General features: G+C 50.0%; 6 protein-coding genes and 1 long non-coding RNA gene across 21 annotated transcripts; 4 read left to right on the top strand and 3 right to left on the bottom strand.

The window, feature by feature from the left end:
• Positions 1-20,052: 20,052 nt before the first annotated feature.
• HROB (homologous recombination factor with OB-fold) lies at positions 20,053-33,580 on the top strand. Its single transcript, XM_055575734.1, has 10 exons — positions 20,053-20,311; positions 21,315-21,365; positions 24,119-25,273; positions 26,534-26,617; positions 27,573-27,713; positions 28,331-28,439; positions 28,627-28,712; positions 29,056-29,181; positions 30,690-30,807; positions 32,946-33,580. Exons 1-10 carry the CDS (start codon positions 20,309-20,311, stop codon positions 33,035-33,037), a joined length of 1,965 nt encoding a protein of 654 aa, XP_055431709.1. The 5' UTR covers positions 20,053-20,308; the 3' UTR covers positions 33,038-33,580.
• Positions 33,581-37,774: 4,194 nt separating this feature from the next.
• On the top strand, positions 37,775-46,751 carry ASB16 (ankyrin repeat and SOCS box containing 16). Its single transcript, XM_055575726.1, has 5 exons — positions 37,775-38,207; positions 40,272-40,539; positions 42,587-43,079; positions 43,404-43,517; positions 44,014-46,751. Exons 1-5 carry the CDS (start codon positions 37,907-37,909, stop codon positions 44,197-44,199), a joined length of 1,362 nt encoding a protein of 453 aa, XP_055431701.1. The 5' UTR covers positions 37,775-37,906; the 3' UTR covers positions 44,200-46,751.
• Positions 46,752-52,240: 5,489 nt separating this feature from the next.
• On the bottom strand, positions 52,241-53,361 carry LOC129648918 (uncharacterized). Its single transcript, XR_008712918.1, has 2 exons — positions 53,136-53,361; positions 52,241-52,417 (listed from the first exon to the last, which is right to left on the bottom strand). It is a non-coding gene; the product is annotated as an uncharacterized LOC129648918 (long non-coding RNA).
• TMUB2 (transmembrane and ubiquitin like domain containing 2) lies at positions 53,352-57,651 on the top strand. 2 transcript variants are annotated; one of them, XM_055575733.1, is made up of 3 exons: positions 53,352-53,734; positions 55,665-56,231; positions 56,370-57,651. In XM_055575733.1, exons 2-3 carry the CDS (start codon positions 55,690-55,692, stop codon positions 56,734-56,736), a joined length of 909 nt encoding a protein of 302 aa, XP_055431708.1. In that variant the 5' UTR covers positions 53,352-53,734; positions 55,665-55,689; the 3' UTR covers positions 56,737-57,651. The 2 variants fall into 2 exon arrangements, with proteins under 2 accessions (XP_055431708.1, XP_055431707.1); XM_055575732.1 differs by having other exon boundaries at positions 53,352-54,423.
• Positions 57,652-57,730: 79 nt separating this feature from the next.
• On the bottom strand, positions 57,731-65,554 carry ATXN7L3 (ataxin 7 like 3). Of its 5 annotated transcripts, none has more exons than XM_055575727.1 (13): positions 65,097-65,554; positions 63,633-63,743; positions 63,208-63,340; positions 62,833-63,004; positions 62,534-62,631; positions 62,324-62,346; positions 61,957-62,023; positions 61,732-61,817; positions 61,375-61,443; positions 61,059-61,102; positions 60,724-60,795; positions 60,474-60,631; positions 57,731-60,361 (listed from the first exon to the last, which is right to left on the bottom strand). In XM_055575727.1, exons 2-13 carry the CDS (start codon positions 63,681-63,683, stop codon positions 60,213-60,215), a joined length of 1,122 nt encoding a protein of 373 aa, XP_055431702.1. In that variant the 5' UTR covers positions 63,684-63,743; positions 65,097-65,554; the 3' UTR covers positions 57,731-60,212. The 5 variants fall into 5 exon arrangements, with proteins under 5 accessions (XP_055431702.1, XP_055431704.1, XP_055431703.1 ...); XM_055575729.1 differs by having other exon boundaries at positions 61,732-61,760; XM_055575728.1 differs by having other exon boundaries at positions 61,957-62,002.
• Positions 65,555-70,380: 4,826 nt separating this feature from the next.
• UBTF (upstream binding transcription factor) lies at positions 70,381-87,382 on the bottom strand. Of its 10 annotated transcripts, none has more exons than XM_055575716.1 (21): positions 86,419-87,382; positions 83,342-83,466; positions 81,634-81,809; positions 81,006-81,089; positions 80,757-80,912; positions 78,284-78,348; positions 77,883-78,003; positions 77,416-77,526; positions 76,929-77,062; positions 76,617-76,758; positions 76,285-76,326; positions 76,034-76,147; positions 75,775-75,930; positions 75,252-75,386; positions 74,980-75,090; positions 74,476-74,564; positions 74,183-74,372; positions 73,357-73,404; positions 72,964-73,035; positions 72,722-72,865; positions 70,381-72,643 (listed from the first exon to the last, which is right to left on the bottom strand). In XM_055575716.1, the coding sequence occupies exons 2-21, from the start codon at positions 83,397-83,399 to the stop codon at positions 72,518-72,520; spliced, it is 2,274 nt and encodes a 757-aa protein (XP_055431691.1). In that variant the 5' UTR covers positions 83,400-83,466; positions 86,419-87,382; the 3' UTR covers positions 70,381-72,517. The 10 variants fall into 10 exon arrangements, with proteins under 10 accessions (XP_055431691.1, XP_055431698.1, XP_055431690.1 ...); XM_055575723.1 differs by having other exon boundaries at positions 87,104-87,382; XM_055575715.1 differs by lacking the exon at positions 86,419-87,382 and adding an exon at positions 85,953-86,136.
• Positions 87,383-88,529: 1,147 nt separating this feature from the next.
• Positions 88,530-89,369, top strand: LOC129648912 (small nuclear ribonucleoprotein F-like). Its single transcript, XM_055575714.1, has one exon. It carries the CDS (start codon positions 88,696-88,698, stop codon positions 88,945-88,947), a length of 252 nt encoding a protein of 83 aa, XP_055431689.1. The 5' UTR covers positions 88,530-88,695; the 3' UTR covers positions 88,948-89,369.
• Positions 89,370-114,624: the final 25,255 nt, after the last annotated feature.

Raw genomic sequence — 114,624 nt, 5'->3', positions numbered from 1 at the left:
TCAGTAACTCACTAATTCCACTAACGAAAATGTATCCTAAGGAAATAACATTGCTGTGCTCAAAAATGAGTATGGAAGGAAAGAGATTGCTTCTAATGATGTGAAAAGTTGGAAACAACCTAAATATCCATCAGGAGAGGATTAGCAAATAAACTAGGGCACATCCACTCAGTGGAATCCCATCCAGATCCAGACATTTAAAATGATACAAATCTGTATAGACCTTAAAAGATGCTCAAGATACGTGGTTTTCTTGAAAATCAGGAAACAAGTACTACAGAATTGTTCCATTATTTTTTTGTCCCTCCCCCTTCCATTATTATAAAGAACAAACTACATACTACATCCATATGTCTGAATATGAATGTGTATTAATAAGCCTATAAGAATTTATGCCAAAATATTTACCTTTGCTTTCCTGTTCTATGTTTTTCTGTATATCTGAAATTTTGCAACTATCATGTATCATTTATCTGATCAGAAAAAGTGAATATATAAATGTTTCTATAATAAATAATAAAGGTTCTTCCTACAAAGTAGCTCATGAATAAGTCTCACCCATCTTCATCCCCACCCCTTTTTTGAAGTCAAATCATCTCTCATTTGAGATATTCTAGCCGCCGCCCTGGCCAGTCCACTCGCTGCATCATCCCAGCCATCTCCCAAAGCCAGAATGACCTTTTCAGAACACAAATTTAATCAAGGGAGGGCTTAAAAGCTGTCCACTTTTGTCACTGAAATCTGTATCTGGCCCAGAAAACTGGCTTTCAAACTTTAGGGTACTCACAAATTACCTAAAGAACATGTTCAAAATGCTGACTCCTGAACCCTAGTCACAGTGTTTGTTTTTCACTGGGGATGGGCCTAGAATCTTCATTTTTAATAATTTTGCTGCAGCTGGTCCTCTCCTCATATTTGAAAAAGAAAAAAAAAAAAAAACAGCCTAGAAATTTCTACATGGATCTGGTCCCACCTCACCTCTCTTCCTTTAGCTCTCTGTACTTCAGCCGTTGTGGCTTTCTCTCACAGCCTTGAAAAGCTAGTCTCTTGTTCCTCAGGACCTTTGCACAGGCTGGTCAGTTTTTTCTCTTTCTGAAATGCTCCCCTCCCCTCATCTTGGCCTGGCTAACTCTTATTCATCCATAGCGCTCAATTAAATATCACTTCCTAAGACCCCATGATTTCATTGCCAAGGGCCTGGGTTCAATCCCTGGTTGGGGAATAAAGATCCCACAAGCTGCATGGGCATGGTCCAAAAAATATATATATATATAAAACTTCCTGTAAGAGGCCTTCTTTGGTCCTTTTAAGTTGGATCCTCTTGTTATGTTAAGGTTGCATGCCTTCATTGACCCTGATTACAATTTGTAAATATACATCTATTTATAGCATTATTGGATTAGTGTCCATCTCTTCCTCTGAGGAGTATTAAATGATTAAGCAAAGGTGAGCAGTTTTTTTTTTTTTTAAAGATAACTTCTTTTTTGAAATATTTATTTATTTGGCTGCGTCGAGTCTTAGTTGCTGCTCACAAGCTCTTCGTTGTGTCATATGGCTCTTTCCTTGCATCAGGCAGGCTTAGTTGCTCTGCAGTTTGTGGGATCTTAGGTCTCCAACCAGGGATGGAACCAATATCTCCTGCATTGCAAGGCAGATTCTTAACCACTGAACAACCACCACCAAAGTCCCAAAGATAAACAGTTTTTGACTGTGGACTCTGAGCAGAAAGTCCACCTCAAAAAGTCATTCCATGTCACTCCAAGACAGGGGTCTTCTTGTGTCTGTCCTATAATGATGGTGCCACTTGCTGTCATTCTTGTTTTTTTCCTAGCCAAGCCACACAACATGTGGGACCTTTGATATCTCACCAGGGATCAAACCCATGCCCCCTGTGTTCAAAGAAGGAGTCTTAACCACTGGACTGCTAGGGAAGTCCTCCATTTGCTGTGATTCTTATGCAATCTATGACATCTCTTGGGTGGTTAGGTTAGGTTGAAGTTTTGCTTTTTCAGTGCTTATGTTTTGCCTCCCCAAGCAGAGTAGGAGTTGCCTGGAAAAAGCACTAAGATCATATATATTTTTTTGCCTTTCTAGCACCTAGCACTCCACCTGACACATAGCAGATACAGGTTCAGGGACATTGAAGACTAGCGTTTTTCTATCAGGATCTCAGAACATGGGGAAAAATCTTCCCATCAGGTACAATAGATGTCAATATATGTCTTATGGCCAAGCACTTCCCATTCCACAGATGAAGGGACTGAGAATCTTGCCCAGAGTCACAGAGTTCATGCAAGCAAGAACTCGGATTCAAACTCAGATCTCTCTGGCTATAGCCCAGATACTAGGGAAAGGACCTGGGGTAACTGGACTCCCAAGTTCAACACTCTAGCCCCAATCTCTGGAGGTTTCTGAGATGAACACCTTGTCCCTGCCATAGCCAAATGCCCCAGAAGTTAGAAAAATTCACCACATGTGGCCCTGATGAGTCTTCAGATTTTTTATCTGGTAAGTGGGATGGAATATCAGACCACTTGATCTGCCTCTTGAGAAATTTGTATGCAGGTCAGGAAGCAACAGTTAGAATTGGACATGGAACAACAGACTGGTTCCAAATAGGAAAAGGAGTACGTCAAAGCTGTATATTGTCACCCTGTTTATTTAACTTATATGCAGAGTACATCATGAGAAACGCTGGACTGGAAGAAGCACAAGCTGGAATCAAGATTGCCGGGAGGAATATCAATAACCTCAGATATGCAGATGACACCACCCTTATGGCAGAAAGTGAAGAGGAACTCAAAAGCCTCTTGATGAAAGTGAAAGTGGAGAGTGAAAAAGTGGGCTTAAAGCTCAACATTCAGAAAACGAAGATCATGGCATCCGGTCCCACCACTTCATGGGAAATAGATGGGGAAACAGTGGAAACAGTGTCAGACTTTATTTTTCTGGGCTCCAAAATCACTGCAGATGGTGACTGCAGCCATGAAATTAAAAGACGCTTACTCCTGGGAAGGAAAGTTATGACCAACCTAGATAGCATATTCAAAAGCAGAGACATTACCTTGCCAACAAAGGTTCGTCTAGTCAAGGCTATGGTTTTTCCTGTGGTCATGTATGGATGTGAGAGTTGGACTGTGAAGAAGGCTGAGCGCCGAAGAATTGATGCTTTTGAACTGTGGTGTTGGAGAAGACTCTTGAGAGTCCCTTGGACTGCAAGGAGATCCAACCAGTCCATTCTAAAGGAGATCAGCCCTGGGATTTCTTTGGAAGGAATGATGCTAAAGCTGAAACTCCAGTACTTTGGCCACCTGATGCGAAGAGTTGACTCATTGGAAAAGACTCTGATGCTGGGAGGGATTGGGGGCAGGAGGAGAAGGGGACGACAGAGGATGAGATGACTGGATGACATCACTGACTCGATGGACATGAGTCTGGGTGAACTCCGGGAGTTGGTGATGGACAGGAAGGCCTGGCGTGCTGCGATTTGTGGGGTCCCAAAGAGTCAGACACGACTGAGCGACTGAACTGAACTGAACTGAGCTGAAGTGGGATTAAATATTTCCCCATGAATTCTTCTTATGTTTCTTGAGTATAAACAGAAAGTGCTGGAGATATAGAAATGAAACTACCTTTAAGGATCTTAGAGGTCTCTCACAGAGAATAAAACTATCTTTTGTTATGAGTCCCTGTGCTGTGCTGTGCTTAGTTGCTCAGTCATGTCCGTCTCTTTGTGACTTCATGGATTGTAGCCCACCAGGCTCCTCTGTCCATGGGGATTCTCCAGGCAAGAATACTGGAGTGGATTGCCATGCCCTCATCCAGGGGATCTTCCCAACCCAGGTCTCCCATATTGCAGGTGGATTCTTTACAGTCTGAGCCACCAGTGAAAGTGAAGTGTTAGTCAAGTCTGCTCTTTGTGACCCCATGGACTGTAGCCTGCCAGGCTCCTCTGTCCATAGGATTTCCCAGGCAAGACATCTCCTCCAGGGGATCTTCCCCACCCAGAAATCAAATCCAGATCTCCTGCATTGCAGACAGATCCTTTACCAGCTGAGCTACCGGGGAAGCCCTAGGAGTTCCTAAGGTGAGCCATTGCCAGGACCATTCACCATGGAAATGGGAATTACAAGGTTGTCTCCTTAACCAGTGCCTCAGATTCCCCATGTAGAATGATGAGGCAGAAGAGATCAACTAGTTGACTGGAAAACTTCTGACCCTGGGACCCAGTAGTGAATTTGGATTCTTGGTAGAAGGAAATTAATCTTGGAGAAGAGCCAGGTGTTTAACGTATAACCTGATGGGTTGGCAGCACCATTGGACTTTGAGAAGGAGGCATCAGGGCTGGGAAGAGGAATGAGGACTGGTGAGCAACACTGCTAAGGGCTCTGGGAGCTCCTGTTGGAAGTCACCAGAAATGTCCTGGCCAGTTCTTGGAGCAAGACAGAGGGCAGCCTTCCTCCCTAATCAGTGGATGCTGTGAAACTCACAGATACCCCCATCTCCTCCACCCCCTCTCACTCACCCAGCATCTAAAGTCAGCATTGCCTGGGGACTTCCCTGGTGATCCAGTGACTAAGACTCTATGCTTCCAGTGCAGGGGGCCAGGTTCCATCCCTGGTCAGGGAACTAGATCCCACATGCCGCAACTGAATGCTGCCAATTCCACATGCCGCAACTAAAGATCCAAGATTCCAAGTCACACAACTAAGATCTGGTCCGGCCAAATAAATATTTTTTTTAATTAATAAATAAAGTTAGTATTGTTTGGCAGAACAGATGAGGCACCCAGTACGAATGTGCCCTCACCTGAAACTCTCACCCAGATCCGTGGATAGAATTCTAGAGGCTCTGGGGCAACCCTTGTAGAGTATTCCAGCCTACAATTCTGGTCTCCAGTGGAGCAACACTTTAGGTGGCCCTGCTGGCCTCCAAAGACTGCCTGGTGGGGAAATAGTCACCACAGCTGTGCCTAAATACAGCGTCAAGTGGAAAATAATACAGAACAAGGAAGAACTAAGCGGATAAACTCATGCAACACACATTTACTAGATATTTATCACAGGAAATAGGCGTTCTTTAACACTTTTGTCAATTACCAAGGGCAACTTGTTCATAGAAACATGTTGTTTTTAGTTCATTCAGTAAGAATTTATTGACCTCATTGAAAAATCATGAGGTCAGCACAATACTAGTTACTTTGGGGATGGCAAAAAATAAGAAAACAGGATGGGAGACAAGAAAACCTGGGACCTAGGATCATTCAGGGCTTTCCTGGTAGCTTAGCTGGTAAAGAATCCACCTGCAATGGCAGGAGATCCTGGTTCAATTCCTGGATCAGAAAGATCCCCTGGAGGAGGGTATGGCAACGCTCTCCAGTATTCTTGCCTGGAAAATCCCCAGAGACAGAGGGCAGTAGTCCATGGGGTTTGAAAAGAGTCAGACACAACTGAGTGATTAAGCACAGAACAGCACAGCACAGCACAGGATCACTCCATCCCGGTGTGGATAAGTCCCTCTAGGCCTTGGTGTCCTTATCTGGGAAACAGGACTGGACTGCTGTTTTCTGTGGTCCCTTTCAGCTCTGACCCTCTGAAAATCCCAAATTAGATGTGATGAAGGCATCCAGAGTAGTGCTGGGCTTCAGAGTTTAGGCTGGATCTTCATTCCTTCAGGATGCTTTAAGGTTCAGTCCTGCCCATGGGTGATTTACAATATGCCCAAGAGCCAAGGGGCTTCCCAGGTGGCGCAGTGGTAAAGAATCCGCCTGCCAATGCAGGAGATGCGAGAGACGTGGGTTCAGTCCCTGCGTCAGAAAGATTCCCTGGAGTAAGAAATGGTAACCCACTCCAGTATTCTCACCTGGACAAGTCCATGGACAGAGGAGCCTGGCAGGCTACAGTCCATGGGGTTGCTAAGACTTGGATATGACAGAGTGACTGAGCAAACACACAAGAGCCAAAAATGAGTTTATTTCAGGGCAAACAATTCATGTGCCCCAAGACACAAAGCAAAAGGCATGTCACAGAGAACTGTAATGCAAACTGTCCTCAGGATGCCTAAGTATGGCCCAGGTCTCCCAGTGTGACCCTGGACAAATCCCTTCCTCTCTGTGAGCCTCTATTTCTTGTAGGATGAGAGTGTTGGACTAGATGTCCTTCCTTCCAGCTGGAGACATTTTTGGAGGGTCCAACAGGTGAGGTTGAGAAGGAAACGTGAAAAACCACTTTTTCTCCCCTCTCTCTCCTGCTGTCTTCCCAGGGCCCTCTCCTCCAGATTTGGGGCAAAAAGAAACCAATTTCAGGCCAGCATCCAGGTTATAATCATGCTTGACTAGCTGAGATGTTTGGGGGAAGAGCAACAGACAGGGGCCTAGGTAAGCTGCTACCCCTCTGGACCTCAGTTTGCTCATCTGTAAAATGGTATGATTCAATGGATGATGTCTAAGGATTTTTGCAGCTCTGTAAGCTAACGATTCTAGAGCTGTAGCTTAAAAAAAGCAAAAACAAAACAAGTGTGTGTGGTGGGGGGAACTTGCCTGGTGGTCCAGGAGTTAAAACTTCACCTTCCAATGCAGGGGGTGCAGGTTCAATCCCTGGTGGGGGAGCTAGGATCCCACATGCCTCTTGGCCCAAAAACGAAAACATCAAAACAGAAGCAATATTGTAACATATTCAACAAAAGACTCAAAAATAAAACAAAAAATAAGTGGGCCCTGGAAGGAGATGCAGGCCCCAGTCATGCCTCACTTGAGAGTCTTACCTGGTGCTTGACACCTTCTGTCCCTTCCCAGGCCTCCCACCTCCTGCATTCCTGGCCCAGAGACTGGAAGCAGGTGACTGTCTCTTCACTCAGCAATGACCAAGCCTTGAGAAAGCCACCATGGTGGCTCCTAGAAGGAGCTATGAATTTGTTTAAAAATAGACTGTTCTGGGTGCAGCTATCACCACTTGTCATGGTACCTTTACTATATATGTTATTTAGAGACAAAGCTGAAAAAAGCTGCCAGTATATGGACCAAGAGCTTCCCACAGCAGCTGAAGGACAGCAAGTGACCAGGAGGCCTGAAACAGAGGGGAGACCTTACGATAAAATTTCTCAGCCCGACTCCCCAAGCTAGGGACCCAGAGTGAAGCATCTCACTGAGGCTTCTTACCCTGCTAGCAGCAAGACAACGAGCAGGAGGTTGCTCCAGGGGGCTGTAGCTGAAAAGGAAACCTACCCTCTCCTCCACCACCCTGCTGGGAGCTGGAAGTGAGGCCCAGATTTCCTGAACTGTACGGGGTTCCTGCCTGTCCGCTCAGGATTCAAGGCCACGTGAACAGTGCTAGGGCAGCTCTGGCCAGTCACATCCTGTACGTCCACGGTCCCTCTAGAGTATCGTCGCTGGGCGGGGCATGCACACCAGGGAGGGGACGGAGGGTACAAACATGCCTGCCCTCTGGGAGCGTATGAGCCTATGGAGACAACACAGCCCCAAGAAGCAGAATGAAGCAGTGGTAAAGAAGGTAGCCTGGGAGACACAAGCCAACTCGGCCTGTAGAAGCTCAGGCCAACCATTTGCCCTCTCTGAGCCTCAGTTTCCCCTCTGTAACAGGAGGACTGGACTCTTTGATGCTGGGAGACCCTCTTGGCCCTGAGGTCATGAGACAGCAGAGAACAAGACTCATGGAGGGGTCTGGGCCCAGCCACTTGGCTTCCCTGGCCCAGTTGGCTTCCCTCCAGCAAGTCATCTACAGTTGACATACATTTTGCCCCCTTTCTGTATAAACTTGTATTGAGAGACTTCCTTTTGGAAGGTTCTGTCACATATATTACCATTCTCACCACAATTCTACAAGGTAGATACTATGTATTCCATCTTATAAATAAGGAGACAGAGGCCCAGTGATGTTAAGCAATCAGTAAATGGCAAGACCAGGGCAGAGGGAACTTCCTTGGTGGTCCCATGGCTAAGACTCCGTGCTCCCAATGCAGGGGGCTCGTGTTCAATCCTTGGTCAGGGAACTAGATCCCACATGCCACAACTAAAGATCTTGAATGCTGCAAGGATCAAAGATCCTGCGTGCCTCAACTAAGACCCAGCAGCCAAATAAATAAATAAGTAAAACTCTAAAAAAAAAAAAAAAAAAATGACCAGGGTAGGACCCATGCTATCTGGTGCGGTGCCAGATGAGGTCTCCCCAGGTTTGAGGGGTCTCCTCTGTATAGGCAAAGACATCTGTGTCCTCTTTCTCCTGGGAATTCCTTGTGGACCCAGACACCCCAACAGGAAGGCCTTGAGTTACGTGTCTGGAAGGCACATTCCATCATCTTTAAGCAATAGGGGCTCTCTGGCATATCCATTGAGGATTCATCCTGTCCATCAGACAGAGCAGCAGACTAGACTTTACTCACCCCACTTGACTTCATCCTGCCAACTCCTCAAGATGAGTGTTGTTGCTATGGTTATTATCATCATCCCCACTTTAAAGATGAAGGACCTGAGGCCAAGGAGACTTAAGGAGCTTGCCCAAAGCCACAGACTCGGTAAGTAAAGATACAGGGATCTGACCCCAGGTTATTAGAGTCCAGAGCACGATTAGTTTAACCACTGGACCCAAGCCCACTGAAAGAGTAAAGATCTAGACCTGGATTGAGGCTCTGCCACTGAACCAGCTATGTGAACTTGGAAATTCATCTGATACTTTATCTCTTAGAATTTCCTCACCCATAATAAAGGACAGTAACCTCCACCACTCTGGGTTGCCAGAGCAGGACATGAGGGTACTTGTGTGAAGAGCCAGCACAGGACATGGCAAAGGGTAAACCCAACCCTCATCTCCTGCCTTGATGTTATCACCCCTTGGTTTGGGCCAGCTGAAATGCTACTGTCACTCCCACCCCCTGAGCAAGGAACTCACCTTCTACACCAGAAATGACCACTGCCCCACACTTTCTCACCTTGCTATTTGCAGATCCTGGGTTCCCATCCCACTGTCCCAGACATTGTAGAATTGCTCTAGGGGTGGGTAGGGGTGCAAGCCCAGATGCCCCAGAGATCCTATAGGAACAAGGCTTCCAGACTAGGGTTGCCAGAATTAGGAAAAAAAGAAAAGAAAGACTGCGCAGTTAAATTTACATTTCAGATAAACAAGGAATAATTTTCTGTACTTATATAAAGAGTTCATGCTTTCAGTTCAGTTCAGTCGTTCAGTTGTGTCCAACTCTTTGCGACCCCATAAACTGCAGCACACCAGGCCTTGCTGTCCATCACCAACGCCTGGAGTCCACCCAAACCCATGTCCAATGAGTTGGTGATGCCATCCAACCAGCTCATCCTCTGTCATCCCCTTCTCCTCCTGCCCTCAATCTTTCTCAACATCAGGGTCTTTTCAAATGAGTCAGCTCTTTGCATCAGGTGGCCAAAGTATTGGAGTTTCAGCTTCAGTATCAGTCCTTCCAATGAACACCCAGGATTGATCTCCTTTAGGATGGACTGGTTGGATCTCCTTGCATTCCAAGGGACTCTCAAGAGTCTTCTCCAACACCACAGTTCAACAGCATCAATTCTTCAACGCTCAGCCTTCTTCACAGTCCAACTCTCACATCCATACATGACCACTGGAAAAACCATAGCCTTGACTAGACGAACTTGACTATTCCAAATCCTGAAAGATGATGCTGTGAAAGTGATGCACTCAATATGCCAGCAAATTTGGAAAACTCAGCAGTGGCCACAGGACTGGAAAAGGTCCGTTTTCATTCCAATCCCAAAGGAAGGCAATGCCAAAGAATGCTCAAACTACCACACAATTGCACTCATCTCACACGCTAGTAAAGTAATGCTCAAAATTCTCCAAGCCAGGCTTCAGCAATACGTGAACCGTGAACTTCCTGATGGTCAAGCTGGTTTTAGAAAAGGCAGAAGAACCAGAGATCAACTTGCCAACATCCGCTGGATCATGGAAAAAGCAAGAGAGTTCCAGAAAAACATCTACTTCTGCCTTATTGACTATGCCAAAGCCTTTGACTGTGTGGATCACAATAAACTGTGGAAAATTCTGAAAGAGATGGGAATACCAGACCACCTGATCTGCCTCTTGAGAAATTTGTATGCAGGTCAGGAAGCAACAGTTAGAACTGGACATGGAACAACAGACTGGTTCCAAATAGGAAAAGGAGTACGTCAAGGCTGTATATCATCACCCTGCTTATTTAACTTATATGCAGAGTACATCATGAGAAACGCTGGACTGGAAGAAACACAAGCTGGAATCAAGATTGCCGGGAGGAATATCAATAACCTCAGATATGCAGATGACACCACCCTTATGGCAGAAAGTGAAGAGGAACTCAAAAGCCTCTTGATGAAAGTGAAAGTGGAGAGTGAAAAAGTGGGCTTAAAGCTCAACATTCAGAAAACGAAGATCATGGCATCCGGTCCCACCACTTCATGGGAAATAGATGGGGAAACAGTGGAAACAGTGTCAGACTTTATTTTTCTGGGCTCCAAAATCACTACAGATGGTGACTGCAGCCATGAAATTAAAAGACGCTTACTCCTTGGAAGGAAAGTTATGACCAACCTATATTCAAAAGCAGAGACATTACTTTGCCAACAAAGGTTTGTCTAGTCAAGGCTATGGTTTTTCCTGTGGTCACGTATGGATGTTGGACTGTGAAGAAGGCTGAGTGCCGAAGAATTGATGCTTTTGAACTGTGGTGTTGGAGAAGACTCTTGAGAGTCCCTTGGACTGCAAGGAGATCCACCCAGTCCATTATGAAGGACATCAGCCCTGGGATTTCTTTGGAAGGAATGATGCTAAAGCTGAAACTCCAGTACTTTGGCCACCTGATGCGAAGAGTTGACTCATTGGAAAAGACTCTGATGCTGGGAGGGATTGGGGGCAAGAGGAGAAGGGGAGACAGAGGATGAGATGGCTGGATGGCATCACCGACTCGATGGACATGAGTCTGAGTGAACTCCAGGAGTTGGTGATGGACAGGGAGGCCTGGCGTGCTGCGATTCATGGGGTCGCAAAGAGTCGGACACAACTGAGCAACTAATCTGATCTGACTAGACGAACTTTGTTGACAAAGTAATGTCTCTGTTTTTTAATATGCTGTCTAGGTTGGTCATAACTTTCCTTCCAAGGAGTAAGCGTCTTTTAATTTCATGGCTGCAGTCACCATCTGCAGTGACTTTGGAGCCCCCAAAAATAAAGTCAGCCGCTGTTTCCACTGTTTCCCCATCTATTTGCCATGAAGTGATGGGACTGGATGCCATGATCTTTTTTTCTGAATGTTGAGCTTTAAGCCCACTTTTTCACTCTCCTCTTTCACTTTCATCAAGAGGCTCTTTAGTTCTTCTTCGCTTTCTGCCATAAGGGTGGTGTCATCTGCATATCTGAGGTTATTGACATTTCTCCTGGCAATCTTGATTCCAGCTTGTGTTTCTTCCAGCCCAGTGTTTCTCATGATGTACTCTGCATATAAATTAAGTAAGCAGGGTGACAATATACAGCCTTGACGTACTCCTTTTCCTATTTGGAACCAGTCTATTTTCCATATCTGTTTCTAACTGTTGCTTCCTGACCTGCACACAAATTTCTCAAGAGGCAGGTCAGGTGGTCTGGTATCCCCATCTCTTTCAGAATTTTCCACAGTTTATTGTGATCCACACAGTCAAAGGCTTTGGCATAGTCAATAAGGCAGAAATAGATGTTTTTCTGGAACTCTCTTGCTTTTTCCATGATCCAGCGGATGTTGGCAATTTGATCTCTGGTTCCTCTGCCTTTTCTAAAACCAGACTGAACATCTGGAACTTCATGGTTCACGTATTGCCGAAGCCTGGCTTGGAGAATTTTAAGTATTACTTTACTAGTGTATGAGATGAGTGCAATTGTGTGGTAGTTTGAGCATTCTTTGGCATTGCCTTTCTTTGGGATTGGAATGAAAACGGACCTTTTCCAGTCCTGTGGCCACTGCTGAGTTTTCCAAATTTGCTGGCATATTGAGTGCAGCACTTTCACAGCATCATCTTTCAGGTTTTGAAATAGCTCAACTGGAATTCCATCACCTCCACTAGCTTTGTTCATAGTGATGCTTTCTAAGGCCCACTTGACTTCACATTCCAGGGTGTCTGGCTCTAGGTGAGTGATCATGCCTTTAAAAAACTTATATTATTTATTTTTATATATGTATTTAAAAAATTATTCCTTATCTGAAACTCAGATTTAAGTGGTTGTCCTGTATTTTATCTGACAGTTCCTACTCCTAGACCTCAAGGTCAAGTTGGAAGACAGCCCATCAAATGATTTTTTTGTTTCGTTTTAATAATTTTATTTATTTATTTATTTTTGGCTGTGCTGGGTTTCGTTGCTGCAGAGGCTTTTCTCTAGTTGTGGTAGCACATGGGCTCAATAGTTGCGGTTCCCTGGCTCTAGAGCACAGGCTCAGAAGTTGCTTGTGGCTCGGGGTCTTAGTTGCTCCACAGTATGTGGGATCTTCCCAGATCAGAGATTGAACCTGTGTCTCCAGCATTGGCAGGCAGATTCTTTCCCATTGAGCCACCAGGGAAGCCCCCAGGAAGTGGTTTTTGTTGAGAAATTTTAAACAAAAGAACCCATTTTACGTATACAATTCAACATTTTCGAAGTAAATTGACCAACATGTACAGTCACATAGTCTGGTTTCAAAAACATTTTTATCACCCAATAAAATGCCCATTTACAGTTAATTCCCATTATCTCCCCCACAAGTAGCTTTTTAAAATATTTAATAAATAAATAATATTTTTTCTGCTGTAAAAATTCATACACTCTTAATGTAGAAACAAGGGGTGGGAGGGAGATCAGAGAAGTACAAAGAAGAAAATAAAACCACTCCTAAGTGCATAATTCAATGAGAATAATTATTAGTAATTGGGTAAATGCTTTTCTAATTTTTCCCATGTTCATATTTTTCAAGAAAAATTATATCACATTATATCACACAGTATCTTACTATTTATTTTTTGTAATACATCATGAAAATATTCCCATGGCATTAAAGCTTCTTCCACAGCCTCATTTTTAAAGGTTGAGGAGTATTCCATTGGTTTTTTTTTTATTTTTATTTTTTTAATATTATTTATTTATTTGATTGAGCTGGGGCTTTTATGCTGCAGTAGGCATAAACTTCAATTCTCCTTGAGGCACTCAGGATTTTTAGTTGTGACGTGAGAACTATTAGTTGCTGCTTGTGGGATCTAGTTCTTGATCAAGGATCAAACCCAGCTGCCCTGCTTTGGAGGGAGGAGTCTGAGCCATTGGACTACCAGGCAAGTCCCCCATGGTGTTGTTTTACCAGTTTCTTTATTCAATCCCTTTTTGATGGACATTTGGGTTGTTTTCAATTTTTCACCATTTTAAATAATGCTGTGATCCACCTTCTTATAGCTAAATCCTTGCACACATCAATTATTGTTTTCTTAGAGGTGGAGCTGTTTTGTCAAATATCTTGCATGCCTGCCCTCGTGCCTGCTCAGTCGTGTCTGACTCTCTGCAACCCCTTGGACTGTGGCCCGCCAGGCACCTCTGTTCATGGGATTTTCCAGGCAAGAATACTGGAGACAGCTGCCATTCCCTCCTCCAGGGAATCTTCCTGACCCAGGGATCGAACCTGTATTTCTGGCATCTCCTGCACTGGCAGGTAGATTCTTTACCTGAGCCACCTGGGAAGCCCGTTTTGTCAAAGGGTCTACGCACTTTTAAAGGTTTTGATGATTTATTTCCCACCTTGTAAGGGACACCACCTTGGGACCCAGTTGTCCAAGTCAGAAGCCTCAGGTGAAGTTCAATCCTAGAGAAGAAGGCTGACTGATACCCGGTGGTGGGATTCAGATTGGTCCTTGGAGGAACTGGTCCCGGGAGTGCAGAGGAGAGAAGCTACCAGGTTCTGAAGAATGTCAGGTACTAGGGGGACACTGTGGGATCTCCCTGGAAACCAGAAGAATACTCTTGCCTTTACCCCATCCCCTTCTCACCACCAGCCACAGGTGCCCCAGACAACAAGCTTGAGCAGCTCCTTCCCTGCTGCCCCCTGTTTGTCTCCGTGCTCCAGGCAAGCTGGACATGGCTCGCAGGAATCTAGCCAGCTGCAGTCTGTCCTGAGCCCCGCCCTCCCCCACGGTCCGGAGAGAGTCAGCGTCGCTTCTAGGGGCCGACCTTGGCACCCCCAACCCAGGGGTCCAGCCTCCCTGCCTTCACCCAGCAACCGTGGAAGACCGCACGCGGAAGGCTTGGGGAGGTGGGTGTTGGACTGGAGGCGTAGATCTTGTGATGACTCACACGCCAGCGGAGAGGGAGAAAGGGGCTAGGGGAATGAATGGATTGCAAACCAAAGGGGAGGGGCCCAGGAGAAGAGCTTTGGTGCCTCGATTCCACCGCGTCAGTTTCTTCAACATCTGCAGTGCGTGGGGCTGAGCGATCCCACTGGGGAGTTGGGGGGGTGGGCTGGCTGACGTTTGCTTCCCGCCCGCTGGGTTGGCCCGAGCAGTTCATGAATGACTCACCTCATTGTCAGGCTGATTCACTGCTCGCCTGGGGACTTGCGGGAGGGTAGGGGGGATTGGGGGGAACTGGGGCGGGGGCGGAGGGGGGGCCGAGAGGAGGGAGGCGGGGAGGCGGCCGCAGCCTCCCTGTAGGGGTCTGGACGCGATGGATGGGTTTCCGGGATAAGAAGGAGGGGCATGCACATGAGTTGGTCCGTGGAGAACAAGCTTGAGGTTCTGTCACTAGTCTACCTGTGACTATTTACATTTAAATTAATTAAAATTAAATCCAACGAGAGCTTCAGTTCCTCAGTGTCACCAGCCACACTTCAAGCTGTCAGTAGCACGTGCTGTTGTCAACAGCTACTATATTAGATAATGTGGAAAGTTCTATGCGGCAGTGCTGGTCTACACAGCCTTCACATCCACAATGCCACACAGACCAGACCTTCAGCCACCCCCATACACTCAGACCCCACCTCTTTGTAGGCAGCACATAACAAACACAGTTCCACACACATTCCACACACTCATTCAACACACAACAGCCACCCACCGACACATCCCCGCAGAACTCTCAGTGTGTGTACACACTTCCAGTATATACCCCTGTCCATGGGAAGACAAATGTAAACACATACACATGCATCATCACTGTGAATTGCATACAACTGTTAATACGATCAAAATACAAATTAGGACAAAATGTATTTGCAAATATGCTGAAATAGATACAAACTCAAGCCATGTGGTTCCCATAACAAACCTCAGCACGTTTGCAGACTCGAGTAGGGGGGAAGGGAACCCACGTTGTTGAGCCTCTGCCAAGGTGCTGGGCATGGAGTTAGCCATTTCAATGTGTTAATTCATTTAATTCCACAGCAATCCTGTGAGGAAGTTGTATTATTCCATTTGCATAAAGGGGGACAGCTAAGTTCTGAGAGGTAAAATAACTTACTGAAGGTCACACAGCCAGTTAGCAGTATGGTCAAATATGAAGCCCCATGTATCTAACTCCATAGACAATGCAGCATGCTGTTTCCAAACACTCCCTCTAAACACACACACACACACACACACACACACACACACACAAATACAGGTGTGCTCTCTCCTGTACTTGAGAAGGTGAGGCTCCTCATCCAACAAGTACAGGTATTTGGGGAAGTGAGCATGGAGTTGCCTAGACTCCTTTGTAGTCCCTTCTGACAAATAGCATTAGGTCATTCAACAAACACTTGCTGGTCTTCTGTGTGCTAAATCATGTGCCAAGTGGTGGCTCACAAAAGTGAAAAGTCATACTCGGTTGCTCTGAAAGAGTTCAAAGGCCACCAGAGAGGTGTGAGGAAACTTGAAGACAATACAGGGTATGCAAGAGACCTAAGCTATCAGAGCCCTCAAGTCCAGGGAGCCAAGGAAAAGGAAACCTGAGTCAGTCAAAGAAGGCTTCTTGGAGGAGGCAGCATGTGACCTAGGGCATGAAGAGTGAATGGGGTAGAGAGGGATTGGTATTGATTGGGACATTAGTTGAGAGATGAGGTCACTTCCTAGCTGCAGAGGACACAAGAGACCTTCGTTTGATTGCTGGCTTAGGAAGATGCCCTAAGTAGGAAATGGCAACCCACTCCAGTGTTCTTGCCTGAAAAATTCCCTGGACAGAGGAGCCTGGCAGGCTATGGTCCATGGGGTAGCAAGGAGTCATAGCACAAATCCGCGTGAGAGATGAAATAGGACAGGGAAACAGATTCCGGGGCATTGTAGGTGCTGGGGAATTTTTTTTCTTTTTAACCACACCATGTGACATGAATCTTAGCTCCCTGAGGAGGAACTGAACTGGTGTCCCTTGCAGTGGAAGCATGAAGTCTTAAGCACTGGGTCACCAGGGGGAAAAGTCCCAGCCCTGGGGATTTTATATATCATCCTCAGGTGCCTGGAAGGGATTAACATTTTTTACGATAGAAAAAATAGTATCCTGCTTGCATGTTGGAAAGAATGGACAGAAGGGAGGAGAGCTTGGACTAGGGAGACAGTGCAGCAGGCTATGGGGATTGTCCAGGCAGGAGATAGTAAGGCTTGATGTAGAGTATAAGATCTGGACAAAATAAGAGAAGCAGGAGGATGAGGGATCAGAGTGCATCCTGGCCCTGAGACAGTGCAAGGCAACAGCTTTCCCACCCATGAAAATGTAATGAAAACTATGATTTTCTTTCAGAGCAAGGCATATGTGCATAGGCACATGATGTTTTGGACATAATTATAGGGGATTCGTATTCCTTGAATCCCCAGTTTAAGAGCCCAGTTCATTGGAATTCTAAAAGGCAAAACAATGTAGTGGTTAAGCTTGTGGATGCTGGTATCAAACTGGCTGGTTAATTATCTTAGCTGCAACACCTATTAGCAATGTGGGCTTAGCCCAGACATTGCCCCTTTCCTCCTCTGTAAAACAGAAGTGATCCTAGCACCAATATCAAGACCTGTTGCTATGAACAAGTGAGCTAATTCATGTAAATTAATGAACCTTGCCTGGAACACAGAAAGTGCTCAGGGAAGTCCAGGTGGTTATTACTACAGACTGTTGTTACTGTTTAGTTCCTCAGTCACGTCTGACTCTTTTGCAACCCCATCCACTGTAGCCCACCAGGCTCCTCTGTCCATGGGACTCTCCAGGCAAGAATACTGGATTGGGTTACCATTTTCTTCTCCAGGGGATCTTCCCAACCGAGATATTGAACCCCCATCACCTGCATTGGCAGGCAGATTCTTTACCACTGAGCCACCAGGTAAGCCCATTACTATAGATTAACTCAGTACTAATGAAACATTCCCCTTTGTACTTGACTTCACAGCTGAAGTTCTGGTGTCTTCTGGTATGGGTCCTCCTACCTGAATCCTAGAACCCACTTTTCCGTTCCCCAGAATCTACCCTTCCTTTTTGGTCTGAGTCTCCATTATCCTCAACCCTGGTTATTAGTAGCCCACTAACCCCTCTTCTAAAAGAAGGAAGAAGAGGACCAGACTAGATCACTATGGGGATCTAGTCTTTGCTTTTACTTTGGAGGAAAGTGTCAGGAAGAAGACCTGTTATTTGGAGGAGAATCCTTCAGCATGAGAAAGTGAAAGTCATTCAGTCATGTCTGACTCTTTGTGACACCATGGACTATACAGTCCATGGAATTCTCCAGGCCAGAATACTGGAGTGGGTAGCCATTCCCTTCTCCAGGGGATCTTCCCAATCCAGGGATCGAACCCAGGTCTCCCGCATTGCAGGTGGATTCTTTACCAGCTGAGCCACAAGCGAAGACCAAGTATACTGGAGTGGGTAGCCTATCCCTTCTCCAGCGGATCTTCCTGACCCAGGAATTGAACTGGGGTCTCCTGAATTGCAGGCAGATTCTTTACCAACTGAGCTATCAGGGAAGCCCAAGTCAAATTAGCATGACTGTCTTCCCCAAATTTAAAATCATAGACAACTTCCTCACTGTGGCCTGCAAGCCCCTCTCCAAAATGTCTCTGGCCCACATTTTCCATTTACTTCAGCCATCACTCCCACCCCCATTTAAGTTCTAACAGGAGGTGGGGGTGGCATTTGCCAAGTTCACTGAACTCAGAAAGGCAATGGAGGAGAAAGCATAGGACTTCCAATCAGAAGAGCCACCACCGAATGACTGTGTGACCCTGAGGGAGTCCCTTGCCCTGTGGGCCTCAAGTTCCTAATCTGTAAGTAATACCCACCCTTCACTCTTCGTGGAATCTCGTGAAGACAAAATGAGCCAATGGTTAAAACTGGAAGATGGAAACTACAGTGTGGGTAGGAGTTGATAGTATTCCTCTTGGCCTTTTGGCCTCTGTGATGTCCCTTTAGTTGGAGCTGTCAGAGCCCAGATCCACAGGAAGCCCTGTAACTAGGTCTCTAGGACTATCCACAGTTGGGTTGCCTGGGTTCCCTGGGAGGAGAGGGGGCCTGTAAATGGGAGGGTTGGGGGTCTGTCCCCTAGTTCAGAAGCACAAAGGCCTTGAAGGAATTCCTAACTTGGATGAGAGTTAGAGGTTCAGGTTTCCTCTCTCATCACCATTATGGCCTCCATTCTGACATATGACAGGTTAACTGTTCCACAAGGAGCAATGATAGAAGTCATAGGCTTCCAAGAGGTCAGACCAGGCCAGGCAGTCTGCCCTTGGGAAGATGCATGGCTGGTTCAGATCAGACAGTTAAGAACTCACATCAGCTACCTTTCTTCTGTCTTTTGAGTCCTCAAAACTAAGCAACCTGTGCTGTCTCTCAACTGTTTCGTGATAAGCAAGAAGGGAAACTGAGGTCAGGCTGAATCAGTAACCACAGTAGGCTTTAGTGATAACAACTGGACTTCCCAGATCACTAGGCCCTCTTCTGGTCTCTATCTTTTGTTCTGTATCTCCCTGACTTGTTCATATTTTATTTATTTATTTAATATATATATTTTTGGCCACTTTGTGGTTTTCAGGATCTTAGCTCTCTAACTAGGAACTGAACTAGTGCCCAAGGCAGTGAAAGCATGGAGTCTTAACTACTGGACCACCAGGAAAATTCTCTCCCTGACTTGTTCATGAACTTGAGAGTACAAGGAGTCATTCTTTTCTCTATCCCCAATGTTAAGCACTGTGCCTGATAAATAGTAGTCCCTGTGTCTTTCATTTATTAATTCTATAGAGCATTGTTCTAGGTGCTGGGGATACAGAGTTGAACAAGCCAGACAATGTCCCTATCCTCATGGAGTTCATATTCTAGTGAGGAAGACACACAATAAAGATGTAAACCATGACGATTATCAATAATGAAAAATGCTGAGAAGGAAATTAAGCGTTGTGATGGGGCGAGGGATGTTACTTGAGAGATTAATGTGACAGGGAAGATCTGACATCTAAACTGAAATATGAAGGATGAGAACAGCCCAGCAGCGAACATCTTGCTTAATAAATATGTGTGGCAAGAATAGACGGATGGATGGATGATGGACAGATGAACAGACAAACGAACAGGGTGGATTCTGGTGTGAACGAGAATCATGCTGTTAATCTCAGTCCCTAGTATGCTTAACACAAGAGAGGAAGGTGGTCAGGATGGGATGTACTGCTGCTGCTGCTAAGTCGCTTCAGTCGTGTCCTACTCTGTGCGACCCCAGAGACGGGTGCCCACCAGGCTCCCCGGTCCCTGGGATTCTCCAGGCAAGAACACTGGAGTGGGTTGCCATTTCCTTCTCCAGTGCATGAAAGTGAAAAGTGAAAGTGAAGTCGCTCAGTCGTATCCGACTCCTAGCGACCCCATGGACTGCAGCCTACCAGGCTCCTCCGTCCATGGGATTTTCCAGGCAAGAGTACTGGAGTGGGGTGCCATTGCCATGGGTCCCAAATTCCCAACCTTTCTCTCAACCCGAGTGCGCATCGAGCAAACGGATTGGATCCAGGGTCTGCTGGGGGGCGACCGAGAGCTCATGCCTTTCCCTTTAAGGCTCGAGCGGAAGACCGCGGTGAAGGGCCTTTGGGTCGGAGGGAAAGAAATAGGTCTGCCCCTTTAAGAGGGCGGAGACGCTGAGTGGCGGCGGCTTCGAACGCGGCTTAGGGAGCCAGCCCCCAGGTTCCCGACCACCCTCCTTCGGCCCCCACCTGGATTTCCAAGACGCCTCTCTCCGACCTCGCCCCAGAGACACTGTCGCCAGGACTCTGACCCTCCCACGTGGACCAAGGCCGAAGCTCCGGCGACCCCTGGAGTCAGGGTCTGTCCGGCCAAGCCGCGGCCGGAGCCTACTGGCGGTCGCCATGGTAATGCCGCGCCGGGGACCACCCGGCCGCCGGGTCCCCCGGCCGCGGGGACCTGTCTTCCGGGTTCTAGACTCTCCCTCATGCGAGCTGCAGGACCGGGTTAGGGTTTCAGGGAGAGCTTGGTGGGGTCGGGACGCCTGGCTCTAGTCAGGGCTCGGCTTGGACATACCCGGCCCCCCAAAAAAGGTCTCCCACTCACCTCCCTCAGGGTTTCATCTCCCAGTCTCTAACCTTCCGTTTCGCTAAGGAAGACTCCGGTTCATCCTTACGGGTGTGCTCAAACGTCACGCCTCCCGGGCCCTCCCCCTCCCCCAACCATTCCAGTCTGTTTCTTGACATTGGGCGATAGATCTCCCTAACTGTAGCTCTTGCTGCTTTGGCAGCTGGAGTTAGGCACATCCCTTGGCTCTAGGGCTGACACACTTTTAATGCCTACCACAGCAGCCCTGCTGTCCAGAAAGGAAGATCTGTGGGGATGAGGGTGGAGGTGGGGGAGGTACATCCCACCTCCCAGGACCCTAGCTTCTGGGTGTTAGATAAAAGGAAACCCCTGACTTGTCTTTCAGAATCAAGGCCTCTGTGTTGGGCATGCTTGGGTTTATGGTAATATCCCTTACATCTGACATGGGTTCCCCAGGCCAAGCCTCTGGGAGTGTGGCAAAATCCTTAGACCTACATGCCCTGTAAAGAATGACACAGGCTCCCTTGGGCAGCCTTTCCTTTGCTTCCTCCCTCTTATTACAAGATTAACACAGATAGACCTAAGGGAATTATTTTACGAGACAGGATTCTAAATCATCATCTAAGTCTTTAAGTAAACCCCATCTCTCCTCATCCTATATTCCTTCCCCAACACAGCGGGGAGAAAAAAAAAAACAAAACAAGCAAACAGAAAACAGTACACCTGATGTCTTGTTAGAATTAGGAAAAAGCAGAGTGAAGACAAAATGTACTTGCAAATGGTATTTCTCCTCCAACCTCAATTGCTTTGTTTTCCTTTCAGGCATGCAGTCTGCAGAAGCTGTTTGCTGTGGAAGAGGAGTTTGAAGATGAGGTAAGGAAGTGTTGGTGATCAGAGATGGCACCCAGGCCTAGAACTCAAGTTTCCTTTTACCTGACATGTGTATCTTTTTTTCCTTTTTTTTCTGTGAGAGGCTGAGAGATGAGAAATATAAACAACCCACTTAACTGTCTTAAAAACAAATAAAAAACCAGAGAGATGAGCTGCTTAATTGTCATACCTTTAAATTACAAGGGCCTTTGCCTGGAAGCTGTGTCACGTGGATGATTGGATTCACCTTCATGATGACATACTTCATGTGGGAAGAAAGTTAATGGAGAGGCAGAGACAGCGCAGCTACTAGACAGCTGGGAGCCCAGGGTCACCAACTGGCCACCTGAGCCAGGGCAAAGTATTTCATTCTCTGGCCTTCCATTTTCTCTCTTATGACATGAGGGATGTTCTTCTGCCTCAAACATTCTTCCCTTCCCTCCTCTCTCTGGAGAAGATGAGGGATTAGATTAGACCTGAAGCTGGCATCTTAGAATCACCTCTGCTGAGTCCCTGCCACATACCAAATAAATCAGAATTTCTGGGGATGGGCCCAGGCAGGGGTATTTTTAATCTCTGGGTGCAGCCAGAGACCACTGAACTAGTGATCTGCAATGCTGTCTTCTCACTCAGATCTAACAGATGTAGTTTCATCTGGGTGACCCAAAATTGTTATGTCAAATCCTTTTCAGAAAGAAACAGGATTTAAGTGAATAAAGCCCCCAGAGGTAAATTAAATCACTTAAGAATACAACACTGGGCTTCCTTGGTGGCTCAGTGGTAAAGAGTCTGCCTGTCAGTGCAGGAGAGATGGGTTCAATCCCTAATCTGGGAAGATCCCAGATGCTGTGGGGCAGCCAAGCATCACAACTATTGAGCCTGTGCTCTAGGGCCGGGGAGCCACACCTACTGAGCCCACGTGCCATGACTACTGAAGCCACATGCCCTAGAGCCCCATGCTCCGCAACAAGAGAAGCTACCTCGGTGAAAAGCCTGTGCGCTGCAGCTAGAGTGTAGCCCCTACTTGCCGCAACTAGAGAAAAGCCCATGCAGCAACGAAGGCCCAGCAAGCTAAAAAAATACAGCACCGATAGCCAGCACCAACATTAGACGTACCTCCAGTCTAATGTACATGGAAACTACTAAACTACATTTATAGAAGAGTTGCTCTGGTTTATCAATGACAAGCCATTGAGAGCTACTTTTTGACTCCCAGTGGTTTGCTTTTAAAAAATCACTTCTAGATTTGTTCGGATGCCTAATTTATGCCTAGTGAGATGGTGCACCAAGGACCCTTGTGGCAGCCACAGCCCCATACTTCCCTCCCTTTGAAGCTTTTGAAACCTGAGGTTTGAAGGGAGAAACAGACCTTTTAAAATTCCCTCTCTGGCTTGTCTCATACCCTGAGGCCCCAAGACATAGTGACAGAGGCATGTATGAGTTCCAGTCCTGGTTCTGTGAAGTTACTTAACCTCTCTGAGTCTCGGTTTCTATATCCATAAAACAGGGATAATAATATACCTATTCATAGGGTCATTGTGAGAATTCATTGAGAGAATTCTGGTAAAATGTTTGCATGGTACCTGGCACCCAGTGAGATGCTTCGCATGTTAGGTGTTTTGTTATCATTTGGGGACTTGATTTTTGTTTTTAAAAATAACTCAAAACTGCCAGCTTTGTCAAGGAGATATGTGTCCTTGTCTTTGTCTTTCAGCTTTGGAGATGTGTAATTACAGACTGAAAAAGTGACCCTCCTGGGTCTTACCAGGTCAAGGTAGGACTGCTAGGCTAGTAATGGAATTAAGAGTGAAGGACTCTGACAGCTCAAGTTTCTGTTCCATGACCAGTCCCTTCCCCCTTCCCAAGGCAGATGACATCATGTCTGAGAGGGAGCTCTGCAGGGGAAAAGGGCTCCATCAACTCCCAGGGTCATCAGGATTTTATTCCTGCTGTAATTCTAATATTATTATTATTACTAAGTCCTAAAGTAGTCCTGTTGGAGTATGCTAGTCTCCTGATAATACACCAAGCAGGAAAGATCCTTTCTCTAGCCTAGACAATCTAGTGCGGCAGCAGGGGTGGGGGTGGAGGGGACCTTTCTGTCAGTTAAATCAGCAGTTCTGACTCAAAAACACCCTCGGAACAGGTCTGTTGCTCTTGAAGGTGTCAATCTCACCTTGCTTCCCAACTGGAATCCATACTTAATTTAACTTGCCTGAAAAGCTATATTTAACTTCTGCCTATTTTGTTGGATCCAAGGCCTCTTTGACTTACCGAAGACTGTGTGTGTGTGTGTGTGTGTGTGTGTGTGTGTGTGTGTGATGGGGGGAGGAGTGGGTTGAGGACACGAAGCAAGACCAGCTCTTGAGTGCACAGGCTGGACACCGGAAAGCTAATTTCCTTGAGATGGATGTGTGCCCTGGGGAATTCGTTTGACTCCTTGGTGACCTGGTTCCTTTGCTTCTCTTACTGCTCCAACTGCCACCACCACCCCACCTCCTCTCCCCTCCCCCTCGAGACTGAAGAAAGAGAGAAGCTACCTGAAAACATAGGCTTAGAATGTGTCTGGCAGAAGCCTGGTGGCGGACTCTTGGGCGAGGTCAAAGGTGGTGAGAGAGTCTACAGCTGCCTTACATGTCTTGGTTTCCTGCTTGCATGTATCTGCACACACAGACACACCACATGCCTGAAACAGTAAAAGCAGAGTGTTTCTTGACTTCCAGACGCCAAGACCCATTGTCTCTGCTTCTTTGTAGGATTTCTTGTCGGCTGTGGAGGATGCAGAAAACCAGTTTGCAGGCTCACAGCCTGTAAATGCCGGGTGCCTGAGACCTGTCTCCTCCCGGCCACAGGAGGCCCAGCGGCTGCCTCGAGTCACTGCCCCAGCAGAGGCTGCGGGCCTGCCAGCCCTGGGACGCCGCCTTCCTACCTGCGGTGGGCCTAGGGCCACTGGGGGTGCACTTCCCACAGGAACAGCTCCCCTAAGGCCTGTCTCGACATCCAGCAGCTGGCCTGGCAATCAGGGAAGAGTGACACTGACAGAAGTGCTCGAAGAGCCAGGAAGACCCCAGTCCTCAGCCTCCCACCCCCAGCTCACCTTCAGGAGCAAAGAGCAGGTGATTGGTGGCTTCGAGGGGCCTGAACAAGATGAATTTGATAAGGTCCTGGCAAGCATGGAGCTGGAGGGGCCCAGCTTGGAGTTGCAACTTGGAGTTCACAGTGAGGCCACAGGAATCCTGCCCAGCTGGCAGCAGGAGGACTCCACACTGGCTAAAAAGGCTCGGGTGGCTGATCTGAGCAGACCTTGTCAAAGGGGACCTGTGCCTTCTCCCCACGTAACTGATATCCCATCAGCCCCAGATCCCGCAGTCCTCTGCAGGACTCCACAGCCTCACTTGAGACCTGGAACCACGGGTAACTTTCCTGTCCCAGCTACCTCAGTGGTTCGTGCTCAGCCACCCCACTGGGAAGTCTCTCCTGTGGGTCCCCCTCCTCGAACACCCCAGCCTCTCCAAGCTGCTGGCAGGCCCATTCAGAGCAACCCTCAAAATCGTTTCCCTGCTCAGCCATTCCAGTCTCCAAACACCTGTTCAAGTGGCAAACTCCGTTTTCTTAGACCCCGAACTCCCAACTCAAGCTGTGCTGCTCCCTCAAAGACCAGCTGTGGACTGTTTGCTCAGGGTCCACCCCAACCCCGAACTCCAGCGTCTTCTGTCCTGTCTCCTGTCTGCATCCCGAAGGGTCCCAGTCCCTCTCCACTCCCTCAAGCTGCTCTGCAGACGCCCATCGTCACCAACCACCTGGTGCGGCTGGTCACCGCCGCCAGCCGGACACCGCAGCAACCCACCTGCACCTCCACCCGGGCCAAGATGCGCCGTTTCCCCGGCCCAGCAGGGCTCCTGCCTCACCAGGTGAGTGACAGCTTTGCTCTGGCCAGAGCCAGAGCTCCCCAGGCGGCTCCCCTGGCCGCTGGATAGCAGCCGGGTGTGTCCCAGCCCTGCCCAATCCCAGAGGATCTTCAATCCCAGAGGAAGTGGAGGAAGGAAGGGCAGGGGTTGGGGGCTTTCCAGAGCTGTGGAGAAGTCAGAAGTGGGGAGAACTGAAGGCCTGAAAACCCACATAGATGGAGATGCCTAAGGCTCTGAGAACATCACAGTTTCCATTCATTTGTTGAGCACCTCCTGTTCACTGGCCCCGGCCAGGAAGACTTGTTCTTTTATATTTACTAAGGACTGGTGTGTGATGGGCCCTTTGCTTGGACCTGAGGATACAGAAATTAACATAGAAATAGTTCTTATCCTTCGGAGCTCCAGGGGAGTGGAAGAAGCAGACTTAAAGATATGTAAAAGGGACAGAGAGAGTAGAGGTCATTCCCTGGGTGCTGGGGAGACACTGGGCTCCTTGTGCTTCCTGGGTGGGCTTTGGACAGATGAATAGGAGATTTACAGAGGTGCGCATTGGACAGCTGTGTCCTGGAGGACATTTCAGCAGTGGAACAACAGGACAGAGTGTGTGCAAAGGCACAGATTCTCTTGGAGGTCCACAGAACCATTCATTGTGGCTGGTGTGTGGGGTCACCACGGGGGAGTCAGGGCTGAGCTTGGAGTGTGGATTTTGGCAGCAGTAGAGAGACAGGGTCCTTCAGACTAGTCTTAGATCCAATCCCAGATAATTGGACTCTGAGAATCTGGTCTGGTTGTGATAGGTTACCCCTTTTCCTCACATTTGAAGGGTGTTTTCTTCAATTAGAAGCGATTTCTACTCATTAACTTGCTCTTCCCTGGCACTTTAAGAGAAATCCAAGGAAGCCATGTACATTCCTCCTGGGTTGGATCCCTGTCAGGAAGGGTGAGGTCCCCGAGAAGGGGTTTGGGGAAAGCTACGCTCTTACTCACTTCAGGCCTCTCTATTCAGGTCATCACCCACTTCAGGAAGCCCCGGGATTTGTTCCAGAGCCAGCTCCAGCTTCCTCACATTTCCCCAAACGGTCCCCAAAGCATCTTTTTTGAGCTGCCAGTGAGGCTCTTGAGACTTCGTTAGGAGAGATGTAATATGTGTTAATTGTCCCTGATAGTTTCCTGAACTCATTATGTAACCCAGACAAGAAGCTGTACTTGTAAATAACAGCTGCTGAGCTTGCTCTCGCCTTCTCCTCCTCTCTCCCCTCGTAGCACAGTGGGAAAAATCTGGACGACATCATGGTTTCCACACCCCAGACTCCGACTCACGGTGCTCTGGCTAAATTCCGGACAGAGGTAACTGACTCCATGCAAATGCTAACTTCCTGGGACTCATTTAAGAGAGAGGGACATCCTTGTGTGTTTCAGAAGCTGAGAATCAGAATCAGTGCTGCTCAGCCTATTTTCTGGGGTCACACACCATAGCACGTTGAGGGACGCCCGTCCTGATGCCAAAGGGGTGTTAACTGATGCCATGGGTTCAGCCTTCTTTCCCAGCTAAGAAAGAACAGCCGGGCTAATTCCATCTGCCCTCAGCAGAGGAGAGTGCAATAAGTATCAGGAAATTATATCTCGGGAACCCTTCCTCTCAGGTTTCTGGGAATCAAGCTGGGAAGCTTGTGCCTTCACCTTGCCTCTGGTGCGTTCCCTCTTGGTGGGTGAGACTCAGCCTTCCTCCTCCCTGGGATTCTGGTTGACCTGCTCTGCCTCCCAGATCCACTTTTGCTTTTAATTCTCTCTAGAAGTTTTTCTCTTTGCTATATCTCTTTATATCTACCAGTCCATTTCAGCTCCAAAACAGTAAATACTCATCTGAATTTAAAGCATTTTTTAATATAACAAGGTGTACAGTTAAAGCCAGAGGCATCTCAAGTAAAATATAATTGGTTTCAAAATTGTCTGGAAGCCTGTAAATGTATGTGGGGGCTCCCTAGCCCTAAGCCTTTTCAAGTTCATTACAAGGGATAAGCGTAGCTAGCCTTTTGCATTAATATAATTAAAGTCAGGTCCTGATTTAAAATAAACTAAGTTATAGAGCACCTTTGCTCTTGTTTCTCAGTGAAAGATGTGATATGCAGCAAGTTTTCACATGCCCTTTTCTGAACCTTGAGATAAACGAAAGGAGAAAGCATGGCCACTGTGCTGCCGGGAATTCACCCTTGCTCCCCCGCCCCTCCATCCCTGCTCAGTCAGGATCTCTAGCAAAGTGGACCCATGAACACCAGGCTCCCCTTCTGCTCTGTTGTGCCAGGTTGTTACTAGTTCCCAGGCATCAGTGGAGGAAGACTTTGGACGAGGGCCCTGGCTGACCATGAAATCTACTCTGGGTCTGGATGAGAGAGACCCTACTTGCTTCCTCTGTACCTACAGCATCATCATGGTGCTGCGAAAGGTAAGGGTTCTGGATGCTGAGACCCAGAGGAAAGGCCGTTTTTATATCTCTCCCCAACCTTCCCTGCTCCACCTTAGTAAAGGGGCACTCTGTTTGCTCCCTCCTACCCTAGGCCTGTCTCTGAACAGCAGCATATACCATTGGGTTGTATCTTCCACTCACCTACCTGTTCACTGCCATCCACAGTATCAGGCACAGGCAGAAGTGGGTTACGGGCATGTCTCCATACATCTGAGTCCTGAATGGGGTAGGGTAAGCACACTGCTCCCCTCAGAGCTCCCCACAGGTCAGAAGTCACATGCCGACTCATGTTAGTACATATGCTAACATGCTCCTGCCTGTGGTCTGTGTGATAGAGATCTATATAAATATATACACATCAATACATAAGAGAAAGGAGGCAGGGGAAAGAAATGAAGGACCTGCCAGCTTCAAGTCTGCCAAGGGGAGATGGGCTGAGCCCTTTAAACTGCCCCTTGGCCCTCCACAAAGGAAGATCATCACCACACTGGTACGCTGCATCACCACCCCCACCCATCCTCAGGTTGCCCTGGCTCACTTGGGAACCTTACAGATGGGACATGTCTGGCTCAGCAAATGCCTCTTCTTGTAACCAGGCAGCCCTGAAGCAGCTTCCTGGGAACAAAGTCCCCAACATGGCGGTGATGATCAAGTCCCTGACTCGGAGCACAATGGATGCCAGCGTGATTTTCAAGGACCCCACGGGTGAGGAGTTAGGTTCTGGTAGTGTCTGGCGAGTGGCCCCATTGAGGTCAGCAGGTGAAGAAGAGCCACCCTCTGCATTCACAGTTAGGATAACTGAGACAGTGAGCCACCTACTTTCCAGCTGGGCCCAGACCAGGCACTGTGCTGCCCTTGACCCTGAGACTGATGGGCAGCGTGGTGTTTGCAGGAGAGATGCAGGGCACGGTGCACAGGTTGCTGCTGGAGACGCGCCAGAATGAGCTGAAGCCTGGCTCGGTGCTGCTGCTCAAGCAGGTACTCTCCCCCTCCTTCCATGGAAAAAGCCCTGGTTGTCTCTCTGATTCCCTGCCCTCCCAGGCCCCAGGCAGAGAGTAGCTGCGCTGGTGCTAGACCCTGGCTTACTGGAGCTGAGTAAAGGCCTGAGCTCCATCCCCAGGGGGTGGGTAGGAGTGGGAGTGGCCTGTGAAGGGCCAGGGGTGGACAAGTGGTTGTACTCGGGCACCAGGGTTGAGGCGGGAGTGATTTCTGTGATCCTGGTGCAGAGGCCACCAAGGGAGGGGCAGGTGGGACCAGGTGGCCAGCGGTGCTCTCTTAGGACATTGGACCCCCCCCCCCACCCACCCCTTCTCTCCTCCAGATCGGAGTGTTTTCTCCTTCACTCCGAAACCACTACCTCAATGTGACTCCCAACAACCTGGTCCATGTTTATAGTCCAGATGCTGGAGAGGGGGACATCCTCAAGGGATCTCAGTCCTTCCCCAAGGTAAGAGGAGCAGGATGGAGGAGGGATAGCTAGAGCCACTCTCCACCTGGACCTTCTGGTTTCTTCCCTTCCACCACCTTGGGGAGCAGGGATGTGAGGTGGACAGTTGCCCTACGGTGAAAAGATGTCTTTGGGGACAGGGCCATTGCCTCCTGTCCCTGGTCCAGCCACCTGCCAGATGGCACGGTAACAGGACCTAGAGGAGCAGCTGGCTTCTGAGTGATCCCTGAGTGTCTGATGGCAGACTTGAACGTCATAGAGTATGGGAGTCACTTGAGAACTAACCAAGGTGACAGTCCACAAAGGGGTGGGGCCCTCAGTGAGTGACTGAGGGTTGGACTTGCTGCAGGTGACTGTGCAGAGAACAGACAGCTACAGATGGTCTGTCAGGTGAGCCAGCCCTTGCTCGACATCTTTCCCCCTGCTTTCCACCTCTGCTAGGTGAGGGGACACCAGCCTAGAATGCCTTGGGAAACCAAGGAAGACTGAGTTCCAGGCAGCTCCACTCCAGGGTGAGGGTGCAGAGCCCGGCCTTGACTTGGCACACAGTGTTCCCTCTGGCCACCTGCACCTTCCTGGGATCCTGGGTTGTTGTCATGGCCTGGCCTGGGGGTCAGGAGACCTGGGTCATGTCCCTCCTCTGCTGGAAATTTGTAACATGACCTTGGGCAAGTCCTGTCCCTTCCCCTGCTGTTGCTTTGTCTATAAAGTGAGTCTATAAAGTTATAATCAGTGATGTCTAGTCAAGTTATGCTTTTAGCTCTAATTTGCTACTTCTCATCTTTCTCCCTAACCTTCTACATTCTCTCAGTATCACCCCTTTCTAACAAAGCATCTTGATTTCCTTTTAAATTTCAAGTCACCGCTGGACTTCCCTGGTGGTCCAGTGGTTGGGATTCCATGCTTCCACTGCAGGGGGCACAGGTTCAGTCCCTGGTCAAGGAACTAAGATCCTGCAAGCCAAATGGCATGGCCAAAAAAAAAAAGATCCAAGTCATCCACACTTGTTGAAAAAAAATTAAAATGGTACAGAATAAAGAAACATAAAACTGACCCTTCCCTGTTTGCATTCCCTAGGGCTAACCATGGTTAACAGGTTTAATTACTAATTTTAATTACCTATTCATATATTAGCTATTTGGGGGATTGTTAATAGCTCATTTTTAATTCCAGCCTAACTCCTTAGTATGTTTCTGAATGGCCTCTTCACTGTCTGCTCCAGTTAAAGAGATTCCCTAAAACATCAGATACCAACTGAATTAGAAAAGAAAATCAGCCAAAAAGTTTTTTGGTTTTGTTCTATTTATTTTTAAATTATCTGTTCTTTGGGGTGTTTGGTATTTCAGCTACCTCCCCAGCATAGGCTGGGTGACTGGCCACTGCCTCATTCCTCTGTCCTGTCTTTCCTGAGCCCCTACCTATTCCTTTGAGCTTGTATGGGTGGAGATGGTACCGTCTAGCGAGATTTCAGGGGCACAGGTATTGGTAACCAGATCCTCTATCTCCAGGATCTTGGAAGTTTCCATGAAAGCCTCCAGCAAGAGAGCGAGAAGCCTGGGAAAGGCCTCCAAACAACACAGAACCCAGAGGCAGGGGCGTCTCTTGAGAAAGAATTCCCAGAAGCAGGTAAGATGGTCAGTCCACCCAGGAGCCAAAAAAATGGTCCTCCTATTTCCTCTTGAATAGCTCAGGCAGATTGTTCTGGCTGTGTCTTGTTCCTCCTCCTGTGAATCTTTGGATCTTACAGAAATTAGACATGGTGTCTTTCCTGGCAAGGCTGCAGGCCACAAACTAATTAACACAAAGAATGTGATCCTCAGCTCCCGCGTTTCCAGGCCATGTGCTGTTAGCCACAAGGAGGAGATAGACTGGCGCCAGCCTTGAGTCTTCTGTGGGCTGATGGCTAAACCACAGAGGCAGATTTCTCCATCCTGACTAAGCTCTGAGGCCCTCCAGGTGGTGCTAAGGGGTCCAGCATCCCCATAGTTAGGGTGGGACCAGGATACAGACCTGAGAGGCCCAAATACAGACCTCTTCGTGGAGGGCCAACTTGTTCCTCAGGAGGGAGCCTCACCCAGGTGATGCTAACACAGTCCAGGTCTGGTCCTTAGCTCTTGGATCCCTCAAATGGAACCCTCATGGGATTATGGGTAGGTGTCTCCATGTTAACCAAATTCACAGTAGACCATGGATAAGCCACAGAGCCCATTTATTTATATTGTATGAAAAAGTATCTACCCCGTGTGCTGGAATCTTCTCTAGAATCTTCCACTATCTCCTTGTAAGTCGGCTTGAGGACAAGCCAAACCCTCCTCAGAAGGTTGCTGGTGGTCATGGAATAAGAGAGGCAAGCTGCCTGTAGAATGTTGTGGTTGGTGTCACATCTCCACAGTAGGGACAGACCTGCCAGGCAGCACTGGGAGACACAGATTCGGATTCCTGCTCTGAGTCCCATTCCCCTTGACTCACACTGGCTGCTCATTCCTCTTCATTTACCCTATCGTTTCTCCAGACAGTGTAGCTAGTGAGCAGCAACTTTTTTGTTAAAATCAAATTCCAGTCCTACTTCCCTGGGTACAATGCTGGTCACCCTAGTTAAATTTAAATGCCCCCAAACTGACTTCTGGGCTTCCCAGATGGCACAGTGGTAAAGAATCTGCCTGCCAATGCAGGAGACGTGGGTTTGATCCCTGGGTTGGAAAGATCTCCTGGAATAGGAGATGGCAACCCACTCCAGTATTCTTGCCAGGAAAATTCCATGGACAGGGAAGCCTGGCGGGCTATAGTCCATAAGGTCACAAAGACTCAGACACGACTGAGCGTGTGCACAGGCTGCCTTCCGCCCTTCTAGCAGCAGTGTTTGTCCGGTGCTCCGTGCCAGACTGGGAGCTGGCCTCTGCAGGTATAGTTTCCAGCCTGACTGACGCTGGGGCTGCCTAATTCCGTGCATTCAGTGGGCGTTTTCTAGTTGGAAGCTGTGGCTCTGGCGTCAAATGGATGCGCACTTGGGCAAGTAGTTGACCTCTTTAAATCCTGTTCTCTTGGGCAAAGTAAGGATTGTAACAGGAACCACCACGAGATGCCCTCTGCAGGGGCCGTGTGAGGCCGAAGTGAAGTGATGAGTGTAATGTGTGCGAGCCTGTGCCTGGCACCAGGTGTGCCCCCAGTACATGTTAGCTGCTCTTGTTCACAGAGCAGCAGTGGGGGTTACTGAGGTCAGCTGTTTCCAGCTTCTCAGGCAGAAGTACCCATCCGAGAACTGTGGTCAGGACAGTTACTTCTGTCCTCTCGGCTCACAGAGGCACTCTAGGGGAGGGGACGGTGACTTCTCCCACCATGCAGAGTGCAGGTGAGAGACCATGAGAATGAGCTGTGTGATTCTGAGCACATCTAAGGGCTTTTCCCAGCCTTCTTTCTCCCTCTGTCCAATCAGACAATTGCACTAGGAGACCTCTGATGCCTTTCTGCTCAGGTGCTGTGCTTCAGGATGGAAAGAAGAACCATGGAGGCCCAGGGGGAGCCCCTTTCTTTGCAGAGTGACCTTGGCATTTTGCCTCTGCCTTTTGTTGAGTGTGGGGAGCAGAAAGGAGATGGAAATCAGGCCAGCCTCAGGCCCTTTGATGTGGGGACCACTGCCCAGAGAGCCCCCTCCCTAACTGCAGCCGGGTTCAGACCCTCCTGAAGGGTGGGAGCTTCAGCTCTGAGTCACAAGGGGCCCTCAGGTTATCACTGAGTCTCCCCACCCTCCCTGTCCTCCTCTGCAGATGACCTGGATGGACTCCTGAGCGAGCTCCCTGAAGACTTCTTCTGTGGGACCAGCAATTGGGACTGCCCCAAGGCAGGGCACCCGCCGTGAGCCGGCAGCCTCTCAGCACCATGCCAGAGCTCTGGTTGTGTCTGATCACATGCCTGGGAGAGAGGAGGACCAGCACAGCTGGAGAGCAGACAGAGTTCTGAGACCTCTGTGGTCGTTCCCACCCTGGACACTTTCCCCGAGAACACACTTGTCCCTCGGATTCTGCACTGTCCTCACTTTGGGTCTTCCTTTGGCAAGCGGAACTCTGCTCGGTATTGGATCTACTGTCCTTCGAGTCCTTGGGTGCATATCCCTTCTCCTCCAACAGGGAAGGTGTGTCACTCTCCCACCTCCCCTTGACTTTAGAGGATGCTGGGCCTGGGCCCTTGACTCCCCAGTCCGAGGACAGCTGAGGAGCCAAGAGAAGCTGTGGCTTCTGTAGCAATCTGTCCCTCTGGACAAGGAAGGAACACACTCAGGCTTCCCTCTGCTTTGTCTCTTGAGGCCTATAGCTACCCAGCTCACCTGTGTCTGGGGCTCCAAGGTGCGGGGGCATGGGTGTGGCTGGGGCATCTTATTCTGAAATAAAAGCAGCTGCCTGCTTCACCCGCCTCCCTCTCTTTCCCAGCCTCTCAGCTCCTTGTCCTATCTGCCCTGCCCCTGGTGCCTTGGCCAGGACAGAGCCAAAGCTACTCATTTTCTTTCTCTTTTTTCTTACAGACTTCTTTTTTTTTTTTGCTGCACTGGGTCTTAGTTGTAGCACATGGGGTCTTTAGTTCCAGCATGTGAACTGTTAGCTGCAGCATGTTCCCCAGCCAGGGATCAATCCCAGGCCCTCTGCATTGGGAGCTCAGAGTCTTAGCCACTGGACCACCAGAGAAGTCTCGATAAGCTTTTTGACAGTTTGAGATTTATAGGATTATTGCACAGATGTTACAGGGAGTTCTCCTATACCTCACAACCAGTCTAAGAGCCAGTACTGACACATTATTAACTGAACTCTATGCTTTATTGACATTAACCCAGTTTTCCCCTAATATTCTCTTTCTCTTCCAGGATCCTGTGTAACATTTAGTCATCTTGTCTGTATAGACGTCTCTTGGCTGTGGTAGTTTCTCAGACTTTGCTTGTCTCTTAATGACCATGACAGCTTCCAGGAGCACAGGTCTCGCTTCTTGTCGGATGCCCCCTTGTTGGAATTTGTCTGGTGTGTTTTCATGACTAGACGAGGGTTATGTGTTTGGGAGCTCACAAAGGTGAGCTCCTGTTCTCATCGCATCATATCAAGGGTTGGTGTTGACTTTGATCACCTGGCTGAGATAGGGTTTGTCAGGTTTGGTCAGGTTTCTCCGCTGTCAAGTTACTCTTTTTCTCTTTTTGCACACAATTTTGGAAGGAAGTCACTCTGCCGCCTCCACTTAAGGAGTGAGGGGTTATGTTCTCTGCCTCTTGAAGGGCATAATATCTACATAGATGATTTGAAATTCTGCGTGGAAGATTGGTCTGTTTTCCCTTATTTTTTGTTCAGTCACCCATTTATTATCAGTATGGACTCGTGGATATTTTATACTTTGGGTTAGAGTCCACTACTACTTTATTCTGTTGCCAAGCAACTCTTCGCCACTGTAGGTTCACTGTACCACCTTGAAGGCAAGAATTGGACAAGGGTCATGGGTGGGGTATAAAAGGTCTAATTATACCAAGTAACCAGCCAACCTTGTTTTCCTTTATGGAATGAAGGGAAAAGAGGAAGATGCTCTCAACATATGTTTGAGGAGATGTGAGCCCAGTTTGATGGCCAGCTTTGCCTGCCTCTGCCTTGGCTTTCACCAGGCAGCTGTGAGTCGGGGCCTCCAATAGACTCGGCACTGCTCTGGGGAAGGCGTTATTTTCCCTGTTTCCAAAGAGATCCCAGGGATCCCAGCCTCAAAGCTGAAGGCAGCAAGTGCCTTAGGAACTCCACGTTCACCTGGCGGCTGGTGGCAGTGGGACTCTTCCAGAAGGCTTTTGTGGCCCAAACCCGGGAACAGGCAGGAGCTAATTCACCAGCTCTGCCCTTTCACACTCTCAATTAGTCTTCCTGCTTGAACACCTACCTGAGGTGGTTGGATGGCTTCACCGATTCAATGGACATGAATTTGGGCAGACTCCGGGAAATGGTGAGGGACCAGGAAGCCTAGAGGGCTGTAGTCCATAGGTTCAGGAAGAGTCAGACACGACTTGGTGACTGAACAACACCTGAGCACACCACGTACTTTATTTTCCCCCGCTGCTAACTCCCCAGCTCTGCCTCTCTAGCTTAGATCTGGGCCAGAGCCCTTCTACTCCAGTGGTCTTCGTGCAGCTAAACCACCCGTTCCCCCGGCCTGTGTACCCATCGCCCCTCAGCCCCTTGGAGCTCTGTTCTTCACTCTTAACCATCCTGACAGATGACCTGGTTTCTTGTGTACTCCGTCACCCCATAGGCTCTGAGCTCCCAGAAGACAGGCTGGGTATCCAGTCACCTGGCCCTGTTTCTGCCGATAAAACTGGGCTCCCTGTGGGTTCATGTGTGGGTTGAAGTAAAGGCCTCAGGAAGTTAATGCTGTGCATAGTTTTTCTGCCCTCAGGAAGTTAAGGCTAAGGACAGGACACAGAACATATGGTGTCTCTGGGGACTGAGCTGTAGTCAGCACCTTCAGGCCTGTGGCAAGAAGGCTGCAGAGAGGCTGGGGAGGTCAGGGCAGCCTCAGGCCCCGCTCACAATGACTACTGTGAACCTTGGAGAAGGCCCCTCATGGCCCCACCCACCTTGCCAGCTCCCAACCCTGGGAACCCAGATGTGGGTGCTCAGCCGGGCCGTTGGCGGGGCAATTAAAACACCAAGTGGGTGCCAACACAGTTAATCACACCTGCATTTATAGAGGCGCCTTTCTCTGAGGATCTCCAAGCCCTCGCTGGGCATGATCTCATTGCTTCTCTGGAATCCCCCACCCTGGAATACCACCACGAAGCTGGGGCCAGAGTGGGTAAACAGCAGGGTAAAGGCGGAGCCAGAAACAGCCCAGGCTGCTGCCACACACATGGGCAGGCAGATGTGTGTCCGCTCTGGTGGAGAACGGGGGCCTTCAGTCAACGTGCTGCACGCAGGAGGCCAGCCTGTGACAAGACCTACTGTGTGCCATGTCCTGCTGGGGACCAGAAACCCAACTGAACCCACTCAGGTCCTGCTCTGGAGCCACAGTACATGGGCACACACGAGGCCCTCCAGAGCATGGATGGGGGGCAGCTGGAGCCTCAGGGGTGGGAGATCTGAGCAGGTGTCTCCCAGAGCAGGTGACCTTTGAGGTGGACTTTGAGGGATGAGTCAGAAGAGACTTCCAAGCGGAGGGAACAGCAGGGAAGGGCGAGGAAATGTGAGGGGAATGATGCCTGACGCAGAGCCAAACCAGGGCACGGGGTTAGTGGGAGAGGGCAGAAGTCAGCAAACGTTTTTCAGCTGGGAAATGAACCATTTCAGACAGATCCTTTCCTATGGGCAGTGGAGCAGAAGAGGGGACACCAGGTAGGAGGCTAGGCTGGTCTGGGTTAAAGGTCTTGAGATGGTAATTGAAAATGTGAGAATGAGGTGGAGTGTGTGTGTGTGTGTGTATGTGTGTGTCTTGAGATGCTAACTGAAAATGTGAGAATGAGGTGGAGAGTGCACGCGCACGCACGTGTGTGTGTGTGTGTGTGTGTGTGTGGACAGGGACAGCCAGGGCGTGCAGTCAGGGCAGGATGGGGACAGGCCGACCCTGAGGGGCCGAGAGGCCACCCTCCTCCACCCAGGAACTGAGGAGAGTTTCTGGGGCCAGGATTGGCCAGCCTCCCTCCCGCCCTCCCCTTCACTGCTGGGAACTCACAGCAGCTAGTGCTGTTTCACGGCCTCATTCCTCCCCCTAGAGGCTCCTGAAAGCAGAGCACTTTGGGTGAATGGTTTTGCAGCTTGAAGGTCTCCATGGTCCCCAGAGTTGTGAAGTCAAGCCCTTGGTCCTCCTCAGGCAGGCATGTGAGCCCTTTTAGGAGCTAGGGAAATCAAATAAGAAAACCCTAACCAAGATTCACTGAAGGCAGCGTTAGGGACCATGCTGTCCTGCTTGGAAGGTGGGGAGAGGCGCTCTTACTGAATCACTCCATCTCTGGAGTCAGACACACAGGATCCCAGCCTGGCTCCCCCTCACAAGCTGTGACCTTGAGCAAGTGGTTTCACTTTGCTAAGCCTTAAGTGCCTCATCCATGAAACAGACATAAGACCACCCATCTCAGAGGTGTTCAAACTGTGATAATCAGCTTGATCATATAATTTATTGTCAAAACCAAGGTTGCTGTTTACCCGGGGAGAGCCAAGAAATCTGTATGGTGATCTGAGTAAAGATGGATATAAAAACAATCTGAGTATTCTAAAGCTCTGGGCCCATATGTACGGAGTTAGTGTTGTTAATGCAGATGCTGAGCAGAGCTGTTGGAACTCCAGTGTGACCTGCCAGTATTTCCTGGGCTGGGGTCTGGTCTCCAGCCAACATCAGAGAGCCCTGTTCAGTCCATTTCCCTGATTGATTCATTCGCCTCGGACCTGGCCGACTCAAGATAGTCCAGAAAGTGGGAAAATGCAGATCTGGGGTTCAGCTGGGGGCCGGCTCCCCAGTCAGAGGGTATCCACAGGGGCCATCCCAACCCGGGGCTGGGGACTGGCCCAACACCTTCTCTGCACCAAGATCATGACTCTGGGCAAACCCTGTTTATCAGAGCAGTGAAGGGCCTATTTATAGCCTCAGCTGCTCCTTTCTCTGGGTCACGGGTGAGGGGGCAGGGTGGCTCCTCAGAGCAAGGGTGGCAGTCAGGCGAGGGAACCAGCCCTGCCCAGCTGCTGCAGCCCAGACTCCTGGATCCCCCGCCCTGGGCCCCCCTGCCATGGCGGAGGAGACCTTCCCCTTCACCTCCTCCACCCTGCGCTCTCTCCGCCTGCAGCGGGAGTGGCTGGAATGGGAGGACCGGCGGCGGGCAGCAGCCCAGCAGTGCCTGAGCCAAAGATGCCCCCCAAGTTCCCAGGCCCGGCTCACTAGGCCACGCCGCTCCTGCCGGGACCCAGCTGTGCACAATGCCCTGTTCTCCGGTGAGCTACAGCAGATCCAAGCCCTGTTCCAAGATGAAGACACTGCCAACATGATTGTGGAGACTGTGAGCAACCAGCTGGCCTGGTCAGCTGAACAGGGTAAGGAGCACCTGGTGGGGGCAGAAGTGGAGGGGTAGGCAGGAAGGTAGGGGTGGGGATGGGAGAGAGCCTGGGCCCAATCTCCCCTCTCCAGCCCAGAGAATAGACCATCCCCTCCCACTGCCCATTTTAGATCCCTCCTAAACAGAGCTGAGGCATGCTTAGTGGTTTGTATGTCTTTTCAGAATTAAAGTTATATTAACATGTTGTTGGAATTACATAGAAATACATGTATGTGTGCCAAGTCCGACTCTTTGCGACTCTATGGACTGTAACCCGCCAGGCTCCTCTATCCATGGGATTCTCCAGGCAAGAATACTGGAGTGGGTTGCTATTTCCTTCTCCAGGGGATCTTCAAGACCCAGGGATCGAACCCGTGTCTCTTGAGTCTCTTGTATTGGCAGGAGGGTTCTTTACCACTAGCACCACCTGGGAAGCCCACAAAAAAATACAGTTATATTCTAATGCAATTTTTTCCTCTGGATATATATGCACACAAATATTTTTTCTCTCATAGAATGAAATTATACACCAGATGCTATTTATAGCCTGATTTTTTTCATGTAACATGTTTCTGTGGCAATAACCATTAAGTCCGTATAATATTTTAAATAGATGCATAAATTCTATTGTATGGTTGGCCCATGATTTATACAGTGTTAGTCTCTCAGTCATGTCTGACTCTTTGAGACCCCACCAGGCTCTTCTGTGCATGGGATTTTCCAGGCAAGAATACTGGAGTGGGTTGCCATTTCCTTCTCCAGGGGATCTTCCCAACCCAAGGATCAAACATGGGTCTTCTGCATTGCAGGCAGATTCTTTACCATCTGAGCCACCCAGGGAAACCCAATAGATTGGTTAGATTAGATTCCTTTTTAAAAAAATCTACTTTAAATAACAATATGACCAACATCTTTGTATCCTTAGGATCTAACTATCTGCCAATAAAAACTAATTAAAAAAAAAGATCACTCCATTCTTAAGACTGACAAGGAGAAAAGACCAAAAAAAGACCAGACAAAAAAAGAGGAAAAAAAAACCAACACACACAAAAAAGAAAAACTGATTAACAGGAAATTGCCTCAACCCTCACCTATGGATTTGGGGGTTCAAAATCCTTGAAGAATTTATGCTGTTAGTCACCACTGGCTCCAAGGTCCTTTAGCTGCTAGAGATGTGACCCCACCCAGGGCATCTCGGTCTCATTCTGCAGCATGTCCCCCATCTCCCAAATGGAACTTGGCCTTAATTTCAATCTTAATAAAAAACAAAGCATGTTTTACCCAAGATTTAGGAAACCCAGGGATTCGCTTCCCTACAATGCAAACAACTGACAGTCTGACATTAGGCATCTATGTCCTTCAAACAAGACCTTGGCTATTTCTACAATTTGGATCCAACACCAGTCCTATGATCAACCCCTCCTCCTGCCCTTCCTTTCCCCACTCCCACCTCTTATCCCTCGCCCTCCACCCTTCCCCACACTTTCACCCCACCCTCCCCACCCCAGGAATATCCTAGGACTTCTTCAGCTTTCCTCTGGCTACTCCTCAAGTCAGTTCCAGGCCCTCCTGTGCATAACTCCCTCCTCTCCCAAATATTAGAGCGCCTAAGTTAACAAAAAGAGCCAAGGACTCCACCAGCAGCTCAAAGACCCAGAAGTTTCCTCAATAGGATTCACCTCCTTAGCTGCCCTTGTAGTTTTAAAGAGCAATTAAGGGAATTTGCTGGCAGTCTAGTGGTTAGGACTCAGCACTCTTACTGCCAGGGCCCAGGTTCAATCCCTGGTCAGGGAACTAAGATCCCACAAGCTGCTCAGTAGGGCCAAAAAAAAGATCAATTAAATGTTTCTTTCTATGACACATACGTTTTTCACAGACTGACAAACTGTTCTAAAAGGCTGTTCCAGGTTACACTCTTAACTGGGGGCTTGAGGGAGCCCCTCTCCACAGGTACAGATAGGCACAGGGTTTGTGCTCAGCCCAACATGCAGAGTTGTACACGACAGCATGCCCTGCCCCCTGGCCTCATACACACCCCGCTAAAACTGCCTGCTCTCTCCAGGGTTCTGGGTGCTGACCCCCAAGGCCAAGCACACTGCACCTCTCACCATTGTTGCTGCCCGAGGCTACACCAACTGCGCCCGCTACCTGATCCGGCAGGGAGCTGAGCTGGATGCTCGGGTTGGGGGCCGGGCAGCCTTGCACGAGGCCTGTGCCCGGGCCCAGTTCGACTGTGTGCAGTTGCTGGTGACCTTCGGCGCCAAGGTCAACGTGTTGTCCGAGGAAGGCACAACCCCCTTGCACCTCTGCACAGTCCCCGAGTCCTTACAGTAGGTGTCCAGGGGTTGAGATGGTTTTGGGAGGCGGAGTGTGTGCATGTGTGCATGTGTGTGTGTGTCTCCAGCTCACATAACAGAAAACATCTCCTTGTAGCAGCTTGGGAGACAGGTCACATTCTATGAGGATAAAACTGAGACTCAGAAAGGTTTAGTGACCTCTCCAAAGTCACATAGCTAAGCCCAGGAAGCAGAAGCCTTGTTGTTTTGGGGGAAAACTCTCTTCAACTGCAGTTTCCTATTGCCTGGGAACCCTTTGCAGCCACATTCCTAGTTGTTTAGAGGTAGGCATCAAGAAAGATCTGACCCAGTGTTTTCCCATCTTAATATGAGGCACACCTCCTCTTCCCACCTTTTTAAGGTCAACAGGTTCTTGGACCCTCTACATGATGGTATTTGCACTTTTACAAGTCAGGCCCAGAGATAGAGCTGGCAAGGGTAAGGAGTCAAGGGCTCCTGGAAGACATTCCACAGCCTCATTGCTGGGGCCCTCTCCCCACATAGATCTAGATCAGTGATGGACCCAGAAATGATCCAAAATTTCCAGTCCTTTCTTGAGTTTTTATGGGCACGTGATGTACTTTCTAGCAGACTTGATCCTTTTTTCCCCCAATTTTTTATTTTATTTATTTCTGGCTGCACTGGGTCTCCCTTGCTGCCTAACAGCTTTCTCTAGTTGTGGTGAGTAGGGGCTACTCTCTAGTTGCAGCACTTGGGCTTCTCATTGGGGTGGCTTCTCTTGTTGAAGAGCACAGGCTCTAGGCGTGCAGGCTTCAGTAGCTGTGGCACGTGGGCTCAGTAGTTGTGGCACACAGGCTTAGTTGCTCCGTGGCATGTGGAATCTTCCTGGAACAGGAATCAAACCCATGTCCCCTGCATTGGCAGGTAAATTCCAACCACCGGACCACCAGGGAAGTCCAGACTTAATCCTTTTCAGTGAAATGAGAATGGAACCTGACTGAGCGAGCTTCTTGGAGTTATTTAAATTTAGTGTATACAATAGAAACAAAAATTAGTCTATGATTAGAATTTACCAAGGAAATTAATTTATGTAGTTTGTGGCTGGCTAGATGCTGCTCAACTCTTGGTCCCTGAGCATGCACTGAAGGGAGCTGGAACTCTGTTTTGGGGAATGACCTTTGGTCATCAGGGTTTCACTGGAGTCTGATGGATCTGCTCCTGAGTTTCCAGTGGCTACTGTTCTGGCTTTTTAAATTACTGTTAGTTTAGTGTCATCATTAATTTAGTTTGCAAGAATGTTTGGTTTACCCCGTGGTGGTTTAACGATGCATATTTGCCTCAACAGTTGACCTATAATTTTTCCAGGAACTAGAAGACTGAACCAGTGTTCCCTAAAGCTGTACTCCCTATAGACCATGCTCCCTAAAATCTGGTTTGGGTTTGGTTGTTTTCTCTAGAGGGAGTGGAGTAAGGGGGACACCCAAGTGCCTTTCCTTTGCTGGAGTGGGTGTGGTTGGCCAAGAAGGGTAGTCTTTATATTTGGGAAGCCCTTCATGTTTGGAGGCAGGAAGAAAATACTAATTAGGACTTTGGATTTTTTTTTTTTACTTTAACTAATTAGGACTTCTATTTCTATTTTCTTTTGTGGTGGGGGGGGAAGGGTTACACTCAATTTTCTATGCTTCATAGTGTACAGATTAGTGGGTTTTCAAGACTTTTTTTGAAAAGTGGCTATCAAAATATTAGGAGAGACCACTCACAAGTGATTCAGAGCCAGGCCTTGGGGTCCCAATCTGATGGGGGAGTCAGGTTAGATTCTGGGAGGCACAGTCTCAGGCAGTGAGTAATAATTACCCTGCAGTCACTAACTTGCTGTGTGTCCTGAGCTGCACCACAACCTTTCTGGGCTGAAAACCGAAATGTTCCAGGTGGCTTGGATGGGCCTTCCTCCTCTTCTGTCTAGTCACGGGGCCTCCATGAGTCTGGCGGTGGTCACCAGGCTCACCTGAGCCAAGAGGGGTGGGAAGAAGGGGTCATGGATGACAGGATTTGCCTCGGGGGCCTTGTACCCTGTCCCCAGGTGCGCCAAGCTGCTGCTGGAGGCCGGAGCGACTGTGAACTTGGCCGCGCGAGACAGCGAGGTGACGCCCCTGCACGTGGCCGCGGCACGCGGCCTGGAGAAGCATGTGGCTCTCTACCTGGAGCACGGCGCCGATGTGAACCTGCGCACCAGCCAGGGTGAGACGGCCCTGAACGCGGCGTGCGCTGGGGCCGAGGGGCCAAGCAGCAGCCGTCGCCACCAGGCCGCCGCGCGCCGGCTTCTGGAGGCTGGGGCCGATGCCCGGGCGGCCGGACGCAAGCGCCACACGCCGCTGCACAACGCCTGTGCCAACGGCTGCGGGGGCCTGGCCGAGCTGCTGCTGCGCCACGGGGCCTGTGCTGCGGTCCCCAACGGAGCGGGCCACACGCCCATGGACTGCGCACTGCAGGCTGTCCAGGACGCCCCCAACTGGGAGCCCGAGGTCCTCTTTGCTGCGCTGCTGGACTATGGGGCCCAGCCTGTACGCCCAGAGGTGAGAGGCTCCTGGTGGGCAGGGGTGCCTGGAACTGGAATTGCCCAGCCACCGGGGAAGAGAAGCCAAAAGATAGAGCCCATCGTCTATGCCAGAGGTCGGTCCCCATCTTGGGAAGGACCAGCGAGAGTTATGGAGGAGAATGTCCAACAGAGAAAAAAGCCCCCAAGGAGATTGGAACACACTTGAAATGTGGGATAAACTGAGGCTAGAGAAGGATTAGGAGGGACTCAGATCTTGGCATCTCAAATTTGGATATAACTATAGTGGCCCAGGCTGGTTGGTAGAAGCATGGTGCCCTTAAGAATCTCTTCTGGTTTCTAGATGCTGAGACACTGTGCCAACTTCCCTCGGGCCCTAGAAGTCCTGCTTAATGCCTACCCTTGTGTCCCATCCTGTGATACCTGGGTGGAGGCCGTGCTTCCTGAGTTGTGGCAGGTATGTCCACCCCACCAGCACAGCTGCTTCCTGGGCTCTGAGGGAGGTAGAGAGGAAGGGTGAACCCTAGGCCTATACCCCCAGGATGGGCTTCCTGGAAGCAGGAGCAAGGGGAACCCTGGGCTGGAGGAGGATGGGCAGAGTGAAACCTCTGGGTACCCTGCCCCCTGGCAGCTTAGAACAACCTTTAATTACACACACCTCTCTAGCCTCTCTCTTACCTGCATCAGTATAGACATTTATCAGGCATCTCTGACTCAGTAGACAGCACTGTTGGAGTGGGGGGAGGTGGGTGTAGACATGGCTGAGACCCTGCCCTGCAGTGTGGTCTCAGCTCCCGTGACCCCTGCAGGGCCTTTGGTTCTGAATCTGAGTCCTGTGAGATACGCTACATGCCCAGGTGGATCCATATTGTAGAATCTCAGGGCCCCACCACTAGGTTGTCCCCAGAGGGAAGGGTGTTGGGCCATCTGACCCTGTTCCACTCCTGGCCTAGGAGCACGAAGCCTTCTATAGCTCGGTCCTGAGCATGGTGAACCAGCCAAGACGGCTGCAGCACCTGGCCCGGCTGGCTGTGCGTGCTCAGCTGGGTAGCCGTTGCCGAGAGGCTGCCTCCTGCCTCCCACTGCCCCCGCTCCTCAAGGATTACTTGTTGCTGCGTGTGGAGGGGCGTATCCAGTGAGCCCCATGCCCAGCCACTCCCAGAGCTTGTCCTTCCCCCTCCATCAGTCATCCCTCCCAACCCTGGAGGACTTGTCTCTGACCTTCTTGTCCACACTCTCGTCCACATGTCCTTCGGGGCCAGCTCATCCATTTATTGGCTTCTTGAGCCACCTGCTGACCTCAAGCCCGACCTGAACTTCAGCTCCTCTCTCTAATGGGAAGGTCTGCAGATTCAACCTTTGCCCGCATCCTCCTCCTTTGCCTAAGTGGATGATGGCCCCTCCATCCAGGCAGACCCCAAGCCACGAGGAAGTAATCTTGTCATCCCCTCTCCCCTGCTCCTCATGTACCCATTCAGCCTCCTAAAGAGGGACAGACTCTGCCTCTAGCTGTACTGCCAATGCCCGATCTACCTTTGTCACCTTGAGGGAGGACCTCACTGACTGGTCTTGAAATCCCCATGCCCTGCAAGGATGCTGGAATGACCTTTGGGAATCAGAGCTCCGATCATGACCTTCAGTGGCTCTACACTACCTTCAGGCTAATATCAAAACTCAACAAGGCAGAATAAGTATTTAGTCCCTGCCTCCGCCAAGCTCTCTGGCCTCCTGATCTTGCTTTCCCCTTCTAAGGCCCCTGTAACCCAGCCTTAGCAAATGAGTTACTGGATTGCCAGATATGAGCGTCTCCCCTTAGCTTCCACGCACCTACTTGTGCTGTTCCCTCTGCTTGGTCTACCTTTCCCACATCTTTTTTTGCCTTGGTTGAAGCTGATATGATCCTCAAGACTCAGCCCAATAGCCCTCTCTCTGCAGAGCCTATTTCGACTCCGGTAGGTAGCCTTCCTTGGTATTGTACTTATTTATTTAGGAACCTATATCTGCCCCAATGACACTGAGACTGGACTATATTCCTTAAACAGGCCTTTCAGGAAATGGCTGTTGAGGGAGAAAGAAATGCATGATGTCCATGACCCATTTATGGTTGTGTTCCCCACCCCCCAGTGATGCACAGTGTCTTAAACTATAGTCTTGTGGTCTTTGAGGATCTGTGACAGGAGAACCAGCCATCAGCTTTCCCCTACTCTCTCTCACTTCCTGCTCTGGTCCCAGAGGCAAAATTACCACTATTCATCCTTAAGAGGAAGCTTTTTAAGCTAAGCCAGTTTTTATGAATGCAAACAAATGATTTGTGCACAGACCAAAGCATGGCTGTTGTTAGGTTGAAATATGCCTGAGATACCTATCGCTCCATGTTTATTCCCCATCCTTTGTACTCTTCTGTATCCCCAAGTTTTCTGCACAGATCAGTTGTTACTCTTGTGATAGGAAAAAGGGTGTAAGAACAACACAGGAGGACTTCCCTGGTGGTCCAATGGTTAAGAATCCACCAGCCAATGCAGGGAACAAGGGTTTGATCCCTGGTCAGGGAAGATCCCATGTGCCTAGGGACAACTAAGCCCATGTGCCACAACTACTGAGCCCACGCACCAAGAGCCCATGCTCTGCAACACTAGAAGCCACCTCAATGAGAAGCCCACACACTGCAGCTAGAGAGTAGCCTCTGCTTGCCGCAACTAGAAAAAGCCAGTGTGCAGCAACGAAGACCCAGCACAACCAAAAGGAATTAATTACTTAATTTTAAAATTGTGTGTGTGTGTGTGTGTGTGTGTTTAAGTACAACAACAGGAACCTTTCCAGACCCTGAACTTGCAGTACCCACTGGAGGAGGTGGCTGTCAGCAGCCTGTTCTCCTGTCCCTTTGCTGAAGTGAGGGACTCTGGGCTCTCTACTCTCACTGCCATGTGGAGTCACATGATAGAGAGAGACGGATCAGGAGTCCTGGGTCAGCCTCTTACAGCTGCTGCCCATCCTCCCCTCCTCTGCAGAGAGTTGCATCTGTAGGTATTTCCTTTCAATAACTAGAAGATAGTCTTTGACCTCGTTATACAGAGTAGCAACCTCTCCTTTCTGGATGAAATTTTTGCTTTAATTTCACAGATCCAAAAGGCCAAGTGAAGATAGAGAAGTACCCTCTAGTCCTGGGGCCAAGCCAGGAGCCTCACTCTCAGGGGAGGATACTCAGCTGTCTCCCCCTTTAGAGCAGGCAGACCGCAGTAAGCGTGGCTTTTTCTGTTATTGTTACAATGACAAGATACCCAATTTAAAAAGTCCCAAAGACGCATGTGATTATGTATCTGATTTTGGGATGAGATGTTTCTATGTAAAAGCATAGAAGAAAAAAGACTCATCTGGATACAGACTTATCTGGATACAGAAAAAAATTTAAATTTGGTTATAAAAGCACTGAATCATAAACACAAGTAAAAGGCAAAATGTTGACAAAAGTATCTGCCACTAAAAGATTTCATTTTCTTGATTTCTAAGGGCAGGAATGACATCTCTTTTATTTACCATTGCTGACTTGGTGCTTGTACAGTGTCTTGCAGAGAGTGGACGCACAAATATCTGTCAAAGTAATGAATGGTCATGCTCAGCCTCACCAGTAATTAAGGAAATGCAAATTAAAACAACAATAAGATATAATTCTCTTACTAGATTGAGGGACTGTTTTTTCTGGCTGTGCCAACACAGTTTGCAGGATCTTAGTTCCCTGACCAGGGATTGAATCGGGCCACTGTGGTGAAAGCACCGAGTCCTAACCACTGGACCACGAGGGAATTCCTGCGGGGGGTACATTTTAAAGACTAATACGCAGTACCTGTGATGATTTGGAGACACAAGTTCTTGCTCATCCTAGGGGGTCAGAAAGGAAACTGCCTCTTTGATGGGCAATTAAGCAATGCCCTTCAATTGCTCCCCAGTTACACCAAAGGCTGGTACACATGGCAGTATTCATCCCAGCCTTGCTTGCAACAACTCGACATGTGGGAAATGGTAAACAAATCCACACTGTGGAATATAATTCAGTCCTTACAAAGGGTATACCCGCAGCAGGAGAGATCTGGGCATAGAGTCCAAGTGACGAGCACATGTACTGCCTTGGGAAAGATTACCAAGACTATTACCAAGGTTGAAATATAACATGTACAGCAAGCAAAACCAAACCTCATGATTGGAGCTGAATAGAAAAAGGCCTGAAAGGCAGATGCCCAAGAATTTCCTCTGAGGAGAGAGGAACTGTGCCAGTGGGGCTTTTTATGGTCTGCATTTGAATTTTTGACAAAGGGGTGTACCCATGGATTCTTGGGAAATTTAAAGAAAAATTGAAGGGAAGAGAAGGCAAAAGGCCTAAATTGTTAATTTACAAGGTGGTTGATGACACATGACAAATGTGCTAGCTTACCAGCGATCCAGTGAATGTAAATTAAAGGAGCAGACACCCCTCTGCCTAGCAAAGGGGCAAACGTGAAACAACTTATCTAGTGGTCAGGGAAGGAGTACTTTCTGATTTTTTTATAAAATGGATTTACTATAAATGTATTCAGTTAAGGCAACATCCAAGATTCACAGATACATTCATCACTCCGTAGCCATCATAATTTGACATAAAGGTATAAAAATACCCAAGTTCAATATTTTAGGGAGAATAAACAGATAAGGATCTAAGACCCACTGAAATGTTAATTTTAAATGATTATTACATATAAGAGGCCAGCTTTAGACAGTGATGTAGTCCCAACTAAGTCTTCATTCTTTCCTTTCTTTTCTCCTCATAATTCCTCCACTGTCAAAAACCTAACCCCAGGGCTTTCCTGGTGGTACAGTGATTTAAGAATCTGTCTGCCAATGCAGGGTATATAGGTTCGGTCCCTGCTGTAGGAAGATCCCACATGCCACAGAACAACTAAACCCAGGCACCACAATCACTGAATCTGGGCTCTAAACCCCACGAGCTGCACACTAGAGCCTGTGCTCTGAAACAAGAGAAGCGACCATAATAACAAGCCCACGTACGGTAATGAAGAGTAGTCCCCGCTCACTGCAAATAGAGAAAGCCTGCATGCAGCAACGAAGCTCCACCACAGCCAAATTATATATATGTATGTGTATATACATATATGTATAATAAATCTTGAAAAGCCCTAATCCCAAAAGTCCCTCTTTCAAAAGGTGGCCCTAGTGGTAAAGAACCCGTCTCCCAATGCAGAAGATGCAAGATGCGGGTTTGATCCCTGGGTCAGGAAGATCCCCTGGAGGAGGCCATGGCAACCTATTCCATATTCTTGCCTGGAGAATCCCATGCACAGAAGAGTCTGCGGGCTACCATTCATAGGGTTGCAAAGAGTCAGAGTGACTTAGCATAGCAGGACTCAGAACACCCTTAACTGCATCCTGTCCTTTGCTGTACACATTCACAAAATGCATCCCTAGCTCTTCCCCCATCTTCTCTGAATTGCATCTATCATTCGTTTAATAAATTTTTATCAAGTATTTGCTGCATGCAGGCACTGGATAGACTTTGGGAATACTGGAATAAAAACAAAACTTAGTTCCTGCCCTCACAGAATTTGGTAAGACAGAAAAATGAAAAATGACATGTAGCGTGGGGAATGTGCGGAATGCTATATAACACAGGGTGCATATCCCTAATCCTGAATAAATGGATCAGGTATCCGGGGCTGTAGGCAAGACAGATTTCCCACATCCTCTGCAGGGCAAGCCCTAGTTGCTGGCTCAGCCCTTCCTGGCTTCAGAGGCCACTGCTCAGTCATTGATTCCCTTCTCAGATTGCATTTATCTTCACTTCTCCCCTTCTCCTCTGTTCTTTCCTCGTGGCTTATACACATCTTTAGGATTCTCCTATTTCTCTAAACTTCCCCCATCTATTCCCTGTTCCTCTCTAGCCTCTACACTGTTTGGGGGGACAAGAAGATTATTAGGGCTCTCCTGACACAGCTGAAGCGACTTAGCAGCAGCAGCAGCACACTGTTGATGGGCATGAAAATAGGTACAACCTTCTAGAGAACAACGCAGCACCATAGAGCAAAAATCTTAAAAATGTGAACATCCTTTGACCCAGCAATTCTATTTCCAGGAATTTATCCTAGGGGAAAAAAAAAATTATGGGTGTGTACAAATAACCGTCATCAAAGATGTTTATCAAAGTGCAGTTTAAAAACAAAGTAGTGGGCTTTCCTGATGGCTCAGATGGTAAAGGATCGACCTGCAATGCAGGAAACCGGGGTTGGATCCCTGGTTTGGGAAGATCCTCTCAAGAAGGGAATGGCTACCCACTCCAGTATTCTTGCCTGCTGCAACTACTGAAGTCCACGTGCCCTAGAGCCAGTGCCCCACAAGAAAAGCGACTGCGATGAGAAGCCCGAGCACTGCAAAGAATAGCCCCTGCTTACCCCAACTAAAGAAAAGCCTGCACAACAAAAAAGACCCAGCCCAAACAAAAATAAAACAACAACAACAAAGTAGTAAACTTCCCTGGCGGTCCAGTGGTTGAGACACTGCTTTTCCAACGCTAGGACTGTGGGTTCTATCCCTGAGCTAAGATCCGACATGCTATGCAGCATGGCCAAAGAAACAAAACAAAAAGCAGCAAAGTACTGAAAACAATCTGAATGTCTGTCCAAATGAGACAATGAATTTAAAAGTTACAGTGCAGCATGGAAGGTAATACTGCTGAATATCTATTTAAACTATTCTCTGATGCTCTAAAAATATTCGTTGACAAGTGTGGAATGCTTTCTTAAATTAATACTTTATTGGAATATAGTTGATTTAACAATGTTGTGTTAGTTTCTGCTGTATAGAAAAGTGAATCAGTTATGCATAACATATATCCAGTCCTTTTTAGATTCTAATACCATATAGGTTATTACAGAGTATTGAATAGAGTTCCCTGTACTATTCAATAAGTTCTTATTATCTATTTATATATAGTAGTGCATATATGTCAATCCCAACCTGCCAATTTATCCCTTCCACTTCCCCTTTCTGGTAACTACAAGTTTGTTTTTTCCATCTGTGACTGAACTTCTGTTTTGGAAATAAGTTCATTTGTACCATTTCTTTAGATTCCACATATAAGCAATATCATATGATATTTGTTTTTCTGTCTGTGAAATGCTTTATGGTAATACAATATATATAAGTCGCTTCAGTCGTGTCTGACTCTTTGTGACCCTGTGCACCGTAGCCCACCAGTTCTCCTCTGTCCATGGGATTCTCCAGGCATGAATACTGAAGTGGGTTGCCATGACCTTCTTCAGGAGATCTTCCCGACCCAGGGATCAAACCCATGTCTCTCATGTCTCCTGCATTGGCAGATGGGTTCTTTACCACTAGTGCCACCTGCGAAGGCCACATAGAAACAAAGTCATATTCTAATGCAATTTTTTTCTCTGGATATATAGCTGCACAAATATTTTTTCTTTCATAGGATGAAATTATACTCCAGATGCTATTTATGGTAATAGCTAAGGAATAGGAAACCAAATATTGACAATAACATCATATAATATATATATCGTTTTCTGTCTTGAAAGTCGCTCAGTTCAGTTCAGTTCAGTCACTCAGTCGTGTCCGACTCTTTGCAACCCCATGAATCGCAGCACGCCAGGCCTCCCTGTCCATCACCAACTCCCGGAGTTCACTCAGACTCACCTCCATCGAGTCAGTGATGCCATCCAGCCATCTCATCCTCTGTTGTCCCCTTCTCCTCCTGCCCCCAATCCCTCCCAGCATCAGGGTCTTTTCCAATGAGTCAACTCTTCGCATGAGGTGGCCAAAGTACTGGAGTTTCAGCTTTAGCATCATTCCTTCCAAAGAAATCCCAGGGCTGATCTCCTTCAGAATGGACTGGTTGGATCTCCTTGCAGTCCAAGGGACTCTCAAGAGTCTTCTCCAACACCACAGTTCAAAAGTCGCTCAGTGGTGTCCAACTCTGTGACACCAGTATTCTCTAGGCCAGAATTCTGAAGTGAGTAGCCTTTCCCTTCTCCAGGGGATCTTCCCAACCCAGGAATCAAACCCGGGTCTCCTGCATTGCAGGCGGATTCTTTACCAACTGAGCTATCAAAGAAGCCCTATATATATATTTAGCAAGGAGTGAGTGAGATGGATGATTTTAGCTATACCACTAACTGTATAATTTGGACAATTATTTGATCTTTCTGAGCCTCGGTTTCCAAATCTGTAAAGTGGATACAATATGATATACTTGATAGGGCTCCCTGAGATAATGTATATGAAGTGCTTAGTACAGAGCCTGGCACATAATAAACTCTCAAAACATTAAGTGGTTCAACTCAGTGCTTTTTCATTCCCTCAAAGATTTATTGAGAGCCCTTGAACCTGCTATCCTATTTGGAACTTCACTCGGTAAATCTCAGTACTCAGTCTTCAAAACTTTCTTTTTGGCAATGGCATACCGCTTGTGGGATCTTAGTTCCCCAACCAGGGATCGAACCTGGGCCACAGCACTGAAAGCACTGAGTTATGGAGAAATTAAAACAGTACCTCACAATCATAATATTGATCAAAAGAAGTCAGACAGGGGTTTCCCTGGTGGCTCAGTGGCAAATAATTTGCCTGCCAGTGCAGGAAACACAAGTCAGATACCTGATCCAGGAAGATCCCACCTGCCATACAGCAACTGAACCCATGGCCACAACTACTGAGCCTGTGCTCTACAGCCCAGGAGTCACATCTACTTAAGTCCGACCACCCTAAAGCCCATGCTCTGCAAGAAGAGAAGGCACTGCTATAAGAAGCTGGTACAACTCAACTGTCAGGTAGCCCCCGCTCGCCACAACTAGAGAGTAGCCCATGCAGCAGCTAAGACCCAGCACAGCCAAAAAGAAAGAAAAAAAAAAACCCTCAGACAAAATAAGTGCAAAGAGGGACTAAAACTAATACTCGTACATCAGTGTTCACAGAAACATTATTTATAATACCCCAAAGGTGGAAACAACACAAATGCCCACTGATAGATGATTGGATTAAAAAATATGATATATACACACAATGGAATATTGTTCAGCCTTAAAAAGGAATGAAATTTTGATATGTTCAGTTCAGTCGCTCAGTCATGTCCAACTCTTTGCGACCCCATGAACCGCAACACACCAGGCCTCCCTGTCCATCACCAACTCCCAGAGTCCACCCAAACCCATGTCCATTGTGTCAATGATGCCATCCAACTATCTCATCCTCTGTCGTCCCCTTCTCCTCCTGCCCTCAATCATTCCCAGCATCAGGGTCTTTTCAAATGAGTCAGCTCTTCGCATCAGGTCTACAACATAGATAATCCTTGAAAACATCCTAAGTGAAATAAACCAGACAAAAAGGATAGATATTGTATAATTCCACTTACATGAGTTACCTAGAATAGGCAAATTCACAGAAGATATAAAGTAGAATAAAGTGGGGAGGAGGAAAAATGGATACAAGAAAATGGACAGTAACGATGGGTACACAACACTGTGAATTAATACCACTGAATTAGACACTTTAAATAGTCAAGAATGGTAAGTTTTATTTATATTTTACCACAATAAAAAAGGCTGAAAAAGAAAAAAAAAGCCACACACCAAGAGTACATACTGTTTGATTCCACTTGTACAAAATACAAAACCAGAAAACTAATCTATGGTGGCAGAAATCAGAATAGTGACTACTCGTTGGAAGTGAGTGGCTGGAAGAGGACTGAAGGGCCGTTCTGTGGTCATTTTCTGTTTCTTGATCTGAGTCCCGGTTCCACCGATGTGTTTAGGTGGTGAAAACTACCGAGCTCTTCGCTTTTGAGTTTGCCGGTCTGTATTATTTATACTTCAATCAATAGTTCACCGGAAAACAACAGCATCTCCCCACCCCGCCACAGAACGTCTTTATAACAAATTTTAATTGCAAAAATCCTCTTGTAAGCTGAACCATTTCCCCCTTTCTTGGGGCTCCTGCTTTTCCCGTGCCCTAAGCCTGCAAGGAATCTGTGCCTTCTTTGAAATGGTTTCTTGCCTTATTTACCAAGGTTCCACACTACCTGGGGCCGCATTCTCGGAGAACCGGACGGTGATTAAATTGTCTGTAATCTCGTCTAGTTCCGAGTTGAACTCTTGGAGGTCAGAAAGACCAGTCTCGGCTGATTCGGCTAACCCAGAGCTCAAAGCGCGTTGCAGACTAGTAATAAATCCAATCAGCCCGGGAGGCTTGGAGCAAGGCCGGAAGAAGAAAGTTGCGAAGAGGAAAAAGACGCTCTGCTCTGCCCAACGGTGCCAGCCTGCTTGTACGTCCAGATGCGAAGCCACACCCCTTCTCCCAAGCACCTCCCCTAATTTCCTCCTGGCCCCGCCCCTCAACCCTTGGCTCCGTAGACCTCGCCCACTAGGAGTGGCTCCGCCCTGGGAGGACCAGGATCCCGCCAACCGTGACTCCGCCCCTCCTTCCGCTAAGAAACCTGTCCCTTTTATTTAAAGAATACGTTTACGTCAGCCCGCTATACGTAGATTTTCGTCATCGTTGCAAGGCACGGGGGCGGAACTTCCTGTCTCTGGTTCTAACAGCTTCCGGGAGAAGCCGGAAGAGACCATACCCTGGGTAGAAACGGGGCTAGCCAGCCCCTCTCCCGGCCCCTACGGAAAGGTGAGTCCACAGGCCGTCTTGGCGAAGTCAAAACACTTATTCTGGCCGTTTCAGGTGAGGCCTGCCTTCCTTATCCAGGTGCTGTACCCGTCCAGTCCCCCTTTAATTTCCCATGTTCCTCTGCGTACTCAAGCCCCGCCCCCAGTGTCCCAGCCCCGCCCCGAAGTTTGAGGGGTGTGGATGGTTTGTGACCCCCTCACCCGATTCTGCCCCTCGCTGGCTGGGAGAAACGGGTTTTGGGTACAGCAATAAGAACTAGGCAGCGTTTTGGCTCGAGTGGCCCCACGGACCCCTCTCCAGCGCCGCGGGAATAGGACCGCCCAAACGCGGAGCCTTCGCGTCCGGAAAGGCAGGATCGGAGACCCCTCCTCACCGTGCCATCAGGGTCGCTCACAGGTTGAGGAGAGCAAAGGCCTCTGAGGAGGGAAACCTGGGGTCCTACCCGGTCCCTCTCCTCGAAAGTTCCTTGTGCCTGTGCCAGTGCCAGTGCCAGTCGTTTTTGCCTCTGTTAGCGGCAGTTTCCTTTTCTGTAAATCAGGGTTAATGCCAACCTTCTTACCATCAGGGGTTAGTTGTTGAGTGATAAATAATTGGTACTATTTGTTTACTAAACAATTGCAATGTGCCAGGCACTGTTCTAAGTATTTTGCTTCGATGATTTCCCGTCATCTTCAAAACAACCTTATGAGGTAGGTACTATTTTTAACCCCATTTTACTGATGAGAAAGCTGAGGCTCTAAGAAAATTGAGGTTATAGAGCTAGTAAGAGGCAAGACGAGGGTTATAATTAGTTTTGGGGTTTCTGTTTTTGTATTCCTGACTCCAGGGCCCACGTACCAAATTAGGAGGTGAAAAAATATTCACATGTTGGTATGTTCCACAAATAATTTTTGAGCAACTGCTATGGGATTATGCTGGGCACTGTGGTACATAGAGAAACACATGTGATCTTTCAGGAGTTTAGTGGAGAGATGGGTAGGTAGATAAGGCACTGGGAGAACCATCAGGTTCTGATAATCATCAGACTGGATTTGCCCAAGGACAGCTGTGAAAGCAGGAGATTCTCAAGGGAAAGAGGTGCTCCAAGGAGCAAACAGAGATCCTTCCTACCTTTCTAAGAAACTGTCAAGAACACATTACAAAAAGGGAGATTGTGATATGGGCTGTGGGAGCCATTTTGGAATATTTTCTAAATCAGTTCCATGCAGGTAGTGGTTTTGTAGTTGTGAGCCTACGGTGACCTAGGAGGGTGGTGTTTCTGGTGTCTGTCCTGCTTTGCTGCCAGAATTTCAGAGGAGACACACACAGTGTTTGCTGATGGTCCCTATGGAGGTGTCCCTTTGGGGTGGTCTGATTTTGCTCTTGATAAGTTGATTTTCTTTGGCTCTTGACATCTGGACTTCAATCCATGATTGAATGAGAGTGGGTTCAAATGACACAATCTGGCAAGAGTGGCTCTGCTGTGCCTCCAAAGGAACTCCCAAATAAAATATTCCAGGCTTTTTTGGTTCGTCTGAAGCCACCTTAGAGGCATCTCAGGGGAGCACAGTTGCTTTACCAAAAGAGAGAAATCCTAGAGAAACTCAGGGCTCAAAGCAGCAAATGTTTTTCCCCACCTCCCAGAAAAGCAACAGACAGTAACAGCAGCAGCAACAACAAAACTGTAACGTTTTCTTGGTGATCCATGCTTATTGGGGGGTTGGAATGTGAGAGAGGAAGGGTGTGGAACCTGAAAGCCAGCATTTCACAATAGAGGCAAAGAGTAAATTCTTAGCTATAGATTGGGGGTCCTGAGTTAGGAGATTTGTGTCTCTTTAGGATACTGAACTGCATTTTCTTTCAGGGCCAGGTCAGTTAGAACCTAAACAAATAAGAAACCTGGTTGCAATCTCTCATGCCCTGCTGATACTGTCCCCCTTTGTTCCTGCAGTGTGGACCCAGTCAGCAGCCAGGCCATGGAGCTCTCTGATGTCACCCTTATTGAGGGTGTGGGTAATGAGGTGACTGTGGTGGCGGGTGTGGTGGTGCTCATTCTAGCCTTGGTCCTGGCTTGGCTCTCTACCTACGTAGCAGACAGCGGTAGCAACCCGCTCCTGGGCACTATTGTGTCAGCTGGCGACACATCCGTCCTTCACCTGGGGCATGTGGACCATCTGGTAGCGGGCCAAGGCACCCCAGAGCCAACTGAACTCCCCCATCCATCAGAGGGTAATGATGAGAAGGCTGAAGAGGCTGGCGAAGGTGGGGGGGACCCCACCGGGGAACCTGGAGCTGGGGGTGGTGTTGAGCCCAGCCTTGAGCATCTGCTTGACATCCAAGGCCTGCCCAAAAGACAGGCAGGCCCAGGAAACAGCAGTCTGGAGGCACCTGTGAGATCGGAGGATAGCACCTGCTTGCCTTCCAGCCCCAGCCTCATCAGCGTGCGGCTCAAATTCCTCAATGACACGGAGGAGCTCGCTGTGGCCAGGCCAGAGGATACTGTGGGTGCTCTGAAGAGGTACGTGGGCTTGGAACTGTCAAGTGCAGCCCTTATGGGGCCTTAGAAACCCACCCTGCAATTTTCCCCCACCCCCCAGCACCTTGCCTTTCGGCCTTCTCATTCCTCATCCTCTTTCTGTCTGTCTCACCCTTACAGTAAATACTTCCCTGGACAGGAGAGCCAGATGAAACTGATCTACCAGGGCCGCCTGCTGCAGGACCCAGCCCGCACACTACGTTCCCTGAACATTACCGACAACTGTGTGATTCACTGTCACCGCTCACCCCCTGGGTCAGCTGTTGCAGGCCCCTCGAGCTCCCTGGCCCCCTCCTCGGCCACTGAGCCACCCAACCTCGGCGTCAGTGTGGGCAGCCTCATGGTGCCTGTGTTTGTGGTGCTGCTGGGTGTGGTCTGGTACTTCCGTATCAATTACCGCCAGTTCTTCACAGCACCTGCCACAGTCTCCCTGGTGGGGGTCACTGTCTTCTTCAGCTTCCTAGTATTTGGGATGTATGGACGATAAGGACCACAGGGAGAAAATGAAAGGCATGGTTTTCCTCCTTTATGGCCTCCCCCCATTCCTGGCCAGAGCTGGGCCCAAGGGCCTGGGAAGGAGGGGTGGAAAGGATGTGGGTCCTCCGCCATAGGACTCAGGAGGCAGGCACGAGCATTCCCCTCACGTCCATGAGGGGATAGACAGTCCCTCTGTGCAAGCACAACTCAGGTAGAAACGAGAATGTCATCTTCCTTCATTTCTAAGGTCCTGAAATTCAGAACTGAGCTGGTGGCCCAGCTCAACAGGGAGCCTGGGCTCTGAGGATTCCCTCCCAGCCGTGGCCCTAGCTCCTTCCATTATCCTGCATGTCTGCTCCTCTGCCCCCAGGACTGCCTACCAGGGCAGCTCAGCATGGCCCGAGCATTTCTGTAGGGAACCTGGAGTCTCTCTTGGTTTCCTAGTGGAACATCCTTCTTTTGAGCCTAAAATCATACAGGCAGGAGTGAAGTTTGTGTCAGCTTTCCCTGTGGGCACCTGGCTGCCTCTACCTTCTCCCTCCACCCCTTAGTGGGAATAGGGTGTTCCCTGTGTTCTGGACAGTTTCCAGTGTTCTCCCTTTTTTCCAAAGCACTTTGCTTATATATATATATATATATATATATATATTTTTTTTTTTAAGTAGTCCTTTATAGAGCTCAGTCAGGAAGGGGGGCTGGGGCACAAAGCCAAGCCCCCAGCACCAGGAGAGGCCAGGCCACAGCTGCTGCTAACCTAGGCCTAAGGCTGTAAGCAAGAGGCAGTTCTGGCTGCCAGCCAGTGTCCTACCCTGCCCAGCCCCAAGGACAGCTCTGGGTAGGGAGCACTGGGCCCCAGGCCCTTGCCTCTGGGGCTCTTGGATGGAGGGTCAGTATCTGTGACTGAATAAAGTTCCATTCTGTGGCTGTGGTGTCTCCTGTGACATGAAGAGAACGCTGGTTGCTCTGCCCCCGGCAACATGGGAATGAGGGTGGGCAGGCCGGGCTACCAACGGGAGATGCAGTTTATTTACACCAGCAGCCATGGGGGCAGGGGGAATACACAGCGTTTACAAAGTTAGCTACCTGTACAGGATGGATTACATATGCAAAAATAAAAATCTCAAGACCACAGGACAGCGTGAGCCCCACCCCCCTCCCCCAATGACCCCAGCATGCGGTAATGCCAGGCGGGTGGCCCCTGGGCATGCGGGGGGGAGTGATGCATGGAAGGAAAAGCCACCGGCCATGGAAATTAGTACAGAACCCCCCCCACACACTCAGACACATGATAGGATACAGGGTGGACGACACCTAGCCGGGGTGGGAGGATGGGAATTGAAACCCACAGCCTGCTGTTAGAGGGAAGGGAGTGGAGAGCTCCTAGCCCCGTTCAACTACATGGTAGGGGGGGGCACACTATCCCCAGAAGGAGGGGGTTTGCTCCCTCAGGGTCTCTGCTGGACCAAGCCCATCTCTTACCCAGCCTGGGCAGGGGGCTCTGCCCTGAGGGCGGGCCAAGGAACAATGGGGAAGTGGATGTGGACAAACCAGTTCCCAAACTACTTCCCACTTCTCCCTCCTCCAACCAGAAGGGGGAAACGGAGAGGCCAGAGGGGAAAGGGTGTATTAGGGCCTGAGCTGCAACTGCCTCTCAGAAGGGAGAGTGGCCTGCAGCCTTCCTCCCTTCACCTCCAGCCCGCTCCCAGGTCTCCATCTGGGAGCAGGCTGGAGGCTGGCTGAGATCCTCCTTGCCCTCTGGCCTCCCCGTGGAGGAAGAAGGCTGTGGAGGGGCGAGAACGGAGGAGCCCAGGCCCCAGGCTTTATTCTAACTCCTGCCAAAATCTGTTTGGCTTTTTAAAAAATAATCATAATTCTTGGGTTAAAAATCAATTTGTAACCAGGCATCAGCCACAATCAGAGCCACCCAGGGGGAGATTGGGGTTCCAGACAGGGTACTGCAGCCCCATCTCTGTTGTTCCCTTAACCCTCTAGGGTCCCTAACCCAGATCAGTCCGATCAGTCCTGGGTACTAACTACCCAAATGTGGGATGGCTCCTCCTTGGAGGAGGGCAGGGGTCACGTCCAGCAAGTGCCACAGAACATGGTTCAGGGTCAGCTCCATCCCTGGGGCCATCAGTTCTGCTCCCACCCTGGACTGCAGTCCTCCAGCTCGGTTCCTGGGAGCAATGGTGCCCGTGTGGAGGTTGAATGATACATCTCTTCAGGATGTAGACCAGGCAGGTGGGCACACTGGCACGACAGTCCCGCAGGGGGGCACTGCCCAGGCATGGCACCCGCCCCCTCCAGACAGCCCACAATACAGAGACCACCCTCTCTTCCCGCCCCACTCCTAGCAAGGGGGGAGAGGTAAAAGATCAGGATTTTCCTCAGAGCCCCAAACCACAAGTACAGAATAAATAACTTAAAAGCGGCAAAAGGAAGGGAAGACAGGGCAGGCTTTGGAGGCAGGAGCATCGAGAGAGGAACTGAAGCTGGTCAAGGTGAAAGAGGGGGGGTGGCAAGCAGCAGTTGGGAACCTGGGCTGCCCCGGGAGGGCAGTGGGGCAGGGTAGGCAGGAGGAACATGGGGCCACCCCAGGAGGGTGAGGCTGGGCCCCTTCCTGGGGCAGGGAATGAGGTAAGAAAACATTTCAAATAAAGCAGCACCTCACCTTGGGGCCCCACTCCTCGCCAGCCCTGGGTCAGGGAGGAGAGGCAGGGGGGGAGTCATCCTGATACACAGCTCCCTCTTCCTACCCTCCCCGTGCCCGTTCCTTGAAGCTGTAGAGGCTGGAGGCCCTTTCCTGGCACCCAACAACAAAAGGACAGCTCCTGCTGCCAAGGAGGCCCCCGGGGACTGAGGGGAAAGGGCTGCCCCTGTGAGGGGCAGGGAAGGCGGCGCTAGTTCGGGACGCCTACCTCAGCAGACAGCTCACCATGCCTGCCTCCCCCTGGGATGGGGGCGTTTGATAGGATTCTGCACACAGACAGGACACGCCCAGCCCTGCCCCTCAGCTCCAAGCACCGGACCCATTCACATTGCTGAGGGCAGCTGGGGGAGGCCCCCTCCAGGCTCAGCTTCCAACCCGTGGCCTCCCGGGTAGCCACGATGCTCCTCGGCAGGGCTTAGTCCAGTTCCTGGGGTGGGGGGGGGCGGCAGTGCCCTGGCACAGTGCCCAGGTCAGGCCCCTGGCCTAGCTGGACATCCAGTAACTCACAGAATAAATAGGAAAACCGCCTCCCCGCCAAACTTATGTCCAAGGCATAATATGTCCAGGTCTGAGTCCTGCACGCTGAGGGCTCGCGCTCCATCACAGAAGACCCTGACACCCCCCAGGGGTGCATAATTGGATCCTCTGCCTGCCTGGCCCACCAAGCTTCCCAAGCCCAAACCCCCAGCAGCCGTCCATTTGCCAGGCTGTGCCGCCTGGGTGGGGGTCGGGAGAGACGGCTCTGCTCAGCCAAAGGCTATCCCCTTGTACCCAAGTCAGTTGATGTCATCATAGATGCTGGGCGTTGGAGGCGCCGGTGGCTTTGGCTTTTTCTTCTTGTTGGAGCCCAGGCTGGAGGCAGTCCCTACCAGGCTCAGATGGGATTTCTTTTTCTTGGTTTTCCGTGACTCGGAACTGTTGGTACCTGACGAGGAAAGAAGCAAGAGGGTTGAGGGGAGGGTTGTGGCAGGGGAATGCAAGGTCCCCCGCACTCCGCTTCAGGCAGAGAGCCTCTGGGGCCCAGCTATCTCACCTACCTAGACCCCACCCCTGATTCTCACTCGTCTTGGAGGAGCCTGAATCAGAGGGTGAGAGATCAGAGGAGCCGTCCCACTGAAGCCGGCTGATCAGGGCCTGACTGTCAGTCATGTCGAAGCTGTCATTATCCAGGGAACTCTCGACCTCTGGAAGGACACTGGGGAGGAAGAGGTCAGAGAAGGGCTTCAGGGATGCTAGCCATCACCCTCACCTTCCCCAACCCACCACCCTTCCTGGAGGGTCACTCACGCTGAGGATCCGAGGAAATAAATCCGCACGGTTCTCCGCTGCTCATCTGTATGCTGGGGGCAGCGTAGGGACCTGGCGGGGAGAGAATGATCAGGCCCTGACAAGGCAGGGAGGGTCTGAGGAACACAGGTGAAGCCCCTCCCCTCAGCAGAGGCGGGAGGGATGGACAGACCGGGAAGGGATGAATGAAGAGGCCCCAGATTGTGGCCTAAGGCCTACAGGAGGGGAGGGGGAGGGTGGGAGTCCCGTTGCTCAAGTCCAAGGTACTCCCGACCCGTGCCCAGGGTGAGGGCGCTGGAGGGCCCCCTGGCCCCCTTCCTAGGTTCTGAGCTCACCTTGTGCACATCTTCTTGGTGTGTTCAGAAATCACCCCACATTGCTGGAAGAGGAATATAAGCTGAAAGGAGGGACGGGGGAAGCCTATTCTATAGCCACTAGACACTCTCTTCTGTACAAATGCTAGACTGTGTGCTCAGAAATGGCCCCAGGGCGTCCATGGCAGACGGTCCCAGACCACACTAGCCAGGAAACCTAATTCAAGAGAGAGACCTAGATGCCCTCACTGCTGTGCACCAGCCTCTTCCAGGGCCTCGACCACTGCCTGTGGCTCTGCCTGCTCCCAAGGGCTTCCCCCCTTCTCTGATCCCTCACCGTGGTGAGCAGGCTGCGCAGCTCCTCCGGCCCCAGGGTCTCGTAGCTGATCCCAGTTGAGTTGTTATACTGGGTGAGAACCAGAGGTACAGGTTAGAGGAGGGACGGCCAAAGAAGGGAGGGTGGGGGTGTGGAGTCAGTCCCTCTCGCCCCTCCCTCAGCACAAGGCCTTAAGATTGCCCGCAGTTCTCCAACAGTTCCTTCCACCCCAACTGCACCAGGGTAAGGAATTAGGACCCACAAAGAACATGAAGACCCAAGACCTAAACATGCCATATAGTTAGCGTTCTGACCCCCACTTGTCCAAGCCCACCCGACTCCCAACGAGGCAAACTACAAGGGATAGCCCTTACTCACCTTAAAAGGATCCGAATTGCTAAGTTCCCCTGAAGAAGAAAAAAGAAGGGGAAGGGTGTTTGATGCAGAGGTACAGACAGAGAACCCTGAAAATAACCAGAGAGGAAGTGGGGGTGATAGAAGGATCACAGGCCCTCCCTCAATCCCCCTGCCCCTCCACCTCCACCCTCCAGCAACAAGTCCCAGAAGACATAGTTAGAATCCCATTGTTCCAGCCCTACTTACCATTTTTGTGTTTTAAAGACTTGGATCTTCGAGGGGAATTGGGGTTCTGGAATGGGAGATACCATAGCTTTGGGGAAAGGGTAACGATAAGGGGAAGCCGAGAACCCAGGGAAGGAAAAAAGATTTGACAAACATCCTCAAATTCCTACTCTTCCCCACCAGTAAGAGGCCCTTCACCCATACTCCCTCCTCCCACCTTCCCCCCAGGCCCCTGCTGCCCTCCTGCCCACCAGACACCCTCGGCCCTGAACCCAGAGAGGTACCCAGTGACCTCAGACTTGAGTCAAGACACCCGAGGACTCCCTGCCCAAAGGGGAGGGTATCTGTCCTTGGCCCAAATCTCCCTCATGCTTGCCCCAGCTCTCACCTTGTCTGATTTTCTCTTCTTGGCTGTGTAGGACAAAAGGGTAAAGGGCAGGGTCACTTTAAGTTCCCAATCTAAGGGCACCTAAAGAAAAGTTACAAAGCTACACTCTCCTCCCTCATTCAGGATAACAACTTGTGACTGTTACACACCCAATTCCTGCCTGCCTGCCTCACCCCGATGGCCCTCCCAATTCCCCAGATGCCCAAACACCTTTCTTCTCTGAGCCATAGGACCAGTCGTTGTCATTGATGTCATCATTATCCTCTTGGTCACTCTCTGACTTGTTCATGTTGTTGCTATTGGCAATCCTGCCGAGGGGAGCGAAGAGGAAGGGTCAAGGCTGCCATCTTTCTCTGCCCCTGACTTTACATATAGAAGGGAGTGTCTGGGGCCAGGCACAACCCACCCTCTATACCCTCCAAATGTCCCAGGGAGTGGTGGGGAACTCCACCATGGGACGGGCTGCAAAAGATGGGCACTCTGGTTCTAGCAGAGGGAGAAGCCCTCACCGGCGGTTGGCGATTCGGCTGCTGTTCCGACCCATTCCTAGGCACTTCTCCAGGTGGGGAGCAAAACGGGAGGCGGCAATGCTGCGGCTGCAATTGGGGCAAACACACTCCTTGCTCTTCCACTGATTGAAAACCTGTCCAAAGATGTCCAAACCCGGCTGGTCCACGATCTCTGGGGACAGGAGAGACGTAGCGATCAGGGCAGGCAAGGGACCCTTACCTCTCGTTCCCACCCATGGCCCTGTGGCCTCTTCAGAGCCCCTGCCTAAGCTCCCAGGAGCTCCAGGTTCTACCTCTGGTGTGGTTGCTGGAAGAGGACCCTCCAAGCACTCCCAGGGCAGGGCTAGGCTGCTCTCCTTCAACCCTGACGCTCACCAAAATCCTTCATGCTCTCAGGGTCCGTGTCGTCCAGGAAGAAGTAGCCACACTTGACAGCCCGGTGTACCTCAAAGCAGAATCCCAAACAAGAATCCTCAACCAGGTCCGCGTATATCTCCTGAGCGATGGCCTGGGCCCAGGGGAGAACATCCAGGGTCACGAGAGTCACAGTCCCACGGGCAACTCTCACCAACCAAATCTCCTGCCAATTCGCCCTGGCCAAAAATAAAGCTTCCTTTGCCATTTTTCCCCATCTTGACTTTGAGTTCTTTCTTCTTCCAGGTTCTTGGGCCTTCTTAGCTGGCTCTTCCCTTTAAGGAACAAGGCTGACTACCCAAATTCCTCTCTGGTGTGGATTCCAGATATAGCAAAGGAGAGACATCAAGAGAAAGAACTGGAGGCACATGTGGGGGAGCCCTCACCTCTAGTTTGCTGTTATCCAGGCCAGACAAAGACATTTCCTCCATTTTCATTTGTGAACTCTTGTGGAGACGGTGCTCTGACTGCTCATAGCACAGCGGGCGGCAACACGGCTGCACACATTGGGGGGGGATGTTGGTGTGAGTCCAAGGCATCTCCAATGGCTGCCACCTCCCCTCCCCACCTTGCTGCCCAGAGCTTAATGGTGGCATCAGGATCTACCTCTCCCTAAGGCCTCAGTTAAGTCTGGATGGTCCTGCAGGGCCTGAAACCCAGGGCGGCCTAGTCCTTCCCAGGCCTGAACTCAGGCCCTGGACTCTTAACTGCCAATCAGAGTCTGGGTCTACAGGAGGCAGCAGCTCACCCCAGGTTCCCAAAACTCAAACCCCTCTTCCATACCCATGGTGCAATGCAGCAGGGGGAGGAGAAGGAACTCTAAGGCCTCAAAGCAAACCCACAGGGTGTGGCAAAGAACTGCACAGACTCCTAAATACACTCCCCCCCTTCCCCAGGCTCTCCTCAGAGTCACCTCTGCTTTCAGCCAGGATGTCCACTTGGGGGGGTACTGCTACCAGAAGTAGCAATGGCCCTAGGACCCTACAACCTTCACCCCACTCTGTCTTCCCTTGAAATAAGCCTGCCACTACAGACGGAGAGCAGAGCCCACAGAAATCTAGAGCTAAAAGGGCATCCTAGCCACCATGAGCAAGAAAGAGGAAATAGAATCCGGTGGGATGGATGCCAGGAGTGGGCACTCCCCTTACCTGTTCTTCTTTGAGATAACCACCCACCCTCCCTCAGGACCAGCCCGGAAGTCTCTCCAAGAGCCCTAAAGTCCAGGAATCCCCACCAAAGGATTCAGAAACAGAGCACACAGTCCGGGGCCCCTCTGAACGGTGGGTACGAGTTTAAGGAGCTGCCGGCCTAGAGTGGGGTGGGGACTGACAAATGAGCCGGGGGCACTGGGGAGGGTAGGAGGCCGGGCCTCGGCTCTTCCCCCGTCCCTGCGGCACTGCTGCTGCATCATACCGACTTGGGGGAGGAGAGCCGAGCCGCCGGAGGCCGGCGCCGGTCCGGGACAGACCGACCCCTAGAGAGTGGGCAGAGTGGGACACGTCCCGGCCCCTCTTCTTCCCCGCCCGCCGACAGCCCCGGCCGGCCGGGGAGAGGAGTCCGGGAGGGTGTCTCTATTGTCCCGGGGGCTGGGGCCTGGCTCCCTAACAAAGGCCCCGCGCCCCCTCCCCGGCCGGCCCTGCCCCGCCCAGGGGGGACCCAGGCAGGGGGAGAGCTGGGGGCCCCGGCCGGGCCGGGAAGCCGGGGGAAGCCGGGCGTTTCCGCGTCGGCCCGGGGGGAGGGGAAGGGGCGCTGACCCAGACCTGGGGGGAGGGGGCCCAAGCCCCGCCTCGGGCCCCGCCCCCCGCCCCCCACAGGCCCCTCCCCCGTCCCCGTCTCCGTCCCGTACTCACCCCGCCCGGGGGGCCGCGCCGGGGCCCGGCGGCCTCTCAGGGCCGCGTCCTCCGGCGGCGGCGGCGGCGGCGGCTGCTCCGGAGCCCCATGTCCGTCGGTCCGTCCTCGCCTCTCCCCGGGGCCCAGGGCCCGGGGCCGGGGGGTCGGGCCGCCCCCCCGCCTCGCCGCCTCACCGGGCGGCCATGGCCCCTTCCCCTCCCTTCTCGTCCCGTCGCCGCCTCCTCCTCCTCACCTCACCCCGCCCGCGCGCAGTCCGCGCGCCGTCCGCGCGCCCCTCCCCCCGCCCCCCACTCCAGCCCGCCTCTCCCGGGCGGGGGGTGCGGCGCGAGCCCGGAGCGCGCGCGCGTGCCGCGACCGGAGGATGGATGGATGGAGCGAGCGAGAACGCGAGCGTGCGCGCGCGCGCCCCTCTCCCCCTCCCTTCGCGCGGGCGCGAGGCCAAGCGCGAGCGCGCTCCAACCTCCTCCTCTTCCTCCTCCCGCCCCTCCTCAACACCCCGCCCCCGCCCTCCCTTCCTCTTCCTTCTTTCGCTTTCGCGCGCCCAGCGACTGCTCGCGCCTGCTAGAAGGGCCCGAGCGCGTGCATCTGCCCGGCGGCCGCAGCTCGGCAGCATTTGCTCCAGGGGGCGGGGACCGGGCAGGGAGGAGGGGCGCCACGCCGCCGTCCAAAGTACCGGCGGACGGGGAAGGGGGCGGGGATATGGGAGGGGCCTTCGGGAGCCACCTCGGCCAATCGCTGCCTCGCCTCGGCCCGTCCGGCCCAATAGGATTTCGGTGGGTGGAGCGGCGTTCAAGGTGAGGTGCGCGGTGCGCTGGGGGCGGAGACGTTGTGCCGTCCCGGCCGGCTCCGGGGCGGGGGCAGCGGGTGGCGTCGAAAGAGAGCGCCGGCTTCCAGCCGCGCCTGGGACGCCTTCCGGCCCAGGGTCCCCCGCCCTTCCCTCCGGGCTCCCGGCTCTTTTCCCCCCCAGTGCCACCACCCGGGAGTTTACTTATGTGAAGAAGCCAGAGTTGAAGTGGGACGCAGTTGTCACCTCAGGGCAAAAAACCGAGGGGCCTCGTCCGAGCCTCGGTTCCCCGTGTTTCTGGGCTGGTCTCAGCCCACTCCGGGCCTCAGAACCTACAGACGCCCTAGATGAGGGTCCTCCGTTGAGGGCGGAGGCTGAGCTGTGCCATTCTGAGCGGAGCGCCCTCCCCGCCCTCAGCCTAATTTAGATCCCACACCTGCTCGCCTTTCCTGCTTCCGGAACCCACGCTGGACCCCCCACCTCTCCTCTTCGCAGCCTACCGGGCAGTGGCCAGACCCTTCCTCCGACCCAGTTCTTCTCCCCTGTGTGTACCCATATCCCCGCGCTCTCACAGTCCTCTTCTGGAGCAAAGGGCCTTTCCCAGCCGCAGTAGATGCCTAGACTGGCGCTGCCCTTTCGGTTACTCTATGTCTGGAGTTCTGGAACGGGTGTATGACAGCCCTCTTCCCGCAGAAGATGAGTTTAAATGAAGAAAGCGTTAAATCATATACTTTGGGACCATCGTGGACTCTTTAATCTTCGGCAAGCATTTATTGAGGCCCTAGTCCTAAGTGGTTAAGACCAGGAATCATCTGAATTCAAATCTGTCGACTTGACAAATGAACTTGAGCAAATGAGCTCTCTGTTGCCTCGGTTTCCTCTCTTGTCCCTGAGTATGATGACAGTACTTACTAGGTTGTGGGAATTAACAAGAGAATTAACATGAGAAACTTAGTTCAATGTAAGTGTTTGGTGAATCTTAGCTGTTTTTATGTGTTAATGCAAAGATAAGACACACTTCCTCAAGAAGCTCACAATTTGTGGGGTAGACAGACCTATAGGAAAGTAATTGCCCAGCAGTGTGATAAAAATAAGAGAGCTAGGGACTTCCCTGGCTCTTAACCAGGGGTTAAGACTGTGCTTCCACTGGGGGCCACAGGTTTAATCCCTCCCTGGTTGGGGAACTAAGATCAAATACACTGTGTGGCGTGGCCAAAAAAAACCCCCAAAACCATAGGGAACAGTGGTGGCTAGGAGCAGGAATCAAATGATGTAAAAGAGTTTCTCAGGAAAGGTTTCTTGCACTGGCTGAAACATAGGAATTGTTGAGGAAGTCGCATGAAGTAAGCAGAACAGACCACACAGGACTAAGGGTGTGCTGAGAAGTTAGTGGGATTTAACCCTACAGGCTGTCAGGAGTCCTCAAGGGGAACTGTTTGACCAGACTTAAGCAGATGCTCTGGAGTGGGGAGTCTGGATAGCTTAAAAGTAGTAGGTTTTTGTCATAGCTTGAGATGTGTGGGGTGAAGGAGAGAGAGAGCCTGAAGACATCATTAACTAAGATGGGGAACTCTGGAAAGGTGATGTGAGGATACAGGAGAATGACGAGTTCTCCTGTTTGAGTTTGAGATTCATTGGGAGTTATACTGTGGGATTAGCTGGTAGAGACTCTCAGAAGGTGTTTGACTTTGAGTCTAGAGCCAAGAGGAGGCCAGTACTTCAAGTGTCTTAGTGTGAATCAGAAATCCTCCACTCCGACGATACTGATCTGTTTCTTTGTCTCAGAATATGTTCAATATAACCTGCCGTAAGGAATTTACATATGCCCAGGAAGCCTTCCTGTCTCCTCCATGTTTACCTAAATCCTTCCTCACTTCTCCACCCAGGCCACCCTCACAACAAACTCCTTTAAAACTAGATTGTACTCTTCATTTGGCACTTGGCCTGAGTGGCTCTGTGGTGGTGACCTCTTTGGGCACGTGCCCGGTCTCCACAGTTAGCACCAGTCAATAAACACTAAGGACTACATTGGTCCAGGCTCTGGGTGAAGCCTTGGGGTTACAGCAGCGAGCCAGAGAGACACACAGACCTTGTCTTAGTGGAGCTTACTGCCCAGCAAAGCCTGATGTGGAAAAAAGGTTGAATGTGGAGGCATTCAGGCAGCCAAAGAAACAAACGGGTAGAAATCTTTTTGTCAGGACGTCAGGGCAGGCTCCCTAGAGGAAGTGATCTTTCAAGTGGAGCCTTGAATTAACTAGAAAGAGAGGTTAAGAGGAGCATTCTAGGGAACAGTTATGTATATAGGCAGAATGTGTACAGGCCTGAGAAGAGAGTGTGGTGTGTTTGAGTCTGGGATGGTTTGTGAAGTTAGAGTTGGGTAAAGAGAGGCTATATATAATATATATATATATATGACATTGTGGGCCATTCTTATTCCTTTGGCTGTATTGCACAGCGTTGCGGGATATTTTTATTTTTTAAGTATTTTTATTTATTTGCCTACACTAGGTCTTAGTTGTGGCACGTGGGACCTTTTAGTTGCAGCATTTGAAATCTTTGTTGCAGCATGTGGGATCTAGTTCCCTAATCAGGGATTGAACCAGGCCCCCTGTGCTGGAAGTCTTAACCACTGGACCTCTAGGAAAGTCCCCTAATGAATATTTCTTGATTTTCAAATGTCTGCTATGTATGCTCAGTCATTCAGTTGTGTCCAACTCTTTGTGACCCCACAGACTGTAGTTTGCCATGGTCCTCTGTCAAGGCAAGAATACTGGAGTGGGTTGCCATTTCCTCCTCCAGGGGATCATCCTGACCCAAGGATCAAACCTGTATCTGCTGCATCTCTTGTATTGGCAGGCAGATTTTTTTTTTTTTTTTTTTACCACTGAGCCACCTGGGAATAGGTACTGGGGTTACTATAATGAATGAACACATAAGTTGTTTCCACCAGCTAATCCCACCATAACTCCAACATATCTCAAACTGAATGTGTTGGTCTGCGGAGATAGACAATGAACAGGTAAACGAATACAGAAACAAGGGGATGTAGGAGAAGGCCTCTCTAGAGAGGGTGGTCAGGCAAGGCTTGTGAGGTGACGTTTGAGCCTAAATCTGAAGGATGAAAAAAACAAGCTATCTGTAGTGTTGGGGGAATGGCATTTTGGGCAGAGAGAACAAGTTCAAAGGTCTTGTGGTAGGTATGCTTGAGGAGCGAAAGACATATCACTTGGTTGGATCCTTGTGAGTGAACAGGGAGAGTGGAATGAGAGAAGGGAGAGGCAACAGAGGCCAGGCCTTGTAGGGTCATGGTAAGACAAGGCAAGTTTTAAGTGCAGAAGTTACCAGATTTGTTTTTAAATGATAGCTCTGGTTGCTGTGTGCAGAATGGACTGTAGGGGGCAAGAGTGCAAGCAGGAAGATGAGTTTTAGGTTTTTGCAGAGGATGAGCAATGGTGATGGCCTTGAATAGGATGGGGATGTAAGCAGGATGACAGATTTGAGAGATACAAGAAGTGGAACAAACGTGTCTCGCTAAGCAAATTTCACCTCCCTTCACTGAGAGATGAAATAGGGAGAAGAGTTAAGGCTGATACTAATGAGTAGATGTTTAGTGCTCATCTGGGGTCTTGAGGTACCTGCAAGATATCCCAGAGGATACACTGAAGTCTGTACTGGTCTGCAGCTTCGAAGAGACATCTCTATAGAGGCCACTTTTTGGAATGGTTACTATGGGTAATAACCGGAAGTTCATAGAGTGACTTGAACACCTATGATAGAATGAGGAGGAGGAGCCAATGCCAGCAGAGTAGACCAAGAATTCAAGAGTGTACATCCACTGGGTGTAATGATGAACATATTCCCCTCAGGGGAATAGTGAATGGAAGGTGAGGAACTAGAAGGCCTATGAGGGGCAAGGAGCTTTTCAGAAGTTTGGCAAAGAGAGAGGGGTGTGGGGTGAAGGGAGAGGTCTTCAATGGGCCTGGGTCTTTAGCCCTTGGTGGCTCTGGGAACCCAGCCGAGCCTGTGGAGGGAAGGGTGTATTCTTTAACCTCAGAGTGAGTCATCTTGGCCCAGCCCACTTCCCATCAGAGGTCTGGGTCATTTAGGAGTCTTTCCTCACCCTGGTGAGGCTGAGGACTCAAGGTTACCCCAACTCCCAATGATTAGCCCTTGCATGACCAGGGTGAATCCTTGACCCTAATGGTTCATCACCTTCATTTTTAAAGGCAGTGCATGCTGGGAGAAAATTTGTTTTCCAAATTCTCAGTCCTTAGTGGTCTGACTACCTAAGTTAACAAACTGAATTGAGAAAGTACAAGAACAGTAGCACAAAACAATGTGAAAGTAGGTTGCTATGGAGCCTTCAGGAATGAGGAAGATGGTTCTAGAAAAAAAGAGGCAAACAAGTTGCCTTCAAGGGTCTTACCACACTGAGCCTATTGGGTCACCTCTGCCACCACTCCCACTTCACTGAGTCCAGTGATCAGACAGCAGTCAAATCTTTGTATTTTTACTTTATTGTACAAAAAAAGGGAAAACAAAACTTCCACAGTTGGCCTTAAGCTTAGGCAGACACCTCTAAGCCATTCCCTCCCACCTCCCATGATACAAATTCAAGTTGTGGTTGTTGTTGAAACCTACAAAAAACACTTCTTAAATATTAGAAAAAAACGGGGTGGGAGGGGAGAGCAGGGGTCCTCCCACCCCAGTCATCCCATCCCAGTGCCAAAATGCACTCAGAGTGACCTCTTACAGCACCCACACCCCCACCCCCACAGCCATGTTTGTACTGTAAGAATTTTTCAATTTTTAAAACAGGAAAAAAAAAAGCCCCAAAGTTGTTTTTAAATGAAAAACACATTCCACTGAAACACAACAGCGCAGGGGCACTAGAACAGGGAAATGGGGCTCTCTGCAGGGGCTCTTGGGAAGAAAGAACCTATGAACCCCTGTACCTAATTCCTGGAGGAGGACAAAGAAAGGGGAGTGGGGAGTAGGGAGTGTCCCCCACTAGCTCCTCCCACCCCCAGCACCACATCCGAGGCAAAGCAGATTATCTATCTGCCTTCCTCTGAGCGGGACCCACCTTTCCCACCACACCTCCTAGACAAGAGTTCTTCCTCTTGCCTTTCATTCAGAGGGGGAGGGTGGAAAAGCACAAACCCCCAATTAAATAGGTCACTGACATGATTGTTTTAAAAAAGTTTGATCAAAAGCAACAATAAAAATTAAACCCACAGAGACTAGGTGGCTTGGCTTTTTGAGTCTAGGAATCAGGGTTCCAAAATCTGGGGGATGGCTGGGAAGGGTTAGGTCAGCTGTCAAAGCAGCTTTTGCAGACCTCTCCCTCAGCTGTGGGTTTGGGGAGATGGGGTGGGGAAGGGAGCTGACCTGAGAAATCAAAGGAAATGGGGGTGGGGTAGCTGGAGGATGTGGGGGGCAGGCAGGAGGGATGTATAAGTTAAGAGCTTCCAACACATCTCTTGAAGCCCAGGTTCAGAGCCGACGGTGGCTGGGTGACCCCTCAGATGAGCTGGAGACACCTTTCCCGCCAAATCAAATAATTAAGGTTCACCTGGTCTGTCCCCCTCCCCACTATCCTGATGGATACTGGAGACGAGCAGTAGCGCCAATGGCCCTGGCTGAGGGAAACCAGCAGAGGAAGCACCAGAGTGGCTTCAGTACACCCGAACTGAATCAGAGATCAGGCAAAGCAGAAGATATGGAGAAAAGGGCCACCCCAACCTATCCCCACCAGGGTCAGTGTCTCCATAGCCCTCACGACCCTTTTACCTTCTCTTACACGCACAAATAGACGTGCCTTTGCACACATCCACAGGTGCACCCATGCTATGTACAGGCCACACACATACACACACGCACACATGCGCACACACACACACTTTTCCATACACGTCAAGACCGTTTTAAAAAAGCCCCAAACCTACCCTCTAAACCCTCCCTCTCCCAGAAATGACAACAGAGACGGCAGCCGAGATCGGTAGGAAACGTCTCGTTGACAGCTCAGAGCTTAAAAAAAAAATATATACACATATATAAAAAACACTTCTGCCCCCTCCCCCCCGCCCCCGTGAGTGGGTCCAGGCAGCTCCTTCCCGCAGGGGGCAGGGAAGAAGAGGGCCACGCGGCAAGGCCTATTTCTTCATAGGCGCCCGCCCTCCTCTCCCATGTTCCCTGCCTCCAGTTCCAATGTAGGGGTCCAGGCTGCAAGCCCCTCTGGAAAGAAAGGGGTCTTCCTCAAGCTTCCACCCTCCCTTGGGTTGGGCTGCAGGTGTAGGGGGCCTCACTGAACTCTTTGGGAACCCCGACCCACTCCCGGGTCCATTGTCCATGCCGGAAACCGCAAGTGCAGAAGAGGGGGTGGGCTGGACCAGTCCAGTGGTGGCTCAGTCTGACGGGTACGCTCCCTGGAGGGCCCCCCAGGGCTGATGTCTCTGAGGCCGCAGAGTTCTGGCCTGGGCGCCTCCAGCGCCTACCCCCCACCGTGTTTTGTTTTGTTTAAAAAAAAAAAAAAGAAAGAAAGAAAGTTGGGGAGGCCAAGGGGCAGGGGGACAGAACATGGGGGAGAAACAAAGGTGATCAGCCGGGGAGGGGAGCCCCGAGTGGGGCTGAGCCTCAGTTGGAGTCAGAGTCCGAGGAGTCCCCCGAGGAGGAGGAGCTGGAGCTGCTGCCCTCGGACTCGTTGTCCTCATCCTCGTCATCGTCCTCGTCGTCGTCCTCGTCCTCATCGTCCTCCTCGTTCTGGGCGACAAGAAAGTGCGGTCACCAGGGGGCCATCCTGGAAGCAACCCCCCCACCTCCATGCCCCATCCACCCCACCTCATCCCCATCCTCGCTCTCATCCTCGCTGCTGGACTCGGAGGAGTCCCCGCCATCCTCAGAGGAGTCCCCATTCTCATCGTCTTCCTCCTCATCATCCTCCTCGTCTTCATCCTCATCCTCTTCATCATCATCCTCAGACTCCTGGGAGGGATGGAAGCACATCAGTGGTCCCTGCCATGCCACTCCAGGCATCTCGAATCTCCCCACCCCAGCGCCCCCTTCTGGGAGGGGCTCCTTACCGACTTAGATTGCAGGGCAGTCCGGCTGGACTTGGGGTTTGGGCCTCGCAGCTTGGTCATGTTCTTACGTTTCTGTAGGAGGGGATGGGGACGTGGGCAAAGGGAGTAGCCAGGAGTTCTGTACTGCTCCCCCCAGAAAGTGAAAGTCATGGCCAACTCTTTGTGACCCCATGGACTCGGGCTCCTCCATCCATGGGATTCTCCAGTCCAGAATAATGGAGTGGGTAGCCATTGCCTTCTCCAGGGGATCTTCCCAATCCAGGGATCAAACCCAGAACTCCCGAATTGCAGGTGGAGTCTTTACCGTCTGAACCACCAGGGAGCAACCCCCTAGCCCCCACCCCCAACACAAGTTCCCTCCTTATCCCAACAGCACCCTGCTCCCAGACTCACATTAGAGATGTACTCTTTATATGCTGCACGTTCCTGGGGAGACAGACTCTGGGGGAGACAGAGGAGGAGGTGAGGGCAGGAACATGACCCAAACTACTGCTGACTGAGCACACTGGTCAAGCGCCAGGCAGTGGGCTCAGCTCTGACCATCATGCCACCTGCGCCCATCCCAGTCTCCTTGGGTCTCTGCAGAGAACCCTACAGACCTGAGAACACAGCTCAGTATTTCTGCTTAAGATGCTCCAAAGCCTTTTCTAAGCTACCCTGTCCTAAGACTGTTTGCTTTCATGTCTGTCCTGTGCTCTACCCAAATGGAGGCTCCAGAGTCAGGGCCTTTCTCAATTCAGAGAAGCGCCCCTGGAAGACTGCCATAGCGTGGCTCAATCACTTCTCCCCAGAAGCCAAGCCCAGAGCCACTGCCAAGGCAATCTGGGGCTCACCAAATGTCTGGAACCCTTAAACCCTGCTATTCCCCTTGGGTCCTTGGCCAACCCACCTGGGTGGCTGGGGAGGATATTGGTGACTCTCCCCACTTTACAGATCTGACTGCTCAAGCAAGGCACAGAAGGGGAGCTCAGAGGCTACAGGATGAGCCAGAGTCTTGGAGACATCCCCTGGTCCCAGGTGGAGGGAGGAAAAGGCAGTCTGATTTGGATCTTCCTACTCCCTGGCTGTGTGACCTGGGGTAAGTTACTTCACCTCTCTGAGCCTCAGTTTCCTTATCTCTGATAGTAATCATTACCCTGAAGGACTGCTGGGACGCTGAATGAAACCATGAATGCAGACCAGCCAGCATGATGCATCTTCAGGTCCCCTGCCCTCTCACCTTGACCCAGAGGTCCAGGTTCACTTTGTACTGTTTCTGCTGCTCCTCGGCCTGCTTCTTGTAGTGCTCCTTCTGGCTCTGGGAGATGCGGTGCCAGCGGCTGCCAATCTCCACCATGCGCTCCTTCAGCGGCAGGTGGTTCAGTTGCCCATTGGACAGCAGCTCCTGGGAGAACTTCTGATAACCATTCCTGGGAGGTGTGGGTGTCACAGGGAGGGTCAGGACACCAACCAAGCAGCCCCTCCACCCTGACCCTCCCCACCCCAAGGAGGTACTCTAGCCCCCAGACTCACATGGGAGGTTTCTTGGGTTCTCCCTGGAATTTCATCTTCTTGGAGGAGTTTGCAGCAGCCGGGGGTGCCCGCCTCTCACTCAGCTCTCTCTATGAGGACACCCAAAAAGGTCACTTATCCTCTCTCCTGCCCCAATACCTGCAGTCCCTAGCTGACTCTCCTTTTAAATGCCAGGAAGGAGGAGAAACTAAGGCACAGCTAGGGAGCAACTTCCTAACCACTCACGCCTTCGTCGGGTAGGTCCTGCCGTCTGAAAGTGGTTTCATAATTGCACTCACATGATTGGTATCCTCACCCTCATTTTAGTGATGCATGACTGAGGCTCAGAGAAGGAAGTTAAGAGACTTATTCAGGGTCACACAACCCAAGCTGGGACTTCTGGCTCCAAGTCCCACGCAGTAAGGAAAGCCGCCCACCCGAGAGGATGCTCCTGAGTTTTAAGTGGGGGGAGGTGGCCCCAGCTCCATCCTGCTCCACCAAGCTAACCAGAAGCCCCTTTCCCACCTCGTATCGCTTTTGGTCTTCGGCTGCCTTCTTAATCCACATCAGTTTCTCCTTCTTTTCCATGTTGTTCCAAGTCATTTCCATGGCTTTCAAGGCCTTCTCCCGGTCATTCTGGGGACAGAAAAGGGTGTCAGAAGTGAGAGGGGTCACCTGGGGCTGCCCACTGTGTGGGCAGTGGCAGAACAACCCCTTTCCGAAGAGATTAATGATAAAGCAACTACTTATCCAGAAAGAAAGAAAAGGAAAAAGACCCCATTCCCACTGCCTGCTACCTTGAAGCGGGCCAGGTAGTCGCCGATGACACTCTGTTGCCATATCTCCTCTGCTCTCTTGGGCGACTCCGGCAACTTGCCTGGCTTCCTCTCCGACTGGGCCTTCAGCGCCGCCTCCCGGGCCTTGTACTTGGCCTGCGGAGGGACAGCAGAGGCGTCAGCCTTCCGGCCACCCCCAGGGGGCGCGCACGGCCCGTCCTGCAATGGAAGGTTCTCCCCGCCACCACTAACGGCAAGGGTAGGGTGGGGTGGGGCGAGCGGAGGCGTGGGCTGGTGCAGATGTCTCCAGCCAGGGGCTCAAGCCGCCCAGCGGCCCTGCTCCCCAGGGAGCCCACAGCCCACAGCTGACAGCTTCCCGCCTTCCGGCTCGCTAGGTTCCCAGCCCCACCATCTGCACTCAGGCCGCTATGTGGCTCACACCTCACACACACACCCGGGGCAGGGTGAGGAAGTGCAGCTAGCCCCCGGGGGAGAAGCGGCCCAGACTCTGCCTGGCAGCCCCTTCTGGTCTGGCAAGCCTGACCTTTTTCTTCTCCGACAGGTCATTCCACATGCGGGCCAGCAGGCGGGTCAGCTCGCTCTCTGAGAGCTCGGGCCGCTCCTCCTGCAGCTGCCGCCGCTTCTCTTCCGAGAAGATGAACATGGCTGACACGGGCCTCTTGGGCTTCTCCGAGCCGCCCTTGTAGATGTGCAAAGAGGGTCGGCGTCCACGGGGTGCTCACGGGGAGCCTCGCCTCTTCCCTTCCACCCCACCTAGCTGCTTGGTCATGCCCCCTGCCCACCTTGCCCGCTTCCTGGGAAGGCTTCTTAGAGGCTGGGCTGGTGGCTTGCTTCTTGTTGATGTTCAACATCTTCTCTTCCCCCAGGACCCGCTGCTGCTCCTCTTCAGGCAGGCTCTGGTCAGGGAAAAAGAGGGGGCAGCATGGGGCTGAATGTGTAGTCCCCAGGCTGTGTCTGTGTTGTCCTAGGGGCCTTGCTCACCAACCACTCCATGGCCTCTCTCTGCCACTGCCCTCCCTGAAGGAACACTCACCTCTAGAAAACGAAGCAGGTCCACTTCATAATCCTTCTTTTTCTGGGAAAGGAAGGGGAGTCAAGGTCAATCGGGGGCAGCCTCGCTGGAGACCTCCTATGCTCCAGGGACCAACAGTAGCCTCTCAGCAAACCATCCAGAGCCTGGCCAGGGCCCAGTCTCCCTCCATAGCTGGTAGGCATGAGGCCCGAGACCCTGCCTTAATCAGCACAGACACTAAACCAAGCACAACACCACGTGTAAAGCAAGGGCCCACGATTAGACTTCAGGCTTCAAAACCCCAAGGTTCTCCGGGAGTCCCACCACTCCAGGGCTGGCTCCCGCCGGCGTACCTGGTCGCACTTCTTGTGGTAGGCGTCCTTCTCCTTCTGGGAGAGCAGCTTCCACTGCTGGCTGCATAGCACCATGCGCTCTGTGCTGGGCACATCCTTCATGTTGGCCATCAGCTCTGCGCAGTACAGCGAGTAGCTGTTCCTGTCACAACCGGCAGCAAGGGAAGAGCATGCCTGTGAGTGACCAGGGAGGCCCAGGGCAGCGGCCTCCTTACTTCCAGAGCCCGGGCTGAGGTCCTTCATCAGCCCGGCTCCCTAGCTGCCTGCCGGCTCACCCCCCATCCCCCAACCCCAGGGCAGGGCAGCGCTCACGGAGGTGGCTTGGTGGGTCGCCCATCAAACTTGTCCTTGAGCTGGCGTTCGGCCTTGGTAAGGGTGGACTTGGTGATGCCCTCCTCACTGATGTTGAGCTCGGGGTGCTTCTGGATGTAGTCACGCATAATCTCCTGCAGAGTGAGGTTGGAGGGGATGGAGGGCAACGGGGTGTGGGGTTAGCCGGGGCCGGGGGGGTGGGGGAGAGCCGCTGGGGAAGGGAGGCAGGGAGCCAAGCTGGGGGGTGGCCGTGCATCTGCTGTGTCACAAGAGACGTGGTGCCCTGCCCTGCCCTAGCCTGAGATCTCATGTTGTGGGGGGCGGGGGGGGGGCAGGGAAGGTAGGGGCAGAGGTGAGGGGCCCAGAAGGCCCCTCCCTCAGTGACGGGACGGGCAGTGACTGCCTCCCGCAGAGTGCGGAGGCCGCAGAGTCAGAGGGCAGAGGCTCGTGAAGAGCCGGATGGGGAGGAGCGCAGCGGAAGCCTAACCTCGTACTCCTTCCGCTGCTCCAGGGCCTTATGAATCCATTTCAGCCTCTTTTTGTCCGAGAGCTGAGACCACTGCTTCCCCAGGGAGTCCTTCACCTCCTTCGTAGTGGCCTGCAAACCAAAAGCCGTCAGACACACACAGGCAGCCAGGGGGAGGGGGGAGGGGAAGGGGAGGGGGACACAGAGGCCCCCGCCCCCTCAGGCCACAGGAGGTCACAAGAGTGTCCCCCACAGGCCAGGAGGGGAAGGCAGAGAGGCGGAGGGTCCCGCCTGGGTGCAAGGGGACAGGCTCACACACGCACACGCACGCACGCACACGCCAGCTGGCCCAGGCCCTGTCCATGCAGCCCACCCCTGGGGAGGGGCCTCCTCTCCTGCTCCCCTGCACCGTGCCCGGCCGACCTGGCGCGGCTCCCCCCTTGCCACCACCGTGCGCCCTCCCCATCACCCCTTGGCCAGACACTCACATCTGGCCGCACTTTGAGATACACCTTCTTCTCGTGGGTGTACCACAGCTGCTGGGGGGTTTTGGGCTTCTCGGGGATGTCCGACTTCTTGGCATTCTGGATTAGGTCTGGGTGATCCTCCCTAGCCAGGGCGCGGGGAGCGACAGTCAGTGGTGGGAGACGGGGGTCCTGCCAGGGCAGACCCCAGCTAGCTGCCCCACTTGCTAAGGCTCCTCAGCCCATCAGCTGGGGCCTAGTGGACCAGTGGTTAGCTGCCAGTCTCTGCCCCTGAGCTTGAACCACTACGGTCAACAGGTGACCCATCCATCTTCCATGCCTCAGGGGTGGTGAGCGCCAGGCTCTGATCCCCTCTCCTGCCACACCCAGCACCCTGTGGCCTCCTCTGGGCTCCACTGCCTTACCTGAATCGGGCGAGGTTTCGCTCGAACTCCTGTTTCTCCCTCTGGAAGTCCTGAATATATTTCATCTGGGGGGAGGAGGCGATGGGGTCATCCATGACCCAAGAGCTGAGCCACAAACCCCACTAAGTCCTTCTTTCTAGCTATTTTGCCTCCCTGTCAGTGATGTGTATGGAGAATGTCATGAGTGGCGGGGGTGGGGGGAAGGAAGATGATGGCCTACCTTCCAGTGGGTTGAGGGGGGACTCTGTAGCCCAGACACTAGGAGCTACAGGGGTCTCCCAGAACACATCCCATCCCCTCCCTTTAAGAAAGGGAGAGTCCCGGGACAGGGGTAGAGGGGGTGGCCACCTGGCATTACCCAGTCATTCACTAAGCAGTGACAGCGCTGGGATTCCCCAAGATAGTCCCCCTCTGCCTTTCCCCAACACCAAGGGAACCCCCAGGGAGGGAGTCAGGGAAGGGCGTAGGCCTTGCCTGTCGCTTGCTCCTCCTCTGTCTGTGGCAGCTAATACTAGTGTGCCGTCTCAGGTGGCCCACAGGGCCGGGGGCAGGCTGAGTCCCACTTCTAAGGTACTGAGGAGACTTAACTGACCGCAGCCCAGAGTGAATTCTTATCTCCTGAATCTGGATTCCTCCCCTCCCCACCCCCAACCCGCTACCTTTGGGTCCCTGGTTGTCCTTGGCAATCCTGACACCATCCCCACCACAACCCTCAGTCATGACCACTTTCCCTGCCTCCATCCCTTCTTCCAGGTTCTTGGCTCCCTGCGCCCTCCCTCCCCCAGCCCAGTCCTTCTCCTCTAAGGCCTGGCTTCCCTTCCTTCTCTCACCCTGGTCCTCCGTTCCCACCATCCCATCTCCATCCCTGCATCCTTCCCGCCTCCCTGCCCCCCTCCCTCTTGGACTTCTTTTCCAGCCTGTCTCTTTCCCTTCCTTGTCTACCTCCCCTCCTGACCCCAGTTCAATGTCCCCCTTTCCTTTCTTCTTCTTCTTCCCAGATTCACAACCAGAATAGCGCTGGAGGAGGCCAGGGACACATGCTGCTTGAGCCCAACCTCTGCCTCTCATCAGGTGCGAGAAGCGAGGCAGTTCTGCTTCCCTCTGAGGTTTCCACAAAAAAACCGAGAGCAGAGCCCTGCCTCCTTTGCCCCAGTCTCAGCTCTCCTCTCATAGAAACAGCAGCTTTCAGAGCCAGAAGGCACCACCCAGATCAGGCTCACCCTCCACGCCTCAGATCAAGACCAGGCCCAGAGGATGGAAATGACTTACCAAAGGGCACACGCATGGTGAGCAGTGGCAGTCAGGGGAACAGGCTCACTGTGTCCCCTAGGCTGGCACCCTGTCCACTGTACCTCGGAGTTTCCTCTGTCCCGCCCTGGTCCTGAGACCCTCTGCCTCTCCCTCTCACCCCGTGGGAACGTCTGGGTGCTGTGTATACAGTCAACTCTGCAACGGCCCCATTGGAGGGGTCAAGAATAGCTCCAGCGATTCATCCTCCAGCTTGGTTCAGGCAGCAGCTGCAGACAGCTGGATCGACCCAGACAAGCGAGCTCCTTTTTTTGGGTACAGGACCAGGCCATGTGAGCCCGAAGCCAAGGTGTGCAAACTGGGACAAGAGCTGCTCCCAGGGCTGGTGCCCTCCCAAGAGCCAGCTGCCTACAACTGTCTCCTCTCCAGCAAGTGTGCCTTCTTGTCTCTTCTGCTGCCCCTCGCTAGCATCTCTCCCTGGCTCCATCTCACTGCGCAGTATCTCCTCTGTGCATCTCTCTCTGCCCACAGCCTCTCACTCTTGTCCTACCTGCAGGCTCCTTTGATGCTATGCTGCCTGTTTCTTCCAAGGACCACACGACCTCACTGTGTTGACCTTATCCACCCCTGCCTGGGAGGCTGGGGCAGCCTCTGCCCAAGGTTAATGGGCTTGACAATCTGGGACAGCACGGGGCCACAAAGGACAATGTGTGTAAGGGGAAGGAAGTCCATGTAACCTGGGGACGCACCCGTTACCTGCCTAGAAAGAGGGCTAGGCAGGGAGCCCGTACACTAAACCACGGTCCTGGGACACGACGCCCTCCTGCACCCCAGTTCCTCTGAACACAAAATCTAGACCACTCAGTCTCCTGGAGTTACCTCTATGAGCATCAAGTGAGACCATGTGGGGAAACAGAAGTGAACGGCTGTGTGGGCCTAACAGTGAGGACGTGTGTGTGAAAGAGGACATGTGTGTTTCGGGTGTCTGCCTTGGTCACGGTTACATCTGTAGCAGTACCGACAGCTGAGGGTGTATGGGCCCGGGAGGCGATGATCAGGTGAGCTCCCCAAGGCCCTCCTCCACTCTGCTGACCCACCCACGCCCCTGACGCCAGGTCCCTCGGTCTAAACCCTTGCAGCGCCCCTCCCCCTCCGGCCAGATAACCTACACCATACCAGCTTCTCCCCACCTCTTCCCTCTGCACCTTAGCCCCCCGCCCCCCACCTTCTTCTTCTCCGGCAGTTCCTTGTATTTCTTGGACAGAATCTTGGTCAGGTCCAGGTTACTCATCTCCGGGTGGAGTTTAGCATACTTGGCCCGCTTCTCCATGAAGAAGCGAAAGTAAGGGGTCAGGGGCTTCTTTGGGAAGTCCGGGTGTTTCTGGAAGAAGCGACAAGGACATGGTCTAGGTGAGACACTGTTCTTTGAGCCTTGCTTCTCTGAACTCTCGTGTTCCTCCACCTGGAAACTCACCTTGAGTTTTTTGCCTTTGTAAGGATTTTTAACATGTTCCTGAGCATCGAGGATCAATTCTGTCAATGTACGGAACTTTCTCACCTGGAGGAAGAAAGGAGGTGAGGGTAAGGGGAAGCGCCGAAGAGGGAAATGCCACCCAGGAGCATACCCTCGTTTTCCAACAGGGCTTCTCTACTTTCCACTAGACTGAAGATATCAAAGGGCTGGGGTCGAGAGCGACACAGCTCAGGCTGCGCTGATACCCAGGCGCTGGCCCATGTTTACTGCAGAGGTCCGGGCGGTCGGTACACATCGTAGGAGAGCAGCAAGGCGACCACCTGACCTCGAAATGGTTGTCCATGTCAGCACCTCATTCAATCCCCAGAACAGCTCAGGTGACAGATGCTCGAAGACGGTAAGTATTCAAGGCCACATAGCTTAGAAAGTAGAACTGAGAAATCTTGGCCAGTGCTGTCAACCATGCCAACTCCCGAGATGCACAAGGGCGACCACACGAGGACCTCGCCTGGTCTCTTTCCTTCCTGTTTATAGACTTCTGTTTCATCTCCCCCACCAAGAAGGCTGAAGTAAGGGTAGGTGAAGATGTGTGTTCGAATGTGTTGGGGAGGGAGGGGGAATCCATTACCTCGTTAGAAATCTCCACCCATTTCAGCTTGCACATGTCTCCAGAAAAGTCTTTAAATGCTACTTTTTCCCAGTCCATATGTGACTCGGTGGTTTTGAACTTGGAGCTGTCATTGGATGGAATGTTGTTCTTCATGCATTCCAACAAAGTCAACATGTCTTCCTGGGACCAGCGGTCTGGGGAAGGGTAAGAAAGGCCATTATGCCTGGCTCATGCCAGCCCCCAACCATTCCCCAGTCCTTAAGCACTCAACCCTTCCTTCCCAGAGCATCTCAGACCCTTCAGATGGTTACCTCCCATCTGAAGACACAGACAACACATGGCCTGGCCCTAAGGAAAAGCTGTGGCCATACAGATTAGAGCAGGGATTCCAGTCCAGACAACATCACGCCCAGAAAAACAGACTTGGACTCAAGTTTGGCTTACTTCAAAGCTATTATCGTTTCTAACGTGCCAGCCTGCCATGGGTTACAATTTATCATAGGGAAGGGGGGAGGGGAAGGAAGCCACAGTGATTTGGGACCCTGTTGGAGAACAGCTAGCTTACTGCAGAAGAAAGGGAAACAAGGAGGCCACACACCTAAACGTGAAGCTAAATTCAGTCCCAGTTCTACTTGGCTACCCTAAATGTGCAGACTGAGGCAGGGGTGTGGGCCGTAAGGAGAACCCACGCCAATGTTTTGCTCCAGCATAGCTGGAGACTAACATTAGAGATGTGAGTGTTCCACCGCCCTACCCTCTCTCTCAGAAAGGACCAAAGGAGACTTTGGAGCAAGTAAAACAATGGCAGAGCCATACAAGGCAGCTATGAGGCAAAGCCGGCAGGTGGGCAAAAGGTGAGCTCTGCTCCAGGGAGGGCCCCCCTCCTAGAATTCTGAGTTGTCTTCTCAGCCCAATTCCCTATGGAAGCAAAAAAAAAAAAAAAAAAAAAAGGAGTCCGGACCAGCTATTTCCAGCCACTGAAAGGCAGCTCCATTGAGGGCTCTCTGGAGGGGACTACTGGGGAAGGTGAGCTAGGATGATAGCTATCCACAGCTAGGAGTCAAAAGGGCTCTTGACTTGCATTCTCATCTGGTCACCTGGGTCAGGGTTTTTGCAGGAGGGTCACATGAACCCATAATCCTCTCTCCTCTCAGTGCCCCACAGGCATTGCCAGATGCTCAGATTCATCCTACCCACCCTGCCACCCTACAACTGGATCCCCCCCCCCACTGGATGGGGTAGAGTATAATTAAGTGTGTTTGAGGTCTCCAGCCATCAAAACACCCTTTCTCTCCAACCTGCCTCACCAAAAACTATGCTCTCTTAATAACAATTAAAAAAAAAACAACCCTGAAAAGCTTTCCCAATCCCTCTCATCTCCCCCTTGCTCCCATATCCCTCATCTCCCCTCCCATTCCAGGGCACTGCTGAGGACACACTCGGGGTGACTGGGAACCCCTGAAGGAAGACCTAAACAGGCCTCCTCCTCCTTCTCTAACCTGGGGGGGAAATGGAGTGTGAAAAATACAGTTTGCAGGTTCAAAGCCAAATAATTTGTGTTTAGCCAAACACCCAGTGTGAGGGGTGTTTGACACTCAAGCGCCTTCCTCCCATTTCAGTTCAGAGAACTCCGATGGGAGAAAACCTTTAGAAGGGGAGTGGGCCTCGCATACCTACGTGAGAATGGAGGGTTTAAGTTAAAGAGGCCTGAGGGTGGGGCTCCTACCTTGGCCTTTAGGGGCGGCCATTTCCAGGTCTGTGGGGCAGTCGGCTTCTCCGTTCATTCTCCAGCCGTCCAGCCACCTCCTCGGTCGTGCTGGCCAGGCAAGCCGGGGTCAAAGCCACCTCACCCTTTAGAAGAGACACCAGTCCCCTCTCAGGCGGGCTGAGAGGTGGGGGTCTGTCTATCACTCCCTCCCCAAAAGGGGAGGGGGACATAACCCCACACTCTCAGAGAGACCCAACTAAAACTCCAGAAGACTTGATGAGTTGGTGGGGGTGAGAGTGCAGTCCTCTACCTCCTAACCCCACCCCCAGCCCCTACAGCCTCTACAGCCCCGCTCCTGGGCGTGCGCCCTCCGCTGCCCACGCGAGACACTGCTCCGCGCTCCAGCGCGCAGCGAGCGCCCGCCCTCCGCCCTCCGCCCTCCTTCCCCCACCCCGGCCAAAAAAAAAAAAAAAAAAAAACAAACTCCTCCCCTTCTGTGCGCCCCGCCCCGGGGAGGCCCCAGGCTGGAGGGCGGGGGAGGAGGAAGGGCGGGTAAAGGGCGCGCGCGGTCGCGGAAGCGGGCACGCGCCTCAGTCTCCTCCTCCCGCTCCCCCCGGCCGGTTCCCCCCGCCTCCGCAACCCGGCGGGGACCCGGACGCAACGCAGCCGCCGCCAGCCCCGGAGCGTAGCGGCCGCACCGCCCCCGGGGACCGGATCCGGATTCCCGACGCCCTCCCCCTCAGGCTCCCGACGCCGTCCCCGCCCGCCTGGGCGGGCAAGCAGCCGGAGAGAAGCGGCCTGGCCTGCCCCCCGCCCCCGAGCCACCCACCCCGGCCAGAGGCGCCGCCACCGCCCAGCCACCTCGACGCGCACGGAGGAGCCCGGCGCAGAGGCGCGACCACGGCGGGAACCGCCGCCTCCTCCCCCGAGCCTGCGGCCCAGCCCCGCCGGCGCCCCCGCCCGGGCCTCCGGGGAGCCGAGCCAAGGAGAGGGCGGGAGGACGGCGGCCAGGAGGCGGGGGAGCAGCGCTCACCGGCCCCGCCGCCCCCTCCGGCGGCCGGCGAGAACTGCGCCTGCCGGCTCGGAGAAGCGCGGGCTCCTCCGCCCGCGGCCGGGGCTCGGCTTGGGCCTCGCTTCCTGCCCTCCCCTCCCCCGGCTCTCGGCGTCCTCTCCATTTGCCCTGGTCCTCTCTCGCCCAGTTCTTTGCCTGGAAGTCGCCCCGGGTCTCCTTCGGGTGTCCACCGTACCCACGGCTCGCTCCCCGCTGCCTGGCCCCGGCCCCGACCCGGCGCGCGTCCTCAGCCGCCTCGGTTACCCGGCGCAGCGCGGCCTCCGGGCTTCCCGCTCCGGCGGCTCCCTCCCCGGCTCTGAGCGGCGGCGCCCTCCCCCGCTCGGCCGGGCACAGCCGCAGCTCCCTCCCGCGGCGGCAGCGGCTCCTCCTCCGGGCGCGGCGGCGGCGGCGGCGGCGCTGGGGCGGCGGCTGCTGCTGTGGCGGCGGCGGCTGCGGCTGTGGCTGCTGCCTGCTGCTCCTCGCGGCGAAAAGCACAAAGCACAGCGCCCTCCGCCTGCAGGCAGCCCGCCCGCCGCCCGCCCGCCGGCCCCGGCCTCAGCTCGCACACCCCCCGCCGCCGCCGCAGCCTCCGCCGCCGGAGCGGGGAGGAGGAGGGAGAAGGGAGGAGGAGGAGCGGGAGGGGGGGCGGGAGAAGCGGGGCAGCGAGCGCGTCCTTCCCCGTAGAGCGCACACCGACCCCCGGGGAGCGAGCGCCAGCCCGCCCGCCTCGCCGGCTCCGCTCCCTCCCACAGCCTGCCCGGGCGGGCTCCGCGGGGGGCAGCTGGGAGGAGGGGCGGGAGCTGGGGGGACCCGGGCGGCCGAGGCGGAGGGAAGGAAGGAGGGGAGGGGGGTAGTGCTGGTGGTGCTGGTGGTGGTGGCGGCGGCGGCGGCGGCTGCTGCTGCCGCCGGGGAAGGGGGGGGGGTCGGGGCAGGGAGACACGCAGCCGCCCGGATGGCGGCGGGGCTCGGAGCCGAGGCGGGCGGGCGCCGAGAGCGACCTCGCCAGACCCGCGGGGGAACTAGCAGGCTCGGCCGGCGCGGGAGGGAGGGCGCGAGGCGCGACCGCAGAGAAGGTGCCCGGAGGGCCCCCCGGCAGCTGGAGAGGCTCCGGGGGTGTCTGCAGCCCGGCTCCAGAGCTCTCGCCCCCAGCTCAGATTCGGGCTTCCACTCCAGCCCTCACCCGCTCACTCGCCCGCCTCCTGGAGCGGGCGTTTCGCGCCCACCCTTATCCCCGGAGCGTAGCCACCGGTTTGGGGCGCACGCAAGCCAGTCGCCGTGCCAGGCTTCGGAGCCTGCCTCGCTGCTAAGCAGCACACACACGAAACTTAAAAAAAAAAAAAAATCCCTAAAAAATATCCTCTCTGCAAATTAAAACAGAAAAAAAAAAAAAATCTCCTTTGCTCTTTAAATCCCGCAAACGGCGAGAAAGCGACGGGTCGGCGGAGGAGTCTCTGTGGGAGCTGGTTCAAGCCAGCCCGGCATGGCTCCCCAGGCCTGCCCGGGCGCATGGAGATCGGCGCCGCCGCCACTCGCAGCAACCCCTCTCCCCCGAAATCCGCGGCGCCGGGGCTCACTTACCGAGCGTGTGAATGGGAGCACGGGCCAAGGGCACCTTAGGGGTGCGGCGGGCCGAAGAGCTGAGCCGCAGCTCCGCCGCAGCCGACGCCGGGGCAGCAAGCCGCCAGACAAAGCCCGAGATGGCGAAGCGGAGCGACGGCTAATGGCGAGCCCCACGCGCCGCGCTCCGCCCGCCCCGCTCCGCCCGCCCGCCCGCCCGCCTCGGCGCAGCGCAGCGCCGCTCCGAGCGCTCGCCCGTCAGAGCCGCCTCGGCGCCGCCGCCTCCCGGGCCACCCCGGCCTCGCCTGGCCCCTCCGCCTCCTCCGGGCGACTCAGCCTCACCCCTTCCCTCCCACCGCGCTGGGGGCTGCACGAAAATAAAAAAAAGAAAAGGAAAAATGCTTTTCTTTTTTTTTTTTTTCCCCTTCCTTTGGCAGGGCGGGCGTGTTGAGACTTTCGAGTCTTTTTGCCCCCAGCTCGCACTCACCTGCGGAGCCGCCGGGAGGGCTGGGGGTGGGGGCGCGCGGGGCTGGAGCCGGCGAGCGCGGGTTGAAAGCTAGCCAAGCTCTGCAGCGCCCGACCCGGGCGTATACGCCGCCGCCAGTCCCCGCAGAGAAATCGTCCTCCTACCCCCGCCTCCATCGCTCTGCGTTTCTCTTCCAATCAGCCGATCGCTTGGCGGCTCCTCCATTCTCCGGCCAAGCCTGCTGCCTAGAGCGAGCTCCACTCCTCCATCTGCTCGCCCGGCTCCTCGCTCCCCTACCGGGGCCGGCGAGGCGACGTGGGGCCGGAGGGGGATTTGCGAGGGAACCTGCCGGCTTCCCGCTCCCATTGCTCCCTCCCCGCTGCCTCCTGCTTCTCTCCTACGTCTTTCCAACTCTCCCCCTGTCGCCACTGGTGTGTGTCTGAGTGTATGCGCGGGTTTCTTTTCTTTTCTTTTTTTTTTTTTTATTGCTCTTTGCTTTTGCAACCCTGGAGCCAAAGCAGGGTGGGGGGGAGAGAAAAAGGGGGGAAGGGTGTTACCAAAAAAAAAAAAAAGCAAGCAAGAAAAGCTCTTAGGTTTGCAACACATTGGAAAACCGGGGGAGTGCCCCGCCTCGTCCGTTCTCGGTGCCCCGCGAGGGCCTTCCGGGTTTTAGAGCGAATCTCTCGCTATTGTCAATGCCCCTCACCTCCTCCGAGTTTAGGATCCGAGGAGTCCGAGCAAAGAGTTCTCCCCCTGGGCCATAGCAAGGGGGTGTCAGGGTGAGAGTTGGGGGCATTTTTCAAGAAGCAGCAACCATCCGTCCCACCCCCGCTTCGGTAGCTGGGCCGCGGGAGTCGGTTGAGAGCAAAAATCCCGGTGGGTTTAGGCGAAGGGGATTCCGGGGCGAAGCGGAGCCGTGAGACCGCGCTTCGCGCATCTCCCCTTCGGTCTCTGCCTCCAGTCCCCAGCCTGCTCCCCCTTTAATTTCACCCCCCCCCCCTCCTTTAATCTAATTTCTTCCAACTCCACCTTTGTTGTTAACCGGCGTCACGCCCGGACCAGCCAATCCCCGGCACGCTATCAGCTTGTCAAAAAGGCTTGGCCAGCCCTGGGAAAGCAGGCCGCGGGCGCTGCCCCCCCGCCCCTCCTCCCCCGGGCGGCGGCGGGGAGCCGCGAGGGGAGCCTGGCACCCCGGCCTCGCCGCCAGAGCCGCAGCGAGGCAGCCTTCCCTTAGGCCTCCGCTCTCCACCATGCTGCGGGCCGGAGATCGAAAGGCCTAGGCGCGACCACCATCTACCCTCCCACTGCCGTCGGCTGCGGTTGTCTGTCTCTTCCTTTCCTCCACCGAGAAAGGTTTATCTGGACGCAGGAAGCCCGAAGACGGTCTGAAGAACGCCTGCTTCCATCAGGCGAGCCTACGGTTTGGGCCATCGCTCCGGGACGGCGCCATCGCCCCCGGCTCCAGGGATGCCAGCCTACCACAGCGGCACTGCCAGCTGGGCCGCCGGCCCCTTTGGACTCTTCCCCTATCACACAGCCTTCTCCATCCTCACACCACGGCCTCGCTGCTGCTGTAATTTCTCTTGTCTCCTGGGAGAACTGAGAGTCCTTTCCCAGGACTTCCACAGCCCACATCTGCCACGTTTCACAAACCGGGAGGAAAATCTTGTCGAGATCTGCTGTGTCCGGATTTTTTAGTGGGTAGGAGGGGCCGATTTACCTTGATGCTACTGAAGCTTAAGCTTCAGGGCCCCTCGTCGCAGGCTCTCTTTACTTTTGATTCATCATTTGGTATTATTTTTGACTCCCCCCTCCCCCTCCCCACAAACCCAGTTCTGCCCTTGGAACCTACAGAGGGCATTTTGTGAAGGACCAAGCCATGTCACACTGTACTTAGAACCCGCTGCCGCTGCTAAGTCGCTTCAGTCGTGTCCGACTCTGCGTGACCCCATAGACGCCAGCCCACCAGGCTCCTCCGACCCTGGGATTCTCCAGGCAAGAATACTGGAGTGGGTTGCCATTTCCTTCTCCAACTTAGAACCTGCAGGGAATGACTTTCTTGTTTTGACTTCGAAACAGCAAAGGGTTTGGAGTCAGAAGTCCCAGGTTTCCAGCCTCTGGGCTTTCCCACATTAACAGTGTGAGTTTAATTAAATCTCTTAACTTCATCTGATCCCAGTTTTCTTGTCTATAAAATTAGAATAGCAGCTGTGTGGTTACTTCAGTCTCGAGGGTCGCAGGACAGTTGCATCGGCGAGTATCCTGCAGCATTTCCCCACTATTGCAGCAGTAGTCGCCATGAGTTTGCCCCTCAACCCCAAACCTTTCCTCAACGGATCAACAGGAAAGCCAGTAATGGTGAAGCTTAAATGGGGAATGGAGTACAAAGGCTACCTTGTGTCTGTAGATGGCTATATGAACATGCAGCTTGCAAACACAGAAGAATACATAGATGCAGCATTGTCTGGACATTTGGGTGAAGTTTTAATAAAGTGTAATGTCCTTTATATTAGGGGTGTTGAAGAAGAAGATGGGGAAATGAGAGAATAGCATCTTTGGGGGGAATTTATATATATATATATTTGTAGACAAAAATTTTGGTTTTCAAAAAAAAAAATTAGAATAGCAGTCCTATGTTCTCTGCTTTTCTCGCCAAGGGTTGAAGGATTAAGATGATGTATGTAAAACTGTAAAATACTCCACAATGTCACTTGCAACATTTACAATGGGAGAAACTTAGACCCCAAGAAAGTTCCAAGCCTTCCACACATAGATCTAGTGTCCAGGTGTCCTGGCTCCTGGCCCTGAACTTCTTGGCTGGGCCAAGGAGCCTTTCGGTAAAGTGCTTTGGAATAAAACAGGGTGAACATGAATCATGAGAATGATTATTATTGATTTTTTGTTCCTTGGGCAGCAAAAATCATGGCTGGCACTCTTCCCACTTGGAAACTGACTGGCTTGTTTTACATCCACTGTCTCTCTGGTGAGGTCAGGAGTCTAGACTTGGGCTATGGGCCCAAGAGCTATGGGCTATGGGCCCAGAGCATAAGGGAATCTACCTATGCCCCCTCTCCCAATTCATTCCCCCCTTGCTCCCAGTTTTCTGCCCTGTGCCTCCAAGCAGAGCCTCAGCATTCCACAACCCCAGCCAGGCTGGTGACAAGGCATAATCCTAGCTACACATTCTCCACTTGGCCCCAGGCTTTCCCTGGGTTGCCAGTATCCCAGCACTAGTTCATATAAAATCCCTGCTGTGCCTGGAATGCATTAACCAAAGTGTAACACTTCAATTCCTAGTGTACATGGAGTAATTTTAGATGGTATACAGATGAACATACTGTTTTCAAAGTTATGTATCATAATGTGTATTTGGAAATGTTCTGTTTTCTTTTTTTTTTTTTTAAGATAGTGACATAAAGCTGCTGCTTCTTATTTGAGTGTGAGGAAGCTACTGTCCCTCTTTTATTTTTTCTTTTTTAATTGAGGTATAACTTTCGGATAGTAAACTGCACACATCTTAAAGACTACAACCTGATGCGTTTTTACATATGTATACATAGTATACATGTAACATGTGTGTACACACACACATATATATATACATACATGCACACATATATATAATGTAACTACCACCTAGATCAAGATATTGAATATTTCTAGCATTGAGCAAGCTCACTCAAAGTCAGTATTCCCCTCCAAATGTCACTAGTATTCTGAGCTATTGCCGTAAGTTTAGTCTGTTTTTGGAGTTCATATACATGGAATCATTCAGTATATATATTTCTACATCTGGCCTCTTTCACTCACCATTGTGTCTGAGATTAATTTATGATCTTTCACATAGTAGTGGTTCATGCCTTTTCATTGCCATACAGTAGTATTCCATTATAGACATCAGTCAGTTCAGTCGCGCAGTCATGTCCCACTCTTTGCAACCCCATGGACTGCAGTGCGCCAGGCTTCCCTGCCCATCACCAGCTCCCAGAGCTTACTCAAACTCATGGCCATCAAGTTGGTGATGCCATCCAACTGTCTCATCCTTTGTCGTCCCCTTCTCCTCCCGACTTCAATCTTTCCCAGCATCAGGGTCTTTACCAATGAGTCAGTTCTTTGCATTAGGTGGCCAAAGGATTGGAGTTTCAGCTTCAGCATCAGTCCTTCCAGTGAATATTCAGGACTGATTTCCTTTAGGTTGGATCTCCTCGAAGTCCAGTGGATTCTCAAGAGTCTGCTCCAACACCACAGTTCAAAAGCATCAATTCTTCAGCACTCAGCATTCTTTATAGTCCAGCTCTCACATCTGTACATGACTACTGGAAAAACCATAGATTTGACTAGATGGACCTTTGTTGGCAAAGTAATGTCTCTGCTTTTTAACATGCTGTCTAGGTTGGTCATTTCTTCCAAGGAGCAAGCATCTTTTAATTTCATGGCTGCACTCACCATCTGCAGTGATTTTGGAGCCCCAAAAAATAAAGTCTGTCATTGTTTCCATCGTCTCCCCATTTATTTGCAATAAAGTGATGGGACCGGATGCCACAATCTTAGTTTTCTGAATGTTGAGCTTTAAGCCAACTTTTTCACTCTCCTCTTTCACTTTCATCAAGAGGCTTTTTAGTTCTTCGCTTTCTGCCATAAGGGTGGTGTCATCTGCATATCTGAGGTTATTGATATTTCTCCCAGCAGTCTTGATTCCAGCTTGTGCTTTATCCAATCCGGCATTTCGCATGATGTACTCTGCATATAAGTTAAATAAGCAAGGTGACAATATACAGCCTTGACGTACTCCTTTCCCGATTTGGAACCAGTCTGTTGTTCCATGTCCAGTTCTAACTGTTGCTTCTTGACCTGCATACAGATTTCTCAGGAGGCAGATCAGGTCGTCTAGTATTCCCATCTCTTTCAGAATTTTCCACGGTTTGTTGTGATCCACATAGTCAAAGGCTTTGGCGTAGTCAACAAAGCAGAAGTAGAGGTTTTTTCTGGAACTCTCTTGCTTTTTCGATGATCCGATGGATGTTGGCAATTTGATCTCTGGTTCCTCTGCCTTTTCTAAATCCAGCTTGAACATCTGGAAGTTCACGATTCACATACTGTTGAATGCTGGCTTGGAGAATTTTGTTTCAGCAGGGTTTCCGGCTGTGGGGGCCACCATTCTGGGTGAGGCATCCACCATGGTGAGGCCCCTAAGCCGCTGCCCCCGTGACCCCCTCCTCCGGCCGCTGTCTCCTGCCCCTCAGTGCTGCTGCTGTTCCTCTGCCTGCTGTTGCTCCTCCGTCTCCAGATGCGATCATAGTGAGGGAAGGATGAGTGAGGAGAAGGCGACTTCTGATAACGAGATGCATCTGTGGCATAAGATGGAGGAGTAGGAGGACGTGTGCTCGTCTTCTCCTGCAAGAATTCCAAAACTACAACTCGCTGCTGAACAACCGTCGACTGGAGAATGTTGGATCCCACCAAAAAAAGATACCCCACATCCAAGGGCAAAGGAGAAGCCCCAGCAAGATGGCAGGAGGGGTGAAATCACATTTGGAATCAAACCCCTTACCGGCCAGAGATGCTCAGAGGGCTCAAACAAACCTTCTGCGCACCAGGGCCCGGAGACCCCACAGAGACTGAGCCAGAACCGTGTTTGAGTGTCTCCTGTGAAGGTATTGGTCAGCAGTGGCCTGCCGCAAGGGCAGGGGCTCTGGGTGCAGCAGACCTGGGTATGGCATAAACCCTCTTCGGGGAGGTCACCATTAACCCCACCACAGAGCTGCCAGAGCTTAAGACAGGACTGAGGAAACAAGACTCTTGGTAGGGCACAAACAGAACCTTGTGTGCTCCAGAACTCAGGAGAAAGGAGCAGTGACCCTGCAAGAGGCTGACCCAGATTTGCCCGTGAGTGTCCAGGAGTCTCCAGCAGAGGCATGGGTTGATGGTGGCCTGCTATAAGGTCGGAGGCACTGAATGCGGCAGTGCCTGCGTGGGACCTTTTGAAGGAGGTTGCCATTATCTTCATTACCTCCACCATAGTTTAGCCTCAGGTCAAACAACAGGGAGGGAACACAGCCCCCTCCGTTAACAGAAAATTGGATTGTATGCAAATGTGCGTGCTAAGTCACTTCTGTGGTGTCTGATTCTTTGTGACCCCATGGGCTGTGGTCCACCAAGCTCCTTTGTCCATGGGATTCTCCAGGCAAGAATACTGGAGTGGGATGCTATGCCTTCCTCCAGGGGATCTTCCCCACCAACCCTTGTCTCTTATGTCACCTGCATTTGCAGATGGATTCTTTACCCCTAGCGCCACCTGGGAAGCCCATTCCATTGTATAAGAAAGTGAAAGTGAAAGTGAAGTCGCCCAGTCGTGTCCGACTCTTTGCGATCCCATTGACAGTAGCCTATCAGGCTCCTCCATCCATGGGATTTTCCAGGCAAGAGTACTAGAGTGGATTGCCATTTCCTTCTCCAGGGGATCTTCCCAACCCAGGGATCAAACCCGGGTCTCCCACATTGCAGGCAGACTCTTCCATTGTATAAGTATACCACAACTTATTCTTTCTAATTTTCGTGGGCATACAGGTTATTTCCAGTCTTTGACTACCATGAGTAAAAGTTTCAAATGTTCTTGTGCATATCTTTTGGTAGATATATGAATTCATTTTTCCTGTAGATTTCAAGGAGTAGATTTTACCATAGGGTATAAATATACTGGACATTATTAGATATTGCCAAATAATGTTGTCAGTATTTTTGGATTTTGATTGTTTTAATAAGTGTGTTCTTTGTTTTAATCTCATTGTTTTAATTTGAAACTCCTTAATGACATGATATTGGGTATCTTCTCATATGCCTAGTTGCCCTCTGAATATCTTTTTTTTGGTGAGATATCTGTTCAGATTTTTTGCCCATTTTTAAAATCAGGTTGTTTTCCTTTCATTTTCTTTTTTGACCGTGCCACACAGCATGCGAGACCTTAGTTCCCTGACCAGGGATTGAACTGCCAGGGAAGTCCCTGTTTGTTTTCTCATTGTTGGGTTTTAAGAGTTCTTTATATATTTTGGCTAACAGTTCTTTATCAGATGTGTCTTTTGCAAGTATTTTCTCCCAGTTTGTGGTTTGTCTTCTCATTCTGACCTTGTATTTCTCAGAACAGAAGTTTTTTATTCTAATAAATTCCAGTTTATTAATGATGCCTTTTCATGCCCATGGTGTTGTACAATACCTAAAAAGCCACCAGTATACTCAGGGTCACCTAGGTTTTTTCCTATGTTATCTTCTACACATAGAAGATGTATAGTTTATGGTTTTGTGATCTAGATTTAGGTCTGTGATCCATTTGGGGTTAGTTTTTTTGTAAAGGATACAAGATCCATGTCTAGATTGATTTTTGAAGTTTTTGCATGTTGATGTCCAGTAGTTTCAGCGCCATTTTTTTGCAGGAGAGGCTTTGCCATGTGGCTTGTGGGATCTTAGTCCCCAGATTAGGGACTGAACCCCTGCCCACAGCAATGAAAGCACCCAGCCTAACCACCACTGGACCACCAGGGAATTCCACACACCATTTGTTGAAAAGACAATCTTTGCCATTTTGTATTGTCTTGCTCCTTTGTCTAAAATCAGTTGATTATATATATGTGGATCTATTTCTGGTCTCTATTATATTCCATTGATCTATTTGTCTATTCTTTCAATCATACCACAGTGTCTTGATTACTGTAACTTTATATACATCTTGAACTGGAGTACTGTCTGTCGTTGAACTTTATTCTTCTCCTTCAATATTGTATTGGTTATTCTGGGTCTTTTGTCTCTCCATATAAACTTTAGAATAGTTTGTTGACCCAGGTGGTGCAGTGGTAAAGATCTGCCTGCCAACGCAGGAGACGCAAGAGACATGGGTTCAATCCCTGGGTCGGGAAGATCTCCTGGAGGAGGAAATGGCAACCCACTCCACTATTCTTGCCTGGAAAATTCCATGGACAGAGGAGCCTGGCAGGCTATAGTCCATGTGGTCCCAAAGAGTCTAACACAACTGAGCATAGCACACACACACACACATACACACGCATATCCACAAAATAACTTGATTGGATTTTGGTTCGGATTGCTTTGAATCTATAGATCAAAATAGCAAGAACTGATATCTTGACAATAATAAGTTTTCCTATTCACGAACATGGATATTTCTCCATTTATTTCATTCTTCTTTGGTATCTTTCATCAGAGTTTTGCAATTTTCCTCATATAGTTCTTATACATATTTTGTTAGATTTATACTGAATACTTAATGTATTTCATTCTTTTTGAGTGCTAATGTAAATAACACTGATTTTTATTTACAATTCCTCTTGTTCATTACTGGTATATAGGAAAGCAATTGACTTCTGTATATTAACCTTGTATCCTACAACCTTTCTATAATCATTTATTAATTGCAGGAGTGTTTTTGTTGGTTCTTTCAGATTGTTTACATAGATGATTGTGTCATCTGCAAACAGAGATAGTTTTGTTTCCTTCCTCCTAATCAGTGTTTCTTACTTCCTAATCTTTCTTTTCCTTTTCTTTTTCTCTTCTCCTTATTTAGGATATCTAGTATGATGTTGAAAGGCAGTAGTGAGAAAGGACGTACCTACCATGGAAAACAAATGCAAAAAAGCAAAATGGCTGTCTGGGGAGGCCTTACAAATAGCTGTGAAAAGAAGAGAAGCAAAAAAGCAAAGGAGAAAAGGAAAGATATAAACATCTGAATGCAGAGTTCCAAAGAATAGCAAGAAGAGATAAGAAAGCCTTCTTCAGCGATCAATGCAAAGAAATAGAGGAAAAACAACAGAATGGGAAAGACTAGGGATCTCTTCAAGAAAATCAGAGATACCAAAGGAACATTTCATGAAAAGATGGGCTTATAAAGGACAGAAATGGTATGGACCTAACAGAAGCAGAAGATATTAAGAAGAGATAGCAAAAATACACAGAAGAACTGTACAAAAAAGATCTTCACGACCCAGATAATCACGATGGTGTGATCACTGACCTAGAGCCAGACATCCTGGAATGTGAAGTCAAGTGGGCCTTAGAAAGCATCACTACGAACAAAGCTAGTGGAGGTGATGGAATTCCAGTTGAGCTATTTCAAATCCTGAAAGATGATGCTGTGAAAGTGCTGCACTCAATATGCCAGCAAATTTGGAAATCTCAGCAGTGGCCACAGGACTGGAAAAGGTCAGTTTTCATTCCAATTCCAAAGAAAGGCAATGCCAAAGAATGCTCAAACTACCACACAATTGCACTCATCTCACATGCTAGTAAAGTAATGCTCAAAATTCTCCAAGCCAGGCTTCAGCAAGATGTGAACCGTGAACTTCCAGATGTTCAAGCTGGTTTTAGAAAAGGCAGAGGAACCAGAGATCAAATTGTCAACATCCGCTGGATCATGGAAAAAGCAAGAGAGTTCCAGAAAAACATCTCTTTCTGCTTTATTGACTATGCCAAAGCCTTTGACTGTGTGGATCACAATAAACTGTGGAAAATTCTGAAAGAGATGGGAATACCAGACCACCTGATCTGCCTCTTGAGAAATTTGTATGCAGGTCAGGAAGCAACAGTTAGAACTGGACATGGAACAACAGACTGGTTCCAAATAGGAAAAGGAGTTCGTCAAGGCTGTATATTGTCACCCTGCTTACTTAACTTACATGCAGAGTACATCAAGAGAAACGCTGGACTGGAAGAAACACAAGCTGGAATCAAGATTGCCAGGAGAAATATCAATAACCTCAGATATGCAAATGACACCACCCTTATGGCAGAAAGTGAAGAGGAACTCAAAAGCCTCTTGATGAGAGTGAAAGAGGAGAGTGAAAAAGTTGGCTTAAAGCTCAACATTCAGAAAACGAAGATCATGGCATCTGGTCCCACCACTTCATGGGAAATAGATGGGGAAACAGTGGAAACAGTGTCAGACTTTATTTTTCTGGGCTCCAAAATCACTACAGATGGTGACTGCAGCCATGAAATTAAAAGACGCTTACTCCTTGGAAGGGAAGTTATGACCAACCTAGATAGCATATTCAAAAGCAGAGACATTACTTTGCCAACAAAGGTTCGTCTAGTCAAGGCTATGGTTTTCCCTGTGGTCATGTATGGATATGAGAGTTGGACTGTGAAGAAGGCTGAGCGCCGAAGAATTGATGCTTTTGAACTATGGTGTTGGAGAAGACTCTTGAGTGTCCCTTGGACTGTAAGGAGATTCAACCAGTCCATTCTGAAGGAGATCAGCCCTGGGATTTCTTTGGAAGGAAAGATGCTAAAGCTGAAACTCCAGTACTTTGGCCACCTCATGCGAAGAGTTGACTCATTGGAAAAGACTCTGATGCTGGGAGGGATTGGGGGCAGGAGGAGAAGGGGATGACAGAGGATGAGATGGCTGGATGGCGTCACTGACTCGATGGACGTGAGTCTGAGTGAACTCTGGGAGTTGGTGATGGACAGGGAGGCCTGGCGTGTTGCAATTCATGGGGTCGCAAAGACTCAGACATGACTGAGCGACTGATCTGATCTGACCTTGTTCCTAATCTAAATGGGAAATCGTCAAGATACTCACCATTAAGTATGTTAGCTGTACCTTTTTTGTTGATGTTCTTTATCAAATTGAGGAGCATACTCTATTCCTAGTAGGCTGAGAGTTTTTATGATGAATAGGTATTGAATTTTGTCAAATGCTTTTTCTGCCTCTATTGATGTTATCATGTGATTTTTGCCCATTAATGTGATGAATTACATTGATTTTCAAATGTTGAACCATCCTTGCATATCTGCAATAAATCCTACTTGGTTGTGGTGTATAGTTCTTTTTATACATTGCTGAATTCTTTTTTTTTTTTTTTGGCTGTGCTGGGTCTTTGTTGCTGCATGGGCTTTTCTCTAGTTGCGCCAAGTGGAGGGCTATTCTCTAGTTGCAGTGCGCAGGCTTCGTGTTGTGGTGGCTTCTCTTGTTGTGGAGCACGGGCTCTAGGGCGCTTGAGATTCAATGGTTGTGGTGCACAGGGTTAGTTGCTCTGTAGCATGTGGTGGGATCTTCCTGGAGCAGGGATTGAACCTGTGTCCCCTGCATTGGCAAACAGATTCTTTACCACTGAACCACCAGAGAAGCCCTATACATTGTTGAATTTGATTAGCTAATATTTTGTTGAGAATTTTTGTATCTATATTCATGAGAGATATTGATCTGTAGGTTTGTGTTTTTTTTTCTTTCTTTCTTGTAATGTCTTTGGTTTTGGTATTAGGATCTCATAGACTGAGTTTAGGAAGTATAGTTGTCCCTTGGTATCCACAGGGGTTGGTTCCAAGACCCCCACAGATATAAAAATCCACAGATGCCCAAGTCCCTTATATAAAATGGCTTAGTATTTGTATAAAACCTATGTATGAACATACCCTCCCATATACTTTAAATTGGGCTTCCCTGATGGCTTGGTGGTAAAGGATTCACCTGCCAATGCAGGAGACATGAGTTCAATCCCTGGGTGGGGAAGATGCCCTGGAGAAGGAAATGGCAACCCACTCCAGTATTCTTGCCTGGGAAATCCCATGGACAGAGGAGCCTGGCCGGCTACAATCCATGGGGTCACAAAAGAGTGGGACACAACTTAGTGACTAAACAACAGCAACAACGTACTTTAAATCACCTGTAGATTGCTTATAACACCTAATACAATGTAGATGCTATGGAAATGGTTGAAAATGCATTGTAAATGCTATAGAAATAGTTGCTGGCACACAGAAAATTCAAATTGTGATTTTTGGAGATTTCTGGGAAATTATTTTTTGGATTATTTTCAATTCACAGTTAATGGAAATCTGTAGGTGTGGAACCTGGGGATACAGAGAGCTGACTGTATTCCCTCTACTTCTATCTTCTCGAAAAGATTAGAGAATTGTTATAATTTCTTTTTTAAACATTTGGTAGAAATCAATAATGAACCCATCTGGTCCTTGTTTTGGAAGGTTACTATTGATTCAATTTCGTTAATAGATAAAAAGACCTATTCAGATTTCTTCTTGTGTGAATTTTGGCAGATTGTAACTTTTAAGGAATTGGTCTATTTCATCTAGGTTATCAAATTTGTGGGCATAAAGCTATTTATGATATTCTTTTATTATCCTTTTAATGTTCATGGGAGCTGTACTTTCGTCCCCTCTTTCATTTCTGGTATTAGCAGTTTTTAAAAAGTTGTTTATTTTTGGTGGAGTCTTCATTGCTGCGTGTGGGCTTTCTCTGGTTGTGGTGAGTGTGGGTTACTCTTCATTGCGGTACATGGGTTTCTCATTTTGGTGGCTTCTCTTGTTTCAAAGCACAGGCTCTAGGTGCAGGGGCTTCCATAGTCGCAGCACGTGGGCTCAGTATTTGTGGCCCACGGGCTTTAGTTTCTCTGTGGCATGTGGAATCTTCCCAGACCAGGGATCGGAGCCCCTGTGTGCCCTGCATTGGCAGGCAGACTCCTAACCACCAGACAAATCCTGATATTAGTAATTTGTGTCTTCTCTTCTCTTTTTTTCCTTAGTTACCCTGACTAGAAGTTTATCAATTTTATGGATCTTTTCAAAGAACCAGCTTTTGGTTTTGTTGACTTTCTCTGTTGACTTCCTATTTTCAACCTCATTGATTTTGGCTCTGATTCTTTTTTATTATTTCTTTTTTTTTGTTGAATTTGAATTTACTTTGCTCTTTTTGTTCTTGTTTCCTAAAGTGGCAATTTAGATTATTGATTTTAGATCTTTCTTCTTTCTAATACTATCTGCATTTGTTGATATAAATTTGAGCAATGGTTTTGCTAAATCCTACAAATTTGGATAAGTTGTTTTTGTTTTCATTTATTTCAAAATATTTTAAAATTTCTCTTGAAATTTCTCCTTTGTTCCATGTGTTATTAGAAATATGCTGCTCTGTCTCCAAGTATTTGGGAATTTTCCAGCTATCTTTCTGTTGTTGATTTCAAGTTTCATTCCATTGTGGTCTGAGGGTAGACATTGTATGATTTCTAATCCTCTAAACTTATTAAAGTGTGCTTTATGGCCCCGAATATGGTATACCTTGGTGATTGTTCCATGTGTGAGTTTGAGATCAATGTGTTGTTGGATAAGTAGTCTATAGATGTCAATCATATACAGTTTATTTACAGTGTGGTTGAGTTCAACCATGTCCTTACTGATTTTCTGCCTGCTGGATCTGTCCATTTCGATAGAGCAGTGTTAGAGTCTCCAGCTGTTACAGTGGACTCATCTATTTCTCCTTGCAGATCTATCAGTTTTTGCCACATGTATTTTGACACTCTGTTGCTAGGCCCATACAAGTGAAGGATGGTTGGGTATGTCCATGGTGGTCCAGTGGTTAAGAATCTACCTTGCAGTGCAGGGGACGCAGGTTCAGTCCCTGGTCGGGGAACTAAGATCCCATATGCCATAGGCCAACTTGGCAACCAAGACCTGATACAGCCAAATAAGTTTTGTTTTTTTTTAAGGATTGCTACATCTTCTTGGGGTATTGACCTTTTTATTAACTGGTAATGCCCTTTTTCTCCCTGGTAACTTTGCCTGCTCTGAAGTTGGCTTGGTCTGAAATTAATATATCTATCCTCAATTTTTTTTTTTTGGCCATGCTTTGCAGCATGTGGGATCTTCGTTCCCCATCCAGGGATTGAACCTGGGCAACAGAAGTGAAAGCACTGAATCCTAACTACTAGACCACCAGGGAACTCCCTCTACTTTTCTGTTTGCATCTATATGTGTACTTATAATATTTAAAGTGAGATTCTTATAGATAATATATAATTGGGTCTTGTTTTTTTACCCTCTCTGACCATCTTTATCTTTTAATTAGTGTCTTTGGACCATACATGTTTAAGGTGATTATTGACAGAGTTGCACTCGTATTTGTTGCTATCTTCTATTTGTTCCCTTTGTTCTCTGTTCCTTTGTTTCTTCCACACATTTTCTGCCTTTTGTGGTTTTAAGTATTTTATATGAATTCATTTTCTCTCCTTTCTTTGCATGTCATTGTGCTTTTCTGCCCCTATGTTTTTTAGTTGGTTGCCCTACACTTTACAATATATATTTACAACTTTCAAAAACACTATACCACTTCGTGGGTTGTACAAATACTTAATAACAAAATATTCCGAATTCCCCCCTCCCTCCTCCCATCCCTCCTGTCACAGTTGCCATTCATTTCACTGATATATAGGCATACATATATTTGTATATAAGCATACGACTTGGGTTCAATCCCCAGGTCGGGAAGATGCCTTGAAGGAGGGAGTGGCAACCCACACCAGTATTCTTGCCTAGAGAATTCCAGAGCCAGAGAAGCCTGGTGGGCTACTGTCCATGGAGTTGCAAAGAGTCAGACAGGACTTAGGGACTAACACACACCCACAAGCATACATAGTCAAATACATTGTTTCTATTATTATTTTGAACAAACTGTTATGTTAGGTTATTTAAGAATGATAAAAATAATTTTTCTAAAAAAATAAGAAAAATAAATGTTTTCCTTTTACATTCACTTTTTTCTTCTCTAGTACTCTTCCTTTCTTTATATAGATCTGAATTTCTGAGTTACCATCTTCCTTTTCTCTGCTGAACTTCTTTTAACACTTCTTACAAGATAGGTCTACTAACAACAAATTCTCCTCATTTTTGTTCGTCTGAGAAAACCTTTATTTCTTGTTCACTTTTAAACAATAATTTTATTTATTTATTTATTTTTGGCTGTGCTGGGTCTTCATTGCTGCTCAGGCTTTTCTGTAGTTTTGGCGAGTTGGGGCTACTCTCTGGTTGCAGGGTGCAGGCTTCTCATCGCAGTGGCTTCTCTTGTTGCAGAGCACAGTCTCTAGGGCACATGGGCTCAGTAGTTGTGGTTCCCGGGCTCTAGCGCACAGGCTCAATAGTTGCGGTGCACAGGTTTAGTTGCTCCTTGGCACGGGGCATATTTTTGGATCAGGGATTGAACCCATGTCTCCTGCATTGGCAGGCGAATTCTTTACCACTGAGCCACCAGGGAAGCCCTCTCACTTTTAAAGGGTAATTTTGCAGAATACAGTATTCTAAGTTGGTATTTTTTCCCTCTCAACACTTTAAACACTTCTCTTCTTGCTTGCATGGCTTCTGAGAAGTCAAATGTAACTCTTATCTTTGTTTCTCTGTAGATCAGGAGTTTTTCCCCCTCTGGCTTCTTTCAAGGTTTTTTTCTTTAGCTTTAATTTTCTGAAGTTTGAATAAGATATACCTGTTCCTATTGCAGGGTTCTTTTATGTGTATGTGTGTTTTGTTGGGTTTGTTTTTTGGCAACATCAACATCTTGCTTAATGTTCTCTGAGTTTCCTGGATCTGAGACTTGTTGCCTGACATTGATTTGGGGAAATTCTCAGTCTGTACATACGCATGTATATATTTACTATCTTGTATATATCATGTATATATTGATGTATATATATATATATCATGATATATATATATCATGTATATATTTACTATCTTTACTATCTTACTACCCAGACCAGCTGTACTGGGTCTTAGTTTCAGCATGCAGGATCTTTGTCATGTGGGATCTTTTGTTAAGCTCCAGAGCACACGGTTTAGTTGCCCCTGGGTGGGTGGGATCAAACCCTTGAACCTGCAGCCCCTTGTATTGCAAGGCAGATTCTTAACCACTGGACCACCAGGGAAGTCTGAATTCTTAATCATTATCGCTTCAAATATTGTTTCTTTCTCTCTTTCTTCTCCTGGTATTCTCACTGTGTGTATATTGCACCTTTTGTAGTTAAACTCAATTCTTGGATATCCTGTTCTTTCTCTCTCTGTTTTACTCATCTTTCTCTTTGCTTTTCAATTTCAGAAATTTCTGTTGTCATATTCTCAAGCTCAGAGATTGTTCCTCAGCCCTGTCCAGTCTAGGAAGGAGCCCATCAAAGGCATTCTATAGTTCTGTTACAGTGTCTTTGATCTCCAGCATTTCTTTTTTATTATTTTTTAGAGTCTCCATCCCTCTGCTTTTATTGTCCATCTTTCTTGCATGGCACCTACTTTTTCTATTAAATCCTCAGGGTCAGTTCAGTTCAGTACAGTCGCTCAGGCATGTCCAACTCTTTGCGACCCCATGGATTGCAGCACGCCAGGCCTCTCTGTCCATCAGCAACTTCTGGAGTTCTCAAACTCATGTCCATTGAGTTGGTGATGCCATCCAACCATGTCATCCTCTGTCATCCCCTTCTCCTCCTGCCTTCAATCTTTCCCAGTATCAGGGTCTTTTCTAATGAGTCAGCTCTTTGCATCAGCATATTAATCATGATTTTTAAAAATCCTAAACTGTTAATTCTAAAATTCATGCCACACTGGACTCTGGTTTGTTCTGCCTCGTCAAACTGTGTTTTTTGTCTTTTAGTGTGCCTTGTAGTTATTTGCTGCAAGGCAGATATGAAGTGCTAGGTAAAAGGAATTATGGTAAATAGGCCTTTAGTAACGCGGTGGGAACGTGGGAAAGCATTCTGTAGGTCTGATTCGGTCTTCTCTTTTGGTGAGCCTGTCCTATTAGATTTTGACTCTCACCAGTACTTTTCAGGTTTTTCTCCCCACAGGTGGGGCAGGATGACTACAGGGGGCTGGAATTGTTCTATTCTCTCTTAAATTAGTCTCCGGTAAAATTCCAGCAGGCGGACTTCCCTGGTGGTCCAGGGGCTAAGACTGCTCCAGATGCAGGGGGTCCAGGGTCCCATCCCTGGTCTGGGAACTATAATAGATCCCACATGCTAAATTCAGAGTTCTCACGTGGCAACTAAGATTCAGCCGTACCCAAATACATAAATACTTAAAACAAAACAATTGCTTCCCCCTCTCCCAGCAGGTTAGGCTCTCATAAAAGAGTTTCTCCTAAGGGCAAGCCTGTTAAAAAGAAAGGAATGCTCTAGGATATTTCAGAATGGTTCCTTTCCCCTCCCGGTGTCAGAAGCATGAGAGGATTTTTCTCTGATACTCACTGTGAGGACCTGGTAGAGCCCTTGGATAAAAAACTCACAAAAGTTTGGATCCCACTAGAACTGGGTTCCCTTGGAGTGTTCAACCCCCGGGCATGTCTACACTAAACTTCCAGCAATTTGTCAATCACAGTTCAGGTTTTCCTTCTGACTGGTTCCAGTGCAGGTTTCTGCTTAGGTAAATTGCGATTCTCTGTATCTGCCTGTCTGTCCTTCCAATTTTGGGGGTGGGGGGTCCACAGTGGTTTGCCTTGTGACCTTACTTCTCTGGCAGATCAAAGAATTGTTGGTTTTTCATATGTTCTTCTCTTTACTTGTTTTTAGGACAGAATGAAGATTTCTAGTCTTTTTATTTGCTGGACCAGAAACCAGAAGTCCTCTACTTCTTTTTGTTCTTTTGTTTTTTCCTTTGCTACACCATTTAATTCATTATTTTCCCAATATGGATAACAAAGTTTACTGTCTTAATCATTTGTAAGTGTGCACTTTAGTGCTATTAAATACATTCATAATATTGCTATCACTACCATTCATCTTTATAACTCTTCATTGTGTAAAACAAACTCTATACCCATTCAACAATCACTCCGCATTCCTCCTCCCTCCAGCTTCTGGCAACCACCATTCCACTTTCAGCCTCTATGATTTTTTTTAAAGCATGTAAACCTGTATGTATGTGCGTCAAAAAGCAACAGTTAGAACCAGACATGGAACAACAGCCTGGTTCAAAATTGGGAAAGGCGTACAAGGCTGTATATTGTCACCCACTTATTTAACTTATATGCAGAGTACAACATGCAAAATGCTGGGCTGGATGAATCACAAGCTGAAATCAAGATGGCTGGAAGAAATATCAACAACCTCAGATATGCAGATGATACTACGCCTTTAGTAACGTGAAGTGAAGAGGATCTAAAGAGCCTCTTGATGAGGATGAAAGAGGTGAGTGGAAAAGTTGGCTTGAAATTCAACATTCAAAAATGAAGATGATGGCATCTGGTCCCATCACTTCATGGCAAATAGATGGGGAAACAATGGAAATAGTGACAGACTTTATTTTCTTGGGCTCCAACATCACTGCAGATGGTGATTGCAACCATGAGATTAAAAGATGCTTGCTCCTTGGAAGGAAAGCTATGACAAACCTAGACAGCATATTAAAAAGCAGAGATATCACTTGCTGACAAAGGTCTGTCTAGTCAAAGCTATGGTTTTTCCAGTAGTCATGTTATGAATGTGAGAGCTGGACCATAAAGAAGACTGAGCGCTGAAGAATTGATGTTTTTGAACTGTGGTGTTGGAGAAGACTCTTGAGAGTCCCCTGGACTGCAAGGAGATCAAACCAGTCAATCTGAAAGGAAATCAGCCCAGAATATCCATTGGAAGGTCTGTTGCTGAAGCTGAAGCTCCAATACTTTGGCTACCTGTTGGGAAGAGCTGACTCACTAGAAAAGACCCTGATACTGGGAAAGATTAAAGGCAAAAGGAGAGGGGTGGGAGCGGGGACAGAGGATGGGACAATTAGGTAGTATCACTGACTCAATGGACATGAATTTAAGCAAACTGCGGGAGATAATGAAGGACAGAGGAGCCTAGCATGCTACAGTCTCTGAGGTCACAAAGAGTCAGACAGAACTTAGCTACTGAAGAACAACAACAAAACTAGTGTTCATGTATAAATAATCTGGAGGAAAATAGTCTAAATTATTAACAGTGGTTACTGGAGGAGGGTATTGGAGGCTTTTATTCTCAATGTTAAATAGTTCTGTAATTTTAAGTGTTTTATGATATGCACGTGTTAGGGGAAGCACACTGATTGAAACCACCCACCCTTGCCAGGCACCGTAGTAACCATTTGCATGAGCTGTTTCACAATAGGAGGTCCTGGTAAGGAACATGGAACTAATAAGCCTCCACCAACTGGAAGAGTTCGGGAAAGGTCAAAAGGAGACACCACATGTCCAACCACCTCCCAGAATCCTCTCTGGCATCCATCTTGGCCGAACAAGGCGTGCACCACCAGGAAGGACTCTGAGTCAGAAAGATTGGCTAAAGACAACCCGGAAACTAGTCCCATCACCATAAAACCCGAGACTGCAAGCCATGTGACAGAGCTGTTCTCCTGGGTTCCTTTACCCTACTGCTCTCCACCCGGGCACTCTTTCCCAATAAAATCTCTTGCTTTGTCAGCACATGTGTCTCCTCGGACAATTCATTTCCGTGTTAGACAAGAGCCCGGTTTCGGGGCCTGGAAGGGGTCCCCCTTCCTACAACACATGTATTATTTTTTAAATTTGAAAATATAAAGGTGCCTGCAAATGTGTCCTCCCAGCCTGCAAAGCATTCTCTGGTCCATCTCAGAAAAAAGGGAGCTCTCTGCCTGTCCCATCCTGCCAAGCTCCCAGACCGTGGCTTCTACCTCCTGCTTCTCTTGCTTATCAGCTCCTCTTCCTCACCTCCTGTCACCTGGCTTTGGGCCCAGGTACCTGGGAAAGAAACAATTTTTTGAGGTCACCATGTGGCCTGCCAACCCAGCAGGCTTTCCATCATGTGACTTGATTTTGTTGAGCAAATTTCACCCACTTAATCTTCAGATTATGTCTCAATGTTTTCCATTCTCCAGATTCTTATTCTCTCAAGATATTTCCCCTCTCTCATCTCTGGCCCCGGAGAAGGCAATGGCACCCCACTCTAGTACTCCTGCCTGGAAAATCCCATGGACGGAGGAGCCTGGTAGGCTGCAGTCCATGGGGTCGCTGAGGGTCAGACACGACAGCGACTTCACTTTCACTTTTCACTTTCATGCACTGGAGAAGGAAATGGCAACCCACTCCAGTGTTCTTGCCTGGAGAATCCCAGGGATGGGGGAGCCTGGTGGGCTGCCATCTATAGGGTCACACAGAGTCAGACACTACTGAAGTGACTTAGCAGCAGCAACAGCAGCATCTCTGGCCCAGCTCTTACTTTTCCTCAGGAGTCAGAGTAAATGTTTCCAAGTAGCCTTGCCAAACCCCAGTCTCCTCTGCTCCCAGCACTCCCTGTAGATACAGATCACTCTTGAACCCTGACTCCCATGTGGACCGGAAGTCCTGTGAGGGTTGGGAAGGCATCCACCTGCCTCTGCTATTGACTCATCTATCTGGAAAGATTCCCAATTTACCTGTTTTCAGGCAACTCCTCCTGTATATAGCTTCCAAGTAAATCACTTTAATCATGTCATCCCCAGTTCTAGAACTTGCAATGACTTCCTAGTGCCTACTGAATCAAATCCAAACTCTTCCTCTTGTGTATATTTAATTACATCAAAATTAAAGACTTCTGTTCAATGACATGGACAAAGTTGAGAGAGAGATGACAAAATGGGAAAATATATTTGCAAGGTCCAAAACTAACAAAGGATAGACTCTTTCAGATCTCCTGCAAATCAGCCTCCAAAAAGGCATCAATAGAAATATAACACACTGATATAAAAAGACTGTTTACGTAAGAGGAAATGTGAAAGACTAATCATCAAGTGCAGAGATGCTCAAACTCTTTAGTGAGTGACCAGACAAATGCAAATAAAACAACAATGAGATAATACCTCAGTCAGGGTAGGAAAAATCAGACAGCTGGATAACATCAATCATATGGGAATACAGGAACCTTCTGCTTTGTGTGTGGGAGTGTGCACCAGGGCAGACACTGAGGAGAAAAATACGTCTGTACTTAGTCAAAGGGAGACATATATTTACAGCTTATGACCTAGCAAGTCCACTTCTAGTTTCTACGTATGTAACCCAGAGAGATTCTCACTGAATCCGTAGGTGAACAGGACTGAGGGTGTGTACCACAGCGCTGCTGTTGGAGGGGAGTTGGGTGCAGTCAGATGTCCCTCTCTGGGATAGTGGAGAGGCCAAAGTGGGGGGTTGTCCCCACAGCGATGAAAACACCTCAGTGTTCACAAGGCAACCTGACTGGATCTTAAACCCATAGTGCTGGGTGAAAGGAGGACCAGCAGAACAAGACCTAGAACACAGTGCTGGTAATGTATAGAGATCAGTTCAGTCGCTCAGTCGTGTCCGACTCTTTGCGACCCCATGGACTGCAGCACTCTAGGCTTCCCTGTCCATCACAGCCTTGTTTAACTCAATGAAACTATGAACCATGCCATGTAGGGCCACCCAAGATAGACGGGTCATGGTGGAGAGTTCTAACAAAACACCACTGGAGTCAGGGGAATGGCAACGGTCCACTGGAGAAGGGAATGGCAAACCACTTCAGTGTTCTTGCCTTGAGAGCCCCATCAACAGTAATGTATAGAGATACACACACTGTGTGGTCAGGCCACTCAAGATGGCTGTTCTCTTGCCTTGTGTACATCCCCTGCCCAACCAGTGCCTGCTTCACTTGCACCCTACTCACATGATTGACCTTCCTACATACTTGCCCCAGAACCCAGCTAGTGATAGCTTATCAAACAGGTGGTGAGGGGCATGCCTCTCTGCTGGTTTCCCTGGTAACTAATGACAAGTGAAGTCGCTCAGTCGGTTCCAACTCTTTGCGACCCCATGGACTGTAGCCCACCATGCTTCTCCATCCATTGGATTTTCCAGGCAAGAGTACTGGAGTGGGTTGCCATTTCCTTCTCCAGAGGATCTCCCTGATCCAGGGATTGAACCCAGGTCTCCCGCATTGTAAGCAAGACGCTTTACCATGTAGCCACCAGGGAAGTCCTTAACTAATGACAAACCAGATATCAATTCCCCCTACAATTGACAATCTCCTCTTCCCCACCGGAACAAAGACTGCAGCCAAATCTTGCTTACTGTCTGCTATACATGGTAGGGTATTGCTCTAGGACTTTGCTTCAGACATGTAAGCTCCCCCATCCGTTAAACCACTGATGGGCCTATTGCTGACTCCAGACTCCTTCTTTAGACTTGAAGCTGGGCAAGCACAGCATTTGTAGCCCAGAGTAGCAAAAAGCAAAGGAGAAAAGGAAAGTTATAAGCATCTGAATGCAGAGTTCCAAAAAATAGCAAGGAGAGATAAGAAAGCCTTCCTCAGCAATCAATGCAAAGAAATAGAGGAAAACAACAGAATGGGAAAGACTAGAGATCTCTTCAAGAAAATTAGACATATCAAAGTAACATTTCATGAAAAGATGGGCTCGATAAAGGACAGAAATGGTATGGGCCTAACAGAAGCAGAAGATGTTAAGAAGAGGTGGCAAGAATACACAGAAGAACTGTACAAAAAAGATCTTCACTACCCAGATAATCATGATGGTGTGATCACTCACCTAGAGCCAGACATCCTGGAACGTGAAGTCAAGTGGGCCTTAGAAAGCATCACTACCAACAAAGCTAGTGGAGGTGATGGAATTCCAGTTGAGCTATTTCAAATCCTGAAAGATGATGCTGTGAAAGTGCTGCACTCAATATGCCAGCAAATTTGGAAATCTCAGCAGTGGCCACAGGACTGGAAAAGGTCAGTTTTCATTCCAATTCCAAAGGAAGGCAATGCCAAAGAATGCTCAAACTACCACACAATTGCACTCGTCTCACATGCTAGTAAAGTAATGCTCAAAATTCTCCAAGCCAGGCTTCAGCAATATGTGAACCGTGAACTTCCAGATGTTCAAGCTGGTTTTAGAAAAGGCAGAGGAACCAGAGATCAAATTGTCAACATCCGCTGGATCATGGAAAAAGCAAGAGAGTTCCAGAAAAACATCTCTTTCTGCCTTATTGACTATGCCAAAGCCTTTGTGTGGATCACAATAAACTGTGGAAAATTCTGAAAGAGATGGGAATACCAGACCACCTGACCTGCCTCTTGAGAAACCTATATGCAGGTCAGGGAGCAACAGTTAGAACTGGACATGGAACAACAGACTGGTTCCAAATAGGAAAAGGAATACGTCAAGGCTGTATATTGTCACCCTGCTTATTTAACTTCTATGCAGAGTACATCATGAGAAACGCTGGGCTGGAAGAAGCACAAGCTGGAATCAAGATTGCCAGGAGAAATATCAATAACCTCAGATATGCAGATGACACCACCCTCATGGCAGAAAGTGAAGAGGAACTCAAAAGCCTCTTGATGAGAGTGAAAGAGGACAGTGAAAGAGGAGAGTGAAAAGGTTGGCTTAAAGCTCAACATTCAGAAAACTAAGATCATGGCATCTGGTCCTATCACTTCATGGGAAACAGATGGGGAAACAGTGGAAATAGTGTCAAACTTCATTTTTTTGGGCTCCAAAATCAGTGCTGATGGTGACTGCAGCCATGAAATTAAAAGACGCTTACTCCTTGGAAGGAAAGTTATGACCAACCTAGATAGCCTATTCAAAAGCAGAGACATTACTTTGCCAACAAAGGTTCGTCTAGTCAAGGCTATGATTTTTCCAGTGGCCATGTATGGATGTGAGAGTTGGACTGTGAAGAAAGCTGAGCGCCAAAGAATTGATGCTTTTGAACTGTGGTGTTGGAGAAGACTCTTGAGAGTCCCTTGGACTACAAGGAGTTCCAACCAGTGCATCCTAGGGGAGATTAGTCCTGGGTGTTCATTGGAAGGACTGTTGCTAAAGCTGAAGCTCCAATACTTTGGCCACCTCATGTGAAGAGTTGACTCATTGGAAAAGACCCTGATGCTGGGAGGGATTGGGGGCAGGAGGAGAAGGGGACGACAGAGGATGAGATGGCTGGATGGCATCACTGACTCGATGGACATGAGTTTGAGTGATCTCTAGGAGTTGGTGATGGACAGGGAGGCCTGGCGTGCTGTGATTCATGGGGTCGCAACAAGTCAGACACAACTGAGCGACTGAACTGAACTGAGGGTGCAGCCCAACACATACACAAACACACTCACACACACACCCCAAACCAACTGAAAACAGACACTCTGAGAAATTTGGTTCTGGATTGGACAGAGATGATGGTGGTGCAGTTGGGCAAGAAAATGTATAATGTTGGGGGGATGCATAGCTGAAAAATATAGGGGTAAAATGGCACAATGTATGAAATTTACTTTCTAGTGGTTCAGCAGAGGGGAAAAAGATGAAACAAATGTGTTGTAGGCAGGGATTGAAGCAAGATTTTAAGGTAAAATCTTGATAAGTTTTGAGTCTGAGAGATGCATATATGGGGGGTTGTTGTACTATTGTCTCTTTTTTTGTGTATGTATTAAACATTTCATAGTAAAACAAAATAGCATCAATTTTGATACATATTTTCAAGACTATGTTCACATAGTCCTTGACGATTCAGTGGTTACGACACCATGCTTCCAGTGCAGGAGGCGCAGTTCTAATCCCTGGTCGGGGAACTAAGATCCCACATGCAGCGAGGCAGCTAAGCCTGAGCACACACAAGTAGAGACTCCATGTGCTGCAATGAAGATTCGTTGTGCTGCAATGAAGATTCGTTGTGCTGCAACTAAAACCCAACACAGCCATAAAAATAAAAAAATTTATTAATTTTTTAAAAAACCTGCCATGGTTTCCCTTTTTTTTTTTTCAAGTAGAAAATGAAGACAAAGGGGAAGGAAGGACAGAAGAAAGAAAACGAGAGAGATCAATGAAAACCCCATTTGTCCTCAGGAGGATAATTAACTTAACCTTTTGCACCTAAAGTCCAATAGAAGGAGGAGGACTTTCCTGGTGGTCCTGTGGTTAACAATCTGCCTGCCAGATCCCCGCTGGGATGGTCCCACATGCCTTGGGGCAACTCGGCCCCTGAGTCCCAGAGTCCCTGCTCTGAAACAAGAGAAGCCAGTACAATGAGAAGCCCTCACACCACAACTAGAGAATAGACCCTCCACTCACTGCAACTAGAGAAAGCCTGCACACAGCAACAAAGACCCAACACAGCCAAAAACAAACAATTAAAAAAAAACAGAAAGAAATTGATACCCCCTATACCTCTACCACTATGGCATTTTAACTATTTCTGTCTAAGCCTCTCCCCTCTTCCTGTGCCCACCTTACTTTTCCACCTGGCTGTCACCATGACGGCCACATCACCATATGCCTCCCTTAGAAACAGGAATGCCCTTCTGCTTACTGAGCGCCAGCACTGAGCTAGGACTCACTGGTGTGTGATCTCAATTCATCCTCTCAGTAACATTGTGAGTGAAGTCAGTCCCATGTCCTGGTCTCCATTTTACAGATGCAGAAAACTGAGCCCAGGAATGTGGTTCTTAGCTGGAATTTCAAACAGCTTGGTCTCAGGATCCTGTGACTGTACCAAGCTGATCCAATCAATTCTTCATCATCATCATTATTTTTGAATGAATGAATGTGAAGTCACTTAGTCATGTCCGACTCTTTGTGACCCCATGGACTGTAGCCTACCAGGCTCCTCTATCCATGGGATTTTCCAGGCAAGAGTACTGGAGTGGGGTGCCATTGCCTTCTCCAGGGGATCTTCCCAATCCAGGGACTGAACCCGGGTCTCCTGCATTGCAGACAGATGCTTTACCATCTGAGCCACCAGGGAAGCCCATTATTTTTAGGGCCTGCCTAATAGTCCATTATATTGATGTAACTCCCTGTAATTTACTAACAGCCCTCCTACTGCTGAGTATTTGGGCTCTTTCTAGTTTTTTACTTTCATCAACCGTTCTGCAAGGCATATTTTTGGGTATAAAGCTTCTGGATTCTGTGGCATTATTCTCTTACCAGGAGTGGGTGAGGGTTAGGTTAGTTTGTGTTCACACAGTAGACCTCATTATGGCAGTTAATTCACGTTGAGGTAGTTTTCCTGAGAGGAAGTGCAGGCATGGGGGCAGGGCATCTGTGAGGAGAGAAGGCAGGAAATGTAGGGGGCGGGGTGGGGGGGGGTGAGGTCTCAGGCCAGGCAGAAAGTTGGCTCCTGATTGATTTTTGTGGTCTTCCCGTTGTGGGGGTGGGTGTGGGTCTCTGGCAAGCCCCAGGGACTGGGCAGGCCTGTGGGACCTGAAGCTGCTGTGTGTTGGAGAGGAGTGCCTGTGACCACTATCCCTGGGGTCACGGTAGCGCTCTGGCCCTTTGGCGGCCGCCCTGGCCAGCCTAGGAGGAGTCAGCTGGGGATAGGCAGCATGTAAATATAGATCCGGGGAAGGAAGCCAGGCGGCCCAACCCTGTGCTAACCTCTCTTGGGAAGGTTGGAGGGCTGTGGGGGTGGGGTGGGGAGGGATTATGTCTTGGCATCTTCCTCTCCGGGGATGGGTAACCCCTGACCCAGCAGCCCTCTGGAATTGCTGGAAGTGGCTGGGGGAGAGGAGGGGACGGAGCCTCCACGGGGATCACAGTGGGGGGCCAGTGAGAAGGTGGTCAAGAGATGCTGTTCTTCTGTGACACATGGCAAATTGCATTTTCTCTCTGCCATTTTTTTTTCTTTTTTTTTTCTTTTTATTTATTTGGATGCTCTGGGTCTCAGTTGTGACATGCGGGATCTAGTTCTCTGAGCAGGGATCAAACCTGGACCCCCTGTATTGGGAGCTAGGAGCCTTAGCCACTGGACCACCAGGGGAGTCTCTCTCTGGCAATTTCCCTTAGAGGTGCTGTCCAGCCTGATGAGTCCCAGCTAGGAGGCTAACTGGCCCAAAGGGACTTGGGGTTCACTGTTCAAGGGGCAGAGGGCAAGGCCCCTGGAAAGTCCCTCTCCCCACCTCCATGGGTCTTGCTTATTTTGCAGAGGCGGGCTATCGGGGCATAAACTTGTCTTCCTTTGCTCTTTCACTCCCTCACTGGGTGCTGGCCCTCCCCACCAGCCCTGCCTCTCTGCCAACTCTAGTGCTACTTCCCTCCCCCAGCCCAGCCCACCTTGCCCTCCTCCCCTCTCCTCCCAGGGCCACAGCCCTGCCCCAGCTCCACAGCATACATTCCTTGTCGGCCTCATCCAGCCCAGACCCCTGGGACTCCCCCAGCTCTGGGAGGGGAATTCCAGCACAGTCTTCACTCTACCATGTATGCATTTATTAGTAAAACCTATTTCCCACCATCAAGGGGAAGGATGCTAGCAGAGAGACTTTTTCCACTTGGCAGTGATCAAGGAGCAGAGGGTGGGGACAGGGACATCCCATTCAGAATAACAAGACCAGTGGCTAACTGTGCCAAACTCTTGCTTAGGGGTCTGTGCTAAGCAATCACTTTACAGGCACTGTCTCCTTTAATCCTTATAATGATCCTACGAAGTAGGTACCATTATCGTCCCATTTTACAGATGAGAAAACTGAGGCATAGAACAGTGAAGTGGTGGGAAGCAGCTGTCAGCCTTCAAGAGGTACCCGAGAGTCCTCTCTCAGCCTCCTGTCTTTTCTGTCACACCCGGATCCCCAGTTTCAACCATCTCTCACTGCTTCCAGTTCTTTCAACTCTTTTTATATTTTTCTTTTGTAAAAAAAAAAAAAAGATTTTGCCCATATTCTGCAGCTACCACTGTCTCCTACCCCAGTTGGTTGAATTGGGATTCTCTCCAAGATTTGGTTCAAGTGGAGTTGAGGACAGTGGGCCTTTAATCAGGGTATGTGTGTATGCGTGTACATGTGCGTAGGTGAAGTACAATGAAAGCTCTGGAATATACAAGGTACAAATTACAAACCTCCCTCCCTCCCCCTTCCCATCTCCTCCCTATCTTCTCATCCTCTTCCCGCCCACCTCCAAATCAAGAAGACTGTACACCGCCCCCACCCCCAACCCCAGGGCAAGGTCTTGTCTCAGTAACCTCTGTGGCCACAGGGTCCAGAGCCTTTGGTATATGTTTGTGGAATGAATGAATGAGTGAATGAATGACAGCATGGGAGAGAGAGCAAGTACTCAGGAGTCCTGAGTCCCAGCCCTGACTTTGTCCTCACCTGATCCTTGCTGTTACCAAGATACCTCCTCCGCCCGGAGGAAGAGGGTCCCAGTACGAGCAGAGAAGGGGAAGAGAGGGACCAGCAGGCACATCTCTAAGCCTGGAAAGGTGGCTGACTGAAGTAGACTCTGGCCTCAGAGGTCAAATTCCAGCTGCATGGCTCAGGAGCTGGGTAACCTTGGGCAGGCTTGAAGAGTGATGACTATTGTCTAATAGTCTGTTCAGATTTTACAGAGCCCTTTTTTCACATTTATCTTTGGTGCTCAGAGACCATCCTGTAATGTGGGTAGGATTATCAATATACCCACTTTACAGATAAGGAAGCAGAGGCTGGAGAAATCCAGGGACTTCCCCAAGGTTATATAGCGAGCAGTATTTTGAATCCCCCA

The sequence above is a fragment of the Bubalus kerabau genome, chromosome 4 (assembly GCF_029407905.1).
Source record: "Bubalus kerabau isolate K-KA32 ecotype Philippines breed swamp buffalo chromosome 4, PCC_UOA_SB_1v2, whole genome shotgun sequence".
Taxonomy (NCBI): Eukaryota; Metazoa; Chordata; class Mammalia; order Artiodactyla; family Bovidae; genus Bubalus; species Bubalus kerabau.
The sequence above is the reverse complement of the archived record's forward strand: the minus strand, read 5'-3'. Positions and strand labels throughout refer to the sequence as shown.

Bases quoted from the DNA above. Each gene is read 5' to 3' on its own strand.
- LOC129648912 (XM_055575714.1), top strand. From the start codon at position 88,696: ATGAGTTTGCCCCTCAACCCCAAACCTTTCCTCAACGGATCAACAGGA.
- HROB (XM_055575734.1), top strand. The intron at 26,618-27,572 runs GTAACTGACTCC...CTGTTGTGCCAG, and splicing joins TGGCTAAATTCCGGACAGAG to GTTGTTACTAGTTCCCAGGC. The intron at 28,713-29,055 runs GTACTCTCCCCC...TCTCTCCTCCAG, and splicing joins CGGTGCTGCTGCTCAAGCAG to ATCGGAGTGTTTTCTCCTTC.
- UBTF (XM_055575716.1), bottom strand. From the start codon at position 83,399: ATGAACGGAGAAGCCGACTGCCCCACAGACCTGGAAATGGCCGCCCCT. The intron at 74,373-74,475 runs GTGAGTCTGGGG...CACACCTCCCAG, and splicing joins GAACCCAAGAAACCTCCCAT to GAATGGTTATCAGAAGTTCT. The intron at 72,866-72,963 runs GTAAGGAGCCCC...CATCCCTCCCAG, and splicing joins CTGCCCTGCAATCTAAGTCG to GAGTCTGAGGATGATGATGA.
- ASB16 (XM_055575726.1), top strand. From the start codon at position 37,907: ATGGCGGAGGAGACCTTCCCCTTCACCTCCTCCACCCTGCGCTCTCTC. The intron at 38,208-40,271 runs GTAAGGAGCACC...TGCTCTCTCCAG, and splicing joins GGCCTGGTCAGCTGAACAGG to GGTTCTGGGTGCTGACCCCC. The intron at 43,080-43,403 runs GTGAGAGGCTCC...TCTGGTTTCTAG, and splicing joins CCCAGCCTGTACGCCCAGAG to ATGCTGAGACACTGTGCCAA.
- ATXN7L3 (XM_055575727.1), bottom strand. From the start codon at position 63,683: ATGAAAATGGAGGAAATGTCTTTGTCTGGCCTGGATAACAGCAAACTA. The intron at 63,341-63,632 runs GTGAGGGCTCCC...CCCTGGGCCCAG, and splicing joins TGGATAACAGCAAACTAGAG to GCCATCGCTCAGGAGATATA. The intron at 62,024-62,323 runs GTGAGAGCTGGG...CTTTCCCCAAAG, and splicing joins AGAAGAGAAAATCAGACAAG to CTATGGTATCTCCCATTCCA.
- TMUB2 (XM_055575732.1), top strand. From the start codon at position 54,389: ATGATTTCCCGTCATCTTCAAAACAACCTTATGAG. The intron at 54,424-55,664 runs GTAGGTACTATT...TTGTTCCTGCAG, and splicing joins CTTCAAAACAACCTTATGAG to TGTGGACCCAGTCAGCAGCC. The intron at 56,232-56,369 runs GTACGTGGGCTT...TCACCCTTACAG, and splicing joins ACTGTGGGTGCTCTGAAGAG to TAAATACTTCCCTGGACAGG.